Source organism: Saccostrea echinata, unplaced genomic scaffold, assembly GCF_033153115.1.
Source record: "Saccostrea echinata isolate AGI-Se365-2 ecotype Australia unplaced genomic scaffold, CSIRO_AGI_Sech_v1 ptg000009l, whole genome shotgun sequence".
Lineage (NCBI taxonomy): Eukaryota > Metazoa > Mollusca > Bivalvia > Ostreida > Ostreidae > Saccostrea > Saccostrea echinata.
Window position 1 is genome coordinate 48,973,687 of NW_026889758.1, and position 113,056 is coordinate 49,086,742.

The 113,056-nt window shown below is 35.4% G+C and overlaps 8 protein-coding genes and 3 long non-coding RNA genes across 12 annotated transcripts; 6 read left to right on the forward strand and 5 right to left on the reverse strand.

Moving 5' to 3' along the window:
* The first annotated feature begins 10,409 nt into the window (after positions 1-10,409).
* LOC133184029 (uncharacterized) lies at positions 10,410-12,294 on the forward strand. The gene is made up of 7 exons (XM_061318899.1): positions 10,410-10,784; positions 10,893-10,968; positions 11,074-11,138; positions 11,247-11,346; positions 11,458-11,557; positions 11,703-11,754; positions 12,184-12,294. Exons 3-7 carry the CDS (start codon positions 11,076-11,078, stop codon positions 12,292-12,294), a joined length of 426 nt encoding a protein of 141 aa, XP_061174883.1. The 5' UTR covers positions 10,410-10,784; positions 10,893-10,968; positions 11,074-11,075.
* LOC133184030 (uncharacterized) lies at positions 11,912-13,796 on the forward strand. Its single transcript, XM_061318900.1, has 7 exons — positions 11,912-12,286; positions 12,395-12,470; positions 12,576-12,640; positions 12,749-12,848; positions 12,960-13,059; positions 13,205-13,256; positions 13,686-13,796. Exons 3-7 carry the CDS (start codon positions 12,578-12,580, stop codon positions 13,794-13,796), a joined length of 426 nt encoding a protein of 141 aa, XP_061174884.1. The 5' UTR covers positions 11,912-12,286; positions 12,395-12,470; positions 12,576-12,577.
* A 6,462-nt stretch (positions 13,797-20,258) lies between these two features.
* On the forward strand, positions 20,259-20,749 carry LOC133183872 (uncharacterized). The gene is made up of 3 exons (XR_009720753.1): positions 20,259-20,351; positions 20,463-20,562; positions 20,708-20,749. It is a non-coding gene; the product is annotated as an uncharacterized LOC133183872 (long non-coding RNA).
* A 4,855-nt stretch (positions 20,750-25,604) lies between these two features.
* On the forward strand, positions 25,605-28,324 carry LOC133183873 (uncharacterized). The gene is made up of 5 exons (XR_009720754.1): positions 25,605-26,181; positions 26,322-26,411; positions 26,516-26,738; positions 26,904-27,002; positions 27,104-28,324. It is a non-coding gene; the product is annotated as an uncharacterized LOC133183873 (long non-coding RNA).
* A 3,928-nt stretch (positions 28,325-32,252) lies between these two features.
* Positions 32,253-33,703, reverse strand: LOC133183874 (uncharacterized). The gene is made up of 3 exons (XR_009720755.1): positions 33,530-33,703; positions 32,831-32,897; positions 32,253-32,714 (listed from the first exon to the last, which is right to left on the reverse strand). It is a non-coding gene; the product is annotated as an uncharacterized LOC133183874 (long non-coding RNA).
* Positions 33,704-36,554: 2,851 nt separating this feature from the next.
* LOC133182988 (selenoprotein N-like) lies at positions 36,555-46,383 on the reverse strand. Of its 2 annotated transcripts, XM_061317894.1 has the most exons (9): positions 45,766-46,382; positions 45,432-45,548; positions 44,606-44,973; positions 44,285-44,436; positions 43,408-43,649; positions 41,912-42,121; positions 41,291-41,493; positions 38,716-38,841; positions 36,555-37,807 (listed from the first exon to the last, which is right to left on the reverse strand). In XM_061317894.1, the coding sequence occupies exons 1-9, from the start codon at positions 46,273-46,275 to the stop codon at positions 37,708-37,710; spliced, it is 2,028 nt and encodes a 675-aa protein (XP_061173878.1). In that variant the 5' UTR covers positions 46,276-46,382; the 3' UTR covers positions 36,555-37,707. The 2 variants fall into 2 exon arrangements, with proteins under 2 accessions (XP_061173878.1, XP_061173879.1); XM_061317895.1 differs by lacking the exon at positions 38,716-38,841 and having other exon boundaries at positions 36,555-37,659; positions 45,766-46,383.
* A 1,943-nt stretch (positions 46,384-48,326) lies between these two features.
* On the forward strand, positions 48,327-59,860 carry LOC133182989 (AP-5 complex subunit mu-1-like). Its single transcript, XM_061317896.1, has 14 exons — positions 48,327-48,434; positions 50,112-50,235; positions 50,681-50,782; positions 51,273-51,343; positions 51,438-51,510; positions 52,566-52,700; positions 53,116-53,196; positions 53,728-53,917; positions 54,090-54,211; positions 56,130-56,230; positions 56,394-56,479; positions 58,114-58,232; positions 59,216-59,312; positions 59,528-59,860. The coding sequence occupies exons 1-14, from the start codon at positions 48,355-48,357 to the stop codon at positions 59,629-59,631; spliced, it is 1,485 nt and encodes a 494-aa protein (XP_061173880.1). The 5' UTR covers positions 48,327-48,354; the 3' UTR covers positions 59,632-59,860.
* Positions 59,623-65,052, reverse strand: LOC133182990 (uncharacterized). Its single transcript, XM_061317897.1, has 3 exons — positions 64,734-65,052; positions 60,693-60,842; positions 59,623-60,408 (listed from the first exon to the last, which is right to left on the reverse strand). The coding sequence occupies exons 1-3, from the start codon at positions 64,939-64,941 to the stop codon at positions 60,152-60,154; spliced, it is 615 nt and encodes a 204-aa protein (XP_061173881.1). The 5' UTR covers positions 64,942-65,052; the 3' UTR covers positions 59,623-60,151.
* A 4,526-nt stretch (positions 65,053-69,578) lies between these two features.
* On the reverse strand, positions 69,579-80,500 carry LOC133182982 (uncharacterized). Its single transcript, XM_061317887.1, has 10 exons — positions 80,421-80,500; positions 79,029-79,109; positions 78,730-78,836; positions 78,441-78,545; positions 77,922-78,046; positions 76,774-76,939; positions 76,334-76,440; positions 75,883-75,999; positions 72,695-72,819; positions 69,579-72,309 (listed from the first exon to the last, which is right to left on the reverse strand). The coding sequence occupies exons 2-10, from the start codon at positions 79,078-79,080 to the stop codon at positions 70,118-70,120; spliced, it is 3,096 nt and encodes a 1,031-aa protein (XP_061173871.1). The 5' UTR covers positions 79,081-79,109; positions 80,421-80,500; the 3' UTR covers positions 69,579-70,117.
* Positions 80,501-80,665: 165 nt separating this feature from the next.
* Positions 80,666-85,348, forward strand: LOC133182983 (copper chaperone for superoxide dismutase-like). The gene is made up of 7 exons (XM_061317888.1): positions 80,666-80,747; positions 81,536-81,608; positions 81,841-81,975; positions 82,114-82,297; positions 82,634-82,676; positions 83,142-83,296; positions 83,686-85,348. Exons 1-7 carry the CDS (start codon positions 80,712-80,714, stop codon positions 83,822-83,824), a joined length of 765 nt encoding a protein of 254 aa, XP_061173872.1. The 5' UTR covers positions 80,666-80,711; the 3' UTR covers positions 83,825-85,348.
* On the reverse strand, positions 85,349-92,549 carry LOC133182984 (leucine-rich repeat-containing protein 74B-like). Its single transcript, XM_061317890.1, has 13 exons — positions 92,163-92,549; positions 89,183-89,564; positions 88,861-89,033; positions 88,619-88,726; positions 88,434-88,527; positions 88,110-88,159; positions 87,681-87,762; positions 87,365-87,450; positions 87,051-87,245; positions 86,867-86,962; positions 86,396-86,677; positions 85,990-86,087; positions 85,349-85,875 (listed from the first exon to the last, which is right to left on the reverse strand). The coding sequence occupies exons 1-13, from the start codon at positions 92,217-92,219 to the stop codon at positions 85,803-85,805; spliced, it is 1,776 nt and encodes a 591-aa protein (XP_061173874.1). The 5' UTR covers positions 92,220-92,549; the 3' UTR covers positions 85,349-85,802.
* Positions 92,550-113,056: the final 20,507 nt, after the last annotated feature.

Here is a 113,056-nt window from a genome sequence, read left to right on the forward strand (position 1 = left end):
GTTTTACATTGGAATATATAGGAAAAATCTTTAAAAATCTTCTTCTCAAGAACAGCAAAGCCTTGATTGGTCCTATTTATATGGAAGCAACCTCAGGTGGTGTAGATTCAGTTTGCTCAAATCATGACCCCCGGGGGAAGGGTGGGACCACAATGGACAATCAAAGTTTTACATAGGAGTATATAGGAAAAATCTGTAAAAATCTTCTTCTCAAGAACAGCAAAGCTATGATTGTTCATATTTATATGGAAGCATCCTCAGGTGGTATAGATTCAAGCTTGTTCATGACCCTCGGGGGTATATTTTTTTTTATAGAAGAATACAATCATGTCATAAACTCAGGGATTCTATTGCTATATCGTTTTTACAGCAATATGTGTGTTTCGGATTAGGGAAATCGAAACTTCAAAGACACGGACATTTTCAGTGGTTCATGCCTATCATGGACTTCAATACCACTGGACCCCGTGTTTATTTGGGGGATTCACGTTAGGGCTATTCCCCACATATGTATCATATATCTTTCTTTAACAGAATTTTATAGGCTTAATCAAAATTTTTATTCTAAGCAGAAAAGGTCACTTTTACTAAATTGCTAGATACTCTATGTTGCATTATGCGATTTTTCTTGGAATAAAAAACGACTTAATAACTTTTTTAATGACGATGAAATCCTCTTGGTATGTGGTATATGTGTATTGAACAGGGAAATATTTTTTTGTATCCAAGGCCAGCATTTTTTTATTTTTAGGTTTACAAACCCGCCTCTTAAGTTTTTGAACTTTCAGAAAAAAATAAAAGTGAGAAAAATGGGATTTTTTCTTTCCGATGTCGAATTTGAGTTGGGATCAAAATTTGGAATTTACGAACTTGTACTTCCAGTTTAAGATAAACATATATAAGTGGGTAAATCTAGTAGATCTGCAGAGTCTAGAGCAGCATCATAGCTTGGTTTAGTGTAAAAATTATCGATAGGAGTGCCATTCAAAACGTTTCAACCGTTCAGAGGACAAAATAAAATTCTGACGACTTTGTTGCACAATAAAATGTTGGTGAGATAATTATGTATCTGTATTCAAAAGTATCTGCATGTAAATTAATTTCCTTCTACAGGTTAAAAACTGCCCATGGTAGCTATAACCAGAGACATTGTTTAGGTCTCTGCTATAGCTTACAGTCTAAGCAACATTCTTCAGAAAAAGGATTGCTTATGCATCAGATGTAATGAATAAAACTATGGGAGAAGTGAAGTCCATTTGAGGGTGAAATAAGATATATAGCCTAAAGAAATGAAATATTTCAATTATAAAAGAAAACAAGTATATTCAAATATATACAGGCATGTAGTATCATTTTGAATATGGCAGCCAGAAAAATTATTTTACACTTAAATTGAAAAAAATTACCCCCCTCCCCAATACTCCCTGTCTATTATATGATAGGAATTTTTATTTAAGGTATTGAGTATATTTTAAGAACAATTTTTACACAGTAACTTGACACTTATTTAAAAAAAAATGAAGATATATTGAAATAGTTAAAAAAATTTATTTATTTTTTTTTAAATTTGTATTCGGACCAACATCTCAAAATTTATATCACTGTCCTCAACTGCCAGACAATGAAATAAACAATTTAAGGTTCTATCTTCCTATTTGTAACCATTGTGTGGCCAGAGGCAAGGAGCCTTTTAGAAGAGCATCAAAAAAGAAGCAAAAATGAATGTACAAAAGTCGATAATTTATCCCCCCCAAAAAATTTATTTTTTTTATTTCCTCCTCCTACAGAAGTTTTTCATTCTGGTGTTCGTAAACCTGAAAATAAAAAAAATGCTGGCCTAAAGGTTTGATGTAGAGTAAGTAATCGAAGTTGTAGCTTAATTTAATTTTATATAGGATATTCATCAGGATCATCCTCCGATAAAAAGCTCCAGTTTTGAGTTGCTGTGCATTATTAAGGACTTGCTCAAACTGAATTGACTGAACTATGAAATCAGATAACTCACTTGAAAACATTGACACATTAATAGCTTAAATTAACTAGACAAAATATGGTAGAAATACATTAGTCTAATGCTCTGTTTACATCAGTGGGCTCTTGTGACGTCTTAAAACCACAAAATCAAGAATGATAAGCGGGTAAGAAAAGTAACAAGTGGAAAAGTTTTCACCTTTATTTTTAGCTCTACTGGTCAGAGACCACTTACTGGTCCGTCTGTCTGTCTGTCTGTCTGTCTGTCTGTCTGTCCGTCCGTCCGTCTGTAATCAATTTTTCAAAACGCTACTCCTCCTACAGTTTTGGTCTGATTTCAATATAACTTGGCAAACAAGTAGACTACACTAAGATACATAATTATTGGTATCGGTTTTTGATTTCAATGAATGGTGTTGCCATGGTTACTAAAAATAGAAATTTCTGTGAAATACTTTCAAAATGCTACTCCTCCTACAGTTTTGGTCTGATATCAGTATAACTTGGCACACAAGTAGACTATACTAAGATACATAGTTCTGTTTACCAATTTTGGATTTTGATGAACGGTGTTGACATGGTTACTAAAAATAGAAATTTTTTGAAATACTTTCAAAACGCTACTCCTCCTACATGTTTTGGCTGATTTCAGTATAACCTGGCACACAAGTAGACTACAGTGATATACATTATTGTCATTATTGCTTTTTGATTTTGTTGAATGATGTTGCCATGGTTACTGAAATCAAAATTTATGTAAAATTATTTTAAAAGGCTACTCCTCCCACAGTTTTATTCTGATTGCAATAAATCTTGCCACAAAAACACACTAAACAAAGGATCATTATTCTATTTATTGCTGTTGCAAAGTTTCAAATCCAAGTGCTACTTTTATCTTCCTTTATAAGTACAACCAGTAGAGCTACAGTCTCATCAGAGACTTCTGGTTTACTAGAACAAGGGCCAAAAAATATTACTACTCGTAATTTAACATTCTTTCATATATAGCTCTAGGTTTAAAAAGTGAAATCCTAGTGTTAAGAATCGTTTCCTATGACCTTTAATAAAACTATACCTGCGTTCCTAATGTAAATTTCCACAAGTATTGTGCCACACAGACAACAAAGAAATGTATACATGTAAAATAATTCAGCTTTGAATTCATTAGATGATATTAGAGGGGTCTGGAAAAGGGTCATGGCAATAAGCTTAAGTGGAAACATCCTTTATCAAACAGAAGAATTGCACAATTTATTGAAGCTTTTAAGGCCCATAAGGGAGTGGGGAAGCTTTTTGGGAAATGCCTGTAATGGTTCCCATTACAATTAGCACTAGTTTTTCTTGTAATAGCATGTAATAGTATGTGCAGTCTAAATCTAAAATGATGTATTAATTTACAAGCAATTCAGAAATGTTAATTTATAAAAGGAGGCAGAAGAATATATAAGAAATATCTTTAAAAATCTTCCTCTCAAGAACAGCAAAGCCCTGATTAGTTATATTAAGAAAAAAGCATCCTCACATAGTGTAGATCTAAATTTTGTCAAATCATGACCCCAGAAGGTAAGGTAGGGTCACAATAGGGGACCAAAATTATACATAAGAATATATAGGAAATACCATTTGAAGAACAGGAAACCCATGATTATTAGTCATATTTATACATAAACATCCTCTGGTAGTGTATTCAAATCATGCCCCAAGAGAAGAGGGAGGGGGTAGGTTGAGACCATGCAGTTATATATTTCAACTTTTCAATACTGATGTGTTTTAAGCTTTTCTGTAGCCAAATTGCTCAGATGAATGATGTGGCCCATGTGCCTCTTGTTAGCTCTACTGGTCAGAGACCAGAAAAGCTTTTGCGTGATGAAGGAGTCCATCCTCCATCTGTCTGTAAACAGTTTTTTAACACTTTTCCTCTTACAGTTTTTCGTGAAATTCTTTCAAAACACTTTTTTCACTGGTCTGGTTCCATGGAAGAAGAGCAGACCGTGCACCTGCAGGCAGCAGTTGTGTGATGGAGTGCGGTCAATCCCTGACGTGCAGGTAAGACGCACTGTACACATCTTGCACTGTGTGCACTTTCATTACTGTGTGTTTGTGTTAAGGATATCTTAACTCTGCTGTTTGCACTGGGTGAATTCTGATAACTCGACGAAGTTGTTTTGATGTCTTGGTTTTGCTTTATTAGCCGAAGAGGAGGTGTATGCTGACCCGGACGGATCCCAACTGCAGTCAAGTAGAGAAGAGGAGGTAAGATTCACACTCTACTTGTTGCAGCTTTTCATGATCTTTTCCTTGCCAATTGATGTTGATCGTATCAGCCTTTGACCTCTTGACTTCCAATTGACAGGACACACAGCAAACAGCAGAGCCCAGCAGAAGTCCAGCAGAAGTCCAGCAGAAGTCCAGGATCCAATTCCGCAACCAGGAAGCCTAATAGAGAAGCTTTTTGAATTTATTTCCTTCTGTCTCTTCTTCTCTTCTCTGTCTCCTAAGCACTTCCCCCTAATCTAACATAACTAACCATCCCCCCTTCCCCTTAATCCCCCCTTTATGCCCTTTCCTGATCTAACTGTCTTCATCTGCTAACTTGTTTTTCAACTTATTTTGTTGTGAATTTCTGTGCTTTGTTTCACTGTTTTGAATGTTTACTAATCTCTTCTCAGTTGTGTATTTTCAGGGACCCGGACGAGGGACGCCGCCGAAGCAGCCAGCCGCCCAGCCCACAGACGGAGACGACCCCATGGCCCAGCCCTGTCTAGCGGCCAACATTGGCCAAAGCGGTGAGTAACAGGCTGCCTGTGTAGCACTTCTGGATTCCTGTTTTGCATTATAACTTGATCAGAGCAGCTAGGGTGCTCCTTTGACCTCCTGACTTTGTGTGTTTTCAGGAGCGTCGATCCCACCGAGACGTACAGCAGCACTCTGGAGAGCAGGGATCGACTGCGACCGCTCATTGAAGAGAGGGTAAGATTCATGTCTTAAACCTGTATTAACTGTGTTGATTGTTTTTCTCTCATCTCACTTGAAGCAGATTGTGACCTCTCTTGATGTCTCGTCTTTCTACTGTAGAGATGCAGTGTGATGCAGCCCTCTACCCCCAGGGGTGTGAAGAGGAGACTGCCAACCCAAGGATGGTAAGATGCATTGTGCACGCCTCGCACTCTGTGGAGTTTCTTCATTTCTACTGTTTTCATTGGTCTAAGCACACTTGTTTGACTACTGCACATTTGCTGTTAAAACAGGTCCTGGTTTGGCTGTTCTGGATCCAGAGTGCGGACTGCGGCCTGCCGGAAGAAGTGCAGAGGGTTCAGGGATACACTGCGGCCAACCCAAGCATTGGAGGTAATGAGACTTGCAATCTGTATACTCCTTGCACTCTGTGGACTTTTGTTACTCGTTCCTTGTTGCGGGTGTGTTACTCGGGCTATGACCTGTAGACATCTTTGTTAACAGGTACGGGGGTTGGACTGGTCTGGTTCCGTGGAAGAAGAGCAGACCGTGCACCTGCAGGCAGCAGTTGTGTGATGGAGTGCGGTCAATCCCTGACGTGCAGGTAAGACGCACTGTACACATCTTGCACTGTGTGCACTTTCATTACTGTGTGTTTGTGTTAAGGATATCTTAACTCTGCTGTTTGCACTGGGTGAATTCTGATAACTCGACGAAGTTGTTTTGATGTCTTGGTTTTGCTTTATTAGCCGAAGAGGAGGTGTATGCTGACCCGGACGGATCCCAACTGCAGTCAAGTAGAGAAGAGGAGGTAAGATTCACACTCTACTTGTTGCAGCTTTTCATGATCTTTTCCTTGCCAATTGATGTTGATCGTATCAGCCTTTGACCTCTTGACTTCCAATTGACAGGACACACAGCAAACAGCAGAGCCCAGCAGAAGTCCAGCAGAAGTCCAGCAGAAGTCCAGGATCCAATTCCGCAACCAGGAAGCCTAATAGAGAAGCTTTTTGAATTTATTTCCTTCTGTCTCTTCTTCTCTTCTCTGTCTCCTAAGCACTTCCCCCTAATCTAACATAACTAACCATCCCCCCTTCCCCTTAATCCCCCCTTTATGCCCTTTCCTGATCTAACTGTCTTCATCTGCTAACTTGTTTTTCAACTTATTTTGTTGTGAATTTCTGTGCTTTGTTTCACTGTTTTGAATGTTTACTAATCTCTTCTCAGTTGTGTATTTTCAGGGACCCGGACGAGGGACGCCGCCGAAGCAGCCAGCCGCCCAGCCCACAGACGGAGACGACCCCATGGCCCAGCCCTGTCTAGCGGCCAACATTGGCCAAAGCGGTGAGTAACAGGCTGCCTGTGTAGCACTTCTGGATTCCTGTTTTGCATTATAACTTGATCAGAGCAGCTAGGGTACTCCTTTGACCTCCTGACTTTGTGTGTTTTCAGGAGCGTCGATCCCACCGAGACGTACAGCAGCACTCTGGAGAGCAGGGATCGACTGCGACCGCTCATTGAAGAGAGGGTAAGATTCATGTCTTAAACCTGTATTAACTGTGTTGATTGTTTTTCTCTCATCTCACTTGAAGCAGATTGTGACCTCTCTTGATGTCTCGTCTTTCTACTGTAGAGATGCAGTGTGATGCAGCCCTCTACCCCCAGGGGTGTGAAGAGGAGACTGCCAACCCAAGGATGGTAAGATGCATTGTGCACGCCTCGCACTCTGTGGAGTTTCTTCATTTCTACTGTTTTCATTGGTCTAAGCACACTTGTTTGACTACTGCACATTTGCTGTTAAAACAGGTCCTGGTTTGGCTGTTCTGGATCCAGAGTGCGGACTGCGGCCTGCCGGAAGAAGTGCAGAGGGTTCAGGGATACACTGCGGCCAACCCAAGCATTGGAGGTAATGAGACTTGCAATCTGTATACTCCTTGCACTCTGTGGACTTTTGTTACTCGTTCCTTGTTGCGGGTGTGTTACTCGGGCTATGACCTGTAGACATCTTTGTTAACAGGTACGGGGGTTGGACTGGTCTGGTTCCGTGGAAGAAGAGCAGACCGTGCACCTGCAGGCAGCAGTTGTGTGATGGAGTGCGGTCAATCCCTGACGTGCAGGTAAGACGCACTGTACACATCTTGCACTGTGTGCACTTTCATTACTGTGTGTTTGTGTTAAGGATATCTTGACTCTGCTGTTTGCACTGGGTGAATTCTGATAACTCGACGAAGTTGTTTTGATGTCTTGGTTTTGCTTTATTAGCCGAAGAGGAGGTGTATGCTGACCCGGACGGATCCCAACTGCAGTCAAGTAGAGAAGAGGAGGTAAGATTCACACTCTACTTGTTGCAGCTTTTCATGATCTTTTCCTTGCCAATTGATGTCGATCGTATCAGCCTTTGACCTCTTGACTTCCAATTGACAGGACGCACAGCAAACAGCAGAGCCCAGCAGAAGTCCAGCAGAAGTCCAGCAGAAGTCCAGGATCCAATTCCGCAACCAGGAAGCCTAATAGAGAAGCTTTTTGAATTTATTTCCTTCTGTCTCTTCTTCTCTTCTCTGTCTCCTAAGCACTTCCCCTAATCTAACATAACTAACCATCCCCCCTTCCCCTTAATCCCCCCTTTATGCCCTTTCCTGATCTAACTGTCTTCATCTGCTAACTTGTTTTTCAACTTATTTTGTTGTGAATTTCTGTGCTTTGTTTCACTGTTTTGAATGTTTACTAATCTCTTCTCAGTTGTGTATTTTCAGGGACCCGGACGAGGGACGCCGCCGAAGCAGCCAGCCGCCCAGCCCACAGACGGAGACGACCCCATGGCCCAGCCCTGTCTAGCGGCCAACATTGGCCAAAGCGGTGAGTAACAGGCTGCCTGTGTAGCACTTCTGGATTCCTGTTTTGCATTATAACTTGATCAGAGCAGCTAGGGTGCTCCTTTGACCTCCTGACTTTGTGTGTTTTCAGGAGCGTCGATCCCACCGAGACGTACAGCAGCACTCTGGAGAGCAGGGATCGACTGCGACCGCTCATTGAAGAGAGGGTAAGATTCATGTCTTAAACCTGTATTAACTGTGTTGATTGTTTTTCTCTCATCTCACTTGAAGCAGATTGTGACCTCTCTTGATGTCTCGTCTTTCTACTGTAGAGACGCAGTGTGATGCAGCCCTCTACCCCCAGGGGTGTGAAGAGGAGACTGCCAACCCAAGGATGGTAAGATGCATTGTGCACGCCTCGCACTCTGTGGAGTTTCTTCATTTCTACTGTTTTCATTGGTCTAAGCACACTTGTTTGACTACTGCACATTTGCTGTTAAAACAGGTCCTGGTTTGGCTGTTCTGGATCCAGAGTGCGGACTGCGGCCTGCCGGAAGAAGTGCAGAGGGTTCAGGGATACACTGGGGCCAACCCAAGCATTGGAGGTAATGAGACTTGCAATCTGTATACTCCTTGCACTCTGTGGACTTTTGTTACTCGTTCCTTGTTGCGGGTGTGTTACTCGGGCTTTGACCTGTAGACATCTTTGTTAACAGGTACGGGGGTTGGACTGGTCTGGTTCCGTGGAAGAAGAGCAGACCGTGCACCTGCAGGCAGCAGTTGTGTGATGGAGTGCGGTCAATCCCTGACGTGCAGGTAAGACGCACTGTACACATCTTGCACTGTGTGCACTTTCATTACTGTGTGTTTGTGTTAAGGATATCTTGACTCTGCTGTTTGCACTGGGTGAATTCTGATAACTCGACGAAGTTGTTTTGATGTCTTGGTTTTGCTTTATTAGCCGAAGAGGAGGTGTATGCTGACCCGGACGGATCCCAACTGCAGTCAAGTAGAGAAGAGGAGGTAAGATTCACACTCTACTTGTTGCAGCTTTTCATGATCTTTTCCTTGCCAATTGATGTCGATCGTATCAGCCTTTGACCTCTTGACTTCCAGTTGACAGGACGCACAGCAAACAGCAGAGCCCAGCAGAAGTCCAGCAGAAGTCCAGGATCCAATTCCGCAACCAGGAAGCCTAATAGAGAAGCTTTTTGAATTTATTTCCTTCTGTCTCTTCTTCTCTTCTCTGTCTCCTAAGCACTTCCCCTAATCTAACATAACTAACCATCCCCCCTTCCCCTTAATCCCCCCTTTATGCCCTTTCCTGATCTAACTGTCTTCATCTGCTAACTTGTTTTTCAACTTATTTTGTTGTGAATTTCTGTGCTTTGTTTCACTGTTTTGAATGTTTACTAATCTCTTCTCAGTTGTGTATTTTCAGGGACCCGGACGAGGGACGCCGCCGAAGCAGCCAGCCGCCCAGCCCACAGACGGAGACGACCCCATGGCCCAGCCCTGTCTAGCGGCCAACATTGGCCAAAGCGGTGAGTAACAGGCTGCCTGTGTAGCACTTCTGGATTCCTGTTTTGCATTATAACTTGATCAGAGCAGCTAGGGTGCTCCTTTGACCTCCTGACTTTGTGTGTTTTCAGGAGCGTCGATCCCACCGAGACGTACAGCAGCACTCTGGAGAGCAGGGATCGACTGCGACCGCTCATTGAAGAGAGGGTAAGATTCATGTCTTAAACCTGTATTAACTGTGTTGATTGTTTTTCTCTCATCTCACTTGAAGCAGATTGTGACCTCTCTTGATGTCTCGTCTTTCTACTGTAGAGATGCAGTGTGATGCAGCCCTCTACCCCCAGGGGTGTGAAGAGGAGACTGCCAACCCAAGGATGGTAAGATGCATTGTGCACGCCTCGCACTCTGTGGAGTTTCTTCATTTCTACTGTTTTCATTGGTCTAAGCACACTTGTTTGACTACTGCACATTTGCTGTTAAAACAGGTCCTGGTTTGGCTGTTCTGGATCCAGAGTGCGGACTGCGGCCTGCCGGAAGAAGTGCAGAGGGTTCAGGGATACACTGCGGCCAACCCAAGCATTGGAGGTAATGAGACTTGCAATCTGTATACTCCTTGCACTCTGTGGACTTTTGTTACTCGTTCCTTGTTGCGGGTGTGTTACTCGGGCTATGACCTGTAGACATCTTTGTTAACAGGTACGGGGGTTGGACTGGTCTGGTTCCGTGGAAGAAGAGCAGACCGTGCACCTGCAGGCAGCAGTTGTGTGATGGAGTGCGGTCAATCCCTGACGTGCAGGTAAGACGCACTGTACACATCTTGCACTGTGTGCACTTTCATTACTGTGTGTTTGTGTTAAGGATATCTTGACTCTGCTGTTTGCACTGGGTGAATTCTGATAACTCGACGAAGTTGTTTTGATGTCTTGGTTTTGCTTTATTAGCCGAAGAGGAGGTGTATGCTGACCCGGACGGATCCCAACTGCAGTCAAGTAGAGAAGAGGAGGTAAGATTCACACTCTACTTGTTGCAGCTTTTCATGATCTTTTCCTTGCCAATTGATGTCGATCGTATCAGCCTTTGACCTCTTGACTTCCAATTGACAGGACGCACAGCAAACAGCAGAGCCCAGCAGAAGTCCAGCAGAAGTCCAGGATCCAATTCCGCAACCAGGAAGCCTAATAGAGAAGCTTTTTGAATTTATTTCCTTCTGTCTCTTCTTCTCTTCTCTGTCTCCTAAGCACTTCCCCTAATCTAACATAACTAACCATCCCCCCTTCCCCTTAATCCCCCCTTTATGCCCTTTCCTGATCTAACTGTCTTCATCTGCTAACTTGTTTTTCAACTTATTTTGTTGTGAATTTCTGTGCTTTGTTTCACTGTTTTGAATGTTTACTAATCTCTTCTCAGTTGTGTATTTTCAGGGACCCGGACGAGGGACGCCGCCGAAGCAGCCAGCCGCCCAGCCCACAGACGGAGACGACCCCATGGCCCAGCCCTGTCTAGCGGCCAACATTGGCCAAAGCGGTGAGTAACAGGCTGCCTGTGTAGCACTTCTGGATTCCTGTTTTGCATTATAACTTGATCAGAGCAGCTAGGGTGCTCCTTTGACCTCCTGACTTTGTGTGTTTTCAGGAGCGTCGATCCCACCGAGACGTACAGCAGCACTCTGGAGAGCAGGGATCGACTGCGACCGCTCATTGAAGAGAGGGTAAGATTCATGTCTTAAACCTGTATTAACTGTGTTGATTGTTTTTCTCTCATCTCACTTGAAGCAGATTGTGACCTCTCTTGATGTCTCGTCTTTCTACTGTAGAGATGCAGTGTGATGCAGCCCTCTACCCCCAGGGGTGTGAAGAGGAGACTGCCAACCCAAGGATGGTAAGATGCATTGTGCACGCCTCGCACTCTGTGGAGTTTCTTCATTTCTACTGTTTTCATTGGTCTAAGCACACTTGTTTGACTACTGCACATTTGCTGTTAAAACAGGTCCTGGTTTGGCTGTTCTGGATCCAGAGTGCGGACTGCGGCCTGCCGGAAGAAGTGCAGAGGGTTCAGGGATACACTGCGGCCAACCCAAGCATTGGAGGTAATGAGACTTGCAATCTGTATACTCCTTGCACTCTGTGGACTTTTGTTACTCGTTCCTTGTTGCGGGTGTGTTACTCGGGCTTTGACCTGTAGACATCTTTGTTAACAGGTACGGGGGTTGGACTGGTCTGGTTCCGTGGAAGAAGAGCAGACCGTGCACCTGCAGGCAGCAGTTGTGTGATGGAGTGCGGTCAATCCCTGACGTGCAGGTAAGACGCACTGTACACATCTTGCACTGTGTGCACTTTCATTACTGTGTGTTTGTGTTAAGGATATCTTGACTCTGCTGTTTGCACTGGGTGAATTCTGATAACTCGACGAAGTTGTTTTGATGTCTTGGTTTTGCTTTATTAGCCGAAGAGGTGACCCGGACGGATCCCAACTGCAGTCAAGTAGAGAAGAGGAGGTAAGATTCACACTCTACTTGTTGCAGCTTTTCATGATCTTTTCCTTGCCAATTGATGTCGATCGTATCAGCCTTTGACCTCTTGACTTCCAATTGACAGGACGCACAGCAAACAGCAGAGCCCAGCAGAAGTCCAGCAGAAGTCCAGCAGAAGTCCAGGATCCAATTCCGCAACCAGGAAGCCTAATAGAGAAGCTTTTTGAATTTATTTCCTTCTGTCTCTTCTTCTCTTCTCTGTCTCCTAAGCACTTCCCCTAATCTAACATAACTAACCATCCCCCCTTCCCCTTAATCCCCCCTTTATGCCCTTTCCTGATCTAACTGTCTTCATCTGCTAACTTGTTTTTCAACTTATTTTGTTGTGAATTTCTGTGCTTTGTTTCACTGTTTTGAATGTTTACTAATCTCTTCTCAGTTGTGTATTTTCAGGGACCCGGACGAGGGACGCCGCCGAAGCAGCCAGCCGCCCAGCCCACAGACGGAGACGACCCCATGGCCCAGCCCTGTCTAGCGGCCAACATTGGCCAAAGCGGTGAGTAACAGGCTGCCTGTGTAGCACTTCTGGATTCCTGTTTTGCATTATAACTTGATCAGAGCAGCTAGGGTGCTCCTTTGACCTCCTGACTTTGTGTGTTTTCAGGAGCGTCGATCCCACCGAGACGTACAGCAGCACTCTGGAGAGCAGGGATCGACTGCGACCGCTCATTGAAGAGAGGGTAAGATTCATGTCTTAAACCTGTATTAACTGTGTTGATTGTTTTTCTCTCATCTCACTTGAAGCAGATTGTGACCTCTCTTGATGTCTCGTCTTTCTACTGTAGAGATGCAGTGTGATGCAGCCCTCTACCCCCAGGGGTGTGAAGAGGAGACTGCCAACCCAAGGATGGTAAGATGCATTGTGCACGCCTCGCACTCTGTGGAGTTTCTTCATTTCTACTGTTTTCATTGGTCTAAGCACACTTGTTTGACTACTGCACATTTGCTGTTAAAACAGGTCCTGGTTTGGCTGTTCTGGATCCAGAGTGCGGACTGCGGCCTGCCGGAAGAAGTGCAGAGGGTTCAGGGATACACTGCGGCCAACCCAAGCATTGGAGGTAATGAGACTTGCAATCTGTATACTCCTTGCACTCTGTGGACTTTTGTTACTCGTTCCTTGTTGCGGGTGTGTTACTCGGGCTTTGACCTGTAGACATCTTTGTTAACAGGTACGGGGGTTGGACTGGTCTGGTTCCGTGGAAGAAGAGCAGACCGTGCACCTGCAGGCAGCAGTTGTGTGATGGAGTGCGGTCAATCCCTGACGTGCAGGTAAGACGCACTGTACACATCTTGCACTGTGTGCACTTTCATTACTGTGTGTTTGTGTTAAGGATATCTTGACTCTGCTGTTTGCACTGGGTGAATTCTGATAACTCGACGAAGTTGTTTTGATGTCTTGGTTTTGCTTTATTAGCCGAAGAGGTGACCCGGACGGATCCCAACTGCAGTCAAGTAGAGAAGAGGAGGTAAGATTCACACTCTACTTGTTGCAGCTTTTCATGATCTTTTCCTTGCCAATTGATGTCGATCGTATCAGCCTTTGACCTCTTGACTTCCAATTGACAGGACGCACAGCAAACAGCAGAGCCCAGCAGAAGTCCAGCAGAAGTCCAGCAGAAGTCCAGGATCCAATTCCGCAACCAGGAAGCCTAATAGAGAAGCTTTTTGAATTTATTTCCTTCTGTCTCTTCTTCTCTTCTCTGTCTCCTAAGCACTTCCCCTAATCTAACATAACTAACCATCCCCCCTTCCCCTTAATCCCCCCTTTATGCCCTTTCCTGATCTAACTGTCTTCATCTGCTAACTTGTTTTTCAACTTATTTTGTTGTGAATTTCTGTGCTTTGTTTCACTGTTTTGAATGTTTACTAATCTCTTCTCAGTTGTGTATTTTCAGGGACCCGGACGAGGGACGCCGCCGAAGCAGCCAGCCGCCCAGCCCACAGACGGAGACGACCCCATGGCCCAGCCCTGTCTAGCGGCCAACATTGGCCAAAGCGGTGAGTAACAGGCTGCCTGTGTAGCACTTCTGGATTCCTGTTTTGCATTATAACTTGATCAGAGCAGCTAGGGTGCTCCTTTGACCTCCTGACTTTGTGTGTTTTCAGGAGCGTCGATCCCACCGAGACGTACAGCAGCACTCTGGAGAGCAGGGATCGACTGCGACCGCTCATTGAAGAGAGGGTAAGATTCATGTCTTAAACCTGTATTAACTGTGTTGATTGTTTTTCTCTCATCTCACTTGAAGCAGATTGTGATCTCTCTTGATGTCTCGTCTTTCTACTGTAGAGATGCAGTGTGATGCAGCCCTCTACCCCCAGGGGTGTGAAGAGGAGACTGCCAACCCAAGGATGGTAAGATGCATTGTGCACGCCTCGCACTCTGTGGAGTTTCTTCATTTCTACTGTTTTCATTGGTCTAAGCACACTTGTTTGACTACTGCACATTTGCTGTTAAAACAGGTCCTGGTTTGGCTGTTCTGGATCCAGAGTGCGGACTGCGGCCTGCCGGAAGAAGTGCAGAGGGTTCAGGGATACACTGCGGCCAACCCAAGCATTGGAGGTAATGAGACTTGCAATCTGTATACTCCTTGCACTCTGTGGACTTTTGTTACTCGTTCCTTGTTGCGGGTGTGTTACTCGGGCTTTGACCTGTAGACATCTTTGTTAACAGGTACGGGGGTTGGACTGGTCTGGTTCCGTGGAAGAAGAGCAGACCGTGCACCTGCAGGCAGCAGTTGTGTGATGGAGTGCGGTCAATCCCTGACGTGCAGGTAAGACGCACTGTACACATCTTGCACTGTGTGCACTTTCATTACTGTGTGTTTGTGTTAAGGATATCTTGACTCTGCTGTTTGCACTGGGTGAATTCTGATAACTCGACGAAGTTGTTTTGATGTCTTGGTTTTGCTTTATTAGCCGAAGAGGAGGTGTATGCTGACCCGGACGGATCCCAACTGCAGTCAAGTAGAGAAGAGGAGGTAAGATTCACACTCTACTTGTTGCAGCTTTTCATGATCTTTTCCTTGCCAATTGATGTCGATCGTATCAGCCTTTGACCTCTTGACTTCCAGTTGACAGGACGCACAGCAAACAGCAGAGCCCAGCAGAAGTCCAGCAGAAGTCCAGGATCCAATTCCGCAACCAGGAAGCCTAATAGAGAAGCTTTTTGAATTTATTTCCTTCTGTCTCTTCTTCTCTTCTCTGTCTCCTAAGCACTTCCCCTAATCTAACATAACTAACCATCCCCCCTTCCCCTTAATCCCCCCTTTATGCCCTTTCCTGATCTAACTGTCTTCATCTGCTAACTTGTTTTTCAACTTATTTTGTTGTGAATTTCTGTGCTTTGTTTCACTGTTTTGAATGTTTACTAATCTCTTCTCAGTTGTGTATTTTCAGGGACCCGGACGAGGGACGCCGCCGAAGCAGCCAGCCGCCCAGCCCACAGACGGAGACGACCCCATGGCCCAGCCCTGTCTAGCGGCCAACATTGGCCAAAGCGGTGAGTAACAGGCTGCCTGTGTAGCACTTCTGGATTCCTGTTTTGCATTATAACTTGATCAGAGCAGCTAGGGTGCTCCTTTGACCTCCTGACTTTGTGTGTTTTCAGGAGCGTCGATCCCACCGAGACGTACAGCAGCACTCTGGAGAGCAGGGATCGACTGCGACCGCTCATTGAAGAGAGGGTAAGATTCATGTCTTAAACCTGTATTAACTGTGTTGATTGTTTTTCTCTCATCTCACTTGAAGCAGATTGTGATCTCTCTTGATGTCTCGTCTTTCTACTGTAGAGATGCAGTGTGATGCAGCCCTCTACCCCCAGGGGTGTGAAGAGGAGACTGCCAACCCAAGGATGGTAAGATGCATTGTGCACGCCTCGCACTCTGTGGAGTTTCTTCATTTCTACTGTTTTCATTGGTCTAAGCACACTTGTTTGACTACTGCACATTTGCTGTTAAAACAGGTCCTGGTTTGGCTGTTCTGGATCCAGAGTGCGGACTGCGGCCTGCCGGAAGAAGTGCAGAGGGTTCAGGGATACACTGCGGCCAACCCAAGCATTGGAGGTAATGAGACTTGCAATCTGTATACTCCTTGCACTCTGTGGACTTTTGTTACTCGTTCCTTGTTGCGGGTGTGTTACTCGGGCTTTGACCTGTAGACATCTTTGTTAACAGGTACGGGGGTTGGACTGGTCTGGTTCCGTGGAAGAAGAGCAGACCGTGCACCTGCAGGCAGCAGTTGTGTGATGGAGTGCGGTCAATCCCTGACGTGCAGGTAAGACGCACTGTACACATCTTGCACTGTGTGCACTTTCATTACTGTGTGTTTGTGTTAAGGATATCTTGACTCTGCTGTTTGCACTGGGTGAATTCTGATAACTCGACGAAGTTGTTTTGATGTCTTGGTTTTGCTTTATTAGCCGAAGAGGAGGTGTATGCTGACCCGGACGGATCCCAACTGCAGTCAAGTAGAGAAGAGGAGGTAAGATTCACACTCTACTTGTTGCAGCTTTTCATGATCTTTTCCTTGCCAATTGATGTCGATCGTATCAGCCTTTGACCTCTTGACTTCCAGTTGACAGGACGCACAGCAAACAGCAGAGCCCAGCAGAAGTCCAGCAGAAGTCCAGGATCCAATTCCGCAACCAGGAAGCCTAATAGAGAAGCTTTTTGAATTTATTTCCTTCTGTCTCTTCTTCTCTTCTCTGTCTCCTAAGCACTTCCCCTAATCTAACATAACTAACCATCCCCCCTTCCCCTTAATCCCCCCTTTATGCCCTTTCCTGATCTAACTGTCTTCATCTGCTAACTTGTTTTTCAACTTATTTTGTTGTGAATTTCTGTGCTTTGTTTCACTGTTTTGAATGTTTACTAATCTCTTCTCAGTTGTGTATTTTCAGGGACCCGGACGAGGGACGCCGCCGAAGCAGCCAGCCGCCCAGCCCACAGACGGAGACGACCCCATGGCCCAGCCCTGTCTAGCGGCCAACATTGGCCAAAGCGGTGAGTAACAGGCTGCCTGTGTAGCACTTCTGGATTCCTGTTTTGCATTATAACTTGATCAGAGCAGCTAGGGTGCTCCTTTGACCTCCTGACTTTGTGTGTTTTCAGGAGCGTCGATCCCACCGAGACGTACAGCAGCACTCTGGAGAGCAGGGATCGACTGCGACCGCTCATTGAAGAGAGGGTAAGATTCATGTCTTAAACCTGTATTAACTGTGTTGATTGTTTTTCTCTCATCTCACTTGAAGCAGATTGTGATCTCTCTTGATGTCTCGTCTTTCTACTGTAGAGATGCAGTGTGATGCAGCCCTCTACCCCCAGGGGTGTGAAGAGGAGACTGCCAACCCAAGGATGGTAAGATGCATTGTGCACGCCTCGCACTCTGTGGAGTTTCTTCATTTCTACTGTTTTCATTGGTCTAAGCACACTTGTTTGACTACTGCACATTTGCTGTTAAAACAGGTCCTGGTTTGGCTGTTCTGGATCCAGAGTGCGGACTGCGGCCTGCCGGAAGAAGTGCAGAGGGTTCAGGGATACACTGCGGCCAACCCAAGCATTGGAGGTAAGACTTGCAATCTGTATACTCCTTGCACTCTGTGGACTTTTGTTACTCGTTCCTTGTTGCGGGTGTGTTACTCGGGCTTTGACCTGTAGACATCTTTGTTAACAGGTACGGGGGTTGGACTGGTCTGGTTCCGTGGAAGAAGAGCAGACCGTGCACCTGCAGGCAGCAGTTGTGTGATGGAGTGCGGTCAATCCCTGACGTGCAGGTAAGACGCACTGTACACATCTTGCACTGTGTGCACTTTCATTACTGTGTGTTTGTGTTAAGGATATCTTGACTCTGCTGTTTGCACTGGGTGAATTCTGATAACTCGACGAAGTTGTTTTGATGTCTTGGTTTTGCTTTATTAGCCGAAGAGGAGGTGTATGCTGACCCGGACGGATCCCAACTGCAGTCAAGTAGAGAAGAGGAGGTAAGATTCACACTCTACTTGTTGCAGCTTTTCATGATCTTTTCCTTGCCAATTGATGTCGATCGTATCAGCCTTTGACCTCTTGACTTCCAATTGACAGGACGCACAGCAAACAGCAGAGCCCAGCAGAAGTCCAGCAGAAGTCCAGGATCCAATTCCGCAACCAGGAAGCCTAATAGAGAAGCTTTTTGAATTTATTTCCTTCTGTCTCTTCTTCTCTTCTCTGTCTCCTAAGCACTTCCCCTAATCTAACATAACTAACCATCCCCCCTTCCCCTTAATCCCCCCTTTATGCCCTTTCCTGATCTAACTGTCTTCATCTGCTAACTTGTTTTTCAACTTATTTTGTTGTGAATTTCTGTGCTTTGTTTCACTGTTTTGAATGTTTACTAATCTCTTCTCAGTTGTGTATTTTCAGGGACCCGGACGAGGGACGCCGCCGAAGCAGCCAGCCGCCCAGCCCACAGACGGAGACGACCCCATGGCCCAGCCCTGTCTAGCGGCCAACATTGGCCAAAGCGGTGAGTAACAGGCTGCCTGTGTAGCACTTCTGGATTCCTGTTTTGCATTATAACTTGATCAGAGCAGCTAGGGTGCTCCTTTGACCTCCTGACTTTGTGTGTTTTCAGGAGCGTCGATCCCACCGAGACGTACAGCAGCACTCTGGAGAGCAGGGATCGACTGCGACCGCTCATTGAAGAGAGGGTAAGATTCATGTCTTAAACCTGTATTAACTGTGTTGATTGTTTTTCTCTCATCTCACTTGAAGCAGATTGTGATCTCTCTTGATGTCTCGTCTTTCTACTGTAGAGATGCAGTGTGATGCAGCCCTCTACCCCCAGGGGTGTGAAGAGGAGACTGCCAACCCAAGGATGGTAAGATGCATTGTGCACGCCTCGCACTCTGTGGAGTTTCTTCATTTCTACTGTTTTCATTGGTCTAAGCACACTTGTTTGACTACTGCACATTTGCTGTTAAAACAGGTCCTGGTTTGGCTGTTCTGGATCCAGAGTGCGGACTGCGGCCTGCCGGAAGAAGTGCAGAGGGTTCAGGGATACACTGCGGCCAACCCAAGCATTGGAGGTAATGAGACTTGCAATCTGTATACTCCTTGCACTCTGTGGACTTTTGTTACTCGTTCCTTGTTGCGGGTGTGTTACTCGGGCTTTGACCTGTAGACATCTTTGTTAACAGGTACGGGGGTTGGACTGGTCTGGTTCCGTGGAAGAAGAGCAGACCGTGCACCTGCAGGCAGCAGTTGTGTGATGGAGTGCGGTCAATCCCTGACGTGCAGGTAAGACGCACTGTACACATCTTGCACTGTGTGCACTTTCATTACTGTGTGTTTGTGTTAAGGATATCTTGACTCTGCTGTTTGCACTGGGTGAATTCTGATAACTCGACGAAGTTGTTTTGATGTCTTGGTTTTGCTTTATTAGCCGAAGAGGAGGTGTATGCTGACCCGGACGGATCCCAACTGCAGTCAAGTAGAGAAGAGGAGGTAAGATTCACACTCTACTTGTTGCAGCTTTTCATGATCTTTTCCTTGCCAATTGATGTCGATCGTATCAGCCTTTGACCTCTTGACTTCCAGTTGACAGGACGCACAGCAAACAGCAGAGCCCAGCAGAAGTCCAGCAGAAGTCCAGGATCCAATTCCGCAACCAGGAAGCCTAATAGAGAAGCTTTTTGAATTTATTTCCTTCTGTCTCTTCTTCTCTTCTCTGTCTCCTAAGCACTTCCCCTAATCTAACATAACTAACCATCCCCCCTTCCCCTTAATCCCCCCTTTATGCCCTTTCCTGATCTAACTGTCTTCATCTGCTAACTTGTTTTTCAACTTATTTTGTTGTGAATTTCTGTGCTTTGTTTCACTGTTTTGAATGTTTACTAATCTCTTCTCAGTTGTGTATTTTCAGGGACCCGGACGAGGGACGCCGCCGAAGCAGCCAGCCGCCCAGCCCACAGACGGAGACGACCCCATGGCCCAGCCCTGTCTAGCGACCAACATTGGCCAAAGCGGTGAGTAACAGGCTGCCTGTGTAGCACTTCTGGATTCCTGTTTTGCATTATAACTTGATCAGAGCAGCTAGGGTGCTCCTTTGACCTCCTGACTTTGTGTGTTTTCAGGAGCGTCGATCCCACCGAGACGTACAGCAGCACTCTGGAGAGCAGGGATCGACTGCGACCGCTCATTGAAGAGAGGGTAAGATTCATGTCTTAAACCTGTATTAACTGTGTTGATTGTTTTTCTCTCATCTCACTTGAAGCAGATTGTGATCTCTCTTGATGTCTCGTCTTTCTACTGTAGAGATGCAGTGTGATGCAACCCTCTACCCCCAGGGGTGTGAAGAGGAGACTGCCAACCCAAGGATGGTAAGATGCATTGTGCACGCCTCGCACTCTGTGGAGTTTCTTCATTTCTACTGTTTTCATTGGTCTAAGCACACTTGTTTGACTACTGCACATTTGCTGTTAAAACAGGTCCTGGTTTGGCTGTTCTGGATCCAGAGTGCGGACTGCGGCCTGCCGGAAGAAGTGCAGAGGGTTCAGGGATACACTGCGGCCAACCCAAGCATTGGAGGTAATGAGACTTGCAATCTGTATACTCCTTGCACTCTGTGGACTTTTGTTACTCGTTCCTTGTTGCGGGTGTGTTACTCGGGCTTTGACCTGTAGACATCTTTGTTAACAGGTACGGGGGTTGGACTGGTCTGGTTCCGTGGAAGAAGAGCAGACCGTGCACCTGCAGGCAGCAGTTGTGTGATGGAGTGCGGTCAATCCCTGACGTGCAGGTAAGACGCACTGTACACATCTTGCACTGTGTGCACTTTCATTACTGTGTGTTTGTGTTTAGGATATCTTGACTCTGCTGTTTGCACTGGGTGAATTCTGATAACTCGACGAAGTTGTTTTGATGTCTTGGTTTTGCTTTATTAGCCGAAGAGGAGGTGTATGCTGACCCGGACGGATCCCAACTGCAGTCAAGTAGAGAAGAGGAGGTAAGATTCACACTCTACTTGTTGCAGCTTTTCATGATCTTTTCCTTGCCAATTGATGTCGATCGTATCAGCCTTTGACCTCTTGACTTCCAATTGACAGGACGCACAGCAAACAGCAGAGCCCAGCAGAAGTCCAGCAGAAGTCCAGGATCCAATTCCGCAACCAGGAAGCCTAATAGAGAAGCTTTTTGAATTTATTTCCTTCTGTCTCTTCTTCTCTTCTCTGTCTCCTAAGCACTTCCCCTAATCTAACATAACTAACCATCCCCCCTTCCCCTTAATCCCCCCTTTATGCCCTTTCCTGATCTAACTGTCTTCATCTGCTAACTTGTTTTTCAACTTATTTTGTTGTGAATTTCTGTGCTTTGTTTCACTGTTTTGAATGTTTACTAATCTCTTCTCAGTTGTGTATTTTCAGGGACCCGGACGAGGGACGCCGCCGAAGCAGCCAGCCGCCCAGCCCACAGACGGAGACGACCCCATGGCCCAGCCCTGTCTAGCGGCCAACATTGGCCAAAGCGGTGAGTAACAGGCTGCCTGTGTAGCACTTCTGGATTCCTGTTTTGCATTATAACTTGATCAGAGCAGCTAGGGTGCTCCTTTGACCTCCTGACTTTGTGTGTTTTCAGGAGCGTCGATCCCACCGAGACGTACAGCAGCACTCTGGAGAGCAGGGATCGACTGCGACCGCTCATTGAAGAGAGGGTAAGATTCATGTCTTAAACCTGTATTAACTGTGTTGATTGTTTTTCTCTCATCTCACTTGAAGCAGATTGTGACCTCTCTTGATGTCTCGTCTTTCTACTGTAGAGATGCAGTGTGATGCAGCCCTCTACCCCCAGGGGTGTGAAGAGGAGACTGCCAACCCAAGGATGGTAAGATGCATTGTGCACGCCTCGCACTCTGTGGAGTTTCTTCATTTCTACTGTTTTCATTGGTCTAAGCACACTTGTTTGACTACTGCACATTTGCTGTTAAAACAGGTCCTGGTTTGGCTGTTCTGGATCCAGAGTGCGGACTGCGGCCTGCCGGAAGAAGTGCAGAGGGTTCAGGGATACACTGCGGCCAACCCAAGCATTGGAGGTAATGAGACTTGCAATCTGTATACTCCTTGCACTCTGTGGACTTTTGTTACTCGTTCCTTGTTGCGGGTGTGTTACTCGGGCTTTGACCTGTAGACATCTTTGTTAACAGGTACGGGGGTTGGACTGGTCTGGTTCCGTGGAAGAAGAGCAGACCGTGCACCTGCAGGCAGCAGTTGTGTGATGGAGTGCGGTCAATCCCTGACGTGCAGGTAAGACGCACTGTACACATCTTGCACTGTGTGCACTTTCATTACTGTGTGTTTGTGTTAAGGATATCTTGACTCTGCTGTTTGCACTGGGTGAATTCTGATAACTCGACGAAGTTGTTTTGATGTCTTGGTTTTGCTTTATTAGCCGAAGAGGAGGTGTATGCTGACCCGGACGGATCCCAACTGCAGTCAAGTAGAGAAGAGGAGGTAAGATTCACACTCTACTTGTTGCAGCTTTTCATGATCTTTTCCTTGCCAATTGATGTCGATCGTATCAGCCTTTGACCTCTTGACTTCCAATTGACAGGACGCACAGCAAACAGCAGAGCCCAGCAGAAGTCCAGCAGAAGTCCAGCAGAAGTCCAGGATCCAATTCCGCAACCAGGAAGCCTAATAGAGAAGCTTTTTGAATTTATTTCCTTCTGTCTCTTCTTCTCTTCTCTGTCTCCTAAGCACTTCCCCTAATCTAACATAACTAACCATCCCCCCTTCCCCTTAATCCCCCCTTTATGCCCTTTCCTGATCTAACTGTCTTCATCTGCTAACTTGTTTTTCAACTTATTTTGTTGTGAATTTCTGTGCTTTGTTTCACTGTTTTGAATGTTTACTAATCTCTTCTCAGTTGTGTATTTTCAGGGACCCGGACGAGGGACGCCGCCGAAGCAGCCAGCCGCCCAGCCCACAGACGGAGACGACCCCATGGCCCAGCCCTGTCTAGCGGCCAACATTGGCCAAAGCGGTGAGTAACAGGCTGCCTGTGTAGCACTTCTGGATTCCTGTTTTGCATTATAACTTGATCAGAGCAGCTAGGGTGCTCCTTTGACCTCCTGACTTTGTGTGTTTTCAGGAGCGTCGATCCCACCGAGACGTACAGCAGCACTCTGGAGAGCAGGGATCGACTGCGACCGCTCATTGAAGAGAGGGTAAGATTCATGTCTTAAACCTGTATTAACTGTGTTGATTGTTTTTCTCTCATCTCACTTGAAGCAGATTGTGACCTCTCTTGATGTCTCGTCTTTCTACTGTAGAGATGCAGTGTGATGCAGCCCTCTACCCCCAGGGGTGTGAAGAGGAGACTGCCAACCCAAGGATGGTAAGATGCATTGTGCACGCCTCGCACTCTGTGGAGTTTCTTCATTTCTACTGTTTTCATTGGTCTAAGCACACTTGTTTGACTACTGCACATTTGCTGTTAAAACAGGTCCTGGTTTGGCTGTTCTGGATCCAGAGTGCGGACTGCGGCCTGCCGGAAGAAGTGCAGAGGGTTCAGGGATACACTGCGGCCAACCCAAGCATTGGAGGTAATGAGACTTGCAATCTGTATACTCCTTGCACTCTGTGGACTTTTGTTACTCGTTCCTTGTTGCGGGTGTGTTACTCGGGCTTTGACCTGTAGACATCTTTGTTAACAGGTACGGGGGTTGGACTGGTCTGGTTCCGTGGAAGAAGAGCAGACCGTGCACCTGCAGGCAGCAGTTGTGTGATGGAGTGCGGTCAATCCCTGACGTGCAGGTAAGACGCACTGTACACATCTTGCACTGTGTGCACTTTCATTACTGTGTGTTTGTGTTAAGGATATCTTGACTCTGCTGTTTGCACTGGGTGAATTCTGATAACTCGACGAAGTTGTTTTGATGTCTTGGTTTTGCTTTATTAGCCGAAGAGGTGACCCGGACGGATCCCAACTGCAGTCAAGTAGAGAAGAGGAGGTAAGATTCACACTCTACTTGTTGCAGCTTTTCATGATCTTTTCCTTGCCAATTGATGTCGATCGTATCAGCCTTTGACCTCTTGACTTCCAATTGACAGGACGCACAGCAAACAGCAGAGCCCAGCAGAAGTCCAGCAGAAGTCCAGCAGAAGTCCAGGATCCAATTCCGCAACCAGGAAGCCTAATAGAGAAGCTTTTTGAATTTATTTCCTTCTGTCTCTTCTTCTCTTCTCTGTCTCCTAAGCACTTCCCCTAATCTAACATAACTAACCATCCCCCCTTCCCCTTAATCCCCCCTTTATGCCCTTTCCTGATCTAACTGTCTTCATCTGCTAACTTGTTTTTCAACTTATTTTGTTGTGAATTTCTGTGCTTTGTTTCACTGTTTTGAATGTTTACTAATCTCTTCTCAGTTGTGTATTTTCAGGGACCCGGACGAGGGACGCCGCCGAAGCAGCCAGCCGCCCAGCCCACAGACGGAGACGACCCCATGGCCCAGCCCTGTCTAGCGGCCAACATTGGCCAAAGCGGTGAGTAACAGGCTGCCTGTGTAGCACTTCTGGATTCCTGTTTTGCATTATAACTTGATCACCTGAAAACAGAGACACATTTATATTTACAAAAATAGGTTAGATTAATTAGATAAAATATGGTAGAAATACATTTGTCTAATGCTCCGTTTACATCAGTGTGCTCTTGTGACGTCATAAAGCCACAAAATCAAGAACGATAGGCGGGTAAGAAAAGTAACAAGTGGAAAAGTTTTCACCTTCATTTTTCAGTAGAATAAAGGCCAAAAAAATTACCACTCGTAATTTAACATTCTTTCATATATAGCTTGAGGTTTAAAAAGTGAAATCCTAGTGTTAAGAATCGTTTCCTATGACCTTTAAATACATGTTAAGATAATATTTTCCATTGATTTCCTTAACATAGCTAATCATAACCGATTGATGTTGACCCTCCAGGATGTGGAAATGGGAAGCTACTGTGAGCCAGATGGGAATTGGTGGAAACAACTGGAGAAGGCAAGATTGATGGACGTTGACCACCCAGACCACAGCTAGGCTAAGGACACTCATAGGAAGTATGCATTATCATATATTCCATAAAAAAGATTCAATATTAAAAATAGAAATAATGTTTAATTTTGTTGAATGGAAATTCTGCTATCTGTACAAGTATATAGGGTTCTCTTCTGAGTTTGGCCAGTGACATCACTGATAATATGATCTGTTTGTCACATGACAGCTAGGTTAAAATTAGAAAATATACGTACAGCTACAAAAATTGTGAAAATTTCAGTGAGATATGGATACATTTTTTATTTTGAAAATCGACCATTTTCGTTGAGACAAATTCCATCATGTGAAAAGTGCTGGGAGAAAGTTTCTCATCCTTTGGAACTATGACAAATTTAGCCATTTTTTTTTATAAAATAGTGAAAAAAGCAAAGTATGCCTTGCCAATATATTAAATTGCAGAATGAAGCACACAACCAGCTCCCAACACTTTTTAAAATAGAGGAATACAAGCTACATGTGATTATAAGCTAAACATTTATAGTAAAGCTGATAATGTTGAACTTTTGGGATTAATGAGAACCACTCTGTCAGTTATTTAATAGTTTATTAAAGTAGAAGTATCCTTATGTCTTATTTCTTATCACAAGACTGATGGACATTGACCCTCCAGGATGTGGAAATAAGCAGCTACAGCCAGACAGGAATTGGTGGAAACAAGTGGAAAAGACAAGATTGATGGACATTGACCCTCCAGGATGTGGAAATGAGCAGCTACAGCCAGACGGGAATTGGTGGAAACAAGTTGAAAAGACAAGATTGATGGACATTGACCCTCCAGGATGTGGAAATGAGCAGCTACAGCCAGACGGGAATTGGTGGAAACAAGTGGAAAAGACAAGACTGATGGACATTGACCCTCCAGGATGTGGAAATCAGCAGCTACAGCCAGACAGGAATTGGTGGAAACAAGTGGAAAAGACAAGATTAATGGACATTGACCCTTCAGGATGTGGAAATGAGCAACTACAGCCAGATAGGAATTGGTGGAAACAAGTGTAAAAGACAAGAATGGTGGACATTGACTCTCCAGAATTTGGAAATCAGCAGCTACAACCAGACAGGAAATGGTGGAATCAAATGGAAAATATGTGACTGATAGATGTTGACTCTCCAAGATGTGGAAATGAACAGCTACAGCCAGACAGGAATTTGTGGAAACAAGTGGAAAAGACAAGACTGATGGACAGTGACCCTCCAGGATGTGGAAAAGAGTAATTACAGCCAGACAGGAATTGGTGGAAACAACTGGGAAAGAAGAGACTGAAGGACATCGACCTTCCCAACAGCAAGACATATCAAAGTAGATAACTGTCACTGATCAGGTATGTGACATAATCAATGATCAAAGATCATTTTTGGAAAAGTACAGCAAAAGAATATTTGATCCTTGAAGTATATTATTTAGATATGTTTGTTCTTTTCTTAATTTACTGATAGATGTATATTAACTTCTATTTAATAGTGTGCTTTGATGATTTGGTGACAGTACCCAGTAGGAGACTCAGATAAAGTCATGTGGATGTGCTTGACATGAATGACAAGGAACCCTCAGGTATGTGAAAGTTACCCTTAGCAGGCCATTCTCTATGACCTTTGGTTTCTCATTTTTACTTCATTGGACCTGATTATTACCTTTTTTTCATTTTTTAAAAACAGAAACTGTGAAATGTAAGATGTGGAAATGAGCAGCTATAGCCAAACAGGAATTGGTGGAAAACCTAGAAAATGCAAGATTGATGGATGTTGACCCTTCAAGATGTTAAAATGAGCAGCTACAGCTAGACAGGAATTGGTGGAAATACTTAGAAAAGTCAAGACTGATGGATGATGACCTTCTCAACAGTAGGACTTACCAAAGTGGATAACTGTCACTGATCAGGTATGTGACATAATTAATAATCCAGGATCTTTTTTGACAAAGTACAGCAGAAGAACATTATGTTAGAGCAATATAATATTTTGCTAAGATATGTCTGTTCTTTTCTTAATTTCTGTTTGTACTTATTTAGATGCTGAAGTATATTAATTAACGTCTATTTTACAGTGGGCTTTGATGTTTTCTGTGACAGTACCCTGTAGGAGACTCAGATAAAGTCATGTGGATGTGCTTGACATTATGAATGACAAGGATCGATCGCCTCAGGTATGAGAATAAGTATCCAAGTATGCCATTCTGTAGGACTCTGTTCTTCCTTTCTACTTCATCAGTCCTAATGGTTACCTTTTTTTCTTATTCATTGACAGAAAATAAAAGTATTGAAGAGGCATATCCTTGTGATCATGTTTGGAAAAAGACAAAGAAAGATGACAATGCAGAAAGCCAGATCTGTGAAGTACACACAAGCACATTCAGTTTACAATGTTATAATTTGTTATTATCCAGAACATATTTTTTTGAGAAATTTGTTTTGGAAATGGGTGTCTGAGTTGTAAGAGGGTATGGGGTCACCCACTCTGACACGTGGGTTTTCTCCGGGTGCTCCGGTTTCCTCCCACACTGACCCCCACTTTTTTCTCTATGTCAAAGAGATAATTGTGCTATTTTTATCATTTTATGTAGATATCTTTTATCATCTATCATTATTTTGCTATAATGTTATATCGTCTATAAAATTGTTTAGATGAAGTAGTTGAAGGCTAGTTGTAAGTAGACCTTGTCGATACCCTGGGGCATTACTGGTTGGAACTTCTTGGGTCCTTCGCCGCTACGGTTGCCAGGCTGGCCTGGGGAGGAGGGGTTGAAAACATGACTAGTTGTAGGCTCCTTTGTCTTTCAAAAATCTAAAATCTTTCTTTTTATCTTATCCAACATCAAAAAAATTATGTGTAAATGTTACAGAAGAAGTGATTTTTATATATCATATTATTATTCCTGGAATGTACAACTACTTATTAAAAAGTGAGGGTGGATATAGTGACTCTGAATTTATTGTGTAATTGAATATATATACAATGTGCATTACTGAGGTGACTAGATATATTGTAATTGTTAAGTACAGATTTATTTAGCTTATGTAGTTAGTATGTATAGTTGACAGAGATCGACTTAATGAATTTATTGTTCAAATGAGTATATATGCAATGTATTATTGATGTGACTGTGGATATAAAGTGATAGTAAATGTTAAATTGTGATTACCGTAGTGTGTACACATTTACTTAAGCTATTGTAATAAGGTGGTTAATGGTGACTAAGGATTTATTGTGTTATTGAATGTATATCAGCATGTATTGATGTGACTAAATATGCAGTGATAGTACATGTAAATGTTAAAGTGTATAAGTAGTAATGTTAATTGTGACAGTGAATGATAAATTGTGAATAGTTATGCAGTGATAGTACATGTAAATGTTAGAAGTAAATGTTAAATTGTGACAGTGAACAATGAATTGTGACTAGTGTAATGTTAAATTGTCTGATCTCATTGGCCAAAGTTTTGCACAAAAAAATGAAAAACAAACCAAAAAAAAAAACCAAAAAAAAAATCAAAAAAAAAAAAACAAACAAACAAAAAGAAAAAAAACATGAAAGGAAAAAGAAAAAACAAAAGGAAAAAAAAAGAAAGAAAAAAAAACAAGAAGAAACCAAAAAAGAAAAGCACTAAAAAGAAAGAAAAATAGCACAAAACTTTTAATGCTGCCTGCTTGAAAAAAACATTGCTTCCCAGCATTTATAGGATCTGTGTTTTTTCAAGCAGAAGGTTCCAAGCCCTTGAAAGCAGAGGAGAAGTTTGTTTTTGTGTAATAATACATACATGTAAAACATTACTTATGATATCCCAAAAGTTAATTCCTACAATCAGCTAGGGCCTGCATCAAGATGGGAGAGCCATTTAGTGTTCATTTTTAGCTCACCTGAGCTGAAAGTTCAAGTGATCTTTTCTGATCACATTTTGTCTGTTGTCAGTCTGTCTTAGCTTCTGTCTGTCTAGCTGTCCATCTGTAAATTTTTCACATTTTTAACTTCTTCTCAAGAACCATCGGGGCCAATTTCAACTAAACTTGCACAAAGGATCCTTGGATGAAGGAGATTCAAGTTTGTTCAAATGAAGGGCCATGCCCTCTTTCAAGGGAAGATAATTAAGAATTAGTATAAATTTGGTAGCATAAAAATCTTCTTCTCAAGAACCATTGGGCAAAAAAAGTTGGAACTTGTGTGAATGCTTCATTATATAATGTAGATTTAAATTTGTTCAAATCATGACCCCCGAGGGTAGGATGGGGCCACAAAGGGGGATCAAAAGTTTTACATAGGAATATATAGGGAAATAGTCACGTTGATATGGAAGCATCCTCAGGTATGTAGTATAGATTCAAATTTGTTCAAATCATGACCCTGGGGGGTAGGTTGGTCCCACAATGGGAGATCAAAGTTATACAATGTACTATATAGGCAAATGTCTTTAAAATCTTCTTCTCAAGAAGAGCAATGCCATGATCAGTCATACTGAGTGGGAGCAACCTCATGTAGTGTAGATTCAAGTTTGTTTAAATCATGACCCTCGGGGGGAGAGGGGGTAGGGTGGAACCCCAATGGGGGGTCAAAGTTTTACATTGTATGATAGAGGCAAAAATCTCTAAAAATCTTTTTCTCAAGAACAGCAATGCCATGATTAGTCATACTGATGTGGAAGCATCCTCAGGTAGTGTAGATTTCAGTGGGCCACAAGGGTGGATCAATGATTTACATAGAAATATACACTGTATAGGAAAAAAATATATAAGGGGTTGAGTAGGGCCACAAGGAGGGATAAATGTTTTACATAGGAATATAAGGGGAAAAAATCTTTAAAAATCTTCTTTTCAAGAAAAGCAAAGCCATGATTAGTCATATTGATATGGAAGCATCCTCAGATAGAGTAGATTCAAGCTGTTGAAATCATAACCCATCCCAGGGGGTTTGATGGGGACACAATGGATATCAAAGTTTTACAAAAGAATATCTAGGAAAAATTCTGCTTTGATGAAGAAGAACAGGGCAATATTGACTCGGGTGAGCATTGTGTCCAATGGGCCTTTTTTCCAAAATCTATGGGTCTTCAGTAATTCATTATTTATTAGAAATTTGTTATCTCCTTTATTTTCTTCTTCATTTAAAATATAATTTCTGGTACTGCAATTCATACAATTGACTTTTCAACATGATATCACATACAAGTCTTTATCACAGATCTTGAGTCAGGTCAAAATATGTGTTAAATTTGAGACGAAATTCAAGTTAACATTCTCTAAACTTGTTCTATATCATAATGTAGTGCACATGCAATGCCATCCATTTTTCCCACACAGAGTTCATAATAAGGTATATGTGCAACACAAAATGTACCAATGAATTTTGAAAATAAAAAAAAAATTGAAAATGTTGATTTTACAACAGATGAGTAGACTGTGCTGGCACGAAAAAGATCCCTCACTGCTCAATGGCTCTGATCATGAGTGCTGAGTATAGGTCAAAAACAGCTCTCCACCGGCAATTGGTGGCATCTCCATATGAGTGATATATCCTCGAGAGGGATGTTAAACAACAGACAAAAACACTCAGTGTCAGCGTCCCAGGTTAAATCTTTTGGAGCAGATTTCTTTTCAAGTACCCCTATGCCCTAAATTAATCAGATATACATGGACGATACTTCTAGCATGTTTCATTGTACTTGTCAAGGTTTTCAGCTGAAGAATGACAAGGTTAATGCTTTTGGAGCAGGTTAAAGTTTTTGGAGCACGTCTCATTTCCAAGTAAGTATTATATATCATAGCCCCCCCCCCCTCCTCCCCGTGTTATTTTTGCCCTTGCTTTTGCCCAGTCAAGGTTCTGTTTAAGAAATTATTCTGTAGTCTTTGAGTTTGCCCTGTCTTAAATTTGTCGAGTTGTGTCTAGGGTGAAAGGAGCAAAAATAAAACAGAGGCAAAACTTTCTGTATACAGTATAAGCCATATATTGACCAAACTTGCTTGGATGATTCAACTAAGGATGCACACTACCAGGCTTGCTTCAGATGCTGGATTTGAGCTACATTTTCCAGATGAGTGACCAGGTTAAAGTTGTGGGAGCAGATTCATTCTTAAGTAACTATAAGCCCTATGTTGATCAAACCTGCATGGATGATACAACTAAGGATGCAATTTACTGGACTTGCTTCAGGTGCTGCACATTTAATCAGAGAAATATGTAAGCATCCTTACTTTTTGTTCAAATCATTCCCCTCTTTTAGGTGTAGGTCACGGCCACTTATGCATTTAAACTTTTCATTACTGAACTGATTTTTGCTTTTTTCCTAGCCACAGTGCTAGGGTGAGCAATTTGGCCGATGGTTCTACTGTTTCAAATTATGATCTCAGGTTTAAAATTCTAGCATTACTAAGAATAATGTGAATTTACATGTACATTGTGTACTATCCTTGTATTGTTCATGCATATCATTATGATTTTTCTTTCTTCTAATCAGTTAAATTGTACTGGTAATTTGGAAAACAATTGGACAAAATAAAGAAAGTGAAAGAAAATTTTTATTTTTTTAATGATGTCATACCTATTGAAATGGAAGGATGTTATGGAATTTGAAAATGTGAATATGACAAAATATACAGTTGAACTTCGGTATCTGGAACACGGATAAACAGGAAGTTGACCATGGATTCGTACAAAAATGAATCCCACCATATGGCATGCCTAAACAAAGAGTGTGTTAAAATTTCAAGCAACTGTGATGAGTAGTTGCTGAGAAAACTGCGATGAAAAATTTGTTACGGATGGACAGACAGACACACCCATATCGAAAATGAATACAAAAATAATACAAGAAAAAAATACTAAAATAATACAAAAAAAGTATATTTTTAATGACCAAATTTGGAACCCTCTAAATCTTGGTTCCAATTTAGGTCAAAAATAATAGACTTTTTAAAAGCCAAACACAGAAAAATATATTTTTAATATACTTTATTTTTTCGAAATAATACAGAAATGATACACATGACCTGTAAAAACGTATTGTTTTTGTACTTTTGTATTATTTCTCTATTTTCCTCTCCAAAGTATAAAAATAATACAGTCCATAGAAAAGTATAGAAAAAATACAGAATGTATTAATTTTGTATTAGCATATATTATTTTTGTATTTTTTCACCTTTAAGAATTAAAATACAAAAAAAATATAGAATATATTAATTTTGTATCACATATATTATTTTTGTATTTTTTCATCTGGATAAATTAAAAGTACAAAAAAGATATAAAATATGAAAATAATACAGTGCACAAAAAAAGTATGAAAAAAATATAGAATGTATTAATTTTGTATTAATTTGTATTGTTTTTGTATTTTTATCAGCATGAAGGATTTTATTTCAAAAATATCAAAAAAGTACAAGAATGATAGACAAAAAATACATTTAAATGCTTAAAATAATACAAAACAGAGTTTTAAAAACTACAAAAATGATCATGGGCAAAAATTGTTATTTGAAGAAAAGGGGTTGGAGATTGAGGTTCTTAATAGCATCTATTGATTGTTATTCAAAAATCTTTTATTTATTTGAAATATTTGTTAAATAACAATTTTAGTAACTCAGTCAGATTACCTTAAATGTACAAATAGCTAATTAAAAAGTAATTAATGTGGCCAGGCTACTGATTCAGCTACCAATTGTAGTCTTTCTTTTTACATATAATCTGCTCTTCAATAGTCTTGATATTTTTCACAAGTTTAACTAATCCTGTTTTCTTTGTATTTTTACCACATGTTTCGATCTCTCTGCTTTGCTGTTTCTTTTGTATGGAAAAGGTAGAGGAGTGTTTACTTTGTTGCAGAAGTCCATCTTCAAATCACAAAACCTGTCATCTCATCTGACTTCATCACTGTGAAATATAGAACAGAATGATATAATGATAAAATTTAATGAACCATTACCTCAACAAACCACACATTTTCACATCCAAAATAATTCTATATAGATTTTGTTTAGCTCACACACCCAATACTTTCTTGAGAGGGATCTTCTTCCTCCATGACTAATCAGCTTTTCTTCAATGTTCTGCTGACTAAAATTAACAATAAATATAAATTGAAATTCCAAAAGATCCAGCGGAGTTCACCAAATTCCGTACAATTGTACCATTGAAATTACTTTTCTTTAATCTGGGGTTTCTTAGGGGACAACCATTTGATTTGACAATCTGGAGAAGAAAAAGGGGGGGGGGGACTGATTTATAAAATATTTTTAAAAAAATATTTGTAATAAACAATCTGTCCTTGAAAATGTTGAAAGAGTAAACAAAATGTGTGCCCCAATGTTATTTAAATAAACTGCCCCCCCCCCCCCCCCGAACCCAACCTACCCCCCCCCCCCGAAAAAAATTGAGTTTATACAAATTACAGAATTGTTTTTGAAGGGAAAATAAATAATTCGTCTATGGTAAACTTGAAAAAATTGGAATGAAATAGAACTAGGAAGCCAAAGGCTTGAAAATTACCCCAATCTTCCACCCCTCTCTCCCCAATCAGAATTTATCACAAAAACCCTTGTTCCCCATATGGCCAATAACCGTACTATTTTATCTTTCTACAATACTACAAAATGGGTAAAAAAGGCATTCTTTGTTCCTCTATCTTTGTACTAAGTTATTATTTAAAAAACTGAAACTTTAATGTGCTAAAATATACATAATCTTACCGCAACTGTCGTTGTTTACACCAGAAAAGTCCAGATATGATGCCTAAAAAACGTCAGTCTCCTTATGTATTTGCTTTCCTTGGTTCATATATATGATCCTGTGTACCATTATTATGCTGCACTTCTGTTTTTCAATCCATTTTACTCGCGAGCAAATGAGAGTTTATTCAAAATCACCTCCAGATTTCTCAACACGTCCCGGGAAGAATTCTCAAAATGGCGTGGGTGAAATATTGTTGACCAATCAGAGAACAGTACGGAAGAGTTTTAAAATCTGACCAATCATATTGTGTCACATATACGAAAATTACCGATGTTGAGATCGGAACAGTTAGAGAAAACATATTTACATGGTTTTAAATATCTTGAATCAATTGAACAAACCTAAAATTATGTTAGAAAAAAACGATGTTCAATTTAATTATCAGAATCATTTTTTATTCCTTACGGAATTTACCGATTACGAAACATCGTTATTTCCGGTCATCATTTCCGCTGAGAGCAGCCATTTTTATATTCAAGTTGACCTGTGAAGTAGACCATAAAGTTCAAATATAATGATCAAAACGAGCGGGAGATACATAATATATAGCCTTTTTGATGGACAACTTAACTCATACATACGGTACCAGAGATTGAAATAATGTTTAACAACTATCCTTTACACCAATTTCACAACATTTTCTATATTATTTTATGATATTCTTTCGTAATAATTTCTTATTTAATTTTTTTCTAAAAGCGGATAATTAAATAGTTCTATTCCATGTAATTGTAATACGTACTGAATTAAATATAATGTATACTACGTTGAGTTGTATAGTCAAGAAAACATCGTAGGTACTGTATTTAGTGGAACTCTTCATGTTGTTTGTTTTTGTTTTGGTTGGGATGTGTTTTCACGGGTAAATCATGTTATTTCTTTGAGTAGTATAACATGTACTCGTCTATTGTTAGCCTGCAGGTGGCCACCTGTGCTTTTGGCGATAGTTGTAAACACTCGGTTGTAAACACGCTGTAAAATTTTCAACACAAAAAGAAAGTCTGAAACTCTGAAACTTCAAAATTTACCGCGTGTTTACAAGTATCATGTACAGCACAGGTGTCCCCTTAGACGTATCTATCTCTTTCCAAATGACAATTTCACACCTAGTAAAGACATGTTTTAAAAATGAAATTGTTTAGTTAACAAATTTAAACTACTGAAGTTTTCTGTTCTAAATAGCAATTAAATGTAAATAGTATAAAAGCAACCTTTATAGCAGTGGTCTTAATTAATAAAATCTGAGAAAAAATATTAATTCCAACAGACTTATTGCAAGAACTTCTGTAAATTTTCCTAAGTTCAAAGAAATACAAATTTCAGTAAAAGAAAACACTAAGTCCAAAATAAATATAAAAAAAATACATACTGACTATAGTATTTTTTGAAAAATTATTAAGTCCAAATTTAATACAAAAATAATACAGACTAACTGTATGTAATTTTCTGTAAAATTACTAAGTTCAATTTTAATACAAAAATAATACAGATTAACTGTATGTAATTTTCTGTAAAATTACTAAGTTCAATTTTAATACAGAAAAAATACACTTGAAAAAAACTAAGTCCACAAAAATACAAAAATGATATACTGAAAATAATCTAAGTCCCAAAAAATACAAAAATAATACCCTGTAAAAAATCAAAGTCAGATTTTAATACAAAAATAATCTACCTATTTGTTGGTGATACAAAAATAATATATTTTTTCTGTATTAATTTTAAACAATACGAAAATGATTGTATTAAAAATATATTAAAAATATACTTTTATGTATTATTTTTTGATATGGGCACAAACACACACACACAAGGGTAAAACAGTATACCCCCTCTCCTTCGGAGCGGGGGTATAATAAATCTATATATAATATATATATATATAATATATATATATATATATATATATATATATATATATATATATATATATATATCTTTATTTGTACAGAATTTGTGTAAGAACTATCTGGTTTATTCCTTTTTTTTATGTCTTTCTCCTATCAATCATGCAACTCTTTCTCTCTTGTGTGTATGTCTATTGTATTACATGTATATGACTATATATAAATGTTAATTTACAATGTACTTTCTTTTTGCCCCATGAGGGCCCTTAATTGGTAAATAAACAACTGAATTGAATTGAATTTATATAATAATAATAATGAACTGATTATTTCTTTTGTTTATATTAAAAATCAAGTTTAAAGTTTACATGTAAAACATCTGGCTGAAATTAATACCCCCATCACTCAAATATTCTGAATGATTTCATTTTGATGGATATTGCATAATCTCTTAGAGATATTGGAAGGAAAATTGATATCATAACTCCCAATGACTTAAAAAATCACTCTCAGATATTGATTTTGAGGTCAAAAAGACAAAGTTCATGGTATGAAATTTTTGTGTAATTTACGTAAAATTCAAGTCAGTTATCTGTGAGATTTTGCTCTTTATTACTTAAACAGAAGACTCCTGTCGATTTAGAAGCCAAATAACTTCCCTGAATTTTCAAAAGAACTTTGATTTCTTAAGTTCAAATTTTAGATAATGCCCTTTGGGCATTATAAAATTTGATGAAGTGACCAACTTCATGTCATATCCCAATGAAACTCTAAAAATGAGATCTTATTTCTTGAATAACATACTGTTGACAATTTAACTCCAAAATTGTAAGCATCTTTCTCTGGCTGCATAGTACTTCATTCCAAATATTGCATGTATGTGACACTTCATGTGTCCCCTTTGTTTAATCACATTCATTTATAGTCACACAGTCTATTGCCATATCTTAGAACATATACTAGATCTAATCTCTTTGAAGTAATTATTTTGAATCATAGAAAGAAATTAATGTTTAATTCATGCAAGTCTTGCTAACTTTACACATTGTTTTCCTCCCAGAATTGTGCAAATATACATATAGATGTGTATCATACAGAATAAATGAATGATACCTGGTCATTAAGAACATAATAATGATTTTTAAAATCTTTATTACAAGAAATAAAGCAGTAAAGAAAGTATAATCACAGACTGATCATCCTGGTTACAAAATCACACAGCATATCTACAATAATACTAAGAGCATTGTTATGAAGACTGCTATCAGGTACATACACATTAATATGGATTGACTATTATTTTTTCTGTCAGTGATGAGTTGTCTGCCCATTATTATTCCTCCAGCCATGTCAAGTTTAAAAAAACTTTTAGACAAAGCCTTCATTACAGATAAAAACAGTTCAAGTCATCAATGGACAGAAAACTGATAGTCAATTATAATATAAATGTACATGAAACATTCTTCATAAATTAAAGTAAAAACTGTCTTGGTAAATCATTTTTTACTATGATAAAAATGAAACTGATATTTTGATTTGTTTGCTTGTGACTTTCTAAAGTTTTGATATATATAAATATCTTAAAGGTTGCTGATAATTGTTAGGTTTTTAAATACAACATATGTTCAATAAATTATCCAAGGATATGGATGCAGGTGTGACTGTAATATGCCAAAATATCTATTTCATTGGATGAAAAATCATCAGAATCATAAAATTCACAGAATAATATGAATGAGATATATAAACAAAGAACAAAATTATGCAAAGAGAAAAAAGCATAAAAGTTATAATAAAAAGTCATAAATTGATAAAAAGTCCCCCCCAAAACAGTAACAGCGAGAGACGAGATCCATTATTGCTAATAGAAATATAATTTACTATAATATTAAATACCTGGTATTGTGTGTTCAATACCCTGATTGTAGAAGACTCATACAATTATTTACATTACAAGGACTTCAAATACTTATAAAATCTTAATACATAAATAGATATAATAAATGAATTTGGCAATTGTCCATAATATTGGATTTCTTTGCAGATTTAAACTTGCATGGATTAGAACAATCTAGAACCAGATACAATAAACTTATAGTAAAACATTTAAATTTATAAAGTTCCAGTGATTTGTAAATAGAAGCTGAATTTCTGTTTATGTAGATGGTTGGTATTCTTTTGACCTTTTAATTCCCTCCTTCAGAAAAACATGGTAGTAATAGGTATGTGAATCCTCAAATCTGCAACAAAAATGGACAATGTTGAAAATAGGGGGTGAGTGTTAATTTTTACACAGTTCTAAAAAATGCATCAGGCATGAAAGGAGCTGATTTCTGTATGGCATGCTGTAGGAATTTCATGTAGTGGTATTCTTGTGGACCATTAAATCTGCCAAGAAAAAAAAAATCAAAATTCAAAATTAGTGATCTACAACAAAATTGGCATGCAGTGAAAAAAAAACAATATTTTTTTTTCAGACTGAACCCAATTCTTTCTTATTTAAAATAATTCCATGCTTAATTACATCAAGAAAGAGTAAAGAACTTTTACTATATTAGCTTGATTTGTTTTCTTTTCATGAATTATCTTAAAAACAAGCAAAAAATTATAATATATTAGCATTATCAAAGGCTGAAGACAGGTTAACCAAAGCAACAACTGACAGAATATTTAATGCATACACAAAACCTTAGTACAGATAAAAATAAGCAGTGTGTACATAATATACCCTAAACCATAGTGAACAAACAATTAGGTTAAAAAACTTGATAGTATCCAAGAATTCAATGCCACTTATCAAAATTAATCCAGTTTTAGAAATACTTTTCATCATCAGGACAGTTCTTACTACCTTCAAGATTAAATTTAAAAGCAGGTAAAACATGGTCTGCAGATAATCACCTCTAAGTATTAGAGTAGTTGTGATGGTAAGGGGAGATAACAAGATTCATTAACATGGTTCTAGATTGTGAAAAATCAAATCTCAGTTTTGCTTTAACCACATTCGAATATCATATCTGGTCCCTCTCTTCTTTACATATCCTAATCCATCTGTCCCAAAATTGATCCATAACAGTACAATTAATGAGCATGCCCATGCATTTTGTTCCTACAGGGTCTATGTCACCAAGAGTGATGTGCAATGTTGACCAAACATGTATTAGGTGTTAAGTTCACAACAGAGAGACAATGGCAAGTGAGCGAAAACAAGAACTGTGAGAATTAGATTTGTAAAACTCTTTAAACACTCCCAAGTGTTGAAGAGACTATACTAAAGTCATCACGGCCATACATACCCATCTGCTTTAAATTTTTCCATATCTTGTTTTAGGCGGGGGCACATCGTGTCCCCTTGAGGTCCTCCTAGCCTATTAGAAGCTGTAATTTTCTTGGGTTTGGGATTGACTTTTTCGATGAATTCCCTGTAAAAAGTTTATTCCATGATAGAAGTTCCCAAATAAATGGGCATTATAATTCACACTCCTGAACACTTAAATACCAGTAATGGAACCTATGTTGATTACATGTATCTACTCAACCTGTCGGAAGTGTGTTTAATTAATAATTTTTTTTTATTTACAAATCCAATGTTTTCCCCCTAAATGTATAAAGATCCATGCAAGCCATCTGCATTGTTTTAATTTTAACCTCTTGTTGTGGAATTGTGCATTACTCTTATGTAATTTTACGTCATGCAGAAAAAATAATTTATTGCGTTAGTAAACCCATACTTGTGCTACTTTATAGAATGTGAATATAATAGGTATTTGTCTCCTGCTTACAAGATTTAAACCAATATAATAAAGTACGGAACTAATCCAAACAGTAAGATTCATGCATATGCAAAACATTGGGATTATAACAATTAAGGGAATCTCTGACCCATGCAGACAAATTCATATTCCCAAACTCCATGCATACAGTTCTAAATACCCAAAGAAAGATAAAACATAGTGTCAGACTCTGTACATTTTGTACGTCAACATGATTCAATCTCTGCTACACCTAGGGCTGCTGAATGCTCTTGTCTATAGGAAAACTCGAGAATATGATCATCATTAAATTCTGTACAGTTGGCTAAAATCTAGAGATTTGTTTACATTATTTTTCTCTTTAGAGATGTAATAATAAGTATTGATTTTAATTAAATGCTCAATAAATGAATAATCTGCATGAAAAATTGGTAAAAATTAGAAAAACAAGCATAGCAAAGTAAACACTGGCAACATTTTTCTTCTGAAAGTTGTTAATTGATAACATTTTTTTTTTATTGTTTTATTGGTGAATCTGTTTCCCAGTCCTGAAATCTGAAATCTAAAACAAAATCAGATGACATTAATGCTTCTTCTTCGCATTACCTCAGCTCCTTTCAAATATACACTATACATGTATATATATAGGTAAATATTTATGTAGTTGAGGGTAGCATTAAAAATCCCAAGATTGATTGATTGTATGTTGTTTTACGTCCCGTTCGAGAATTTTTCACTCATATAGAGATGTCACCATATACTGGTGAAGGGCTTCAAATTTAGACCTTTACTCGGCACTCAGGGCCATTGAGCAGTGAAGGTTCTTTATTGTGCCAATGCCTACCGGGGCCTCGGTTTTTAAGGTCTCATCCTAAGTACCAGCAACTTTCACTCCAAAGTGCTTGGTGAAGGAAGAGTTGCTACCTATTTTTTATCAACTTAGGTCAGCCGTGATTTAAACACACAACCTTCTGATCACGGACTGACTGAGCTACCATGACGGCTAAAAAAAAAACAAGAAATTCATTGGCTAACAATGAGCAGTTGAGGTTGACAATGGTTTTCTTGGAGTGAAAATTTCCAATGTTACCCTTAACTACATGCAATATTTGTTCTATTATGCTGAATGTGAACTGTATGCACATACACTTCACACAGGTGTTTTTTTTTAAACACTGTAATATCAATTAATATAATATTAAGTTAGATTTTCTGTTGCTAGATAATTTCATGATGGAGGGCATGGTTTCTGTTCTCAGAAGGTAACAATATGGCTTTTTTAAAAATGTTTCTTGACCAATCAGATTCAAATAATTTACATGAAAGTATAATAAAATGAAATAAAACATTTTCCAAACTGTTGCTTTGTTTAAAAAAAAAATCTACTTTATAAAATAACATAATAGCATCATTTCCAATTTATTTGTATATCCCTGGACAACAGTCAAATGTAACCTAAAACAAAGTGAATGCTAAATATGAATATGATAAAAAATGAATATTATTAATTGAAATGTAAAATATTATTTTAGTAAGTGTAATAAGACATGGGTGCATTGACCAGGTAGCTAACTGGTAAGAACACCTGCATAGTTAGGGGATGGTTCAAGGTTTGTGTCCAAGTCTGGCCAAAATTTTCCTCTCCTGTTACATTTGAAATCAAAACTTAAGGGTAGTTAAGAGGAGTATAAGTGAAGTTTTTCCAATAGAAAACCTCAAGGGAATAGGAAATCAAGGACTCTTTCAATAGCAAGATTCATTTATTTCTTATTTAAATACAGCAGTGCTTTTAGCTATTGTCAATGGAACAATCAAGAAACTCTTAATCCTGCAGCTCTACATGATAGCTCTGCGTAAGTTTAATGTGTTGCTCTGTTTTGTAGCATAAATTTTAGCAAGTTTTCAAATAAATACCATAGGTTTTTCTAATTGGAATTCATGTATCATTTTGATTTCTTTAATGGCTTGGAAGAAGTTTGGCCATCCATATATATATCTATTTGAAAGTAAACCTAGCATCACTTTAACATTTATGTAAATTTGGACTAGCAGAGTCTTGTCAAAGGTTGTCCTGTTTTAATCATTATTAATTTAAAAACAAATTTTCCCATACTCTTACCCAAATGTCCCTGTTAGAGTACTGAAGAGGGAGGGTTCAGTTTCACCGTCCGCCCCTTCATCCATGAACTCATTGGCATTGACCTTGTGAAGAATGGTGCCATTTGGTAATGCCACCATCATCATGACTGGGAACTTGTAGTTCTCCAAGAAATGACTGGCGATCTTGCTGTACTCAGGTTGATGAGGATCTTTCTCAAGTTCCTGAAAAGGGGGACATAAATAATGAAACTATCTGCATAAAAAAATACATTAGAATTGTTATATTTAAATGGTGTGCCGTGTGCCTATTAGCAAGTGTAGAAATAATTTGACTGTAAAGCACTTAGTTTACATGTAATATTCTTCTAAATAAATGAAATGGAATGAATACAAGAAGAACTTGAAGTTGAATATGACAAGTTCCATTGATTACATTATGACACAATGATGAAATCTATGGGAAGGGGTAACAGTTTTTGAACAGCTAAATATTCAGTAATAGTAAACAGGGAAGTGTGGGTCAAACACTATTCATATCAAAAAAAACAACACAATAAAACTGTGTATGTCACTTTTACATGTATATGTGTGTATTGGCCTTAAAATGAGACACATCTATTAGTATTAGTGTCACTTTTACCTTCAAATCAGCCACGAGTGACCAGCTGCTGACAAAGCTCTCATTGAGGAGAGCCAGGATGGGCGTACTCTCGAGGGCCGTTTCCCTCAGAGTACGCCCGGAACCTCAGCAGCTCTGATCGTCCAGCGCACCCCAAAGTAAAATGTGGTGAACCAGACGATTTTCTTTTTTGGCTATTTCAAATGCATCTGTGAAGTTGTGGTACACAATCTGCAATGTAAACATAGACTGAATTTCTGTGATCTGTCAAAAATGCAATACAATTCACACATGTTCTGTACTTGTATGTCAAATCTGTCACCAGAATTTCATTTCATCCAATGAAAAAATTTCTGGTTTTTCTATATTGATCTTACTAGAAAGGCAGTTATTCAGAAATGGCTTAATTTTACAGAACAATAATGACAAAATACAGGTCACCTTCTGCTAATCTTAATATTTATATCTGAGAATTCAGGGTTGCAAATAACATTTTAAACCTTAGGGGCCATGTGGGAACCCAACTTCACAAGTTTTACTAGCCCACATCGATATTTTGGGGACCACAATTTTTCTGTTCACTTAGTAAAAACTCTTTTTTTATTATAATCTCAGAGAAAAATATTTTATTCTCCACAGTACGTATTTCTTTTCAATTTTTCATCGTATGGATTTCGACATCATTTGTATGAAATTCCATGTTTTCATTCCCTTCAAGGATTTATTTTGAATTACAGTGAAAACTGTCTAATCTGACAACTGTGCAATCCTTCACACTGTGGATTCCCACGTTTAATTTCGTTCCCATTTTACGATTTTCCTTTTATTTTTACACTGTGCAATCTGACTTCCTGTTTATCCGACACAAAATTCGTCTCCCAGTGCATGTTGGATTAGACAGGTTTCACTGTATATGTTTCCATCGTAAAATAACAGAGAGCGTACTTTGCCGACATTCAAAGTTCATAACATGAAATATTTTAACCCTTGGTAAGCTGCAAAAAATCAGAAAACATCTTCAACATTCTTATTTCAGGAGGAAAATTAAAGAACATAAAGCTGCTAATTGTGAATAATACAGAGTGTGCATCTTAAAAGGATATAGACAAAAACCCACTACCGATGATACATAAAAGGAAAATTAAATAAATGTTGAAGGAATTTTCATACTTTTAAGGAAGTGTATCATCAACATGATTCTAGGCCTTGAAAATGTTTTATAGGAAGAAAACAGTGAAAATGAAAGTGCATTTGATGGTAGAACCAATCCACAATCTGGTTCCGGAAAAGGTCCAATAAAATTCTTACTTGCCATTTAGGTTAAACATCCTCAAGAGTTGGTCGCCCACAGGCAAAATTACTGGCATTTGTGAGAGGGCAAGTAGTTATTTACAACCCTGGACTTGCAATATCTATTCATTAAAATCTTGCCTAACTGATCCTGATGCTACAGTACACATGCACAAAATTTGGGAATTAGAAGAAGATATCTAAACAATAAATAATGCAAGTTTTACCTTTTTGAAAGGATAAAAAGCTATTTCTAGATTCCTCTCAGCATCATACATGGATATTTCCTTTGTCCACTTCATATTCTGGACAGTTTTAGCCATGTTTTTATCCTCAGGCAGTTCTTTCCCTTGGTCCTCCTTGGGGACTTTCTTAGATGGACTAGAAATTGTTATCTCCATTTGAGGCATGAAGCCAATATCTACTTCCATGTTTTCATCTGTTTCTGGACCATTCAGCCACTCCATGTCTGAAATACATTACAAGATGTTAGTATTCAAATTGAAAAGAAAAAATGCTCGCCTTGATTATTGCAATAAAATTTTGGTAAATAATTTATATTTCATTTTTGGATGTTATTTTTCAAAGTCCTAATTGATTTCGATTGTTTTCTCTATTCAACTGATAGTACAAAGAATACTACATGTGTAACCCTCCCCCCATGTGAATATAATTGCAAAGTCCATGTTGTGCTATGGAAAACCCCAACATTCTGTCTGATCAGAACATGAAATAGAAGATGCAAAATGGCACTATGTAATAAAGATTCTGTGAAAGTCTCATTAAAATTCATTCAGTGGTATAAGAGGAGTTGTGAATAAGAGATGGTTACCCCCAACATTATAGAAAGAATGTCAGTGTCTATGTTTTGCTATAGGAAACCCCAAAAATGTGTCTGACCAAAATGTAAAAGAGGAGATGCACAATGTCACTATGTAATAAAGATTTTGTGAAAGTTTCATTAAATTGCATTCAGTGATGTAAGAGGAGTTGTGGATAAGGGATGGCTAAGCCCAAGTGTAATGGACAGAATGACATCCCTATCACTATATACCACTGCTTTTCAAGCAGGGGGTATAACTTTGCTTACATGAAGTAACTTACCAATATTGAGACGTTTGTCTGTTGGAACATACATGTGAAAATACTGAATGTGTGAGCCATCTCGAGATATTATGAGACTGCCCTTGAACTGAGCTGGTGTGAACCAAAAAGGATAATATGGAGCCTCATTGAGTTGAAACTCGGCATGGATCCTACAATTAGAGACAGATGTTAGTTTGTTTTATAATGAATTATGTAAAATAATGATTTAAAATGACAGGGCAAGAAAAGGGAAAGTTGATTAACTAGATAAATTTTAAATATAACAAATTCCAGGAAAAAAAAATCAACACACACTTATAGCATGTATAGGACTTTTACCTAAATACAATTTCAACATATTTGTCATTGAATGCCCTCACAGTGGCTTTGGCTCCCTGAGGAGCAAACCTTGTTCTGAGGAATGGACGAGGATGGAACATTGCTAAGAGTCTATGAATGAGGACTAGTCTGTCCTCCACCTTAGGAGGATTGTAGCGATTACTGGATTTCATCTGCATGTCAAATTTGGCAAAGATTCCTTCATCCATGGTATAGATGTCATAAACTTCTCCAACTTCATTGAGCAGTTTTGGGTCATCTGGGAAAAAGGCTTCTTTAAAGTGTCGAGCACCATAATTATTCCATTCTTGGGTCAAAGTTGTCCATTTCTTTAACCCGATCAAGGAATCCATATTATCAGACAAGAACTAGAATAAAGGTCAAAGTTATAAAGTAAAATTGAAACTTTGTAATGGTTTGTTCTAATTTCATTGTTTGTATTCTTGCTCTTAGATAATATGGTAAACATTTTAAATTAAAGGATAAATATGAAGGATCTATCTTAATTTTGTTTCAGTCAGTTTCATTTTAAAATACTAAAAGATTCATGTTACAATTTCAGCAACCTGTTACATTCACATGGATATCATTTTTGAATTTTGATAACAAAATTTCAGCATCTGTGCCATATCAACAATGAAATAAAATCCTAACTGCTTGTTTGACAAACATATTATGCCATGCAACAGCTGACAAAACAGCAAAAGTAACTTTTTTGTATTAAAGTGTTGTGTAAAGCTATAAATCATTGTACTTCAAACAGTACTGTCCAAACCAGTATTATCAAAAATTATATTCATAACACTGTATTAAGTTTGTTACTTACTGATTCATTGAAATCTTTTGTCATGGTTTCTAACAGAAGAGGTTTAAAGCTGGCTCTGGCTGTCAAAACTTCATCATCTTCATCAATAAGCTGCGTGTACTCTGGAACTGCTGTTATCTGTATAAATAAATAATCATGAAACAATATTGAACATGTCATTTTCAGAAAAAAATTCATATTTTGAATAAGATTTGAATTTGTAAAAATTTTGCCAGCATAACTTGCATTAATTGCATTTTAAAGAAATTACCAACATTAATAACATGTTAAATAACCAGCTTTAACACTGTATACATGGTACCATTATAAAATGCTACATTATTGCTGTCCTTACATTTACACCATCTCCTAGCAGCCTGTAGTACATAGCTTCATATTCCTCCAGGGATAGTTTTCCATCCAGATCTCGATCATACTGACGGAAAAAATCCACCCCAGCCTCACCAATGACGCTCTTCAGTCCGGATTCAGGATCCCATGGGACAATGCCGTAATAATACTTCCATACCCTGTCTCCAATATACCCACCCATGGCAATGAAGCCAATGGCTAAAATCACCAAGACAGGATAGCATATCCACTTAGGTATGGCAAATATTATCCTGTTGGCAGGAATGTAAATGATATCAGGTTGTTGGTATGGCACTTGTTGCGGCAGAGGTTGCTGTTGCGGTGGTGCTTGTGACTCTTGTGGACTTGTCGTGTCTTGTCCAGTTTGGTCTTTATTTGCTGCCTGCTCTGCTTTAGGTTTTTGTCGACCTTGTTTTCGATTTCTTAATTCTGTCTCCCCATCGCCCCCCGGATCAGGGCCGGAGGGTTTTGCCGAATCCTCCTTCTTCGGCATTTCCCCTTCCAGCTAACGTGGCTACCTCGTCATGGAAGTAGTCACGTATACACTGATAAAAAACTTCCTGATAGGCCTACTGCGAAATACACCGACCTCGTTGCTTGCCCAAACAAGTCGACCCGGAACTCATCGTGTGCGACAGGTGCGTTCTCGAGGCTAATTGTATTCGGCGCGTCGGCGCGCTCGCGCAACAGATTTTGTTTATAAAATAAATTATCGCTTATACAATATTGTTAGCATCGGGCTCGATATCATAAATAATCAAAGTACTGAGAAGTACAGAGGGCCGGGCTCATTTACAGAGAAGTGAACAAGTCCGTTTTACATGAAACATACATTGTAATTACAGATGAAAAACAACAAGACACTGGAAGAATATGTAACACAAAAATATATTTATGGCATATAGTATAAATAAAAAAATGTTTAAAAGATAAAATAAAATAAAATGCAGTTTGAATTTACATTGATGCAGCAAGGTCAAACGTTTATACACAGACGGGTCCTCAGCGGGGAGTTTTGCATAAAGGTAAATTCGTAAATATTTAATAAAATTAATAATAAATGTTGATATTTACTATATACTGTATATATAATAGGGCGAACGAGATATAGGGCGAACAAGAATAATGGCGAACGGACCCTGCGCGAACGGATTCATGCGAACAGGTAGATAGGGCGAACGAACCTGATACCATTATTTAACCGCCTGTTGTTTCTTTTATTCATATTCTTTTATCCACTAATTAATACACTAGTTTTATCAATTTTCATTGGCATCAATTTTTGTGCAATCAGCGAATGATTCAGTATTTCGTAAACACAGGTCATCATAAACCTTTTTGGTATGCTTCTTACTTTAATGACCATCAAATTCTATTTTAATTTTCACTCTGCAAAACAAACAAACAAAAAAAAAAAAAAAAATTAATGTTTAAGGAATGTTGATGGAACCATTGTAGATGTATTTTATATGATTGGATTTGTAATGAGCTTAGTGGTTGAGAAGACTACAATATGGGGAGGCAGGACTTTATGTATCTGTAACTAAAGTTACTCCCCCTGCTCAAATAAAGAACGAGCTAATTTTTAGTAGTAGTAATATTTTAATACGTAACAAGGAATATTTGTCAAACACTGATACCAATGTTTTGCGGCTTATTGCCATGATAATCAAGTCTCTAAAAAGGGGGTTAAACTCTAGAGTCTAGGGTCATTACGTAATACAGGTAAATTTTTATTATACATAAAGAAAATTTATAAAAACCAAAGCACTAAATATTTTTAAATGCTATACATGTATATAGTTAATGTCTAGGGTCATTACGTAATACCGGTAAATTTTTGTTATACATAAAGAAAATTTATAAAAACCAAAGCACTAAATATTTTTAAATGCTATACATGTATATAGTTAATGTTTGGAGAGAGAGAGAGAGAGAGAGAGAGAGAGAGAGAGAGAGAGAGAAATCGAAAGTATAGGCCAACTCAAAAAATTGGGGTATTTCGGATTACTCTAGCACAAATTGTGGTAAGGCATGCATGGATCAAATGGGATCCGGATCCCTGGAAAATTCAAATTTATTTGAACTGACATAGTAAAATTACTAAAGCTTTGCCTTGGACCTCTTCCCCTTGCGATTTGAGCCAACACCTCCTAGGGAAAAATTTCTGGATCCACCCAACAAAAAAATACAATCGGGCTCGGGCTGTCGACTTGAATATAACCGATAATGCTTAAATTATAAAGAAAATCGATGTCATTTGAGTGTTTTAATGCAGGGAGAAAATACTTTTGTGATATCGGGTTGAGATGGACGCGCTGGCGCGCCGACGCGCCGAATACAATTAGCCGTTCTCGATAGATCTATTAAAGATTGTTTGAGCTGCTAAAGTAAATTATGAACGTAGATGAAAGTAATATAAAGCTTAGTAAAATAACAATGATTGAATAATGTTTAAATGCATGAAGTGAGTGAATAATAATTAAATCTCTAAAGAATTGAAAATGAAAGTACAGGTCACTCCTTTCGTAGTCCCTCGGAACATTGTACTTTCGCAATCGCAGTCGTTGACATGAGCATTCGGGCGCTATGGATTGTACCAATAGTACGGCATACTAACACTGATTTATTGCAAAACAGCATCGTATTAAGGTATTGCAAAATTCTTCATATGTTATTTGCTCAAACTGCCATAAGAATCTTTCTCGGAGTAAAAAGGGGGCGTTGACCAAAACCAATGCATTGCATCCACTGTCGAAGTAAACCTATTAGCCTAACCTAAAATGAAGGAAAACTACAAGTCCCTGTGATCAGTGTTTTACAGACAAATATATATTTATCAATCTGCCAGTGGCTGAATAAACTAAGTGTCATCCTAAAATGTGCATGTATTCCTAGTCTTTAAATAAACACTAATTCATTATGACTAGTCGATCAATTATTAATCTAAATTAGTATGATCTGTGTTTTCCTCATTTTAAGTGGCCCTTTTCTCTATTTATCTTTTAGATTTAAGTTCATTTCTTCTGGAACTTGTGCCTTTTCTATGACCTCATCTTGTCCACAAATGCATACCTAGTTAATTTGTGAATCCTTGAATATCTCAAAGTTCCTTAGCAGTCCCTTCGTGTTCAAGATCCTGAGAATTTAGCATGTTAAGAGGAGCATATGTGTATGCTTTCTGAGAATTTGATTGTGTAATTGCGAGATAGCATTCTCCTTTTACAAATACAGTACATTTAAAAATGAATTTAATTTTTGAAGATTCATGAGGACATGAACTACGACGCTTCACGCCGGCATATTTTATGAAGTGCGTTAGCGGTTCATGATAAATATGCCGGCATGAAGTGTTGTAGTTCATATACCTCATGAATTTTCAAAAATGAAATTCCTTTTTTTATATTTACATTATTTTTCTGATGAGTTACCACAAATTACGCCATTGAACTGTCATTTTTAAAGCAAAACAGTTTGCACTATAGTTTTGACATCAAGTAAGGTATTGTGACGTAACAATGGAGATATTCATGCTCATCCATGGTAGTTCATGAGAAAATGAACAGTCTTCTAATTTGCAAAGAATCTTAAGGAAAAATATTACGAAATGTAAATATTTACATGTAATTTCTTCAATGACATATACACTGAATTGAAATCTGACTATCACTAGTTTTCATTCAGTTAATGAAAAACCTATGTTTGTATACTCAAAACCCATCAACATATCATATTTTAAATCATTGAATCTATCAATGTTAGTCCTAGCTTAAAAAAGGATAAGTTACTACAGTTAAAGGAGCAATTAAATGCCATCAACTTTAATCTTGATCAAAGAAAATATATCATTTACAGGGAAATTTTCGCCCCTTTTTCCCTACTCTCAGGTGAGTGAATTTTAAATGGGGGAAGTCAAAGAACACAGTATAATTCCTTAAACAGAACTAGCTGTGACTGGGAAAATTTAAAATAGGGCAAAATTGTTTCCAAGTGTGAAAGGGTGAAAATAACCCTGCATGAATAGTTGAATACAGTATATATTTTTGAATAAAATTAATACAAGTTTCAAGTAATTTATTTTTTCTTGTAAAAATTTTTACTCTGAAATAAATTAAGTAATAAAACATTATGAATAAGAGATAAATTATAGATAAAGTATAATTATCTAGGAAGGGATCTACATTAACTTGTAGTACATGTGAAAAGAACGAAGCACTTTAATTGATTCAAACTATTAGAAACTTCAATAGACTTTTATTTAGCTGTTATAAACAAAGCTAAATCATGTATTGCTACTGATTTAATTTTTATATTTTTTTCTATCTTTAGACATTATCCTCTCATTGAGAAGAAGGCTAAGTTAGTGAATGGAGAAGACTATATTTCATTGCCAAACCCTACAGAGTTTTCTAATGCTCTTCTGTTTGAGTTAGGATACAGAGATGAAGAAAAGGTATCAATATGATTAAAAAAAATTGTTGCAATGCTCACAAAATGCTCATAAATTTTCCATAAACTTTCAGTGAGAGAGAAAGATTTCTATAAAGATTTTTTCTGATTATCCTTTGATTAGAATAAGGCCTCAGTATTAATGTAATTAATATTCATATATGGCTTAGTGTATGTATCATTAAACAAAGTGTTGAAAATTTATCATGAATTATTTTTAAGTGGATTTTAGTTTGAAAAATTTATCATTTTCCATTGTGATATTAAATCCCTATGAAGAGTTATTTCCCTTGTGGGATTCTTTTTAGACCTTGAGGCAAAAATTAAGAACATATTTATACTCCCATGAAATTATTAAATTGTTTTATTGATAAGTTATAAACATATATTCAGATTTTATACAGAAAGCCTTTAAATAAAGATTACTTACAGTGTATCTACTTTTTTAGTTCATACAGACACGAGACACATGTCAGAAAGTGGACAGGAAGCCTGTGTTCGAGGTGACCACATCAACTGGAACAATATGGCCACTAGTTGTGGTAGAACAGGTACGTACATTTCAAACAGTCTGAATATATATAGTTTATAGTTTCCCAAACAAGAATATTTGACTTTCACATAGAATAACATATACTCATTTACTTTCTGTGGGAATGTGCAGCTATATAATCTTGGCTAGAAATCATTCCATTTGATTTTGTCTTGCTTAGAACACAAGATGTATTAGTAGTACTCTTCAACACAAAGGGCATAAAAATTAACAGAAATTCACAGTCCTTGTAATGACCACGTCATGTAAATAACATCAATTTACTGTTAAACATGTACCGCAAAACACAATCATAGCAAAATTGCTTATAATGAATTCATGATTACAGTGGAGTGATTTTTATTTTCTGTATTTTTAAAAAGTTTTATAATTAAAACAAATTATGTTAATACATCTTGTAATGAGTCAACATTGTTTGTCCCTAGCACTTTGCTATAAACATGTTTTGCTGTTTGTTGAATCACTTTCTTTTTATTACCGTTTATTAGAGGGGTTTGCTCTTTTGCTGTCTTCCATTGGTCCCAGAAAACCTGTCAACCAGACCAAATCTCATACAGATGTAAGTTACAGAATTATAAGCATTATAATTTAATATTCTATTAGTAAGTAATTTAGAGATGTATTGTTCTATTGTTTGTCATTGTTTTCCACAGACCTGGAGTTTCTCTAGGGTTTTCTTTACTCTGTGGATTGGCTGATTTCCTCCGACAATGCCCTTCTACTGAGGTAAAATTTTACATATACATGTACCAAATATAGAATTTGCTTCAGATTAAGTGAAACGTAATTTTTGTTTGTTTTTGTTTGTTTATTGTTTAACGTCTCTCTTGAGAATTTTTCACTCATATGGAGACTAGGGCTGGGACGATACAACATTTTCTATATCGATACGTATCACGATATTTGAGCCACGATACGATATGTATCACGATATGTTGAATTAGTTATAAAAAAAATTTTTGTATTGAAATGAACAAAACATTTCTTTACAAATGAGAATAATTTATTCAAAGAAGTTGTATATCTGTTGTAAAACAAAATTATTTTACACAAGTGGGGTTTATTATTATGTATTTCATATTTATATTTATATTCTGCATATTTATTTTATATATCTAATCCAAAATATTAAGCAAACAAAGAAAAAACATAAGTCAGAAATTTTTCTGCGATATTTCGATATTTCTTCATACATATCGATATGCGTGTCATCCTCACATTGAACCGATATTATCGATATCTCGATATATCGTCCCAGCCCTAATGGAGACACCACCACTTGCCAGTGGAGAGCTACAAATTTTGACCTATACTCAGCACTCAGGGCCATTGAGCAGTGAGGGATCTTTTTCGTGCAAGCATCTACTGCGACACGGAACCTCGGTTAAAATGGTCTCATCTAAAGGACTGGTCTCCACATCCCACAGTGGGATTCGAACCTGCAACGTAAGGATCAACTCCTTACGCTGCGACTCTAGAGCGAACGCTCTAACCACTGTGCCACGCGGGCAATAGTGAAACGTAATAAAAGCAAACATATTAATTGTGAATTCACTTTTAAAATTATAACAGTCTTTTTTGGGCACAAAGTAATATTAAACAGTGAACTATGAACTTTATATGATAAATTATATATGTAAGAAATTACCATTTAGGTTGTCCCAAATTTCATATATTAATTTCACTGTATTTAAAAGAAATTCTAATAGTTCACATTTAAAACATACAAACTGAGGAGCATTTTATTTCAATGAAAATAAATATACTTAAATATTTTTCAGGTTTCTCAAAGAAGTGCAGACATACATCTGTACTTGAATACAGCGGCTCCTTTTGGGAGAATATCTGATGTCAATTGTGATACTGTGATGGCAAAAATGTACAATAAACCAAGCTACCTCCCCAGGGCACAAAAAGTAAGACTGCAATTGTATTCATGTGTGAGTCTGAAAGTCAGAGTTATCCCCCTTTCCCATTCAAGTTGCTTTGGTACCAACATTCTGTAAATTGGTCGTTTATGCTTTGAATAATTAAAACTGTCTTTCATATAAATTTTAACACAAAGCATCCAATAAATGAACACGATAGATAAATTATAGAAAAGAAAAATGTTTTGTGTTAATATTGACTGCGTTCTTGGGCAAAATGCATTTTGTCGACCCCTTGAACCAAACTGTTTGCATTTGGCCTAACGGCCTCAAGCAAACAGTTTGGTCCTTGGGTCCAACAAAATGCAGTTGCCCTTGATTCCAGTCAATAAATGTATAATGTTATTACATTAAGAATGAAACTAAAATCAAGGAAAACTTGAGATTTTCTGTTTTGTTTTAGCAACCCTCATGGAAGCCTGTTCTCCATAAAGGAAAGAATACTCTTTATCTAGCACTCACAGAATGTGTCAGGGCAGTGCAGGTATGTATCATACGTTGTCACCCTCACTGAAGGTGTCAGGGCAGTATGTGTGCATTCTCCTGGTAGCAACATCACAGAGTGTGTTGGGGCAGTGCAGACATACACAGTAAAACTTGTTTAGTACGAACACGGATATAGCGAATTCACGGATATAGCGAATTTTTCTTGGATCCCCAGCTATACAAATTTAACAAATTTCTTATACGAATATAACGAATTAGGGATATAGCGAAGTAATTTCACAGGTCCCAGTGAATTCGTTATAACTGAGTTTTACTGTATAACACTAATGTCACCCTAACAGAGTTTGTATGGTTGTGCAGGTACCGGGTAAGTTTCATACTGCTATCACTGTCACAAAGTGTGTCAGGGCTGTGCAGGTGTGTTTTATACTGCTAAATACGAAACTTTTTTTTTTAATTCTCAGTCTAGTTGTCAATGATTAAAGTTCTTTCAGAAAAATAATAAGTCCATAGCTGTGCATGCTCCAGTTTTGTTAATCAGCTTTCAGATAAAACTTTTTTTTTCAAGTTTAACAAAGAGAATATTGCCGACACTTTTGACCTGTATGGAACAGTCACCTGTAAATCAGAACTGGAGGTGGCGCTGTCAGACATCACCATTAACCTTGCCTACAACTCTCAGGAATCAGCCTCACCCATGGACAACCTTTTGATCCACCCATGTGTTCAAAGTGCAGACTGCTCCATGCTTCAACAAGGTACACATTCAAAAATCTTCATATAATTACCAAAATTATGCATATAAGCACTGTGGTTGTATTACCAGTAGAAATTCACAGAATCCCTCTGATCTTTATTTGACCTGCAAACCATAAATGTACAATTTTGATAAATTAGTGAATAATTACCTTTGTGTCTACCTTTGTCCAGGGGAGACCAAAGCATTACCCAGGAGAATCCGATTTACCCCTCCCACTGAAATGTTCACCTTGTGTCACTATACTGCAGCAGGGCTAAAGGAACTCCCCATCAAAGCTGTGTATGATATGAAGGTATGATAATTATAATACAACTGCTCTTCTGTTCACAGCAATGTATTCAACCCTACTTATTTTCTCAAAATCGTTTTGATATTTTTAGCTCACCTGAGCCAAAGGCTCAAGTGAGCTTTTCTGATCAAAATTTGTCCGTTGTCTGTCGTCGTTGTTGTCGTTGTTGTTGTTGTTAACTTTTCACATTTTCATCTTCTTCCCAAGAACCACTGGGCCAAATTCAACCAAACTTGCCACAAAGCATCCTCGGGTAAAGGGGATTCAAGTTTGTTCAAATGAAGGGCCACGCCCTCTTTCAAGGGGAGATAATTAGGAATTAGTGAAAAAATAATGGCATCATTTAAAAATCTTCTTCTCAAGAACCACTGGTCCAGGAAAGATGAAACTTATGTGGAAACATCCTCAGGTAGTGTAGATTGAAATTTGTTCAAATCATGACCCCCGGGGGTAGGGTGGGGCCACAATGGGGGATCCAAGTTTTACATAGAAATATATAGGAAAATATCTTTAAAAATCTTCTTCTTAAGAACAGTAAAGCCAAGATTGGTCAGATTTATGTGGAAGCATCCTCAGGTAGTGTAGATTCAAGTTTGTTCAAATCATGACCCCCGGGGGTAGGGTGGGGCCACAATGGGGGATCCAATTTTTACATAGAAATATATAGGAAAATATCTTTAAAAATTTTCTTCTTAAGAACAGCAAAGCCATGATTGGTCATATTTATATGGAAGCATCCTCAGGTAGTGTAGATTCAAGTTTGTTCAAATCATGACCCCCGGGGATAGGGTGGGGCCACAATGGGGGAACCAAGTTTTACATAGAAATATATAGGAAAATATCTTTAAAAATCTTCTTCTTAAGAACAGCAAAGCCATGATTGGTCATATTTTTATGGAAGCATCCTCAGGTAGTGTAGATTCAAGTTTCTTCAAATCATGACCTCCGGGGGTAGGGTGGGGCCACAATGGGGGATCAAAGTTTTACATAGAAATATATAGGAAAATATCTTTAAAAATCTTCTTCTTAAGAACAGTAAAGCCATGATTGGTCATATTTATATGGAAGCATCCTCAGGTAGTGAAGATTCAAGTTTGTTCAAATCATGACCCCCGGGGGTAGGGTGGGGCCACAATGGGGGATCAAAGTTTTACATAGAAATATATAGGAAAATATCTTTAAAAATCTTCTTCTTAAGAACAGTAAAGGCGTGATTGGTCATATTTATATGGAAGCATCCTCAGATAGTGAAGATTCAAGTTTGTTCAAATCATTACCACGGGGATAGGTTGGGGCCACAATGGGTGATCAAAGTTTACAGAAGAATATATAGGAAAAAGTCTTTTTCTCAAGAACAGAAAAGCCATGATTAGTCAAATTGATATGGAGGAATCTTTGGGTAGTGTAGAATGAAATTTGTTCAAATGAGGGTCCCCCGGGGGTAGGGTGGGGCCACAATGGGGGATCAAATTTTTACAAATGAATATATGGGAAAAAAATCTGCTGCTCAAGAACAACAAAGCCATTTGTTATATTGATATGAAAGCATCATCAGGTAGTTTAAAATTCAACACCCCCCTCCTTGTAAACTTTTTAATACTGTACTGATTTTTGCTTTTTTTTCTAGCCAATGTGCTCAGGTGAGCGATGTGGCCCATGGGCCTCTTGTTTTAAATAATAGTTTACTGCCTCATGAGCATGATGTGCATGTACAGTATTTACAATCAGTTCAATTTTTGTTTAATACAAATATCAATAAGAAATAAGCAATTTCCAGATATTTTCAAGATAACTGCTGATGTGTATGTAATATGATTCCTAATTATTTAGAATTATAATAATTCAATCAATTATGGGCTAGGAAACATTATATCATCAGTAGCTGTACAATTTATCTCCCTTTTGTGTTACTCTCCTTTAGATGACAGATAACAGAGCCTCACTGATGGTACAGCTAACACTGTGTGACAGAATAAAGAATGCTTTTGAATATTGTGAGATGCAGATACCATTTCATAATAGGTATACAGTATATTGACAATAACTCAAACCTTGTTTTCTGGAACTTGATGGGGCCAAGAAAGGTTTTGTTTTAAAATAATGTCATGTTTCAAATAAATATTGTAATATACATTTATGTGGGTTGAATGAAGTAAAAATAAAGAAATAAAAATTTCAATTATAGGGGCGTGATTTCTAACCAGGACTCCTCTGTCACCCAAGGAAATACACTTGTTTCTCCAGATAAAAAAATCCTAGTTTGGAACATAGGTAATGTCAAAGTGATCTACCTGTCTTTACTAACAGAAAGCTGATGCAAGGATACCCCAAGTTGTTCTTTATCTTATATATATGAGGGATTATCAAAAAGTTTGTGGACTGATGCTATAAAATTAATACTATAATGCTGTGCTCACAAAATTTATCATGAACATAAAACAACAAAATTTTAAGAAGTGTGAACAATTTTAGCTTGGTACATTGATAATCTGTCAATTATTCTCAAATAAAAAAGACATAATATGGTCACCTTGTGCTTCTGCTGTTGATTTTTTTTCCACATTCAGCGTTATCATTGCTTCTCAATGTCCGCTCCGTCTGCCTCACTAATCTTTTCTTGATGAGGTATCCTAAATGTTGACTGAAACCCATCTTGTATTTATGACTAAAATTTTCTGAACAACTGATTTCAAAGCACAATATTGTAAATAGATTTATACAATAAAGATCCTCGCCTGGCTTTGGCAGCTTAATTCGCTTTTCGGATTCAATTTCCACAATGTTACTCTTTGACATGACTGACTTGGGACACACAGAAGCAAATTGACATTGAACATGTCTCTCCTCTCTCTGAATCTTTTTTTGTAATTTAAAAACAGCTAGGTAATTTGGCCTTATTTTCCCTCTCTGACCTGTTAGTCAAGCTATGCGAGTTTCTATAAACATTTGTGCCTTATGGTCATACCACTGGGACAATAAATTGTAAGTATTGTAGTTTATTCTGCAGATATATACATGTAGGAAAGATTATGTTATATAAATTAAATGTAAAAATTGATTTATTACCTTGAGCAGTTTTGATTTTATTGTGCCAGTCCATGAACGTTCTGATAACCCCTCATAAATTCTGGTCTACAAATAAACTACAATCCAAAACTAAAGAACTACATATGGTAAGGGCGTATTCCTGCCCCCATAATAGTCAAATTTTGAAAATCTCTTGAAATGAGCAAAAGTGTATATATTGTATAAAATAATCCAAATTAAGACAATATATTATGAAATTGAAAAAAATAGTTGGCTTTTCTTGTCTCTGTGACGTCACAAACTATTTGGAATTCCGTTATTTTTAAAATAGAGACCAAAATGCACAGAGTTTGTTCAATTTTGACTATAGTATTTATAGAGCGCAAGCTTGCTCAGGTACCATATTCACATATTTCATTGATATTATCATTCTACACATTATATCAAAAGATCTAGTCTGAGCAGACCTGCGCTCGATAATTTCCAATCAAAATACTGACGTAAAATACAATATTTTCTCTCAAAATCATTGCAATTTGGAATTTACGTCATTTTATTGACGTCATATCTAACTAATGATGTCATAATTGATAAAAATATTTAATGCTTTGAAGTCTGCAAATATCCACCTGGTTTAGAACATAATTAAAGATTTCTCCATCAAAGTTTTATTTTGGGGGCAGATACTGGCCACTACAGAATATAGTCCTTTACACTTTAATTTTTCACGCATATTTGTAAGACCTGCTAAAAATTATAATACAAAGAAGTTAATCAAGTTAACAGGTTTATTAATACAATTTAATGTACCATACTCATATTCAATCTTGTAGTAGTATTATGTGATTTGCAAATGCATTAATGATTTTCTCTTATAGGTCAGAAATTTTCAAAATCCCTGATAGCAACCTTGGAAGCAACAGTCATATTCTCAGAAACCAAATCTGCGAGCTCCTTTGATGATCCTTTCTGTAAAGATCAAAATGCTTATGCACAGGTATGTTAAAATTATTATACTTAATCTTCTATTATATATAACATAACTCAAGGTCAAAATGACTATGCACACGTATGCTTAAATTATATTTATATGATATAAAACATAACTCTAGGTTGTGCCTTAAGATATATCCACCCTCACTAATTTATGGGTTCAAAATATAGAAAAACTGCATTTATTTTTACTGAATATAGTTTAAATTTATTAATAATCACCAAAAATGTATAGGTTGCCATATTTTTTAAGACGTACGTAAGACATACATAAACAAGAAGTATATGTCAGCATAAGAAAATCGTACATTTTGGTAAACAGTATTATAAAAATTATGTAAAAACTGGTTCAAATGCATAGTTCTGATGCTGAAAGTTCCAAAATAATTGTTACTTAATAAATATGTTTGAATTGTGAAAATCAGGGAAACCATTTTACATTAGAAGTACAATATAGAAAATGCTTGAATGAAGATACATCAGCAGGAGTTACTGCCCTTAGCAACATTTTTTAAGGATTAAATAAGGAAAATATTCAATTTTTTGACTCTTTTACTTTACAATATTTTTCATTGAAGAACATTCTTTTGAAAGAAATTTTTCTATTTGGTATGAATTTATATTAATAACAATTTTTGCTCAAACCTGTGACATCACAGGAGGGTGGAATTTCCTTAGTATGCAGAGATGTATTAAAATCATACTTCTATCTTATATGAAGATTGTGAAATATGTGAGGTACATTAAGCTAACTATAGGTCAAAATGCCTGTGCACAAACTGTTAAAATTATAATTTTATGGTACAGTGTATAATAGCATATATTATTTTCTACATAAATATTTCTAACTGTAAACATTTGAACATGTAAACAATATTTTGTTGAAATAAAGCAATATCAATGGTGAAAATAATAGGTATACCTTATTGAAAACTGATATACATATGGAAAAAAATTAAATCCACATTTTAATATGGTTCTCAACAGCTGTTCTTCAAGATTTCTGACTTCACCCAGTCTGGGCGTTGCATAGACTCCAAGTCAATACAAGTCTCTCCAAGCACCAAGTTCAAACTTAACACAGGTATAAATTATAACACAATTATAGTAATAATTTACTGTCACAAGTTTTACTAACATTATTTAGATAATCTATAATCTCATTTTTCCAAGTATAACTTTCAATACATGGTTCAAAAATGTAATTTGTACATTTTAAATTCAATTGATCTTTTTTTCCCGGTGTATCTGTCATATACATTGTATATGCAAATTAGTTCATGAAAATTTTTATTTCAGTTCATGAATATTTATCAGCTGAGTACAAGATATGGAACAGTAATGGTGATGTGTTAAGCAGTAGCATACCCATGACCCTTCTGAAACAGCCAGAGGACATATGAATTGGGACCATTATGACTCAATCAGGACTGATGGATCTTTTTTAGGCTAACGCTAATGTCAGACATTTGTGCAATAACTCTCCAGTACATGTACAACAAATGTTATAGCAATGAAATCATATGTTTGCATTATTCACGTGTTATATATACATGTATTCCTGTTGTAAATGTCATTTCCATGACAATATTCCTAAGCAAATTTACTAATATAAATGTTATGGGTATTATTTTTAAATAAATTTGTTTACCAGAACATTCTACAAGTTAGTTTATTAACTACAGTTTTGCACACTTGGAACCAAGTAATTATAAACACAAATGCATATCTCTCTTCACCAGCAGAAAATTTCTTAAACTGGATTACTGTAGAAAATATGTGTGCATCAAGCATTTCCTTTTCTAAGACCACTCACTGGTCAAGGTTTAGAATGGATGTCACATTTTTAACAACACAATGTAAGGCTACATTTTAGTCTTTCCTTGGTTTTTCTTTTCTGTGCTGGTCTTCTCATTCACATGTCTATGCAGGATATGAATAATCAGCTATCATAACAAATCTGGGTTTTGTTGGATGGACATGGAGTGTGGAATGGTCAGGCACCATGATCTGTTTGAGTTCAGGGGGACGTTTGCTACAGGCTGCCACAATAAGAATAAGGAAGGCTAACAATGTGGCAACAAATGCCACAATACAGATATAGAGACACCACGATATTTCCCAGTCATTCAGTGTTACATTGACGGAGTAGACAGACACACCAATAATGATACTCAGAGCTGTAAAAGAAATAAACATCACACCCTCAATTAAAAAACATCGGAGATTTTTGTGATTCTTTGATGAGACTGTTTTACTGTTTTTAAAACAACACTGATTTTTAAGTTAAAGTTTTGGTGTGGTAAGGGCATACCTCATCAGTAATGATCTTTAACATATTAACACTCTTTAAATTCCCTAATATTACTTTTTTAAAATCTTTCACTTATTCTAATATTACAGAGATTTTGGTCCAGATATTTCATTATATTGTAAGTCATATGAAGGACATAGGGAACCTTACCTGATGCAAGTGAAGACACACATGTGCACATCATCATGAACTTATAATAAAGGCCCAGGGAAACATACATATACACAGGAATTATTATGAGTGGCAGCACCATAAATATAATTCCAAGACTTTCAAATGCTCGTACTACTTTGAGCCAATCTACAAAATAGAGATAAAACTTAATCTTGAGGTCAGAGTAGTGTCCCTTCTCCTTGTACATTTGAATTATCCACCATGAAGTCCCATAACTCTTAGATCTTTTAATAGTCAAAATTGAAAAAAAATGACTTGTTTAATACATAAAATTAAAAATATCCAAGGTCTGTTCAAAGGTAACGATTAATTCACACTAAATTACACTAACGAAAATTTAGTAGATAGATGAATTTTTCATTATATTAAGAATGTTCTAAATAACAATTGCACTCTCATACCACTCTTTTCATCTAATTCAAACAATTGATTAAATTATATCAAATTAGGGATGAGATGTTTTATAGAGAACATGATGTTCATGGACGTAGGAACCGGGGGGGGGGGGGCAATAATTTTGCCAATATATAGAATACTATAGAAAACTTAGCTATTATTATATGCTTGTGCCCCCTCAATAAAAACGGCTGATGACCTTGTTTTTTAAGACTTGTCAAGGAATTTTGGTAGTTGATAGTGCCCCTCCCCTCACTTAAAATGTTTGGCTGTGCCCCCCCCCCCCCCCAACCGAAATTGCTTCCTACGGGCCTGATGTTACCACATTGCACTTGATAACTTTCATTTTTTTTTACATAAAATTATCGAGTGAGCAGGCCTGAAAGAAATTAGTATTTCATGCATTTACAGGGTGCAACCTATTATAATTACCTGTCTAGGTATAAATACCTGTTAAGGTATTTAAAATTTAATGGCGCATACATCTTTGTTACTCTTGCATTACCTTTCTGTTTATTAGCAGGCTTTAGTGCGAAACAATCAAGAATTTTAGGAGGACGTGAGCGAAAGCAATACCGTGGAATAATTTTTACCCCAGTAGGATGTGTGTTTACATGTATAATATACACCTGTGCGTTACACTTAATTCATTTTAATATTTTTTAAAAAAAAAAGAAAGAAAACAAAAGAAACACTACAGTGAAATGGGTTTATCGTAAGTCATTTTTTTTTCACATGAAGTTTGAATGGACCAGATCAGTCATAGTATAAATTTGATGATTTCCAGGATAACATTGATCGATCTCCCAAGATGGAATGAATTCCTTATATTGCTTTGCTTATTTTGATTTGCTAGAATGTAAGAAATATGTGCATTTAAAACCTCAACAATATATATCATTTATATTTCCTATATTCAATTATTTGAACCCTTCAACAAATGTACTGATATCACACACATTCCAGTTTTCCAGATCCATAATATATATGCGTACAAAAAATTGTAAAAACGTACCTTGATATATTTATTTCTTATATTTTGGACGAAAATAAAGTAACACAAAATATTACTTAAAGTCATATACGGCTTAAAAAAGATCTTTGTATTTGTTTTATTACTTTATATAAAGATGGGAATTTCCGGTAAATTACACAATTTAAATCAATCGCGTTTCATAGATATTAGAAATTTAAAACAATAACCGATTTATTTACCGACTCCGCATTTTAAAAATATTAGACACAGTTTACAGTCAATTTAATTATAGAAAGGTGGAATTATTCAAGTTCAAAATCGGTAAAAATTCTAATTTGAACGTAAATAACAAATATCATGTTCATCTACACTCAATCACGTATTTTTATTTGTTAGCTCAGATACTCCATATATAACTTTCACTATTTGTGACATTTGAGAATTTACATGCTTTCACGTTCATTATAAACATATAACTAGTCTAATTTTTTGTAGGTTTTTTTAAAATAATAATAATGATAAAAACACTCTATGATAACTTAAGTAAAATCTACACTCTTCTCATTTGAGAATGTTGAAGATTTCATTCATCGAGTTCAAATTTGACTCAATTTAAACCTTAAACTTTTTATATCATGTGACAGGGGTGCCTCTTTCACATAAAAACCATCAAAGACTACTAGAACAAAATCTTTAAAATTCGTCGCCTTTACGCAGAGAAAGATTAATATTTGATGTCAATAATGAACATAGGTCGAAGCTTCGGTTCAAAGTGAACTCCAACAGCCTAGATTTCTTGGACACATTACGTAAACATAGCCTATATAATTTCCTTTACGTTTTGAATTTCCCATCACAAGTTTTATAATTGACGACATAAAAAATATTAGACATAAAAAATATTGCTTCTACACTAAAAGACACGAATAACATATGACTTTCAAAAGAAAATATATGCATGATCGCAATATCTCTTTCCCCACCGCCAATGGTGGTTTTTCCTCCGAATTCATACCTGCCTATTTTGCATAAAAAGGGTGGGGAAGTCATGAACATATCCATACAATTCAATTAGCATTTGCATATTGTCGTGTATAATAAGTGGGACAGTAACGTCCTTCCCTCTGCTTATACTACTTATACATCTAACTGAACCAGTGATAATATTCCCTTGAGCATATTCAATATATTGAATGTACAATATGTATTTCACGAGTGGGACAGGGTTTTTGATATTTTTTATGACTGCAAAGCACGAGTGAAAAAAAATGTTTTAAGAATGAAATAAAATACCATTTTCAACGACAAAACCTTGAAATATCTGTTTATCACATTTTCTTTAGTTTTCTTTTTGCTCCTATTATTATTTTTTTCTTTAATACTGAAATTCAAAACAATTGCGCGGTGGATATAGCTAGGTCCATAAGAATTATTCAGAAGACACTCAATAATTTTGAATAATAAATAACTTGTTAAATTTAAACTTATAGTGTTAACTGTACTGATAGAATATGAAAGAACTGATTAAACAATAATAAGGGGGGGGGGTAGAGTTATATCACATTGTGAAAATAACAATTTTGTTATTTTAACGGTATGAAAAATATGTAACAACTGTGAAAATAATACAAAATATTAATTTTATTCCCCGGAAAGATCAGAGTATTTCACTGCTGAAAATTTGTTCATTTATAACTGCATTTTATTCAGAAATACTTGTTCAACGACAATATATTAGCAAAGCATCTTTATATACAAGTTCTGATGTTCCTGAGTGAAGTTTTCTCTGAGGCCCTTGTTCATTCTTTAATTGACAAATGGACCCTTTTCTCTTGGTGGTAAGTACTTAGCAGTCCACTTATTGTCACCTCCGAGGGAACTGATGAATATCTGTCCACTAATTTGACGGCCAAATACCTTCGAATTTCTAACGAAAAAATCTGAGCTGATTGTCATCACGATATTTTTAAAAGTCGCGTAGCTTGAAATTGACATAATGACTTGAGTGGACAGTACCCCTTATTCTTTGTGGGCTGTTCTGGGTTACAAACTTATCGCCGTGCGAAATCTGTGATAAAAAAATCTGACTTCTCGGTAAAAACACAGGACATTGATAAATTTTACGTTACTGATAACTCCTAAAAATATATAATCTCGCTGTATCTGTTCAGAATTATAAAGTATCGATTAGCTCTTTTGATGTCTGCATTGACACTTGTATAGAAGTCTATATGTACGTTGATGAAAGGTTATGTATAAGCTAAAGAGCTTTTTTTTTATTATTAATTTAAATAGAGTCATCGACATGCAAAGCCTTCTATCGTCAAGGAATTTTAAAGACGGCATCCACATGCATGCTAGTATATTCAAAGGGAAAATCTATTTTTTTCCCCTCTGATTAGTTGCCGTCAATTTTTGTTTTTCAGTAAACATGTATAGAATTACATTGAGACTTTCAATAACAGTGACAAACAGGTACAAGAATAAATTTATATATGTTAATTATTCAGAAACATAATTAGTCATAAAAAGAATAGCTGAATTACCACATTGAGGGACTGGAAAAGTGACAAATATCTTCAATGTGGAGCATTAATTAAGAAAATGGCAATAAAAATAATAGTCAAACCAAATTCAACGAGTACCTGAAGTAAAATATTCCACGTGGTCCTGTCTGTAGCAATGTACATGGTAACTAAATTGACATCGGGCTAGTCTCCACAGGCCAACATCATACGTCCCATCAAACGCCCAGTAGGGCGCGGCGAAGCCCAGAATCTGAAATATTGCCCCGATCAAGAGGGCAATACAAGCCATCATGGGCAAACTGGCCGCTCCAAAAAGTTTCCCCATGCCAAAAATCCAATTAATTAATTAAATAAGAACAAATATCAATGCACTAACGGAGATACCTAGCCAACAAATGAAGTAATGAACAGGTTTAGGATTGATTTTGTCGATATGAGAAAATTCTCGCGCCGTTGGCAGTAATGTGATGGAAAGGCTGTTGTGAGGAGATTGGAATGTTCAGGTGAGACCTGTCACGTGACTTGGACCTGAATTTCAAGTCCCTATGGTTCCAGTATGGAGATGATCAACTCTGAATCACACTCTTTTCATGTCTATTCAAATCTAAGGCGTATATTTTCGTTTTTTGGACCCATGTTAAAAATTAGAGCTTAACAACATAAACCAAATTTGAATAGCGTTGCATGACGTTATTGAAATTCTTTTCTTACGTTTAGATTAGCATAAAACATTTCCATTCATAATTACACGTGTTTTTATTTAAAGAAAATTTGAATAACCGGTCTTGTTAATTTAGTTATAAGCATGTCCTCCTACAACCTCGTACAAAATAAATAAAGTAACAGAATTCAATTGATCTCCAACACAGAAGGAAATTTATATGAAGGTGTGCCACTCAACGGTACATGAGAATGCGTTAGATATTTTATATGTTCTTATTAAAAGTACATGTACTTTTTACGTCAGTCAGTTTATGAATAATATAATAATGATAATATTTATTTGAAAACTAGACAGTTGAAAGTACATAATCACAGTCCAGTTATAGACAATTTGTGGATTAATAATTTATATATATATATATATATATATATATATATATATATATATATATATATATATATATATATATATATATATATATATATATATATATATATAATTAATATTACCTAAGGAAAGCATAAAATTGGATGTTTTCGAAGGTTGCATTTATTTTCACTGGATACTGGTAAAAGGCAATGTAATCGGTCGGAGGGAAAGAAACTGCAGTTTAAGTTACTAGTATGGAATACCCAGCTTCGATGTTTTAAAAGCTGTAGTTTATTCCTTGCGCATTATTATTTTGTGTGGTGAAATAATGTCTTTCAAAACTAGATTTAGTCATCATTTCATTTCTTGCATTATTTGAATTTCCATGAAGGGGAGGGGTGTCGTAGTCAAAATGGTATAAATGGTTGTAAGACCATTTCTATATTTAATACTTTTGGAACGCTCCGTTTCATTTGCAAGTACCTTAAAAGCCTTGCATGTTGCAAAACTTGTTTGAATGACCACTTGCATATATCTAGTCAAAGCGACTTTGTCATACATTTCAAGGAATAGAAAAAAAAAACATTTCTGTTCAAGAATGGTCAATAAGGCGACAAAGCAGGAACACTGAAGCGGATGAAACGCCGCTGAGAGAGAGATTTTATTTACCTATTAAGCCGCACTGTTTGGGGTTTCATATTAAATTCATCGCTGTTCGGAATCAGTGATCTGATTGATTTTCACAATCTCATGAGGCCCTTACCTTGTTGGATAAGACAATAATTTTAATACAACAATTTTAAAGCAAGACGTTTAACTAAGACGTTTATATCTTACACCTGAAAAGCAGGTTCAAGAGGTACTCAACTGCCTGTGTCTGTGCATCATCAGACAGTTATTATTCTCCATTGTCGTTATACCATAATGTATTTTTGTAATAACACGCTGGTGATTTACCCTTTTGTCGCCACCGTGTTGGAATTCAATCGTGGAATTTTTTAAAAATAAAAATTGGACAATATAAGTTTTGTACGACTAATTTATCAGCTGCGAATAAAGTACGATTTTTATATCCATGCTTTGTAAATGTACAAAGTCAATTCATAAATTCTATTAAGAAACCAGTACTCATTCGCGACTTTTAATCAAATATATCATCATATTCAAATTAAATCAGAACTGCGGGGGGAAGGTTTCCATTCTTAATTGTGTAAAAATTTTTGAATGACTCCGTTTGTTGAATGGGAGGCACTTAAATTAATACATGTTCTCCGACATCTAGATACAAGATAAATATTTATACAGAAGAAAGGTTTATTCATATCCTCCCTCAAAAGACATTTGATGAATGTCCGTACTTTGTCAATATGAGTATCCACAGCTAGTCATAGGATATCAAAATCGGGGGAAAGTGGGATTTTATCATATGTTCTTGTGTTTAATTGTTTCTGAATTCAAATTAATTTGTTACATGGTAAATTTAGAGAAAATAATATTTCGGAAGGAATTCCATTTTTTTCTTCGTGTTTTTGTATTGAATTTGAGTAGAGATATAATAGGATAAATAGGGGTAGAATGCAAAAATAAGGCTGGTTTGATATAAAATCTTTGTCATAATTATATGTTATAGCAAAAATAGACCATGTACACACTCTGTTGCAAATATTTCTTTATCATAGGAGAGGTCCATTTTACCCGTAATTCAACTAGTAACCATAACACTATACAACAAGTGTTTTCCCATCGGGACTGAGGGGTTACATTCAAAGGAGGGTATATTTGAAATACTACCTAGAGACAGAAACATCTTATAAATGAACCATATCTGATGTACCAGTATATAAAATTTGCATGTAGTTGATGAGTGTAACATTGAAAATTTTCACCCCAAGAATACCATTGTCAACCGAGACGCAGCCGAGGTTGACGATGGTTTTCGACGGGTGAAATTTTTCAATGTTACACTCAACTACATGCAATATTTATTATTTTATACTGAAAGTTTTATACAAATACATATAACATTGAACCTTGCGCGCATAAATTCTGCGCAGTCAATATTTTTTTTGGAACATCACCCGTCGTCAAGCAATGTTGACTGTTGCTACGTTGAAGGGCGTTACAGCGATTAATAGCATTTTTTAACAAATGTTTCTCGACAAACCAGATTCAACTAATTTACAAAAAAGTATAATATTATAAATTTGTGATCAGCTCGGAAGGCTTATTGATGTGTCAAAATACTGATACGGTAGCATTCAATGTATGCAAATACAAAACACATTCAAAAATTCATTGTACAGGAAACTCTTGTGATAAACTACAAATTGTCATTTGATGTAAAATAATCTCAAAGTGAATGTAGCCTTCCACTCTTGCATATAAAGCATAACATTACATAGATTTGCTATGTCTTGGTGCATTCAAAGGCATCAAGAGAAGGTGCAGCATATGTTACAAAGCATGCACTAGACCAAACATCCACAAGTCCATATCGATAATACCACTGGAACAGACCAAAAGGACCACTAGCATAAAATATAGGTCAGATACAGCATCTGGAACATGAATGTGGTGACCTTAAACTTCCCTATGACCTCTCTTTTCAAGATATATTAATCAAACTTTACACAAAAATACAATTCAACAAAAGCAGTTCAATTGTATCATGATTTTCTTACCTTGACCTTCATTATGACCTTGACCTTTCTATGACCTTTTTCTTTATTATTGAAGAGATTTTCATTAAACTTCATACAAAGGTACATATTGGTGAGAATTATCCAACAGTGTCATTATTTTCTAACCTTGGCCTCCTGATGACCTTGATATCTTTTTCTATAATTTTGCAGTGTTCTTGGTTTAAAATAAACTGTGCTCAAGTTATTTTCACCAAACTTTTTAAAATATACTGATAAAATTGGTGAGAGAGCGATTCAACTGTGTCTTTATTTTCCGAGGGCATTTCAGTCTTACCGACATATATAAGAGCTCATAAAAAATTGCTTTACGAGAAAATAAAACGAGTCTTCATTAGACATTAGATAGGATGATCAATACTATGTTACAAAAGATAACAACTATACACAAGTTATGTTCTGTACACAAAATGAAAATTGTTCCTTCTATCATCATATTTTTACCATTAGCTGAGACCAAAGAAGCAAAGGTACATCTTTTCATTTTACAATACAAATGTACACTCTGTCTATGTACATTCTTGTCTATTGGACGTACATAGTATTTCTAGTTAATTCTAAAATTCATACATTTTCCTCCCTCTTTAACAAGTAAAACAGCACTCAGGTCCACAATATTCTCAAAATCCATTACATTCTTTGACCTTACAATCAATTGGTTTCCACCACTGAAAATGAACTGCCATTCCTTAATTCCATTTGTAGCATCTTACATTACCATCTCTGACCTTGAACTTGTGAAATCGTAATCAAAAGCCTTCCTCCTCTGGCCTTCGAATCATATTACAAGCAAAGAAAAATGTGAGAAGTCAAAAATAATTTTCTTCCTTGTCTGCTGACAAGTTTTTTGTAAATGCAGGCAGAAATAGACTCACAAATTAGCCAGATACATGTGCTATATTCCCCTGCAACTCTGTAGCAAACAATAACTTGAAGGGGGGGGGGGGGGGGTAGGGGTCGGGTAAATCCTCCCTATGCACCAGGGGCCTGTTTTACAAAAGAACTTAGGACCAAGACCAAATACTTAAGTTGATTGTGAAATCTTGCAAAATCCTTGATTTCTGTTATAAATTGCTTGCATAAAAATATCTTCCTAAATTCTTTTAAAAGATCAAAACCATTTTCACATGTTGCTAATCTTATTTGGAAAATAACATTTTGGTCTTAATCATAAATTCTGTTGTAAAACGGGGCCAAAAGCCAATAAAATATTAAAATATTAAGACAAAGCATGATGTAAAAATTTAATGGCATTTTGCAAATCATAATGAATATTTAAAACTGCTTTTATTAAAGATTTTATCATGCTGATATTTCATAACTTAACTTCATTTAAATCAAGCTTTATATAATAAATGGATAATGTTTTGATTAAGCCTTGATGAGCCCAAAGTTAAACCACAGAAACTACCTATGGGATTAGAGAACCATATAAAATTCATTGCATTTGAAGCAAAAACCTCAATTCATACTAAACTGTTTATAAATCACACATGAACACAAACTTTCCTGAACACTTTCTGGCATACATAGTACGCAGTTGTTTTAAATCTGAGAATCTACTTCTGAAGGCAAAAAATATCATCACTCCTCATATAGTAACATCAGATATATGTTTCTTCTATACAAAATTCTACAAATATAAAATGGTAACCTAAATGTCACCCCCATTTCATTGACTGGTAATAGAAATAAACAAGAGAGATGCAAAAAGTTCAACCTGGCTTCTTCATCAACAAAATTGTTCCTCTGAATTTCTCCTTTGTTTTTTAACACTGGGCATCCATTGCAGACATGCTTCTAGTAGTGGCAATTCTCTGAGGGAAGGAACTGATCATGTGACCTCCATCATCATCTGACAGACTCGTCTCGCTGTGATTTGTTGAGTTAGGAGACATACTCCCTGCTCTCTTATGAATGTCTAGTCTGTTGGGTTTGAGATTGACTAACATGCAGTGGTGAGTATCTCCCACAGGTGACACCTGGGGATCATTTCTATTTTTGTCCCTCATGATAATTACGCTATCATCCATTTCCACTGGGGATAATTTCGGCATTGAACTTTCACTTAGAAAGCTGTTGGTATCAATGAAAGTCAGAGTTGACATGTCTGTAGAAGTGGACTCACTTTCAGAAGGAGTTCTCTCTGAAAAATCAAATTTCTTGGCCAAGGAACACTTGACATTCAAATTAGAAACAGTGCAATAAATGCGCTCCTCATCATAACTGTTGATAGTGTCATCTGGAAGCCGTACTAAGGACTCAATTGCTCTGGATCTTTTCTTCTTTGGAAATGTCCTAGGTGAGCACAGGTGTCTTTGCTCCATAAAATTCTTCTTTCTTTCTGTAAATACCATTCTTTTGGCTTCCCTCCAAAGATCTGTGGAATCTGCTATTCCTTCTGGTGGGCTTGAGAGTGGATCTATAGATTTCCATGAATTTGATCCAAAATTCCTACATTCTTTGAGTTGTTTCCCTTGATGACTCTCCACCCTGGGTGAAAACTGCTTACTATAACCGACAGATTCCTTCTCTCCTGCTTGTAAGTTTTCTTTGAATGATGTGCTTTTTCTAATGCGTCTATTGAACAAGAAGGTTTTGCCTTTAAATCTGATTTTTAGTGTTGTTTTTCGTGGTTTCTCTTCACATTTGGTGCTGTCTACTGCAGGAGGTAATTCCACTTTCTCTTCCACTTTTTTCTCACCATTGCTATTTTCCAACCACTGTTTGATAAGCATTTGATTGGGATTCATTTTGTACCTCTTTTTACCTTTTGAAGCTTTCCTGTTTTTTGTACTCTTAGATTTTTCACATGAAGATCTTTTCAATGTTAGTTTTCCATCTAATAAAGATGTTACAGATCTGTCGTTACAAGAATCACTGCTTTTCCTAGGAGCATTATCAGAGAGCAATTTTTCATCGAAACAAACATCTAGATCTTGATTTAAAGAAATCTTTGGTTTTTGGGTTTCCTTACGTGTAAGGTCCTTATTAGCACTTTCATCTGTACTGCTGAGGTTGTCAAGAGAGGTAACCACCAGGTGATTTTCAGGAGGACATGTTGTATTCTTAGTTTCATTAGTCTCAGCAACAGTAACAAAATCCATTTCGACCAAGTTTTCAGACATACTGCTTGTTTGCTGTAACTGAGAACTGCTTGTCACTGTTGCGGAGGCCCTATGCCTTTTTCTTTTTTTTGTTTCCAGATCGACACTAGGACTGCTGTCATAGGTGTACTTAACTGAATTTCTTCTCCTCAGCTTTTTCGGTCTAAAGTCAGAATCTGAGTCTGAACTATCAACATCTGTCCAAGTCATATCGATGTCTAACTTCAGAAGTTTGCGAATACTGTCATGTTGTTTCTTTTTCCTCTTCATCCTCCTCCCTTCCCTCGTCTGTCCTTGTGTGTCTTCAACGTAAGCATATCCTTTCATTTGGGGTGGGGAAAAGGCTTGAGGAAAAGACTTCTTCCTCTGAGGTTCAACCCTGTCTTCCAAACCCTCCACATCAATCTCTTCATCCTCAGATTCAACAGTTTTACTGGCAGTCTGTTTCTTGGTGACCATGGTAGATGTGACATTTGAACTTTTCTGCTGTGTATTAAACTGCAATTCTTTGTTGATAAATCTTTTCTTCCCACTACATTTGGATAGCGATATTGGAGAGATGATACTCTCATGTTTGTCAGGAGACTCTAATGGACCTGTGTTCCCTGCTGACTTATTACAACTTCCAGGGCTCAACATTCCATCCATGGCTTCTGGGCCAGAGAATTCATCACCTGACATCATATCTGATAAGGCCGAAGGGGTGGTCAGTTTTCTGTAGCCACTGCCTTGTTGCTGGTATTCACTCTTGCCTTTGTTCTCTAAGCAGGGGTCTTCCTGTCGCTTGTTTGCTCTAGGAGAAGGAATCTTCTTCTTGCATTTCCTCTTGATCTTTATTCCACGACAGTTATTCCCTGTAAAATCAGTGATGAAAATTCATCAAGATGGCATCAATAAATTTTAAAGATACACACCTGTAACTCAATTTCACCTTTCATTTCAAGGTATGAAATTATTTTACACACATATTAAAAAAAAAAAAAAAAAAAAAAAAAAAAAAAAAAAAAAAAAAAAAAAAACACATATAAACATTTAATAAAGAAACTTTTTTTTTTTTTTTTTTTTTTTTTTTTTTTACACACTTTAAAACAGGGATGTCAAAAATACATCCTCCAATCTTCTTTACAAGTATTTTTTGAAACTGTTTCTATCGTATTACAAAAAGATTTCAAAGAGAGACACAGAATGATCCAACACAAATTAACAAGACACTTCTGTACCTAACATACACAAACTTACATTTTTCCTCTATCTCATAGCAGTCTGGACACATGTAGTCATCAGGGCCTACTTTTATGATATTGTGACACCCGACATGAGAACCTGTGGATCCACACCAGTCACAAACCAAGATCTCCCACTTCCTAAGAAATCAAAATATAAAAATGTCCTGATAAAAAACAAAAGGATGTACAATTTAGGGTAAGTCAGGGTAATTTCGACCACCGTTTAATTTCGACCACAGGAAAGCAACACTACACAAAGATCTACGGAAGTGTTGAGACAAGTTTAATTTATTCAGAATTATAGAAAACTGTTCTTCAAATTGTGTGTCCTAGTGTAATTATTCATCGCAAATATGGCTTGATCAGTGATATAAAAAATATTTTTACTATTATTTATGTCTCCAGTTTGACGCCTGAAGTCCCCGTCTTCAGTGCGCTTGATTTGATCAAGGAAATGCAAGAGAGACAACTCGTGCAACCTCTTTTTAAGTTTAACCTTGTTCAACAGTCTACAGCACGAATTAAATTAAAATTGTTTTATTTTTTCTTGGAATATCTTTAAGTTGCAGAATTTTACCAATTTATCTTGGATTTCTCTCAAAATGCACAAGAAACGTCCATTTGATTTTGGTCGAAATTACCTCTGATTTTAAGGACACGGGGAAATTCGACCACTTTTTCTGAAATATGTGTAAGTTGTCTTTAACAGCTGTTTAATGCAATGCAGAGTTAGATCTTCCAAAAAAATGATTATACTGTATTTGTAAAATATTATCTACATATTACCTTTTATTTAAAAAAAATATGCCAGATTAATTAACATATACATGCCTAGCTATATAATTATATTTTCCAGGCCGTTCACAAGGGTGCATCACTGATCGACGTGCGAGAGAACATGGAGTCGGCACTGGCTATGAAATAACACATGACGAGAGCAATCCAAGTTTCCAAACTCGTCAAATTAACAAAAGAGAGAATGCAGGCAATATTAAATGTATGTAAAAAAAAATCAGGTTTTTGTAATTTTTTTTCATTATTACGAATGCCTAAACTTTGATGGATAAGACTGAGGCTATAGATAACCAACGAACCGGTCGTATTAAGATCGTATCACACAGTCCAGGTACACAAATCCAAATAGTACCCAAAATATCAGAACAACACACCAATAGAACCACAACAATCTTGAAACCAAAAACAAAACAAAAAAAAAACAACAACACTATGATGTTTCACGTTATTAATGATTTGTATGAGTTTGTTTTTTTTCGGGGGGGGGGGGGGGGGGGATTTCAGAGAACTTTGCTTTTGTAAATCTTTATTTAATTGTCTTGATCGAATTTTTCAGGACCTATCTCTTTTAAGAATTAAAAAACACGTAAAATACGTAATACAACGCATTCCAAATGAATGTGTAAATGGTAAAAATTAGTAAAGAAAAATATACCCAATTCTAATGCTATGCTCAAACCTTATCAGGGATTGAAATTAACTTTTTTGACCACTAGCAAATTTTAGCTAGTGGAATTTATTTTTACTAGCAATATTGAACTTTCACTAGCATTTTTTCTTCACATAGTAATTTTAACATAGGAGTTAACTATTTGAATAATTTAATAGAAAACTAATTTACACCTTGTGGGTTAATTTAGGTCATTTTATACAAGATGAAATCTAAATGGATACAGGGGTGAAGCAATAAAATCATTAGCCCCAAGTAAAAAATATTACTAGCTCAAACATAGGGGGAAAAAGTAACAACTAACAATGAAAAATAGTTTGTTGTAGAAAAAGTCAGGATCTTAAGGTAATTCTTTATAAAATTAAAGCTTAGTTCTCATTAGAAGAATTGAATCGTATATAAATCTTAATCAATAATTATGACTGAAAATAATAAAAAAAAAAAACGAATTTAAAAATAAATCATCTTCTTTTTTCTGGTCATTGCACTAGCTCATTTAACAGTTTAAACTGAAGCGAAAATCTTTTTGGAAATTTAAGAGCAAAAAAATGAATAAAAATACCTGTGGTGCTTTTTATGTAGTACATGGGTAATTTTAATTTTTACTAGCCCAAGGGGCTTCCTCTGTGCATAAAATCACTATCCAGACCCCCCAAAAATGGTAGCCCTGGGTGTGAGGCAATGCTTATTGCACATCCTTGGAATAAATTGGGAAAAAAATCCGAAAAAGTCCAGGTTTTTTTACTTGCAAAAGTTGGCGACTACGGGTCGCTTTTCACTCGCAATTTCTGTTTTTAATTCGCATTTAGCAAGTATTTCCCGTTAATTTCGACCCCTGCTTATGCATATATATATACAATCTGAATGATTCTGTTGTGAAAAGACGATATCAAATAAAATCTCTTTTGGGTTGGACATATTAAAAATCATACCAAAGAAATTATTTGTGCAATCTGAGAAGATTTTATCTATTTGCATAACTATATATATATCACAATTTTAAAATATAGAGTTCGCAAATTAAAAGCAGAATTTTGAATAAAGAATAAGAATTTAGATGTCCATAAGACAGCATTGAAAAGCTTAAGTAACCCAACCCATTTCTTTACTGTATGGATACTAGTACTTATCCATTTTAATCTATTTATTGATAGAGATAGATACACGTATTTTCTAAATAAGGCAATATAGTTTCTCGGACCATAAATTTTGAATAAAATGCGACAGGTACAGTTAACTTGCATTGCAAGAGTTATCTTTCTTTTTGATGTTTGTTGTGGTCGAAATTACCCCGAGTCCGGTCGAAATTAACCCAAGCAACATGATTACTTATTTTTTAACCAATTCATTATTTTTTATGCATTTTTAACTCCTAAAGCAGAAAAATATGAAGAAAAAATCAATCTCAATTACTTTGAATCTTTTTTAAACTAGTACATTTGAAAACAGTCTTGTTTTGTGGATTGAAAGCCACAAATCAGCAAAAGTGGTCGAAATTACCCCACTCTACCCTACAGTGTATTTACAATTATCTAAATACTGGATGTATATATGTTGGTAATAACATAAACATAAGGCTAAAGCCTAATATCCAACTGAAGGAATTTTGGATTTCTCATTCTATTTATCATAGGATTGCAACCCTTGTCTAAAAATGTGTTTTCTACCCATTCAATTTTCTTGTACATGCAATAATACATGTGTAATAATTTCCTCAGTGTTACACACCAACTTACCCTCCATCTTTGTTGTAGTCCCTCCCTTTGTCACAGTGACATCTGTATGCATCACAATGAAGGTACCTCTCCAACAGATCAGTGAAGGCATTTGGCTCAGTCTCCCAGGCTGCATCTCTGTCAAGTCATATGTATAGGTAAAACCAACAATAACCCAAATATACAGCTGATGTAATGAGATACATGTAATACTAAAATTATTGAGTTCATCAAGAGTATGGATAACATGAATAGATTGTACATTGGCTAAAAAGGTTGATTAACTGAAGTTATCCCATAAGGATTTATATCCCCTGTGATGAACACTGTAACAAATGCAGAGAACAGCTGTCAAGAATTGCACTCTGCCAATATACTGGTATGTGACCATGCCTATTGGTCAAATTAAAGTCATTTTAGGGTTCAGAATATACACGTTTTACTGTAGCAGAATTAAGAATTAAGTACTCACTGGTCAGGAATATGGACTCCCATCCTTAACATTTCCTCCTGGAAATGATCCTTGTTGTTACAGAGTGGACATTTAAAGAAATACAACCCAGCTGTTGTGGCATGTTTCTAAAATACAAATATGTATGTATTGATTCAATCTCTTTCATGATAATGATAATTGCCATTTAGAAATTCTGATTTTGTTCCATGTGAACTCAGTCTATCACCTATTTTTTTTTTTTTTTGGGGGGGGGGGGGGGGGGGCAGGGGTTAAGTTTCTTGCATTACTATGTTTTCTTCATAAAGTTAATCAAATCTACTGAAAACAATACTAAATTTAGTATTGATATAACAAATTAAGTACACTAAAAAAACCGTAATAAAACAAAAAGAATATGATTAAACTAGGTTTGCATATTTCACTACTTGTCCTTTTCCAACCACAAATCAAAAATGTACCTGTATGCATGTTCTGTGGAACCATGATCCTCTACAGCATGGTGATTTGAGTGTGTCATTCTGAGGTCTATTGATAACAGTGGTCATACATATAGCACAAGTGGATACCTCGGCTTGTTCCTCGGGGCATGCTGTCTGTAGTGGCCGATGTTCAGAGCAAAATGAACTGTAAATTTAAAGTTCTAATTTAATAAAGTGGATACATGAATTGTGTGACCCCATTCAGATATAGTTTTCAAATATTACCCCATGTAGTGCACATCCAAAGAATGAACAGGATGTTGAGAAATCACTTTTGTTCAAGGTATTTATGAAGGAAATTGCATTAAAAAAAGAAATTTATCTCTAAACCATTCTTTTTTTGGATATATTTGAATGTGAAGGCCTTTCAAAATCTGTCGTACGTTTATCCTGCTGAAATCATTACTGTACCAACCAAAATATCAGTTGGAAAAAAATGTTAACAATCATAACATATTTAATCAAAATCACTTCCACAAGGTACCTCCAAATTTTTTAAAAGTACCACCTCTTAACTTTTTGAAAGTAGCAGCCTGCTTATCTATGTCTCTGCTTTAACTAAGGAAAAACTTTCCTATGAAAAGTATTTTTCTCTATTGAAAATTATAGCATTTTTTTCTCCATTGAAAGATAAAAGTATTTTCTTCATTGAAAAATACACAAGTTACTGTAAAATATGAATCATATGATATATGTTGTATATATTTGAGAGTTAAATGTTGTTTCTCAGAATTCTGTAAATTCTGGAGGTATGTATCACAGAATTTAATCAAAAAAAAAAAAAAAAAAAAAAAAAAAAAAAAAAAAAAAAAAAAAAAAAACAACCAACCAAACAAACAATAGGACACATTACTATTAGTCAATAATTTACATCAAAACTATATACTAATGGTAGTACATTGCATATCCTCAAAAAAATTAGTCCCTTTGAGTTATAGCATAGTAAAGATGAAGAAAAGGGGCAGAGGTTGAGCTGGTTGGTGGCATAAATATTGTACTGCTTCAGCAAACTCTCACAATGCTTGTTTAAGCTGACATTTTTTTTCTTTTGTTTATTACCTTTGACTGGATATAATATGCTTCACTACAGACTCAATGAAGATTTGCATGTAATTCATGGCACATACCTAAATGTGTCAAAAAACTGGTGCAGTGTTTTGCTTTCTATCCCACAACTGTAGTGAAACACTGTCCGACACTTTCCAACCACACAGCCAATAGTTGCACCTTTGGATTTACAAAACGTGCATCTCTGAAAAATAAAAACTTCCATATGAGAGTCCAGTGAATCCACAATCCTCTTTTTAAATTTTTTCTTTCATCTTGTTACATCTGTTAGTTTAAGGTTGAAGTTGTTTAACATGTTCAAATAAACACCATTTCTTGTACAATTTTTATCTGCTCATTTTCAGTAATTTCAAGTGAAAACAATAAAAACAGAATACCATAACTAATACCATAACTAAAACCATATGACTATTAGCATGATTAATGTTGCATCCTTATTTTGAAAGAATTTGTAAAAATGTTACAGTTTATTGATATATGGATACTTTTTGCAACCAATATAATTATGAATATACATGTATGTGCTTCATATATATTATATCGATATGAAAAGTTTCATCACTGTCAGCTCTACTCACCAGCCTTAGTCCCCTTTTTAGTTCCTTTAGTACATCAGCTGGTAGAAAACCGGATATACCATCCTCATCATTCTCTCCTCGCTGACTCAATCCACTTGCAAAGAGCTGCCAAAAATTCAAGATTAACATCTTAATGGAGAATGGAGACATGGACAAAGTAACTTCTCAGAGCCAGTTTATTTGGTATGAATACATTGTTTCAAAATAAATAAAAAACAAAATCAAAAAGTTGCCTTTGGACAACAAAATGATTTTGCACTGGATTTGGTATGGATGAAGAGAGGCTTACCATACAAAAATAGTGGAGTGTCAGTCCAAATTTCTTTATGTATTTGCCAAACTTCTCTTCATTATCCTCAGACTTCAGGCAAAACAGGCACTGATTCTTGTTAAGCCCTATTTAAGAAAAAAAATATCTACTGTCATAGACAAACTGAAAGTGATATATATGAAAGTTGTGTCTGATAATTGCTAAGGAATAAATACAGAAACAAATGAATAATTTAGATAATGCATTACAGTAGAATAATTACAGTAAAGATTCATAAAAGCTATGTAATTTCTCATATTTAATGAAATATGATTTACCAAGTGCTTTGCGGATCTCATCTCCATCTTCTTTCTTCTGACCTTTTGCCATCTCTGACCATTATCTGCCAGACATTCTACCTGAAATTGTATCATTCAGAAACAGTTTCATAAAAACATATCACGACATCCTCGATCCTGGTGCTTTCATCACCACTGAATTTTTACAATTTCATTTTTGAGTCATATACAGATATATGATTAGAGCTAACACGCTTTAATTAAGGAATAACTGTCTAATTTTTTGGATTCATGATGTGATCAATCGAGTGGCTTGCGTGATAATTTGCATAAACGCCGAAGGCGTTTATGCATAAAATTATCACGCAAGCCAATCGATTGATCGTCATGAATCCAAAAAATCTGACAGTTATTCCTTATATTTACATGCTCCTGATTCTGCAAATTCCCGTGCTAATAGCCCCGCTTCTGTCTCTATTTGTCCCGCCCCACACGTGATTTTTTTTAACCGCGCCTATTGATGAATCAGTAGATTTATGTAGAAATAAAGTATTTTTACAATTTGTAATTTTATCTCGGACAAAGACATTGGAAATGTAAATATAATGAATTCAAGCTTAATGTCCACATGAAAGATGAATTTGATCCGCTACACTCCTTACAAAACCTTGGCCTATTGTGCTCTCAAAAGTTGGGGTTTTTTTCTCAAGATGGTTTTGGTGTTTACTGGTGTCATTGGACAAATCAGACAATATCTTCATTCTTGATTTTTCTTGACTCTATAGTCTTTGGAATGAAAAACACACGTAAACATGGATGATTCCTAAGATAAGCATTTCTATTAAAAGCTATGACATCATACAACATTTAGTTTTGTGCACACAATAATCCTGGAATCTATATTGCAGATATAGACTTGCACCCTAAAGTAAATAACAAATAAACATTGTTCAATTAAAGTTTTGATCAACTGTTGCAATGCATAATGCGTTATAACCCATAGCTACATGCAAACCGGTAGGCATATTAATTTTTCTAATTAATTGATGCCCAAATCGTGGCAGGGGGAAAAATGGCATAGCACACCTTGTGTGTTTATATGTACAGATGCTAGATGGGGGATGGGCTTCTGTTACGTGATGAAAATGCAGGTGCCTGTGCACTGTGAAAGCAGTTCAAACAATTCAACTAACTCAATTTTTTCAGTACACATCAAAATAAATATAAACTGATAAAAACGTTTGATGACACGTTTTATATTATTTTTAATACAAGTCATGCATCATGGCACCTGGTATGAATGCTTTTGATGCTCAGATGCAGCATAAAATCGGCAACCTAAAAATACTTTTCACGTCCCTTCATCTTGATAGTTCGGTGCATATAAACACGTATCAACAACTATACATTTTACATATGATATAAACATACCATTAAACTTCATTGAAATGTAAAAGTTGAAACATTTTCCACAACGTTTCAAACCTACAGGCGGGTACAATCACGTGACAAAAACTTCCGGTTTAGAGAAAAGTCAACCTTTACGTGTTTTTATTCCGGATAAAGAACGAAAATCATCTAGTCTATGTTTTACTAAGCACAGAAAATCTTTATATTGAAATATATATGTGCTAGGATATTCTTTTTAAACTTGGACAGCCGTTTACTTCCAATTGTTTGTAATAGGCGAAGCATTCTTGGAACGATTCTTTGATTTCCTAAATGAACATGGCAGCCTCTAGCGAAGACAGCGCAGTGGTATAATTTTTTGGTTGTTATATTATAGAAAGAGGCAGTGACATTATGCTGTTTTATTTCTTTTATATGCTCTGATGCTTTTTTGATCTGATAACTTTATAAAGTCTTGCAAATCTGAATGTTTTATTGATATTTTTTGGTTCAACTGCACTTAATATTTGCTCATATGTCTCTGATTTGCTGTGTGGGTCAGTATCTAGAATGTTACACCAAAGGGCATTGTACATAACTTTATACATAAAGGATTAAAATTTTCAAAGGAGTAGATTTTGGTTAGAATTTTTTAAATAAATATATTACTGGAAATTTAATCGACTAAAGAATAAATGTCACAGATCAGAGTCAACGCCAGTAACATAATTATTCTATAGAGGCCCTATATCCATTTACACTTCTTCAAAGTGTATAAGAATACAAAGCCATATCATCAGATACTCATGGCAGATCGCAACACTGATGAGGAAAATACATGATCATCTGTAGGTGGAGGATAATCTGTGTCTTGGGACAGACCCTCTCCACAGTTATAATAGGTCCTATATACTCGCAATGTGGCAAAATGGACTGGATCAGCCTAAGCATAATTTTTGACATAACAAATGAAGTTGCATTTACCGTAAAATAACTGCCAAATTAATAATGATGTGTAGGTATAAAAATTGATAAAGATTTTCTTAAACATGGCATCAGCATCAATCAGTACTGTTTTACTTCCTTTGGTAGTTTTAAGAACAACAGCATGGAAAAGACAATTTTTCTACGTGTAATTGCAGTTTTTTATTCTACAGATGGAGTTTGCTGTGAATATGACATGTGAGGGTTGTGTGAAATCAGTGAAGAATTCACTTCTTGAAGTAAATGGTATTTAACAAATTAATATCAAGTATGCATTGGATATTGAATTGGTGTTTAATTACTACAAAGTTCTCATACAGTTATACCACTGGGTTATTAACTTGAGGAAGATATTGCAATTGGCCATCCATCTGAATGTCCATTTAAGATTAAATTTTGAATGCAATAGGGGGAGAAGGTCAAATTAGAATGCAGTCTTTAGGGACATAGTATTTTTTAAGTTCATCTTTTCTTCCAGGTGTAAAGTCAGTTCAGGTGAACTTGGCAACAGACCAGGTAATTGTTGAAAGCACTTTGACCTCTAATCAGATCCAAGCATTGATAGAAAAGACTGGGAAAAAGGCAGTTCTTCAGGGGTATGGATCCTTGAATAGTGAGTTGGGCCTCTGTTCATATATATTTTTTTTTTACAATAAATCACCATATCTAAGTTCTATTCTTTATCAAAGATACATAAGTATCAAGACTTACAGTATTGAAAAAAAGTTGTCATCTTTTTTTTTCTAATTAGAGACCCCTGTTGAGTCTGGTGTGGTTCAGTTAAATACTGGTGATGACAAAATCCAGGGAGTCATACGAATGGTCCAGTCAAATTCATCCAGATGCATCATAGATGGCACTATTGATGGTCTACCGGAAGGGAAACACCGACTTTTTATACATGAACTGGGGGACATTTCCCAAGGATGTGACAGGTTTGTGTATGCATACATCATGGTAAATTTAGTTATATACATGTAGATTATTATTATGACTTCGTGCACCCAGCTTTCACCTCTTCAGAGTGTGAAGTAAGACTAAAACTTGCATTCAGTTAATTCATGCATGTTAATTTAGTTCTATACTTGCAGATCCTGAACAATTGTAGTAAATAATTCTTTTGATTTGTGAATTAAATTAGTTTTTCATTTTCTAAATGTTTGCACAAAAGATTTGAAATTTTTTGGGGGGGAATTGCCTCCCTTGAACAGAGAAATCAATCATTGTGTAAAAAAGAATATATACTTGAGAATGTGAATTACTTCTTTCAGTTGTGGAGAAATTCTTGGAAGACTCAGTCCTCAGACAGAAAAGGTAAATTTTTAAGAATTGTCATCAAACTTTAAATACTTCTTATTTTGAAAAACAGTGGAAAATAGAGAGTAGAGGTTAATCTATCTGAAATTTTCATACACAAGACATATTTAATTATTTGAAAATTTTAAATTGTTGGATACCTTACAAGTTTTCTGAATCAATATATTCTTTGGAGAAAATTCATTAAAAATGAGGCAGAAATTAGCAAATTCCAGACCTTTGTCTGATTCTTCTTTATGTTTTTTACTGGAAAATTAATATTCATTTTGAAAATATAGGCAAATTTGGCAGTACACAGATGTTTTGAGCTTGCTACTCAGGTAGCAGGAAATGCGTGTTTAAAATTTATCTGCAACATCTGTCATTGATGTAAAAAATTGGTAAATCCTGTATTTAAGAGAGAAATTCATAATTCTATCATACTACTTCATTTTTTTACCAGACTTATTTTTGTATTCTCAGCCTGTAGGTGACTTAGGAGAAATTGAAGCAGCAGCCAATGGCCGAGCAGATTTCAGATTGACCAGTAATAGATTAAAAGTCTGGGAGGTCATTGGAAGATCTCTAGTTGTTCATCAAGAGAAGCCAGAAAGTTTAAATTCACAGATCCAGAAAAAGTAAGGGAAACTGTATTACGATTAATTGAGACATTAGATTAAGTGTTGTTACCCCTGGATAACATGTCTATATTCCTCATGGGTGATTGAGAATATTAATTATTTTATTATCAGATTTACTAATGGTTATTCCCTATTGAATTGTTCATATATATATATCACAGGTGGTGAAAAATCAAGTCTCAACAGGGACTCAATCCAGGGTGTCTGGCGTATTGTGCCAGCGCTCTAACCTCTGAGCTATTGAGATCCAATGTATTGACTGATGCTCACAGTCACCCTGTGACACACATTTATATACCAGTATTAGGGAGAAAACAAATTGGGAAAAACCAAAATGAGTGGTAATCATCAAATAACCTTAATAATTCAGAAAATCTCCATTTCAGACTTTCCTGTGGCATAATTGCAAGGTCAGCTGGACTCTTCCAGAATTCCGAGAAAAAAATCTGTTCATGTGATGGAGTGACAATTTGGGATGAAAGAAATGTTCCTTCTGCAGGCCATGCACGGAAATCCAAAATATGAGATTTACAGGTCAAGGACAAATGGAAAATGTGAGGTTCAAGGGTCAAGGACAAAAATCCAAATGAAGACATTAATGATGCTATACACACCTTGATTATAGCTCTGTTGAATAATATGTTTCACATATATGCATCTTCTGAAAATACAAATGCTCTTTCAATAACCTTTACAATTAATACATTTTCATGAAACTTTTTTTGGGACAGGCTTTGAATTCACATGAAATTAAAATCATGATTCAATGATTAATCCTGAAAAACAGCTGTTTGGTTATTGTACATCATAATATCTTTTCTGGTCACAATATCAATAGCCTCTTGTCCTTCTTGATCAAGAATCTTTGCTAGTAGCAAAACTGTTTTGACAGTTAATGCTAGATGAATCTTTTATTAGTTTCAATTATTGGTGAACTTTAATGAACTTTTCTCATTTAAATTTGTCTGTCATTTGTCCATTATCTGTCAACTCTTCACAATTTTGATTTCTGAAAACCTCATGGCACATTCAAACAAAAACAGCTAAATTATCCTTTTGAAGAGTTGATTACAATTGTTCAAATATGGAAGCATCCTTGTGTAAATTCAATTTTTTAGTCTCATCATGCCCCTTGGACTAAGATGGGACCACAGTCGGGGTTCAAAGTTTAAGTAAGAATATTCACAGGAGCATATCTCAAGAATGACTGGGCATTATTGTGCCATATTAACATGTAAGCATTCCCATGCTTTGAAGAATTCCATTTTTCTTCTACTCTCGCTCCCAGAAAGGATTGGGCCACAATAGGATGATCAGAATTTTACACAGGAAGATAAAGGAGCTATTTTTTAACAAATCAGTTGAAAATTGTTGAAAGTGTTAGGTTTAAGTCAAGGGGTTTTCTGTAAGCATTGGTTGTTATATTTGTGGCAGTCAGACAGATTCAATCACCTGTGGCCAGACAGCGCAGTTGACTAGTAATTCAGTGTTGGGGGGGGGGGGGGGGGGGAGAGAGGATGGGTTCGAATTCTGGTCTGGTCCATCTTATTTTTTTCCTTTCCTGCCATATTTGGTGTTGTGACGTGCCCTGGTCTTGTCCCTTGCATTTTTCTCCTTTCCTGTTACATATTGAAGGGTTGTAAAATGTGTCAATTTCCCTATTTTAGGTAATTGGAATGATTACCTGTCTATTGCTCTTTAATAAGAATAGGAAAGTTGACAAGTGGACTCTTTGATATTTTAAAGTCCTTCATCAATTTTGTTTCCATATCTTCATAACTTTCACTTTTATGATAACTCAGGTGAGGGTTGTTGGATGTGGGCCTCTTGTATAAGATTTGCATGTAGAATGTAGCTACAGCTCATTTAATTGCATGAATTAAACATTGTTTTTGTATTTTCCATTCCAATTATAGCCAAAAAGGTAATACAATGTATTTATATTTTTTTTTCATCAGCTTTATTATCATTAGAGAGGTTTAAACATAAAATTTCTCACACTTGTTGATTTTTTAAAAAAATTATGAAATAAATACATAAAACTGTAAAGATACTCTGTCTTTTATTTAGTTAAAGCATTTTCAGTATATAAATATACACATAAGTTAAAGACAGTTATAACTGTAAACAAAAGTAATACTTTTTAGCTAATGTGTAGGAATAAATATCTCTGTTGTCTATGGAAACATTCTGCTAAAAGGTGAGGAATATCACAATGCTTGAGGTTAAAGGACAGAACCCACCCATCTTGTAAAAGAAGGCACATGGCATGCTTTCTTAACTTTAAAAGTAGGCACTTGGTTTATTTAAGTTGGCACATGCTGAATAGCACAATAGGGTTGTAATGAATGTCATATAATGCATTATGTATTCCCAGGCATGCATCAAGTGAAATGTTGTGACGTTCAGTTTTTATTTTTAGATTTAACATTGATCTGGTTTTCCATATACTAAGTACATGTATACCGGACAGACTTAGAAAAAAAAGTTGCAGTGGAAACATTCATGTTTCATTATCAGTCTTCTCTTGGTATTTCTTGATGTGTTCCTGAAGTTTTTCTTGATCAAAGAAATTCCTGTTGGAAAGAAAAATGAGTATGCAAAATTTGTAATAATGAAGATAATCAATCAGTTTGAAAATAAACTGATGACGAAAATTTTTTAACATTTGAATGTGGTAAAGAGCTTACCCAAAGTAGATTCTGCCATTCTCGTTTCCTGGTTTCTGATCAACAAGACGTTTGACAGCTTCCTCTACCTTTGCCCTATCATAAGGTATAGCTAGTTCCTGAAATGAAATAAGGTTTTATCAATCACTCTTTCCCAGTATCTCTGATTATAGCCTTAATTTTGCTTTTTTAATGGTTAATTCTGAAATTTTAGAACGGAACCTGCGTTCACATTTCTTTGATATACGTATTTTTTCTATTATAATCTAAATATCTAATTTTTTTAAGGCGCATTCAATTCTGATTTTACGGTTATATTTTACTTTAAGATTAGCAAATATAAAAATACAGCACAAATGTATACAATTTTATTTTTCCAGTACAATTACGGTCTTCATACATGTATATCTTTGAAAAATATACCTACCTCACAAGCGGCGAGAAATTGCTGAGGTTCAAGTGTCATGGAGTTGTCAGGGTCATAGCGTTTAAGAATATCTAAAAGACGGAAGTCGTTGACGACTATGTGCTGGTCTAACACCACTATGGGGTCTTTATTCCGGCGTGGATTTGGATCAATGGCGGGCTTGCCTAGGTCTTCTGTCGTATTCCCTACTCTCAATATAGGACCATGAGCAACTTTAAAATTGGGTCTTTTGGCTTTGATGTCTTCAATGATGCGCAGGAATTCAAATTCAACAGGGACATCCTGCAGTAGGAAAATTTAGCAATAAAAATATTACGTATGGAAGAAAAAGTGGATGGGTGGTCAACATAAATAACAATGGATGATTATAAAACAAAAGGAGCCCATAAGCAACTAATAACAGTTGTAGGTTAAGCAAGCTTAAAATCTTTAAGAAAATATTGATATTTATTTAAGCACAATATCACCTACAGTTAAGTCCAACTCTTCCATTTCACTGCTTTCACTTTCATTTATAGCTTTCGCTAACGCTATTGCACCCGCAGTTGTAAGAAGGTTGTTACCCATCTGTAATTGCAATGGGATACGGATAGATATAAGCCCCTTTGTTTAAATAAATTTGCTTCCAGTATGTTATAAATAATTAAACCCATACCTTGAGTATTCTGATATTGTCATTACTCATTATGGCTTTAGCCACTTTTATGGCAACATCGGCACTTAGTCTGTTACCACTGATATCAATCTCTTGGAGGGAGTTGTTGGTCATAAGAGCATCAGCAATCGCCACCCCACCCTCTGGACCAAAACCGTTCCATGCAAGACTACATTTCTTTAACCTTACGTTTTCCTGTACAAAAAGTATGTTTACAACTTTTAAGTCGGAAACTTCAGAAATACGAAGGTATGTGTTAGCATTATGCACTTTGCATATGTGAGAAGGTGGTCTTAAATGAAATACCGGTATACCTTGATTCCCTTAGCTACGGAGACGGCCCCCTTTTGCCGTAAACAATTCCAACTTAGATCCAAAACATCCAAGATGTCATTGGCACCTATTGATATTAATTGTGATGTAAATACAAATGTCTTTATGGTTAAAAATTATTCTTTGGTTATGCAACAACTTTGGCATGTTTTTGCCTATTTGACTATTCTTTCCAGATAAGCACGTTTTATTGATGGCCATGTCACTGCATTGACTTGATAAGAAACTTTTTCTTTTTAATTTAGAGATGTGAAAATTAACATTACTACTGTCTGAAATTTGAACAATCTATCGTACCTATGGCGGGACCCAAAATTTCCCCAGCTTGTTCATCAAAACGGTTATGACTCAGGTTCAGCACTTTAAGATATTTGTTTGTCTACAATGAAGAAAATGACAGCATAATTCTTAGAACCAGGCCGACAGTTCTAGTAGTCTGTGTGACATGTCAGAAACACAATATTGATCAATTAAATGCGAGAAGTACATGTTAAATGAGATCGTTAATGGAAAGGTGAAGCCCAAAGTGCAAGCAAAGGCTTTTCTACACCTGCTGCAAACAGTGTCCAGAGTAACAAAATGATAAATTGCGCTTTGAAAAAACACGGTGGGCTTGTAAATCTTGGGATTTAATAGACACTTGAACGACAGAAAGGTATTTTTTGCTTATTGTTTGGTAAGAGATTTGATTTTTCGTCCCATGAAGGTTAATAAAAACATCGGTACCTCGAGGGCCTGCGCTATCACTGCTGCCTCCACTGTGCCGAATCCATTGTCTGCAGAAGTAAGACAGATTACAGGGTCAAATATATGCAACTGTAAAGACACGACACACCTGTGCGACATGTAGACATTTTGATCAACATGCGCCACCAACATTTAATATTGTAATTTATTGTCAACATATAACAATATCTCAGAAACTCTTCTGACATCGTTGTTAGGAGGAACACGGATTATTAGCTAAACTTTTTTTTTTTTTTTTTTTTTTTTTTTTTTTTTTTACATATGAACGTTGATGTCAAATAGAAAATAATTTGCAAAACTCACCTGAAATATCCAATTTGCGAAGACCTGCGTTAGTACTGAGCATTCTACATAAACTTTGAGCACCAGTTAGTCCAAGTTTGTTGTCTGCAAGGCACTGTAAAAACGAAGTTACGCTATAATTTTAAAGAAGGAAAACTTTAGCAAGATTAATATTCAAGCGCTATTTACAAGTGAGTAAAATTTACCACATCTGTGACGTAATCGTTTTCTTCGAGCATGCGCGCCACCGCTTCACCACCTTCTCCCTCTATCCAATTCCCACGTAAGTCTAGTTTTTCTAATGTAATGGTATCCTAGAAAGTACAAGAATAAACCATATTATCAAAGTATAAAGACATATTCAGCGTTATAGTTAAACAGATTTATCGAATGAATTTAAGCTGAATGTGACAAACAAAATAAATCAAATGTCTGTTAATGAGTGTACCTTTAACACAAGTGCAATTGCTCTTGCTGAGCTGGGCCCCAGTCCATGGTACCTCATGGCTAGTTCCGTGTCCTGGATATGCCGCATGAAGTATGAAATGGGTACTAAACCAAGCTGGTGGCATATTTTTGTGTAGTGAGATCGACCAGTTGTATCATGTACAAATGTTTCTTCTGAAACGAAATAATTCTCATACCATCAAAGTATTTTTTGCGAAAACAAAAGTTACATAAAAGAAAAATCAGTGTATTTTTGATTCACTGAATTACATGTATCAAAAGAAATTGCTATTTTTGGTGCCGTGCCAGGATACTCAACTCACCTTCGATTTCGAGATCGGTATCATAATCCTCCTCTTTGGGTTCGGCCTCTATCGGCTCCACTGCTACATGTTTCAGTTCCTCGCTTCCCTGAGACAACGAATCTTCTTCCTGCTCCACTTCCACCTCAAACTCCACCTCCTGATAATCCGTCGGTTTAATCTCGGTGATTAAAATATTGTCATCTTCATCCTTTTTAAACTCTTCTTCCTCGTTAAACACTAAAGGCGATGTGGTCCTTTCCCGCGTCGCAGGTGTCCGGACGAGGGTTGCACGTGCTGACTGGGATGGTATCCGAACATTTGGTGTTGACACTTCCCGAGTCAAGCTTGGTTCGACTTCGTATTCTTCATCCGGCTCCTCTGGTACCGACTCCAGTGGTATCTGATAAGAAAGTGTAAATTAATTTCCCTTAAAACAAGACTGATGATTTCATGTAACTTCTATGTACACTTCTGTGATTATCTGTGCATGGTGACCAATGGTAATTTGCAACTGCAATAAATGTTCAACCTCCAATAACCTTTAAGAGATATTTGAATACTAATAACAAATGAAAATTCGTAAAGTTTTAACCTCTGGATCAAAATATTCACAACTAACCTATTTAAGGAATAGGTTAAAATTTAGAGACTGTGGCACGCCAAATATACAGAACACCAGCACAAACCCTTAAACCTAGATTCTGGATAAGAGTAGCTTTGTCAGTACAGAATTAGTGAATTTCTACTTTTCATGTACTTTAACTGTGGAACAGTGAATGGTTTTGCCCATTGAATGTAAAGTAAGTTTCTATTAGCGCGTTTCTAATTAACAGGCATGACACTTCATCAGTTAGCACGCCATTTTCTTTTTCTGACAGAGGAAATTCCTGATTAGATTCCAGATATCCTTGCAAAATCACGACAAACCAGCAACCATTAATGGGGCACATTAATTTCATCAAAGATATTCGATAACAGTCCATTTTCTTAACATTTATAATTGAATTGTGCATAAAGGTTCTATATTTAGTTGGATATATTTGATCTGTACTCATTAACAATTTACTTCTTGTATTTTGTGCAATTGTCTTAAATATCTTTAAAAGTTTATCTCCATCAATACACTTATCCTTTATGTTCATAAGAAAGGGGAGGGTAAATGTAAGTGCATTTTACATCAGATAGGCTTAAAAGACCATACATATTTATATACATATACCCTTTCATCATTATCATAGTTGTCAAGTTCTATGAATCCCCCTTTTAAAATTTGAACGTAAATAAATAAATACATTATTTGTAAACAAAGAAATTTAAGCTCTTATCACCCCCTATACACCCATCTAAGAAAACAACTTGTTATTAAAGCTCACAAAAATACTATTATCACCCCGCCAACGCATCGTATAAGTTCAACCTTGAATCCCTCTCAAATCTTGCTTCAAATTATCTTGCCTCATATCTTTAAAACACAAACATGGAAATTTCAATTGTTTCATACCAGGGTCCCCATTTTAGGTCCAGAGATCAAGGCCATTAAGTTATTTTCTATTACTCATAAACTAAATAACCGTATCGGATGCCAGTGTTCATTATATCTCTTTTATGTCGCCTATTGTCTGATAAAGATCTTTTTTATATATTTAACTTATTATTTCATAATCCAATATACCTGAATTAAGGTCATCGCAGAAGAATTGCGAGATTTAACATGATAAAGTTGAATCAGGATTTTAAAACTTATAATTATGGTATAAAACTTTTAAAACGCGGATAATATTAATAACTGGCACAATAGTACAAATGTGGGAAGTAAAATATTTCTTTTTGAAAATTAGAAACTACACTGTCTAAAGATTTGACCAATGTGAAAGAAGCGTTATTATTTTATTTTTATTATGCTTTTTTTGTGATAATATTTAAGGTCCCTCTGTCAAAAATTAATGAATTTATCTTCTTTTAAATGCTATATTTATAGTTATGCATTTAAAAGGTGAGAAAAGGTCATGGTTTTAAGATGTTACTTTTGTTAAAATGATTTTAATTCGTTAAAGATTAATTAAGAAAACATTTAAACAGTGTGCTGTAATGCTTTATTCATTCACATTTTGATGATCGGATTAGAATTTAAAGCAGATTTCTTTTTCAGTGTAATTATTTTTCTTTTAAAATATTGCTTCCGTTCAACCACGAAATTTTCAAACCACATGGAGCAGTAAACGCCAAAATAACACCGTGTTCAAACTTTAATAGTAAAAAGGCGCAGCGAAAAATTGTTTTAAATGCGTTTTGAAACACTGGCAACACACCTCATTTCTTTTCAAGACCTTTGTTTAAATATTTATCTTATCGCTCGATCAAACTGACTTACTTTTGTGAAAGGAATAAAAAGCATTTATACACCCACATTGGAATGGAATGAATGATTTCTTCAAATTCAACACTATATGAATGGGTAAAACTATTGATACTAAGTATTTTATTCCCGATCAAAAAAAAACAAAAAACAAAACCTTTCTCTGTTATAATAGAATGACCCTCTTCCCAAATAATATGCTGTTTGAATACCAAAATTCATGAAAATTGAGTGTTGCTATAGACACAAATGCATGTCCTCAATTCAACTTTCTGATTTCTGTAACTGTCTCATGTAAACAAAAAAAAAATAATGGTTGACAACTTATTGTTTAAACGCTTCCGTGAGTTATCATAAACAGATAATCGAGAATCTTGTCGTCATGATGTATAGTAGGAGGCAAGACCCTGTTTCGTGATAAGTTTGAATACGGCGTCAATTTTAACCCAGTTCTTCGCATAAACAAAGGCGACCTTTGACATGGATTATGAAATCTTTGTCAAATCAACACCTCATATCTTGACAACGACCAAATCTTTGTTAATATTTAACGATGTAAAGATACACCGCGTGCTCAAATGAACCAAAATAAAACGCATACGCGATGTGTATCCATGAATTGACAGAATCCGTTTTTTTTACCTGTGGAGTTTCCGATTGCGTTCCGGAGTCCTGCATTTTTTCACCTCCTCCGGTCATGGCTACGATATAAACAACATTGTTAACACTATCTTCTTACACTGTACACTTTGAAATATATACACACAATATTCCCTCAAATATTGATTGAACCAGATTTTTTCAAGTCTCCATTTCTTTCATTTCAATTCTCGTGAGAAAACAAAATATTCGATTCCATGTACATTTAAATGAAGTCACAACACGAATTTGCCTACAACTATTCAGCAAGTCCAATCAAGTAGATTTTTTTCAAGTTGGTTATTTAAGACTTGTATACTGGGGCATTAATTCAATATTCTTGTCGATCCGATAAGGTTTAATTGTGTCTCGTCAAACTACTTCCATTTAAACTTTGAGAGCATATAGAATGACTGGGAAATGTTAATCAATACATATCTTGAAAACCTTGCTAGGATAATGGGCATTTTTGATAATAACGGCTTATTTGCAAAATCTATTTAGAAATATCAATTTTTACAAATCATAAAAATAGCGATCTATCAATGTTATTAATGTTGGCTATTGATCCCAGCATCTAATTATATGTTTTTAAATGTGTCCTTCTTCATTTGTATTGAAACACAGTCATGTTTTCATCTTGATTCATTAAAAAAAAAACTGCATTTAAAATAATTTGATATTTTTATTTTTTTAGACAAAAAAAGAGAATATATCCAGGAGAATCTGTTTTTCCTCCGTTTGAAAGAATAGCAAAATGCTGTCTAGTTTCAAAAGCCAATCACTAAGTGTATTTTTGCATCTAACGAATAACATTCCTCCTTTAAACCCTTAATTATCTTTATTTATGTAATTCATGAATAGATTAACACTTTCATCATTAAAATGAATTGGTCTTTTCATATAGTTACATCAAATAAAATAAAACATGCTCTGGCGTAACTGATGCAGTAAAAATGAGGAAATGACCAAAAAACGAAGGTTTATTCTAAAGAAATTAAAAGTCATTGTATGTTAATTAGAGACTATTACCAGTCATCTAAACAACACAGAATGAAGACGACATCGATGATGATGTCAATGATAAGGTCTGGTTGGTATAAAGAATTTTATTCATGATCATGTGATGATTTTAAGGTCTAGAAGATGGCATGTTTCTTGTACTGAACTGAAGAAATTTGAACGTTGATGTTTTTGGATATTTTGACCTGTCATTAAAATGATTTGTGCTCCGTTTGTATGTGATGTGGTATACAAGGTATTTTGTCTGGAGGGGCGGATAAATAAAAATACCAGATGAACACATTTATTACTTTTTTAAAATAAAACACCAAACAGTTACTTGTGAACAAACATGATCATATATTATACTCTAGTGATCATGGATATACGTACAGTTCAGTTTAAGTTCAGTTTAGTTTAATTACTCAAATCAAAATATTGGACAATACTATGACATGTCATTTGATCTTTTCCATTTGCATTGTAAAAACTTGAATTTGTATTGTATAATTTTTATTTGTATTCTATATATTTTTCCATTTGTATTATAAAAATTTCATTTGTATTCTATTTCTTCCATTTATATTGTAAATTTTTTCATTTATATTTTATAATTTTTTATTTGTACTCTACATTTTCCAATATCTAGTGTTTGCTACTATTTCTAATTAAGAAGAATAATCATCTTAGACCCAGATTTCTGTTTTATCGTGTTAAAATATGAAATTTGCTTTGAAAATCATAGGTGAAAGAAAGGAAGGATAATGCAAGAGGAATCTTGTTGCTAAGTACTAGTGGAATTGATGGAGTTCTTTTCAGTTGAAATAAAAATGGCCATGACAGTAATGCTTAAAGTTGATCATCAATAATATTTCGTCGAATTGTTTCACAATTCTTCTTAATGGTTTTATGAATATGAATAATTTTAGCTTGTTAGGTATCATAAATACATGTAAATCAACCAGTGCCGAAAATTCGATATTGCATATAGCAGAATTCAAAATATGGCATCAAAGAGATAGGTGAAAGTATATATATATATATATATATATATATATATATATATATATATATATATATATATATATATATATATATATATATATATATATATATATATATATGAAACATAAACATGCCTATCTGAACAGAAAAAAATGTCAACATATTGCACTTCCTTATATATTGCCTCCATATACAAGCATTATTAATTTAGTTTTAAAAAGGAAAAATTCGTGCATTATCAATTAGTGACAGATGAGTGAGAAAATAACATGGAAGTTGTAGGTGGTCTAAAAATCGCTGTCAAATAATGGTTACATTAAATTACACCTGTGTCATATAAAGCAGAAATACGTAATTTCAAAGTTATATAGTTGGATGCATTCATCCCCCCCCCTTTTTTTTTTTATAACTGAGAACCTTTAATTTTTTTTCTTCTATTTATTGCTTATATTAAATTTTAATTATCAACACAAACAAACAAAAGAAAACGTCAACGAAGCCAAATAGAATAGAAATAAAGGTGAAAACAATGAACAAAGACAGCGACACTTTGATAGTTCAGTGTATGTGTTCAAGTCATGATAAGAAGATTTATTTGGGGCTAATTAATAGTTTGAAGATTTACCGTTTTGCAAATGGTTAATGTTATCTCAAATTTGTCAGATTGCTTTCACACTGATTCTACACAAAGTACTCTGAAGTTGATATTAACAGGATGCTGGAGTTCCTCATCGAGAACATCTATGTAGTCTTTGGAGAACATGTCTTCCAACAAACTGAGGGAATTTCGATGGGCACTAAATGTGCTCTTTTATTAGCCGACCTTTTTTATATTCATATGAAGCAGAATTTATTAAAACAAGAAAACACTTGCTTTGGTCTCCAAGTCGACAATTTATCAATTAACAATGCTTACTTACTTCCATTCACATGTGGACTCGATATTTCCCAGTGAACTTGAAATAAAAGATACCACAGAGTCTGCTAAATCTGTTTCATATTTGGATGTTTTACTGACTATAGACAATAAGGGCCAGCTAACAAATAAACTATATGACAAACGACATGACTTTAGCTTTTCCACCATCGACTTTCCTTATTTATGTAATAATATTCCGCTATCACCTATATATGGTGTTTTTGTCTCCGAACTTATTCGATACTGAAGAGCATGCTCCAAGTATGATCAATTTTAAACCGAGACAGGCTATGAAAGAAATTTGATGTTACAGGGATTTCAACAATCTCGTTTAAAGTCAGTATTTCGTAAATTATGTGGTCGTTATAATGACCTTGTCAAACAAACATATTATTGGGTTGTATTTTGATTGACATGTTTCATACCAATTGTGTTTTTATACTAAATTTGACTACGGCATATTCCGTCTACCTGATACATATGCATGTACATAGGGCTCACGGCGGGCGTGGCCGGTGGATAGGAGATGTTTACTCCCCCTAGGCACCTGATCCCACCTCTAGAATTTCTGGGGCTCCGTGTTTATGCCCAGATTTGTACCATTTATAGGTATTTGAGATAGATCACTTCATTATCTTCGCCTTTTTCATTTCAGTTGCTAATCAGGCATGGCGTATTGTACATATTTTATATGGCACACCAAAGTCAGGTTTATCAATAACGCCATACTTTACAGAGCCTAAACTTTAGTTAGCTATAATTTTAGCTATAATTTTACCCTTGAGTCTATATTAATCATTGTAAATTGTAGTTAAAGAATATTACTCCAAGTTAAACTATCTACGAATATACTTTAAAATAACTTTTATTGATGAATACATATCCTTGTTATAAAATATGCTTGCCATTCTTTAAATTTGTATTTAGTTTTGAGTTGTTAATCATAGATTTATTCACAAATCGTGAACCTACTTTTATTAGATAATTTATCTTTATTTTGTAAATTACAATTTTCAGTTGCAAATTTAATTTACAATAATTTAGATTCAAAAACTATATTCAACAGCAGTAATCTATATTTATCAAATTAAATACAGTAGCAATTACATGTATATCTTTTTATATATCGTTAATTTGTTAGTTTGCAGAGATACTAATAAATCATAATAAAAACTTGTTAATCATTGGTTTCAATTTATTCGTTCAAATCGAAAAATCGGTACATGATTTACAATATAACAATTTTGTACAAACTAGTCAGAGGTCCATTTGTACAACTTGTTAATCATTGGTTTCAATTATTCGTTCAAATCGAAAAATCGGTACATGATTTACAATATAACAATTTTGTACAAACTAGTCAGAGGTCCATTTGTACAATAGATGACAGAAATACTAGTATGACAGAAAGTGAATAGAAATAAAGAAATCAAGGAGGACAGAAAGCTTTTTTTTTTCCTTTTGAGTTGACATTAGTTCTATAAGTTTAATAACATTAGGTATATGAGAATTATACTTGCCAGGTAATCTTTTCTTATATTATTTTAAGCTTTACATTCTACAATATAGTGAAATTCATCAACAATTTGGGCATTATTATTTAGTATTTAAGGAGGGATTCTTCTCATATTTCTTGTATTTAAAAATTAATGAAATTTTCATAGATTCAAGAAGACATTATCAATATGTGATGGCATCAATTAGATTAAATTTGACCGTTTTATTTTAAAAGCAAGGTCAGGTCAAGGTCATTATCTTTTTCCTTGACCTTAAGAATAAAAGATTACTGATGCCAATCATGCGATGCCTACTTTTATTTCAAAAGATTAATATTTTATTTTGCATAAAAATATATTACCATATAGGATCTATCAGATGATACTACCAAATTGACATAACTTATTTAACTAAAATAGATATTGGCTAATCCGAATTTCTTCTGTTTTTCTTAGATTTTTAGGATATATTAGTTATTTTTATATGCGTCGTATATTTATCTTTTTCTTATTTTCACATATGGTAAAGTAGTCATGTGAAGATACAAACTGATACAGAAACAAAAAGTTTTGACCGTTTACTAAGAGAGAAAAAACACTTTTTAAGGATTTTTTGCTCAAATCTGTACTTAGATTGGAAGCTTTTAAAAGTTAACAAATTTTAGGTTTGTTTTCGAAAATCATATTTATTTGATATATTTTAAAATGTCAGTCCATTATTATAAATTTTTCTTAAAATTGAAATTTTCTTTGAGTTTTTGATTGTATAAAAATTTTAAATAAAATCATTGTTCTATAGTAATTTTGAGAAGCAGAAAAGGAGATATTTTCATACGCCGACTTTCCGCCAAAAATATAGTCCCTGCTAGATTTCCAACTCAGTTTACCATTTCTATTTAAAGTTGTACAATTATGATGAGGAAAGAAAAAAAATGATCTTTTAAATCCCTTACATCTAAATATATAAGAGATATAAGCAAATATGCTTTGAATATTTCATCTAGTCAAAAACCAGACAAGAATCCCTCCTTAAAGTCTTTCATAAAGTCATTCAAGTGGTATATACCATGTCATCTTCCAGTTTCTGGTAGAAGATGATTTTCTGTGCGAAATTTTAAAAAGTATTTTTCTAAATTTGGGATACAAAATATAACGAAATTTTCAAATCCAAAGTTTTGCTTAAAAATCTTACACGAATTTAAAGTGTAAACTACAGCTCATGGCTGTTGAGTATAGTTTATGGATCTATAATAGTTTTCACATTAAATATAGATATAACATGCCAATTCCACAAAAATGAATATTAATGAATCATTGTTTTGCATTTTATGAATTGGTTATCATTACAAACACAGAAACTGATTGTTAACTTTGATTGCTATTGAAAACACCTACCAAGCGTTGTGGAGAATTGCATAATTATTTTGATTTTTTTTTTTCTGTGTAACCGATAATCGGATCTTTTGAGTACCCAGTTTACCAGGTAGTAGTTTACAACCCTATTTTAAAGAGAAGATTATTGTAAGCTATTCACTAACCAGTAATGGTCATTTCCTTATTGCACGTTGCACTCTTAATTTCTGAAAGTTTTTAGTAACATATAACTATGATGAAAAATTAAAATTTAGGGGGGAAATACAGCATGAAGGCATGTTATTTTGCATTTGCTTGCTAATGTACATTTATGTAAATATATATCTGTTTCTCTGTATGAAATAAGAAGATAACGAACAGTATTCAATCTCGAAAGTCCAATGAAACGATACAAATTTGGTGCAGAGCAAACACGGACATCAAAATTTAGAGGTGGGATCAGGTGCATGGAGGAGTGAGCATCCCCTGCCGACCGGACACACCCGCTGTGTGCTTCTTGTCATGATCGGGGAAAACAGGAAAAATCCGTAAACAGTTCAGTGTATATATTATGGCCTAACAATATAGTATGAAAAACACCAGTCCGCATTTGACTCAATGATAGGTTGTATGTGCTGACAAGGTCATTGTATCGACCATAAAACTTGCGAAATGATGACTTCAAACGAGACTGTTGTATTCATTTTTTTTGTCTGGTTACACATCCTATATACGAATATACTGTAATATGCTGTGTAACTATAATTCCATAAACAAGTGTACTGACAACCCCCTATCTTATCATCCGATATCTACTTAACTCTAAAAATCGTACACAAAATAACACAATGAAGATGTTTCAATTTTTCTCTGACAGGGTAATGAAAATGACAGGATGCCAGACAAAACGTGTTATTTAATAAGCTGTACAACTAAAATTTACTTCCTTTCTAAAACCCTTTATATTTGATTGGTTCTCCTGAATCGTAAAAAAAAATCCATTCCCAGTTTAGTAACAATGAGGAAGGTCATCAGTTTTGAAATTTAATAATACATTATAAACATATCTTTCAAACATTTACTATCTTACCGTTTCTAATTCTGTTTTTAGTAAATACTGCCGGGACTGACGGACGTCGACATATTTCAGGATGTCGACATATCCGATGTAACCTGTATTGATATACTGTTTGTTTAAATTTAAATTTGCAGCAGTATACAAAGCAAAGATAATAAAAATACGCGATTTCTTTTGAGATTCTTTTTGTTCTGATTTAGTGTTTTATTTATTATCTTACCCTTTTTAACTGTCGATGCTTTGGGTATTACTTATACAGTTTGCAACAGCATACAAATCATGCAAAGATCTACTAATACACACTTCCTTTCTAGATGTTTTTGTTCTGATTGGTTCTCAACATAAAAAAAACATTTTAAATACTGTTTTCCGTCTTATAAAAAAAAAAACAATCAACAAACCTGTAACAGTAGTTTGACGTATCTTTAGTGCATTTCAAACGTCTTATCTTCAACCTTTACGTGGTAAACCTTACTAATGATACGTTTTTAAACAGTCAGTAGAGTGCCATTTAAAATTTTATTTTTCTTGAAATGGACTAATGACTATTTGTTCTGAAAATATCATGTGAAAATCAGGTGAACCAGAAGCATTGTTTCTTACCAACAGTTTTGCCTAAACCCAAGAAAACAACGAAAAGCAGAATACCCAGTATATTTCCAATAAATATTTATGTATTTATTTTCACCTAGTAAAAAAAGGTTTAAATTACCCAACTTGGAAGAAATTTTGTCTTCCTTGATATGATGCATCAAACTTTAAAAATAAACAAATTCTTTAGCTAACGAAAACTCTAGAAATATATGTGTACCAAAACGGTTTGAATGAAAGCTTAAACAATCCTAATAATAACTTATAATATGATTTTGGGATTAATAGGAAGACTAAAAGGTCCTCTTTTTAACTTAATGAAAAAAAGTACAGGAAACTGATTTTTCATTCTTAAAAAAATCTTTAGATTTTTCCTGTACAATCCATCAACTTCATGGACTAGAAAATTGAAATTAACACAAATAAAAACATTTTAAAAAATGTAGAGACCAAATACATAAAAAATAGTTTGACAAAACTCTGTCCCATCTACTTCTGCATGGCCCTGTTGTTGCTCATCTATGCACGGGTAGTTTTAACGAAATTGTACACATTACTTTCAATTACTAATTCAATGGTAAAATTTGCATAAAATACTTTGTTGCTTCTAATCCAAAGTCACATTTCCATGAATTTCCTCTCTCACACAATATCACGCTATTGTTTTGGAAAATGTTTTAGAAATGTACTTTCATTTTTACTGTCTTTTAAATGTAGATTCCAAACAACAATTGAGCTAGAGTTGCCAATTAGGCATGATACACAATCTGACTAAAGCCAGACCTCTATTTACGCTATCGCATAGAGGCGATAGCATAAATAGAGGTCTGGCTTTAGTCAGATTGGCATGATACATTTTACTCGTGTATATGACACGCCAGTCACAGAAATAAGCAAACTATTGGTTTATCAATTGTAAGCTATACTTTCAGAACTTTTTGAACTCTCATCTTAAGAACCCAGAACGTAAACTTTGGTGAACAATTTTCACCTGTAACACAATATTTATTGTTGTACAAAGTGCATGTACAAATTCTTATCCAAGTTTACCAATCCATAAATATACTTTTAAAAAGTTTCTTTTGATAAATAAAATACAGTTGTAAATATACTCCTACTTAAAAGCTATACTTGAAATGGGTGAAGATAACGAACAGTGATCGATTTAAAAAAATCTATAAACAGTACAAATCTGTGAACAGGGCATAAAACACGGACCCCCGGAAATTCCAGAGGTGGGATCAGGTGCTTAAAAGGAGTAACCTTGTTGACCGGTTACACCCGCCGTGAGCCGTATGTATTAATCAGATGGACGGAACATTCCGTAGTCAAATACTATAAAAACAAAGCCCTAACGATTGGTATGAAATACGTCAGCTAAAAAAAAATGACCCAAAGATAGGTCATACAAGGTCATTATAACGAACATAGAATCTACGAAATGCTGACTTTAATCGAGGTTGTTGAAATCCTTGTAACTTATCTGTCATTAGCTGCCTTCGATTTAAAAGTTGATCAAGAGGATCTCTTGAGTATCGGATAAGTTGGGAGACGTTAACACCTTAGATAGATGATAGCGGAATGTTACTACATAAATAAGAAAAATCTGAAGTTATCTCGTTTGTCATAGTCATACAGTTTTGTTGTTAGTTGGCTCTTATCGTCTAAAGTCAGTCAAACATCCGAATATAAAACAGATGTGACAGACTCTGTGGTGTCTTTAATTTCAAGTTCACTGGGATAGATCGACAGATGATTGGAATTGATAAATCTGAATGTCGAGTTGAGGGCCACGGCAAGTGTTATCTTCTTCAAATGTAGAAGTTTTTGTATCAGCTAATAAATGAGTACAATTAGAGGCCATCGTAATTCCAACAGTTTGTTGGAAGACTTGGCCCCCAAGGACTACAAAAATGTTGTTAATAAGGATCTCCGGCATCCTTTTTAATATCAACTTCAGAGTACGTTTGGGTAGATTCAGAGTAATTTTTAACAAAGTAATTTTGTTGATGATCAATCAAAAGATACGAAAATTTCCGCCTTCCTTTTTTATTAAAGAAGCAGTTTTCTATGATATCAAAAAGCCTAGTTTTTAATTCATTGTAAGGAATAGTCGTATAAAGCAGGGTTGGCCGGGAAATACCAGTGGTGGGAATTACCAGTGGTAAATACCGGTATTTCCCGTCCCGGGAAATACTACAATTTTCTATAAACTGGGAAATATTGGGAAATACTGGGAAATACAAAGTTTAAAGTTTTTTATTTCTTTAATTCATTCAATCTTGTACAAAATTCAAAAATAAACATAAAAACAGAAGATGAATAATATGGAATATGTCTCAAATTGCAATTTAATATATTCAAGTTTCTTTTCAGTTTTGTTAAATTATTAAGTTCATTAACTATAAATCCAAGAACAAAAAAAACTTGTTTTAATCCTTCTATAATCACTTTAGTTATTACAAACAATCATATGTTGTTTTAACAAATTGCTCTGGACAGTTTTGTGCTCCTGTTTTGAGAGATAATTACCTTGAGTAGAACTGAAAAGCTTCTTCTTACATGTAGGTTTGATATTTATGCCATACTCTTCATTTAAGAATTTTCTTAGATCCTTCTTTAGATACATAAAAACCCAATTGGTATCTTTGGGTTCATTTCATGGACCTTTATAGACTACATCTGACTCAAGCATGAAACAAATGACATTCATGACTGGTATATGAGTATGTTGTGTTATGATTGTATAAAATGAATTACTTGGAAAACTAGAATTTTTGAAATCAGGGACAGTGATACCAAGTAGATATCTTAGCCAATAAGGTGTACTACATGTCAATATAAATGAAATATATTTCTTATTTCTCAGTATTTCCCGGTAATTACCAGTATTTCCCACCGTCCTGAGAAATATGAGTATTTCCCAGTTTTTTGCCAAACCTGGTATAAAGTGTAGAAAAGGGGTACCTTTTGATGTTATTGACTGGAAAAAATTGGCAATTTTAATATTTTTGTAAGGAGTAATTAAGATATTTAAGATAACTTGTCATCTGCAGACTTATTTTGCTAAAAACATTCTGATTGTACACACAAGTACTCCATGGTTTATATTAAAAAGATGCTTAAGTTTCTCACTGAAATTTTTTGTGTGGTTTTTGGAGACCAGATCTTCTATCAATCTGTGGAATTATCATAGGTACTAATTGTGCCCCATTATCAGCAGATCTGTTGTTGTATTCAAATGAAGCAGTATTGATTCTAATACTTCTACATGAACAGGAGGAGTCCGTTGCTATGGCCTTCAATTCGAAGTTTAGATAGATCGACAACCTTTTATCAATTAACAATATTTATTTTCATTCCTACGTTGGCTCGATATACCCCATTGAACTCGAATTATAAAAGACACCACAGAGTCTGACGCATCTGATTCATATTTGGATGTTTTACTAAAGGTAGGTATTGATGGCAAACTGATAACTAAACTTATGATAAACGTGATGACTACTACTTTTTTAACTTCCTTTACTTATGCAATATACTATTTTCACCTGCATAAGGGGATTATATATCCTAGTTGATTCGAAAGACAAGAACATGTTCTATGCACGAACAATTTCTAAAAAGAGGAAGGCAATTGCCAAATAAATTTATATAATATACATGTATTAATAAGTGCTTCTGAACTATTTTATCAATAAGAGCACTCGCAACATATTTGTCATCAGAAACACTTTTAATTCTATAAAATGTATACAAATACTTGACCGGAAAGTAACACAATGAGGGCGTTTTAATTTTCTTTTTTAATATTCGTCAATTTTATCTCAGTTATCTTGTTTTTGTTTTGCAATGTATGCTGTTAACACTGCACTGAAAAATGAAATGAAGCCAGTAAATACCCGAAGTTGTACATTCATAATATGTACTTCCCGTCTAAACCCCTTTCTGATTTGATTGGTTCTGGTGAATCGTATAATAAATACATAATTCTAAAAATAGTACCAAGAGAAGGAGTCCAATTTTGAAATTCTATATTTGTATATTTTATTAGCAAATATCATTTTCCCCTTTTTTATCGATAAGTTCGGAATTTTTAAAATTAATTTCAAATTTGCAGCAGTATACAATACAACACCTAAAATAAGCACTTCCTTTTCGAGATCCTGAATTTGCGTTCTGATTGGTTATTATAACAAAAATACTTTCTTTTTTTCAACAAAAGCTTTCCGTCTGGAGAAACTACGAACCTTAAACATCTTTTATGTATTTTTTTTCAATCGAACACATAATTCAAAATCCTCATATGGTAAATCTGACCAATGACACTATTTAAACAGTACCTCGAAATTTCTGCATATTTTATCTTACAAGTATATTGATCTTGAAATGGACTTTCATTTCATATTGCTATTTGTACTAAAAATGCCGTGAAAATCTGCTAAATCGGAAGTATTAATTCTTCCCAAAATATACTTTATCTTCAAGAAAACAATGAAAAGCAAAATGGTCAATACAAGTATGTTTTTAAGTCAATAACTATATTCTGATAGTAAAAGAGAAAACAAAATTGATTATCTTTGAATTGCCCAATTTTAACAAAATGTGATTTCAGTGAGGTGGTTTACCACACTTTAAAAATGAACAAATTTAACTTGGATAAGGGTTATTTTAAAGAAATATGTACGTGTATAGTACGTGTCTTGTAAACAGGTAGTTTTTTTCTTGAAATCCGATCTCGGATAACCTCCTTGCAAAATAAGAAATAGCAGGATTTTTAGTTTCAAAGAAAATGAAAAAGGTGAAGAGTACGGACACTGATCAATCTAAAAAAACCTACAAACAATAAAAATCTGTGAACAGGGCATAAAACACGGACCCAGAGGTGGGATCAGGCGCCTAGGAGGAGTAAGCACCCCCTGTCTATCGGGCACATCCGCCTTAAGTCCTATGCATTAATCAGGTAGACAGAATATTCCGTAGTAAAATTTAGTATAAAACAAAAAAAAGGCCAAGCAATTGGCATGAAATATCAGTCAAACTACGACCCAATAATAGGTTGTAATTGCTAACAAGGTCATTATAACGACCATAAAAATTACGAAATGCTTTATTGAAACGAGATTGTTGAAATCCCTGTAACATCAACTTATTCGTCAGTAACCTGTCTCAGTTTAAAAATTGTTCGTACTCCGATTATGTTTTTTATTATCGAATAAGTTGGGAGACCTAAATACCATATGCAGGTGATAGCGGAATATTACTATAGAAATAAGGAAAGTTAACGATGGAAAAGCTGATGTCATCCCGTTTGTCAAACAATTCAGTTGCAATTTGGCCCTTATTGTCTAAAGTCATTAAAGCATCCAAATATGAAACGAATGTGGCACACTCTGTGGCGTCTTTTATTTTGGGATATATCAAGTCGACATATGAATTAAAGTAACTATTATTAATTGATATATCTAAATGTGGACTTGAAGGCCACCGCAATTCTTTTTTCTTTTTCTTCTCATGTACAAGTTTTTGGATAAATTCTGCTTAACAGGAATATAAAATCAGGTCGGCTTATATAGGTTCACAATTAGTGCTCATTCAAATTCCTACAGATTGTTGGAAGACATAGTCTCTAAAGACTACTTAGATGTTGTCAATGAGGAACTCCAGTATCCTTTCAACATCAACTTCAGGGTACTCAACACTTGAGTGTAGAATCAGAATTTTGTTGACGACCAATCACAAGATATGAATTCCATTTTTATCAAAAAGAACTTGCTGGACCCTGCAATGTATCTTTGTTTTTAAGGATTTTCATGAAGATTAGAAATTCAGTACAGGTAGGGTTGATCGAACTCACCTTCGTTGCACGGAATGTTAAAAGTATTAAAGACAGAAATGTAATTTGAAAATTTTCACCCTTCCTTAGAAAGTGGACTTTGAGTATAAGTTGGATTTCCAAATGTAGAATTAAAACAAAGTTCTTCTAAAATATAGTAATAATAACGAGCCTTACAAACAAAGACGATATTGTTACAAGTCTTGTCTGCTGGAACCATATCATATTGAACGATTTGAAAACCTATTTTAAACTGTGATCAGGACAAATGCAGGAAACACAGATCTGAATAGTAACCAGGTGTTTTCTCCTTGTACAGTCAATTAGCTTCGTAGGTAAGAACGCAAAATCTAGCAAAGATACTGTATACTGGGCTATCTTCTCCCAGTTATTTTACTCTATCCCATTTGCAAACAATTTAGCTCCGTTTTAAATTCGCCCAAACACATTTTTTTAAAAATTTGTCTTCTTTGAATTCGCCCCCTTTTAATTGGCCCACTTGCGGCGAGGGCAAAAGGGGCGAAAATAAAACGGGGGTGGATTTCCCTGTATATAGTAATAACCCTAATAAAATTTGTTGAGAGAAGACCAAATACTAGTATATATCTATTTATTTATTTATTTTTTTATTAAAATAGAATATGGACATAAATATTTGTCCTTGTTACGTATTGTGCTGAACAAGTTAACGATAAATGATATGTCCTACAGATGTAACTGACAAAACTTTGCCCCTCTATCTCTGCACAACTCTGTTGTTTCTCATCTGTACAATGTGCATTTCACCTAGTTTTAATGAAATTGTACTCACAACTTTCAATTTATTGGTATAATTGACATTTAAAATACTTTGCTCTTATTTTACATTCCATGAATTTTATCTTTCACACAATGTCACGCTATTAATTTATCTCAAGTATTTATAGCATATACACTTCATTATTTGATAGTTGTACTGTTAATGAAACAAATCTACACGTGCTCACATTTGTAAGTAGAATGTGCTATGCATGTGATGATAGCAAGGCGTTAATTTTATTATTCTTGGAATTCTTAAATTCTATCTCGGTTATCTCCTCTGCAGATAAATGCTATGACATTGCACTAAAACTGACATGATGCTACAAAATCATAAAGTTGTGTACTTCCTTTATGATACAACATAGTGTTCTTTCCTGATTAGCCCAACTGAAAAATATATTGAACATTTTTAGAAAATATATACTCTTATTAAGAATGTCTAGATATGTCAAATATAATAAATCTACTCAGTGAACAGTGACTCCATTGGTGGCAATGCCAAATTCCTTGAAGTGTAATCTAATATATTTTTGAATCTTTGCTTTCCTTTACTTTCCTATTATAAGTTTTAGGATGTCTTCAAATTGCAAAGGCATAGTAATTGGGTAATATGGAACTGCAGTATAGTAAATTTACATACTTCGTAAATTATCCTCTGAATTTGTTACATTCCGCTCTCTGTTTATCCCTTCTTATTAGGATTACAAAATCTCTGTTACTGTAAGCTTACACAACATTATAAATATTATGAACAAAGTATATTTATAGTATGCGTAGTAACTAGTTGCATATTTTCATAATTTATAGTTGGAGGTTTTGGATTATATTTTACAGTCCCCAGGAATGTGCAAACTTTGCTGATAGACGTACCCAAGTTCAGTTTTTTACCAAAGAAAATGCATTGCAAAATATATTATTGTAATAATTTACCATCCAGCGAAAGCATGTATATTAATATAATGTTCATTTTGAAAAATTGACTGCAAAAAATAATTTTCATTGGGTGTGATATACATTTCTATATGATAAGTACTGTACACAAGTTATCAATTATCTATCAATAAAAATAGATTGGAAAGTCCAGTAGGTAATATTTAGGTAGAGGAAGTAGCGAAGCAATAAAAAGATTGTTCCATATTCTGGTCCTTTCTAGGAATATGAGGTATGCGCACAACTGTACTCACGCATTCAGTCTTCAGTCACATTTGGAAAACATTGGAGTTAGGACCTGGACGTCAATGTAAGTTTCAAGAAATCATCCTTTTGATGGCATATTAATTGTAAATTGCCAGTTTTATACATCTGTATAAAATTCATATATTTGTGTTTATATATATATATATATGTATGTATATATATGCGTTAATGCATACGTAGACAGGTCGGTAGTATGTAGGATATATCACAGATCACAGAACCTCGTTTTGCAATATCCTTATATAATTTATAATGCAAGCAAGGTAAAAGAAGATAAACGAACAAAATTAAACGTTTACACGTAAATAAAGACCTCAAGATCATAAATTGAGTAGAGGATTTGCATCAAATTTATCTTTTGAATATCTTGGTTTTATTTCAAGTTCGTATAATATTTGAACAGCACATATTTAGCAAACATGTTTTATGAAAAAAAAATCAAGTTCATATAATATTTAAACAGGCACGTGTTGAAAATTTTCTTTTATTTTCAAAATTTCTAAACAATTATAATAATTTGAAATGTTGACTTAAGTTTGTTTTCAATTTTTGGACTCGAGACCTGTTCATGATATTTTTCCCCTGCTGAACTAGTGAACTGATTTTACATCTTAAATGTTCTTTAGTTAGTAATATAATAACAAATGGCATCAAAATACTCCTTTCCCCTATTCGTTTGATTAAAAACTTTGAAGGACGTAATACCTATATCAAATAAAAAATATATATACATATAATGTACCCTGAAAACCCGTGCACTTTCCAGGTAAGAACGTGATTTCAAATTAAGTTCTAAATCAGACTGGGAAACCCTGAAAATAGTGTCGACCAATCAAAAGAAAGCACTTGTTTCGATAGCAGTAATTTCCCTTATTTTGAATTGCGGCCAAGTTTTAAACGTTCGATATTTTCAGACTATGCTCCATGCCAAAGTAAACACAAACTGGAAAAATATGATACCAGAGCGGAACGTAATAGTTTAGAGATCAAAAACGAAAATTAGACTGTGGCTTTTTGACATTTTGTAATCTTTTGAGTTTTTCATCTATATATATTTGGTGGGAAGGGGTTATTATATATAAAATATATAATTGTGTATTTTCTCTGTTAAAGGGTACTTAGATTACCTTTCTATGCTTTAGTCGATTTATCTAAATTACACACAATGAAAAGATAAAGAAAGCTAATAAAGTTGCACAATCCTCTACGACATAGTTCAGATACAGCCAACTGAGAAGTGAGTGATTAGGGAAACCTAATACATCGCAATTCAATCCATCAATTAAAAAAATAATAGTAAAATTACAATCACTTCATAAACTTAAAAAAAAAACAAAAAAGATCAAACCACAAACTGTTTTTTAAATAGACTTACATTTAAAAAACCGGGGAAAATCTTACTAATAAATAAAATGATACTTAATTCGAAGTATCTTAGATATACATGTACCCCTTGTGTTGTTATGATTAAGTATTGAACTTCCGGGAGTAGATGGGTATAATTTGTCGGCTTTATTCTTAACAGCGGTAAGCATTATTTGTCTCGACACAATGAAAACCTAAGGTCGTGACAAAAGGCATCTTACGATTTTTATAACTTAGATTTATGCAGAGATAAGTTGAAATGTAGAATTTTTTTTAAAGGGATATATCATGCCTATCTATTAACATTTAAAATATTATACAAGGAAGTGTGAAGGTCAAATAGATGCAGGTATATTTCTTTTCCTTGTTAAAACCTGCATTTAGAATCATTGCAAGACTTCCCTTAATATCATATATTATAATCTTAATTTGTACGTTCAACTATCTCTTTTTTAAATAAAACAAGTTATGGACGACTGGGCTTATATTGTTACTTCTTTCCCCTGAAATAGTAGAAAGGTTTTCAGTATAAATTTATACTCATTTTTATATAGATATAAGTTAAATAAAATACTATTGGATATTACAGAAGAGTAATCACTGAGAAACAAGGGTCGTTATCACAATCAACTTAATTGCGTTATTTTTATGGCGTAAACCACCATTAAATGATCATTTTAATATATCCTAAAATAATTGAAATACATTTTAAAAAGAGAGTTTCTAATTTTAGCTTTTTATGAGTCCTCTTTATTTTTAGATCGGGAAAAAATGGATTTCCGTATTTGTGTTACGAAACTTAACCTTTCAAATTGCATTTTGCCTAATTTCATCTCCTAAAGAGATTATTCATTTATGTGGGATATCATTAACAGATTGAAATATTTGTCTATGACGATAAGATTAATGATACTAATATATCTATGTATTGTTGCTCAAAAATTGAGAGCAGAGGTGCTTAACATATTGCAGATATCATATACTTATATAACACACAAGGTGCTTTTTTGAATTTTAATTAAACACCTGCATAAATCGCTTCCTTCTTTTTACATCCGCTTTAAACACATCAATAATTGAAATCCAATTAGTTTTTTTTATTATTATTAAATTAAACTGCGAGTGTAATTATTTTTATTTCTTTTTCTTAAAATAACTTTTAAAGAAAGGAATTTAAAAATACGGAAACCGAATTGAAAGCAGAAAATGTTAGAAGTGATACGTGCTTAAAACAATAACATCTGAGAGATTTGAGAATAAAAATGGAGTTTATAGTAACAAAGTTATATAATTCATAAGTTCTATTTTTTGCTTCCTATACAGTGTACTTTGTAAATAATAAACATGCGATTAAAATCTAGGACTGTACCTTCACAATGAAATCGCATTAGACCAATAGGCGTGGTTAATATTTAAAATTAAATTTATTGATTAACTTAATTGATTAGGATAAGAAACTTAAATCGGGCGGGAAAAAATTAAAAAAAGAAAGTGTTTTTGCTTCCTGTATTCCTGATAAAATCCAGCAGACATGTTCACGAACTATCTTAGGACTATGGCGTGTCCTAAGAACGTCTTAGAACATGCATTCTAGTTAAAATTCCTGAAGTTGCAATAGAATAGACAATTGGATAAAAAAAAAAGTTTCAGAATCTTTATTAGTATAAACTTTATTTGAAAAAAGAAAATATCACTACATCCTAAAAAACTTTCTAAAATACATAATCAAAAGAAATTATAGATTTTAAGCTTCAAAATGGTATCAGGGATATAAATGATAAGATCTTAACTTTGATTGAGTTTATTCTCTTGAATATGTGGGAAAAAATGGCTTTTTGATTGTTATTTTATTTTTTCAACTCTGGTTTGCAGAGTTTTATATGAAAGAAATATAAAACAATAAAATTCCCAAAATCCCTTTTTTGTCCATTTTAGTCAATTCTTTAAATCTAAGCCCCCAAAAAATTTGATAAAGGTTTTCCTACAAAAAATATTTTGTAGTGACCCTATTTTACATTAATGTGTTGCACTCCTGACATCTGATATGTATTTTATTTAACATTGTTTTAAAAATTATAACACACAATAACCCATTCTTTATTTGTAAATCAGTTCGTCGTTTTGATATTTTTTTTATAATTTACGGCAAGTTTTTCATATTTCCAAGACTTTAAAACAGGATGGTTTGCAATGTGTAATATATATACATTGTATTTTAAAATATTTGTTAAGTAATGAAAACTTTTCTCTGAATTGACTGTAAAATGTCTGTAATTAGTTGACAGACATAATGTTTTGAACATCAAATATGAAACTTTTTTTTCAATTTATTTTTGGTAAAGATAGATGAAGAACATTGATAATTATAAAACAGTTTTATTGCACTCCTGACTACAGTAAAATTAAAAATTAAAACCATAGAACAAAGAAATTCATAAAGTTTTGGCAACATCAAGTGATAACGAAATTGTACAATATCTATAGTCCAATACTTACACATACATGTAATTAAAACACATGAAAGTATATAAACTTGGCTTTATATCTTGAATCATTCCCTATTTATGGAAAAAAAAAACTAGCTAAAATATACATTTAGAAGGTAAAATATATTTTATAGTAAATTTTCCTTCACAGGACAAACACTGTAAACAACTGAGGTCCAAACATTCTACTCATCATTTTTCTTTATATTTATTCATATTTGATAAGTAATAATTCTTACATATTTGTTACACTCCTGACCAAGAGCATGGGAGTCTTTAAAGTAGAATTGTGAAGCGAAAATTACATCAGAACTTGTTCTGTTCTTTCAGTGAAGATGAGATGGAATAACTTGAATTTTATAACAATTTTTCACTGTTGTTATTTTTTAGATTCATAAAAAAAATCTAAGAAAAGATAAAAAACCCATCCGAATTGATGAAATTAAAAAAGAGAAGGATTTTAATAATAAAACTGACAGTAATTTAGTACTAAATTATTCAAATAGATCATTATTAACAAAAGAATATTTCTAAAGTCTTTTCATGATATAACTTGAATCTTAAAAAAATTTCTTGCACTCCTGACCATAGAAATATAGATCTGAAACACAGACAGGCCCTGTAAGTGATAAATCTATTTGATAAAATGTTCTTTGTGTCTTTATTGTCCAAAATAAAAATCAGAGAATCATAAAGTGATAAAAGTTTTTTTTTTTCATGCTGAGGAGCAAAACATCAAATGTTGCACTCCTGACATTATTGGGTATGCACAAATACTTGACTCTCATTAATGCTGCTTGTGATTTATATAACATTTTTAAGTTTTAAATTGTACATCAGTTATTGTTTTACACTTTGAAAATTCTTTTTTGGCTTTAATGCCTTTCAGATTTTTAAAATCGATGTTTGTTTGTTTTTTTTTTTTTTTGACAACACTACATTTTTTCTGTTGCCCTCCTGACATGGTATAACATTTTTTTCAACATCAACCATGACCACAATTTGATCAAACAAAAGTTGCTCTAGTCCACATTTAAAGCTCTATACTTTGAATATTATCAGGGAAGTCTTTATTTCAAATACAAACCATTATTATTTATTTCACAGATTTTCAAAAAATATTGAATTTTCAAAATTTCACAAAAAAGTGTTGCACTCCTGACATTTTTACCATCATTTTTGGGCATAACTTTTTTTGTGAATTGAGTTATCAATGAAATATTTGGCAGGTATTTAGACACTATCTAAAGACATATGCTGAGACATAGAAATGTATATTCCCGTTGCCTGTATTTTTAGTGCAGGTTGATAAATATGTGTTTGGTCATTTTTTCAAATTCAACCATTACACATAAATCGTTTTCTTTACTCATGGACAAAGAGCAAGCTTTTTTTTTAAAAAAAAAATGATTACATTGCGTAAACTATTTAACCCTGTAATAATATTATAAAATCCATTGCTCCCAGGTCCGGAGTTCACATACATGTAAAATACATAAACCCATGAAAAATGAAAAACCTCTTTACTCATCTACATCTAGCAGATAAACTGTATGCATGATTATAATTACCGCTTAGTCCTCTACAAAAAAATGTAAACTTTATGACCTGTACTACAGTCCCCAAGGTGGAGCTAAGATCGTCAAATATTGATGGTACATTTCATCTTTAAAAGTCTTCATTTACTCGTAGACATCTAGCAGGCAAAATGTTCAGCATGATAAATTAAAGTGGAAGATGGTCTGCGTCCAACAATGGGGCTAGGTTG

Excerpts from the sequence above, each read along its gene's own strand:
- LOC133184029 (XM_061318899.1), top strand. The coding sequence starts at position 11,076 with ATGCAGTGTGATGCAGCCCTCTACCCCCAGGGGTGTGAAGAGGAGACT. Across the intron at positions 11,139-11,246 it reads AGACTGCCAACCCAAGGATG|GTCCTGGTTTGGCTGTTCTG; the intron begins GTAAGATGCATT and ends CTGTTAAAACAG. Across the intron at positions 11,755-12,183 it reads AGTCAAGTAGAGAAGAGGAG|GGACCCGGACGAGGGACGCC; the intron begins GTAAGATTCACA and ends GTGTATTTTCAG.
- LOC133184030 (XM_061318900.1), top strand. The coding sequence starts at position 12,578 with ATGCAGTGTGATGCAGCCCTCTACCCCCAGGGGTGTGAAGAGGAGACT. Across the intron at positions 12,849-12,959 it reads GGCCAACCCAAGCATTGGAG|GTACGGGGGTTGGACTGGTC; the intron begins GTAATGAGACTT and ends CTTTGTTAACAG. Across the intron at positions 13,060-13,204 it reads GGTCAATCCCTGACGTGCAG|CCGAAGAGGTGACCCGGACG; the intron begins GTAAGACGCACT and ends TTGCTTTATTAG.
- LOC133182989 (XM_061317896.1), top strand. The coding sequence starts at position 48,355 with ATGAGCATTCGGGCGCTATGGATTGTACCAATAGTACGGCATACTAAC. Across the intron at positions 48,435-50,111 it reads CAAAACAGCATCGTATTAAG|ACATTATCCTCTCATTGAGA; the intron begins GTATTGCAAAAT and ends TTCTATCTTTAG. Across the intron at positions 52,701-53,115 it reads ACCTCCCCAGGGCACAAAAA|CAACCCTCATGGAAGCCTGT; the intron begins GTAAGACTGCAA and ends GTTTTGTTTTAG.
- LOC133182990 (XM_061317897.1), bottom strand. The coding sequence starts at position 64,941 with ATGGGGAAACTTTTTGGAGCGGCCAGTTTGCCCATGATGGCTTGTATT. Across the intron at positions 60,843-64,733 it reads CGTGGAATATTTTACTTCAG|ATTGGCTCAAAGTAGTACGA; the intron begins GTACTCGTTGAA and ends TCTATTTTGTAG. Across the intron at positions 60,409-60,692 it reads TGTGTCTTCACTTGCATCAG|CTCTGAGTATCATTATTGGT; the intron begins GTAAGGTTCCCT and ends TTTCTTTTACAG.
- LOC133182982 (XM_061317887.1), bottom strand. The coding sequence starts at position 79,080 with ATGGCAAAAGGTCAGAAGAAAGAAGATGGAGATGAGATCCGCAAAGCA. Across the intron at positions 78,837-79,028 it reads TGAGATCCGCAAAGCACTTG|GGCTTAACAAGAATCAGTGC; the intron begins GTAAATCATATT and ends TTTCTTAAATAG. Across the intron at positions 76,441-76,773 it reads TCCACAGAACATGCATACAG|AAACATGCCACAACAGCTGG; the intron begins GTACATTTTTGA and ends TTTGTATTTTAG.
- LOC133182983 (XM_061317888.1), top strand. The coding sequence starts at position 80,712 with ATGAACATGGCAGCCTCTAGCGAAGACAGCGCAGTG. Across the intron at positions 81,609-81,840 it reads TTCACTTCTTGAAGTAAATG|GTGTAAAGTCAGTTCAGGTG; the intron begins GTATTTAACAAA and ends CTTTTCTTCCAG. Across the intron at positions 82,298-82,633 it reads ATTTCCCAAGGATGTGACAG|TTGTGGAGAAATTCTTGGAA; the intron begins GTTTGTGTATGC and ends TACTTCTTTCAG.
- LOC133182984 (XM_061317890.1), bottom strand. The coding sequence starts at position 92,219 with ATGACCGGAGGAGGTGAAAAAATGCAGGACTCCGGAACGCAATCGGAA. Across the intron at positions 87,763-88,109 it reads TGATAGCGCAGGCCCTCGAG|ACAAACAAATATCTTAAAGT; the intron begins GTACCGATGTTT and ends TCTTCATTGTAG. Across the intron at positions 86,088-86,395 it reads AATTTCTCGCCGCTTGTGAG|GAACTAGCTATACCTTATGA; the intron begins GTAGGTATATTT and ends ATTTCATTTCAG.